This window comes from Antechinus flavipes, chromosome 3 (genome assembly GCF_016432865.1).
Source record: "Antechinus flavipes isolate AdamAnt ecotype Samford, QLD, Australia chromosome 3, AdamAnt_v2, whole genome shotgun sequence".
NCBI lineage: Eukaryota > Metazoa > Chordata > Mammalia > Dasyuromorphia > Dasyuridae > Antechinus > Antechinus flavipes.
The window spans coordinates 633,520,423-633,624,597 of record NC_067400.1 but is presented as its reverse complement, the minus strand read 5'-3'; the positions used below and the strand labels follow the sequence as shown (position 1 = coordinate 633,624,597).

At 38.7% G+C, this 104,175-nt stretch overlaps 3 protein-coding genes across 4 annotated transcripts; 1 reads left to right on the top strand and 2 right to left on the bottom strand.

Annotated features, from left to right (window-relative positions):
• Window positions 1-28,365: 28,365 nt before the first annotated feature.
• On the bottom strand, window positions 28,366-48,472 carry LOC127556875 (zinc finger protein OZF-like). Of its 2 annotated transcripts, XM_051990359.1 has the most exons (4): window positions 48,308-48,472; window positions 36,318-36,444; window positions 35,294-35,362; window positions 28,366-32,505 (listed from the first exon to the last, which is right to left on the bottom strand). In XM_051990359.1, exons 1-4 carry the CDS (start codon window positions 48,311-48,313, stop codon window positions 31,121-31,123), a joined length of 1,587 nt encoding a protein of 528 aa, XP_051846319.1. In that variant the 5' UTR covers window positions 48,314-48,472; the 3' UTR covers window positions 28,366-31,120. The 2 variants fall into 2 exon arrangements, with proteins under 2 accessions (XP_051846319.1, XP_051846320.1); XM_051990360.1 differs by lacking the exon at window positions 48,308-48,472 and having other exon boundaries at window positions 35,294-35,750; window positions 36,318-37,753.
• A 3,126-nt stretch (window positions 48,473-51,598) lies between these two features.
• Window positions 51,599-77,524, bottom strand: LOC127556874 (zinc finger protein 883-like). Its single transcript, XM_051990358.1, has 4 exons — window positions 77,432-77,524; window positions 65,928-66,051; window positions 63,102-63,197; window positions 51,599-54,063 (listed from the first exon to the last, which is right to left on the bottom strand). Exons 1-4 carry the CDS (start codon window positions 77,435-77,437, stop codon window positions 52,556-52,558), a joined length of 1,734 nt encoding a protein of 577 aa, XP_051846318.1. The 5' UTR covers window positions 77,438-77,524; the 3' UTR covers window positions 51,599-52,555.
• Window positions 77,323-93,461, top strand: LOC127556876 (zinc finger protein 420-like). The gene is made up of 3 exons (XM_051990361.1): window positions 77,323-77,505; window positions 80,603-80,729; window positions 86,860-93,461. Exons 2-3 carry the CDS (start codon window positions 80,624-80,626, stop codon window positions 88,632-88,634), a joined length of 1,881 nt encoding a protein of 626 aa, XP_051846321.1. The 5' UTR covers window positions 77,323-77,505; window positions 80,603-80,623; the 3' UTR covers window positions 88,635-93,461.
• The last annotated feature ends 10,714 nt before the right edge of the window (window positions 93,462-104,175 follow it).

Below are 104,175 nucleotides of genomic sequence, written 5' to 3'. Positions count from 1 at the left end.
ACAGCAAGCTTGATACATTATTAGGAGGATTGGATTGATTGATCCAGGTCCACAACCTGTTTGCAACATCATGAGGATCAATACCATCAATCTGAGAATCAGTGATTTTATGTTATATCTTAGACAATTGACTAATTTCCCACGTAATATTTTCAGAATGCCAAGCACTCTGTAACTTGTTCACTATTTGCTCAATAGTTCAATTGGTAGAGTTGGAATATACGTAAGGACTTACACAGATAAAACAATAACCATGTGCCCAAGTGAAGCGAGCTTTTAATTGTACATCCCTATCTATTGCTATTACTGAGCATTCCAAAACATCTTATTCTTGTTGCATCATAGCATCTATATCAATTTCATGTTGTAAGGCTGCACATACGGTCTAAACTAAATTGTTAGGAGGTGAGTTTGTGAGGCAACTGCAGATAGAAAAGGTGAGCCAATAATAGAAACTGCAGCTAAAATTCCTACATCTGGAACCAATAAACTTTTGCTTCTAGGTTTCCAAGATCTGTTTCCTGAGCTATTATGTCAAAAGTTTCTTCTCTAGTAGACTGATCTCATACTTTCATTGGAAACGAGGCATAACAAGGTTGCTCTACAATCCAAAGTATAGGTCTTAAAGTGGCATCTGAGTACTAGAATACAATTACTAGACATAGTAAAGACTTGTTTTATGAAACTGGATGGATAAATTTCCATGAAGAAACATTTCAGGGTGTATTCTGGGACCCAGTTCAGTGATGGCTCTCCAAAGATCTTCAGAGACCTTTCCTGATTCCATTATTATTGTGTCCTCTGTAAGGGATCTTATGAGTACTTGACTTTGAGTGAAAGACCACACAAACAAGCTGGGTCCCCCATCCCCTATAGTGTGAGTTATGTTTAGATGAGTGATTTATTTCCCTTGGCATTTTCCCCCAAACATCTAAGCAAAAAAAGAGAGATTCATCCCTGAATGTTCATAGCTTATCTTCATATCTGAATAGATGGCTTTATGTTCAACATTATACAAATAATTGTTTTAAGATACTTAATAAATAATAACTCAGACTTAAAGTTTAGAAATATAAGATCAGATTGTGTTCATGATTCAGATATAGTGGATGATAATATAAACAAATTAAGAGAAAAAGGGATAGTCTGCCTCTCAGATCTGTGGAAAAGAAGAACTAGAGAACATTATGGGGAAAAAATGGATAATTTTGATTACATTGAATTAAAAAGATTTTGCACACACTACACTAAGGCAGCCAAGATTAGCAGGAAGCTGGAGAAAAAATTTTACAGCAAGTATTTCTGATAAAAGTCTCATTTCTCAATTATATCAAAATTATCTCAAATTTATAAAAATACAAACCATTTGCCATTGGCCAAATAGTCAAAGGAGATGAACAATTTTTAGATGAAGTTAAAGCCATTTCTAGTCATATGAAAAACTGCTCTAAATCACTATTGATTAGAATGATGGAAATTAAGTCAATTTTGAGATACAACTTCACATATCTCATATTGGTAAAGATGACAGGGAAAGATAATAGCAAATCCTGAAGGGGAAATAGGAAAACTGGAACACTAATGCACTGTTGGTACAATTGTGAAATAATCCAACCATGATGGAGAGCAGTTTGGAACTATGCCCAAAGGTCTATAAAATTCTGTATACCCTTAGATCCAGCAGTGTCTCTACTGGGTTCTATAGTCCAAAGGTATCATTAAAGAAGGGAAAGAACCCATGTGAGTAAAAATGTTTGCAGGCCGGAACTGAAAACTGAGGGAATGCCCTGAATGGCTGAATAAATTATGTTATATGAATGTAATGGAATATTATTGTTCTATAAAAAATGATGAACAGACTGATTTCAGAAAAGCATGGAAAAACTTATATGAATTGATGCTAACTGAATGCATACAACCAAGAGAACAGTATATACAGTAACAACAAGATTATTTGATCAACTGTGATGAACTTAAATAATGAGGAGATTCGAGTAAATTCTAGACTTGTGATAGAAAGAGCCATCCACTCCCAGAAAGAGCTAATTATGAAATCTGAATGTGGATCAAAACATAGTATTTTCACCCCTTTTTAAATGTTTTTTTCTTTCATGTTTTTTTATTTGATTTTTTTTTTAATGCAGCATTACTATAGTATGGAAATATATTTAGAAGAATTGCTCATGTTTAATCTATATTCAATTGCTTCTTGTCTTGGGGTGAGGAGAGGAGAAGAAGAGGAAGAAAAATTTGGCACACAAAATTTTACAAAAGCGAATATTGAAAACTATCTTTTCATGAATTTAGAAAAATAAAAATACTAGATTGATTTTTTTGACCTAAAACTACCTAAAATAAGATACAAATTTAGAAGCAACAAAGGAAAGTCCTAGCTTCCCTTCATGAAACTCAAAGACTTTTTATAGGAAAACCAATGAGAGGAACTTTGAGGAGAAACCAAAACTTTAGCCTTTCAAATAGTTGATAAATTTTCATAATCTGCACAATAGATGGAGAATGAAGACATTCCTCTGATGACAGATTTAGAGTTACCATAGAAAATGATCTTTATACAGAAATAAAAACGCAGAGACCTCAACCTACAGAGGAAGGGAGAAAACGAAGGGGTAGGGGCACACACACACACACACACACACACACACACACACACACACACACCCCTTCTCTAAACCACACACTGACTAATCTAGAAAGAAGAGAAAGTTGGAAGTGTGGAAGGTTGTGGGAAGGAATAGAATGACCAGGAGAAGCCAGACACTGGGAGACACACAATCCTTTCTTGGATGCAACCTCCGCAGGGAAACTGAGGGCTCCAAAAGAAGAGGGGACAGGGAAGCAGGCTCTTTAGTAGAGGGGTTCAAGGTGGATCTTTGGGGCAGGAAGGCCCAACTCTGGGATGCTTTGAGGTTGTGTAAAAACTCTCATCTTGTTCTGCTCCCCTTGAGGACCTTTTCCTCTTCCACTTAGGAAATGTGAACAGGAAATTAGACTAAAGGCCAGACTGAAGATTTACTACAAACAAATCTTCCCAAAGACTAAAGAAGCAGGATCCACACATTGTTATCACAAAGTAACCGCTTGTTCACTCCCGGCAGCAGGTGGGGACTGGGCAGAAGTAATGGTGCCTCTGCAGCACCCGGAGTTCAGCCTGAGCTCAGCCAGCCCTGGCCAGCCTCAGTTGCTTGGAGACCATCTGGGTAAGTAAATGAGCTTGCCCCAAGATGGCACAGAGAGGGGGGCTGGTAGATCCCAAAAACCCTATTAAAATGAGACCCAAACCCCAGTCCAGGCTAACTGCTTCTAGCTGTAACCTGGCTGGTGGAGGGAGGGATGCTCTCTGCCCCTAACTCTCCTCCACTGGTCCCTCTCTCTGTGAGCCAGGACCTCTGCCTCAGTATCCCTCCCCATTTTTCAAGGCAGTCTTGGTGCCGCCTCAGCCAAGCATGGTTTTTCCCGGAAAGTACGCAAAGAACCAGGAGGGCTTACCCCATTCCTGCTTTTCATAAATTGTTTATCCATGTGATGCAATATGATTTTGTTGTCCCCTGATTTTCTTTTGGGGGGGGCAGCTTTTGTACTGTTGTATTTTTATTAACGTTTTTAAATTTTCAAAACATACATGAATAATTTTTCAACATTAATTCTTGCAAAACCTTGTGTTCCAATTATTCCTCCTTTTCTCCTCACTCCCTCCCCTAGATAGCAAGTAATCCAATATATGTTAAACATGGTAAAAATACATGCTAAGTGCACTACATGCATACATATTGATATAATTATCTTGCTGCACAAGAAAAATCAAATCAAAAACGGGAAAAAAAAGAGAAAAATAAAATTCAAGCAAACAACCACAAAAAGAATGAGAATACTATGTTGTGGTCCACACTCAGTTCCCACAGTCCTCTCTCTGGGTGTAAATGACTCTCTTCATTACAAAATCATTGGAATTAGTCTGAATTATTTCATTGTTGAAAAGAGACACTTCCATAGACTATCAGAATTGATGTTGTTGTTGTGTACAGTGACCTCTTGGTACTACTCATTTCACTCAGCATCAGTTTATGTATGTCTCTCAGGCCTCTCTGAAAATATCCTGATGTTCTTATAGAACAATAATATTCCATAATATTCATGGACCATAATTTATTCAGCCATTCTCCAACTGATGGGCATCCACTCAGTTTCGAATTTCTTGCCACTACAAATAGGGCTGCCACAAATATTGGGGTCCCTTTCCCTCTTTTAAGATCTCTTTGGGATATAAATCCAGTAGAGACACAGTTGGATCAAAGGGTAGGCACAGTTTCATAGGCCTTTAGGCATAGTTCCAAATTGTTCTCCAGAATGGTAGAATCACTTCCAACTCCAATGTTTTAGTGTCCCAGTTTTTCCACATCCCCTTCATCATTCATCATTGTCTTTTCCTGTCATCTCAGCCAATCTGAGAGGTGTGGAGTGGTACCTCAGAGTTGTCTTAATTTGCATTTCTCTGATCAATAGTGATTTAGAACACTGTTGGAATCCTTACAAAGTGTTGTCATTAGAGTTGATAGAGACAATAATTATCTAATTTAGCATGGTTCAGTATGATTGATCTGATCCTACGAGGAGATGTTATGGGCCAGAACTTGAAACAAGGTACTAAGTAGAACTGATAGAAACAATGGTTCATGTAATGGGCTGAGGCTTGAGTTGATGCACTGAGGTCCCAAGCACATGAGGCTAAATAGTAATTGGACCATACTCCATTAATATATAAGCTTGGAGAAAGAATGGCCCCCACCCACTCTTTGTGCAAGTTCTGATGTGTTGTATAGGAAATGACGATTTTGGTGGGTGGAGGCAGGGAAGTGGAAAAGGAAGGGGAAGGAGAGACTGCTTGCTTTTGCCATTGCGAAGACCTTTCAGCTCAGATCCCCCTCTGTTAGCTGGCTTCCTGTCACAGCTGCCCATATTGCTATCGCAATCTTTCTTGCCCATATTGCTATCGCGATCCTTATTTACCTCTTCACTTCAGTAAAGATTGAAGATTTTCCCCTTAACCTGAATTCCTGACTCCGGCTGATTTTAAATACGTGGTCATTACAATTCACACCTTTAGAGAGCTCATATAAGCAAGAAGCTCTTAGAACCAGAGAGCACTCTGGGAGGAAACCCATAATCCCACTCTCAGATCCCACAATCCCATTCTCAGAGAAGGAGCATAAATATAGCTTCAGTGAGCCAGTCAAGTCAGTTCAAGAGAAGCCCTCTCTCGAAGGTGCAACCTGATTCATTCATCCTACCGTGGTGGCTGCCTCCTGCACTTCCCCCACTGATCCCAAGGCTGGGCTGAAAGGCTTTCCAGAAAGCTGCCCAGCCCCAGGCAAGGAGACATGACTTTGAAGGAGCACTCTGGGAGATTGAGAGCTAGAAGCCCTCTCTCGGAGGCAAGAGAGATTCATTCCATTTTCTACCTTTGTGCTGGCTGGAGGCTGAAGGACAAACCTTTGGATTTGGAGACATTCGGAGGGAGCTCTTGGAACCAAGTGGAGAGATAGGCCTCTAAGAAAGCTATCCAGGCCCAAGTAAGGAAAAAACAAACATTTGTATTTTATCAGCTGGCTGCATCTGGAGTGATTATTACTTTTTACTGAAACTAAGGCTGCCTCCAAAAAACCTCCCCAAGAAACCTGCTCCCAGAGAGAACCATTATATTATTATAAAGAAGAGAACACCACATTTTGGCGCTCCACATTGGGGCCAGCTGGGGTTTCAATAAATTGTTCAGTGTGGATGGATAATATGACAAGGCAGTCAAAAAAATCTAATGCTATTTAGGTTAAATTAATAGAGGTTCGATGTCCAGACAAAAGGAGTTATGGTATCACCACTCTGCCCTTGTCAGACTACATCTGGAGTGTTGTGCTCAGTTGTAGGAAGGACACTGGCAAATTGGAGCATTTCCAGTTGGTGTGATGACTGGAAACTGTGCCATATTATGATAAGTTGAAGGGATGAGAATGTTCAGACTAGAGAAGAGAAGGTTTATGGGGCAACAGAGGCATATAACTGTCTGCCAATGTTTGAAGAGTTTTCATGTATAAAGATTAGATTTGTCCATGTGGCCCCAGAGAGAAGAACTAGAAATAACCAGTGGAAGTTGCTAAGTGGCAGGTTTTGACTCAAAGGAAAATTTCTTAACAATTGTTAAGAATTGTTAGCTATCCAGACATGGAATGTCCTATATTGTAAAATAATGCATTTTTCCATCCCTGGAGGATTATTAAAAAGAGCCTGAACAATCACTTATTGGATATGTTCTAGAGGGTATTTCTTTTCTGGTAAAGTTTGCACCAGATTATTATTATTATTATTAGAAATACCTCTGATTTTATTTATTTATTATTTTTAATAGTTTTTTATTTACAGGATATCCATGGGTAATTTTACAGCATTGACAATTGCCAAACCTTTTGTTCCAATTTTTCCCCTCCTTCCCCCCACCCCCTGCCCTAGATGGTAGGATGACCAGTAGATGTTAAATATATTAAAGTATAAATTAAATACAAAATAAATATACATGACCAAACCATTATTTTGCTGTACAAAAAGAATCGGACTCTGAAATATTGTATAATTAGCCTGTGTAGGAAATCCAAAATGCCATCAGGCAAAAATATAGGGATTGGGAATTTAATGTAATGGTTCTTAGTCATCTCCCAGAGTTCTTTCACTGGGTGTAGCTGGTAGCTGAATGAGCCACGTTCATCAGAATCAGTTCATTACTGCTCCATTGGAACTGATTTGGTTCATCTCATTACTGAGGATGGCCAGGTCCATCAGAATTGATCATCATATAGTATCGTTGTTGAAGTATATAATGATCTCCTGGCCCTGCTCGTTTCACTCAGCATCCATTCATGTAAGTCTCTCCAGGCCTTTCTGAAATCATCCTGTTGGTCATTTCTTTTCTTTTTTTTTTTTAAATTTTTATTTAATAATTACTTTATATTGACACTCGTTTCTGTTCCAATTTTTTTTCCCTCCCGCCCTCCACTCCCTCCCCTAGATGGCAAGCAGTCCTTTATATGTTGGATATGTTGCAGTATATCCTAGATACAATATATGTTTGCAGAACCGAACAGTTCTCTTGTTGCATAGGGAGAATTGGATTCAGAAGGTATAAATAACCTGGGAAGAAAAACAAAAATGCAGATAGTTCACATTCGTTTCCCAGTGTTCTTTCTTTGGGTGTAGCTGCTTTTGTCCGTCATTTATCAATTGAAACTCAGGTCTCTTTGTCAAAGAAATCCACTTCCATCAAAATATGTCCTCATATAATATCATTGTCGAAGTGTATAATGATCTCCTGGTTCTGCTCATTTCACTTAGCATCAGTTCATGTAAGTCTCTCCAAGCCTCTCTGTATTCATCCTGCTGGTCATTTCTTACAGAACAATAATATTCCATAACATTCATATACCACAATTTACCCAGCCATTCTCCAATTGATGGGCATCCATTCATTTTCCAGTTTCTAGCCACTACAAATAGGGCTGCTACAAACATTTTGGCACATACAGGTCCCTTTCCCTTCTTTAGTATTTCTTTGGGATATAAGCCCAATAGAAACACTGCTGGATCAAAGGGTATACACAATTTGATAATTTTTTGGGCATAATTCCAGATTGCTCTCCAGAATGGTTGGATTCGTTCACAACTCCACCAACAATGCATTAGTGTCCCAGTTTTCCCGCATCCCTTCCAACATTCATCATTATTTTTTCCTGTCATCTTAGCCAATCTGACAGGTGTGTAGTGGTATCTCAGAGTTGTCTTAATTTGCATTTCTCTGATCAATAATGATTTGGAACACTCTTTCATATGTGTGGTAATAGTTTCAATTTCATCCTCTGAAAATTGTCTGTTCATATCCTTTGACCATTTATCAATTGGAGAATGGCTTGATTTCTTATAAATTTGAGTCAGTTCTCTATATATTTTGGAAATGAGGCCTTTATCAGAACCTTTAACTGTGAAGATGTTTTCCCAGTTTGTTGCTTCCCTTCTAATCTTGTTTGCATTCGTTTTGTTTGTACAAAGCTTTTTAACTTGATGTAATCAAAATTTTCTATTTTGTGATCAGTAATGGTCATAAGTTCATCTTTGGTCACAAATTTCTTTCTCCTCCACAAGTCTGAGAGATAAACTATTCTATGTTCCTCTAATTTATTTATAATCTCGTTCTTTATGCCTAGGTCATGGACCCATTTTGATCTTATCTTGGTATATGGTGTTAGGTGTGGGTCCATGCCTAATTTCGAACAGGCACTTAATTAATGCTTATTGATTGATTGGCATTACTCAGGGCTGATCATATGGCCTAACCCCACCTCAGTGCTTGCATGCTGGTCCCTTTTAAGGGCCAAATCTATGTTTCTATTTCTGTCTCTTTCCTGCTCTCTCTCACCTATGAGTAAATCCCATAGTGAAAATAACAAGGGCCCAGGGCTCCTGGTTGTGTTATGGAATAACCAGGAGTCTTTCCCTCCCATATCCCTAACCTAAGGAAAACTGCCAATTATGTAAATTAGATCAATATCCTCCAAGAATGGGCCAAAGATTGGTCAACAGGAATCAGCAAAAGGCAGAAGCTGATGAATTAGGTCTGAATTCTTTTTGAGTAAGGCAGTGGTCTCCACTCCCATTCACAAATGATGAACAGAGACAGAGAAAACCACAAAGGCAGAGTCAGGTTCACTCTTCTCATTCTTTCCCTCTAAGAGAGGACAATGACATGAGGGATGTCATGCCATGACATGTGAGTGACTTGGATTTAAGTGACAGAGGGCTTCCCAAGGTCACCGGCCTCACTTTCTCCCACAGAGCCATCTGCATCCAGTGGCCAGTTATTGATCAGGATTACTGCCGATGGCTCTGGATGCAGGGGGAGACCTGGGCCTTCTTAAGGTAAGGTCTCCAACAGGTCTCCTGTGACTGAGGCTGCCCCCAAACAGTGATTAACACTGGGGAGCAATGGAGGCAAAGAACCTCCTCTCTCACCTAGGACAGAGTTGAATGCTGTGAAAATCTCAATAAATATAAAGGAATGAATGAAGTCTCTTGGAAGAACCTCAGGATTTCTGGCCAAAGCAGAAATGACTGTGATTTACACTCAGTCTAAGTCAATGAAAACAAAACAAAAATCAAATGGGGTTTAGCAAGGGACCTATGGGTGGTCAATGAGAATCAGACTGGTTTTGACTTAAGGTTTCTTCCTTAAGAAAGGAATTGGGGGGAGCAGTAATGAACTGAACCAGCTACACCCAGCGAAAGAACTCTGGGAGATGACTAAGAACCATTACATAAAATTCCCAAACCCTATATTTTTGTCCGCCTGCATTTTTGAGTTCCTTCACAGGCTAATTGTACAATATTTCAGAGTCCAATTCTTTTTGTCCAGGAAAATAACTGTTTGGTCATGTATACTTATATTGTATTTAATTTATACTCTAACATATTTAACATGTATTGGTCAATCTGCCATCTAGGGAAGGGGGAGGGTGGAAGTAGGGGAAAAATTGGAAGAAAAGGTTTGGCAATTATCAATACTGTAAAATTACCCATGCATATAACTTGTAAATACAAAGTTATAAAAAAATAATAATACTTAAAAAAAAAAAAAAGGAATTGGGGCAGCCAGATAGAGCATCAGCCATGAAATCAAAAGAATGTAAGTACAAATCTGACCTCAGATACTTAATAGTTCATAGCTGTGTGTCCCTGGGCAAGTCATTTAACTCCAAGGACCTCAGCAAAAAAAAAAAAATTTAAATTTAAAAAAAAAGAACTGAAAAGAAAGAGAGAAATCTATCCAGGCATCATTAATGCCTTCATCGATGATGAAGAAAGAAAGGGGGGTGGGGGTGTGAATGCTTTTAAGAGTATCTGTAGGTAAGGGTATAAGATATCCTAGATGAACAGAGGGAAGGAAGGAAGAAGAGGAAGGGAAGGGAGGAGGCAGGAAGGGAGTCTTCCAAGTGATGGATTCCAACTTGTGGCCAGCTTTCCTCAGAGGATGTTGCTTTTCCTATATATCTGTGCTTAACTGTAGCCTGGGGTGGGGAGGGGAGGGGGGAGAGTTGGCAGAGGATGAAAATGGAGAGCAGAGAAAGGGAAAATATGGGAAAGGTAAAAACCATGGAAGATTCTGAATAGAATATCCTTCAATTATGGTTTACTGAAATTTATTATTACATATTTTGAATCTTCCCTTATGTTCTGCTGAACATAAAACATTTAAATTCTTTTTTGTCTTTTTCCATTTTGTTTTTAGTTTTAAATATCAAAAAAATAAAAATAAATGTTTTTTTGGCTTAAGGAAGACCTAAAAAAAGTTCTATTAGTCTGAACCCTCTTTCTTTGGTTATAGATAGTTGGTCATCACAAAAAAGGGTTCTACTAGGATCACTGATTCTTCATTAAAAGGGAACTGAAAGGTCTAGTCCCCTCATTTTATAAATGAAGAGATTGAGGTTGAGAGGTTCACTGAGGTGCTCGGGATCTCCCTACCACAAGAGTCTGAACAGTGATTCCAAGTCACTTTTCCCACCCCCACACCCATCACATGAAGGAGCCTGTGGAATAGCAACCTGTATCCCAGGTTGCAACTCACTCACCAGGACAGGAGTTCCTCTGACCTCCTCTCTCCACATGGTTGATGAAATCTTCTCTGGGAACTGGAAGTCCTGGGGAGGGAGAAGAAAGTGGGTGTGAGTCTTGAAACTTGTCATTTATTCCTCATTGGAACCGGACAGGGGTGCAAGGCTCACTGGATGGTTCCAAGGACAACTCAAAGATGGTTTTTAGGGAACTTATTGCCAGGGGAAGAGGGCAGAGGGGAAAGGAGACCATGCAAGCAATCTGGAATCAGAATATCCTGATTTTGCTGCCTCCTTCTCAACAGGATGGCCACAGCCTCCATTTTCTGGACATTAGAGGAAACTGGTGGCACAGAGAAAGGAGCACCGGGCCTGCAGTCAGGAAGCTCCCAGTTCAAATTTGGATTTAGACACATCCTGGCTGTGCGACTCTGGGCAAGTAATGTCATCTATTTGCTTCAGCCTCCAGACCTATCTGTTTGCATATTCTCCCCTAAAGGCCCCTTTCCCCTCTCCCGTTCCTCCTACTGTATTGTCATTATGGGATTTTCCTTAATCTTTCTCCTTCTCCCTATGGTTTTTAAGGTTTTGGGAAACCCACATGCCCCAAAGACCATATGGACAATGACCTTTAGGAATCTTGAGGGGGGTCCCACTCTTTCTGCCACTTATTACTCAGGTTTAGAACCCTCTATGACAATAGATTCCTCCCTGGCTCCCTGTTTCTACTTTAGGGCCCTGATAGACCCTCCAGCCCGATTGTGCCCTAATGCTTGGTGGTGCTCCCTCCCTGACGATTCCTTTAGGCTGACTATCCAAACCTTTGATCAGCAGACCCAGACCTCACTGAATCCCCCCCGAATTATCCTAACGATCCAGGAACCGTCCCACCAGAAGTGGAAACAGTCCGAGTTTTCACCCTTTGGTCCCGGATAGGTAGCAGTCTTCGATTCAGCCACCACCTCATAGTTCAGTGTAAAGATCCACCCCCCTCCAAGCCTGTGGGACCTCTGACTGCTTTACTAGTCCCACCTAGACCACCAGTCCTGGCTGATCCTATCCCAACCCCATCATCCCTGGCACCACAGGACCTTGTCATGACCCAAAGTCCCCCTATTCTTCCTGACCCGTTAATCCCAATTGACAGCCCCTCTGAATCTTCTGCTTCTCCCTCCATGCTTGAACTGTTACCAGTAGTGCACTCTTATTTGAACTCCACAAACCCCCAGCTGGGCCGAGATTGCTGGCTCTGCTTTAACTCTGAACCCCCTTATTTTGTTGGGATTGCCCTGACAGACTCAGTTCCTGGAACCACTTCTCAGTCTACCTGTTCCTGGGAACAGCCTAAAATTACCCTTGGGCAGCTCCAAGGTCAAGGCACCTGCGTGGTGACTGCCTCCACGAATCCCTCTGACCCTCTCCTCCAGTTCTGTAACCCCAGTTCCTTAATTAACATCTCAGCTTCCTCATCAGACGTTGCAGTCTGGTATCAAGCCCCTGAAGGTTCATGGTCTGCCTGTAGAGATGGACTGACCAGGTGTGCCTACTCTAGTACCCTCCTCAGAAGGACAGATTCATTCTGTATCCTAATAGCAGTGTTTCCCAGCCTGTCTGTTCTTCCAGGAGAGGAGGGATGGGGCCTTTTCCAGTCCCATTTCTCTCCCTTGGAGATTACCAGACAGAAACGGGCTCTGCCGTTCCTTCCCCTCATAGTAGGGCTCGGGCTGGCAGGCACTACCGCCCTCAGCACTGCAGCCCTCCTGAAGGGCGATTCTGGGTATGCTGAGTTAAGTGCACAAATGACCACAGACCTGACTCAGATCGAGTCATCCATCTCAAAACTGGAAAGCCAGGTTGACTCCCTGGCTGAGATGGTACTCCAAAGCCGAAGGGGACTTGACCTGCTATTTCTGCAACAGGGAGGCCTGTGTGCTGCCCTGAAGGAGGAATGCTGTTGTTATGCTAATAACTCTGGGGTGATCAGTCAAGTCTGGCCCTGGTTCGTAAGAATCTTGAGTCCAGACGACTGGAGCAGGGGCAAGGAAGGAACTGGTATTAGTCACTGTTTAATTCTTCCCCGTGGCTGACAACCCTTGTTGCATCCCTCATGGGACCCTTGATTCTCCTTCTCCTGGCCCTTGCCATAGGTCCTTGCATCTTCTCTAATCTTGTCCGTCTTATCCGTTCCCAGGTGGAGTCTGTCAAAATTATGGTGCTAAGACCACCTGGGTATCAAGAGGAAGGTGCTTCAAAGATTTGAATATTTAGGAAAGAGAGTGTGGAATGTTATGCCACAGTTCTCTTTAACTGTCCTGACTCAGTTTCCTTATATAAGTTTCCCTTGTCTCAGTCTTCCTAATTACTCCCCTAAGCTGTAAATCTCCCTCTGGTCCATGAAGGCTGAGGACCAATTAGTCTAAGAATATAAATTGTTAGCCCAAGTAAGATAAACAAGAGAGTAGACTTCCTGATTATCTTCTGTCCTTGAGAAATTTACAACATCCCTTAAAATATTCCAAGATATTTCACTGACATCTTTATCTCTGGGTTCCTTTTTGATTCATAGCTTTTTCCAGCTGGGCTTTTCCCGCTCTTTTTTCCTCTTCTTTGTCTCTAAAAGGTATATAAAGGTTAGAGATTCCCCCAATCAGGGCTGGACAATTTGAGACGAGAGTCCTGTCCAGTCAATCTTACTCTCCCATTAATAAAATATTAAAAACTCTCTAATCTCTCTCCTGCCTCAGTTTCTCTGGCATTACACTCTACATTCTGGAGCACCACCTCAGCCAGGGAATCCAGTTTGAGATGGACAGTTAGATCTGTGGTCATTTGTGCACTTAACTCAGTCTCTGCTTACAGAGCAGCAAGGCCAAAGGCTCAAGCCCATTCACAGGGGCAGATCTCTCCAGGGAGAAGGGTGAGGCTGTAGTAGCTACACCAGTCCCTACCCTGAGAAACAGGCAGGGCTGCTACTAGAATACAGATTTCTGAGCAGATTATGCACAGTTAGACCATCAAGGCAGGCAAACTACTGTGTGGGTCAGAAACCATTAATAAAACAGCTGGATAGATCTCTAGAAGCAAAGCAAAGTTTATTTACATTCTCGAGAGAATCATGCGTCCCACCATCAAGCAGACAGTCGAAGGGAGGAAGCACCATAGGGGGTAGGGTCGGCGCTTTTATCCCTAACGCAAATTCCCCCTCCCACCACTGACCCTCATCCTTATTGGCTGAGTATCTTACATTCTAAACGAGGGAACTACCCAAGAAATTGAACTTGGCCAACAAGTACATAGTTGCCCATATTTGGCTGAAATAGGGAGGATAACAAGAAGGGGACTTAAGTATGCCCTTGACCTTAAAGTCCTTCAGGCCTACTCAAACTTTGAAATAGATGAAGCCTTACTCGATTTTCACAACTGTCTTGAAAGATCTCATTTTATCTCGTTCACCCCGAACTTTTTAGATGCCTGATATCAAACAAGGTCCTTTGAAATGCTGAGGTACTAATGAACTGGTGTTACAGGACTGGAAAAAACAGATCAGAGAGACTGTCAGTCTCAGGACAGGTGTCTGATTTCTAAAACTTTTCTAAAAAAAATAATCCCCAAAACTGAGTCTGCCAGGGCAATTTGAACAAAATAAGGGATTCTAAAAGTAAAGCATTCAAATTCAATCTGAACTAGTAAGATAGGGGGTGGGGCAGAAATGCCTAAAGCAAGTGAATAGGAGCTAAAGGTTCCCATTCTTTCTGGTATTTTGAAAAAAATAGACTAGTTTCCCCAATGTTCTATCTCTTCCTCCCCTTTTTTTTCCTCACAGAAAGGGAATTATCAAATGACCATTCCCCATATAAATCCCAAGGTGAATCAAAATCCCTACACTTAACAGACTAGTACAGTAGCATTTCCTAAAAATCCCTCAAACATAACAGCAATAATTACACAGTTTTAACAAATCCCATCCCAGTCTTAAACACACAGTAATAGATGATCCAGGCAAGGTTTAACAGTCAATCATCAACCATTCCCAAAGTCCCCCATATCAGTCCAAAGTACACTAGATGCAGGGTCCAGTCCATGGTCTCATGTACAAACTGCTGCTTCAGGCTGTGAAGTGATAGGAGGCTCTCATTCCTTGCAGAGTGGGTGTGTGCCGTGGTGACAATCAAAGCTGATCAAAGCTGATCCAGGTTCCAGAAGCAAGCCAATATCTGTAATTTGACCAAAATCTAGAACAAAAATAAAAACACAAATCTAACAAATAAAGATTAGATCAGTCTCAGATAGAAAGACTCAGTTCACCAGACTGCTGCAAAATATGAGGAGGCCAGAATAAATTCTTTCCTATGTGAAGAGATGAGTTTGCTTTACAAGCCAGGCAAATGACTGTAGTCCCAAGTTGTAACATCAGTGAGGTCTCACAGACCCCTGTTAATTGTACTCTTATCATGTAGAAACCTTAAAGAAACAAAACACAAATATCCAGTGACCAAGGGAAATACTCCGTTGCCCAAGCATTTAGGATACAATGATTACATATAACCAGACAGAAAATAGCAAAGCATAACATAATTGAATTGCATTAACAGTTTCTATTGACATTGCTCTGATCAGAGAGATCAGTTACAGAAGGAAAAATGCAAGAACATAACTATAACATAACATAAGCAGTTAAAACTCAACCTTCAGCACATACAGAATAAAATAGCTTTAACCCAATTTTATTCCAATCAATTGTCCCAGTAACTGTCAGAGGGTGGAGCTTTAAAACTCCCAAATAGCATTAACTAATTAACTATAAGCCCAAGAAATTTTACCCCAATAACAAATTCCAATAATCAAATTTCTGATAACTCTTAAACAAAGATTTACCATAACTTCATAGTAATAACAGAAAGAAAATTTTCTCAGTAAGTTCACAACTTAAAACAATTATCATATCTAGATAGATGTTACATAAGTGAACATTATACATACAAATCATTTTGCTTTTAAAATACCCAATACATAGAAAAATATCCCAAATTGCATATTGTCCATAACAGAAACATTTTCAAAAGGACAAAGAAAAAAACTATTATTTTCAGAGGCCCTTTAAATAACCTCAGGATGACCCAATACAATTTAAACTTATACGAAAGACCCACATAAAAGAATTCAAGAAGTTTTCAACATAGCAATTAAACTTTTAGAAATATTCCTACCAAAGTATGGTTCACATTTATGACCATATCTCTTAACCAAGAAAACATTTGTATCAAGAAACAAATATTCAATCAATTAACCTAAAAGTAAGCATGTCCTTAAAAAAAATCACAGTTTGCTGCACTGGCCGTAATCAGATAAGAAAAAAACAGCAGGAACATACTCAGCAGGGTGAGGGGAGGAGAGGATTCCACATAGCCATCCTTCCCCCACTCCTGCCCCCTAGGAAAAAAACTTCCCTCAGGTTCCCCACTCAATTTCCTACACGGGGATCCTTTTCAAGATTTAGCCTATCAGTTTCCCAAAGTCAGGTTTCTTCCCAAATCCATCCATTTCCAACTTTCTCTTTCTCCCTGGCTACATACTTGAACAATCTCCTTAAAGAACTTTCCTACCAGATGCTCCTTTGATAAAGTAGCAGAAGATAGTGGGGGTGGATGGCTCCCTCCCCCCTCTTCACCTACTCCTAAAAGTCTTTCTTTTACCTTCCTAAAACCATGCAAACCTCTAATTGCCCTCCAAATCAGTCCTTCCTAAATCACCAGTATTCCTCTTTCCTTTTCCCTTCAAAAACCTATAAGATTCACACTATAGTGAACCAAACCTCCACAAAACCCACACATGTCCAGCTGAGCTGGATGTAAAGTATAACTTATGTTAATAAATAACTCAATATATTTCAGAAGGTAACAAACTGAATTAAACTAAATACAGCTGTTTTTAAAAGTTTTTTTTTTTTCTTTTCCACCACATTTCTTCTAACAGCTATTAGCATCTTATCTCCAGAGCTTTTTATTGCCCAGGCCAGGCTAAGCTTGAATTTTATTGCTCTTTACTCTAGTCCAAACTTTCAAATCCCTTTCAATCTATTTTTTTATTTCTTACCTTCTCTCCCTTTTCTCCCTTCCCCCCCAAAAAACTGTTATAGTCAGCCAGAGATAGAAGGAGAGAGAAAGATTTTTCAAACTTCTTGATATTTTCGAAGCCTCAACAGAGGCTGAATTCTTATCTCTTACAAACTTGCTAATTTTTAATACAGACACACAGAGACACACATGGAGCTCCATTTTACTAAGCACAATTGCAACATTGTTCTTAAAAATTTTCAACCAACAAAAGACAGACAAATCACACAGAACATAGAACACACATCACACAGACTACACACTTCCAGCATTAAATAAACATATAACACATACCCAGAGGTTATTTTCCAGCGTCCCAGAAAATACCCATCTCAGAACTTTTAAACCCGTTGGTATTTATTCTGAGACCACAGATTGCTAGCAACAGACCAGACCAAAACCAGAATAACCAGAATCAGAACCAGATGGTACCTCAAAAGGTACCCAGACAGACTTACTCTCCCAATTGCCAAATCGATTTCGTTGTCCACTGTAGGCCAGACTGAGGCTGAAGAACTGCTTCCTTTTCCCCAGAGTCTGTGGAGGTAGCCAGAGTGCTGGTCTTTTCCCAAGGAACAGACCTAGGTTCTGAGCCTCCTCAGGCCTAGGTGGAAACAGAGAGGTCTCTAATCTCTAATCCAGTTCTCAGTTTCTATAATCTCTAGGGGACCTCCAAAATGTAATGCCGGAGAAACCGAGGCAGGAGAGATATTAGAGAGTTTTTAATATTTTATTAATGGGAGAGTAAAATTGACTGGACAGGACTCTCATCTCGAATTATCCAGTCAGACAGAGATAAAGATATACTGGGACCAAGGAATCCATGTTGGTCCCAGGGCTGGAGGAGACTATGATCCCAAAGAATTCAGTGTTCAGCATATAGCCACCAGCCACCAACATCCAGCCTTCACCAATGAATGGAGGAACCCCAACTTTTTAAATACCTTTTCTCTAAACAAAGAAAGGGGTAAGAAGCATGGGAAAACTTCTGTCAGGATGGGGGAGGCCATAAATCCTAAAAACCCAGAGACAGGATGTCTGAATACAAAGAAGTAAAGATATCAGTGAGGTATCTTGGAATATTTTAGAGTGATATTGTAAATTCTTGAGGACAGAAAATGGTCAGGAGGTCTACTCTCTTGTTTGTCTTGCTAATTTATAACCTTAGAGCAAATAGTCCTCAGTCCTAATGGGCCAGAGGGGGATTTACAGCTAAGGAGATTGAGACAGAACAGTTAAGGAAACTGAGACAAGGGAAACTCATACAGGGAAACTGAGTCAGCACAGTTAAAGAGAACTATGGCTTAACAATTCTACTCTGAATTCAGTAAATCTACAGAGTTAAATGATCAGAAATGATTTTTCTATGGAAGATAATCCAGAAATGTATTGCTGTTTCTTGGGCCATTTTTCTTCATGTTTTAAATTGAAAACCTTATTTATATCATTGTTAGGCTTCTAATTTTTCTTATATTGGATTTTGGGGAAACCATAGTATATAAAATGCTAATCTAACCATAGTATATAAAATGCTAATCTCAAAAATGATTCTGAGAATGTGATATGATTGCCTATTTAGAAAATTAACTAATATTTTGATCTGGTAGAGGGAAGACCTGAAATACAAAACAACAACAACAACAACCAAAAAAACCCTTTAGGAAGTTTTACATTAATAGAGTTCAAAACCAGGAAGAAGATAATAATAGCTTAGTGCTCAGCTTGAAGCAGTTTCCAAATACAGCACACAGGTTGCTGAAAAGTAGTGTGATGCAGGAGAAACTGAGGCAAGATAGAGGTTAGAGAGTTATAATCATTTAATTTATTGGAGAGTAAATCAATTGACTGGATCGGACTCTTGTCTCCAAGTATCCAGTATCGAATGTGGGGTATAGAGATTCTTTATAGGTGACAGAAACAATGACATAATGGGAAGCAGATAGGGATGACATAATGGGGGAGGATCTGGAGAGGGGATATGCTAATGGGGTAAAGTTTCTGATATTCTAATAGATTAGGATTGGGAGCAGCATCTGATATTCTAAAATATAAGATCTTTTATCCTTATCAATTATTCTGATGATCAAGAGGGAAATGTGGTAGGCTCTCCTGAGGTTTGGGGCAGAATAACTGAGGTAGGGCAATTCAAGGAGACTGTGGCCCTGTAATAGGTCTCAGAAAATTCCTTGCCCCACTGTCTGGATCACCCTCCCTGCCCCACAATGGGCTCTGGGATCAGTGTGACCAGCACATCCTGATTAAGCAACAAATCTGGTCTTAAAGCTTCAAACAAATCTAGTCTCTATGATACACAAGGCAAAGGTCAAACATGGCAATCTCATTTTCCCAAAGGTTCTAAATTTGTTTCAAGGAAAAAGTGTCCACAAGGGTAACAGGAAAACTGAAAGGTTCCTGTTGTAATGTCAGAGAAACTGAGCAAGACAGAGATTAGAAAACAACTTTATTAAATGGAGAGATTTTCTGGGACCAAAGGATCCATGTTTGGTCCCAGGGTTGAACGAGACTATAGAATCAAAGAATCTAGCCCTGAGTATCAGGACAGCAAGATTTTTTATAGGATAACAAGAACAATGACATAATGGGGGAGGTACCTGGATGGGGGGATAATCTAATAGGGGGAGGCACCTGGGATGACACAATGAAGAGAGATACGGGAGAGATTACTGATATTCTAATGATATCTAAAATGGATAGACATTGATCCTGTCAATCATTAAGAAGGAATGATTATAGCCTAAATATATAAAACCTTTATCTCATCAAACATTTAAGAGGGAATGAGTATAGCCTAAGGTTTTGGGGAAGAGCAACTGAGATAGACCTTTATCTCATCAAACATTAAGAGGGAAAGGCTATAGGACAATTGGGAAACTGGGTCAGGACATTAAAAGGGAACTGTGGCACAACATTCCACACTCTCTCTCTTGTAACTATTCAAATCTTTGAATTACCTTCCTCTAGAAGGTCTTAGCACCATAATTTTGAACAACCCTATGTGAAGAAAATAGACCAAATAAAAATCAAAATAAAGCTAGAACAATGCAAGAACTTATGGCAAAGTCAAGTCTCTTCCTGATAACCCCAGAGTTAATCAGCAATACACAAAGTTCCTTATTGCAATCATTTCAGGTCCTCTGCAGTTGGGGAGCATCACTACAAGTTAGGTCTGTCATTTGTGCATGACTCTGCCTCTGCTTACAGAGCAACAGGGCTCAAGATAGTTGTGCTGCCCATTCAGAGGGGCAACCCACTCCAGGGGAGAAGGGTGAAGCCTGGAGTAGTTCCACCTGTCCCTGCCCAGAGGAACAGACAGGGCTGCAGAAAGGATCATATTTCTGAGCAGATTATGCACAATTAGACCAAGACAGGCAAACCCCAAACTTTTAGATATCCAATATCAAACTACAAGGTCCTTTTAAGTATGCTGAAATACTAATTAAGGACCTTGGGTAACAGGAGTGGAGAAACAGATCAGAGAGACTGCCAGTCCCAAGACAGGTATCTGATTTCTGGTTGTTTCTAAAAAATTAATCCCCAAAACTGAGTCTGCCAGGGCAATTCCAACTGAATAAGGGATTTCAAAGTTAAAGCATAATCAGCAAATCATAGTCCAGTAAATTTAAGCAAAGAATAAAAAATGAAAAGGACTGTTTAAAGGACTTCCAATTAAATCTGAACTAGTAAGATAGGTGGGTAGGGCAGAAGTGACTAAGAAAATATACCAGTTTCCAAATTTCCTATTTCTTCCTCCCTTTTTTTTCTCCCAGAAAGGAATTATCAAATAACCATCCCACATATAAATCATATACATATGCATATACATAACAGACTAAAGGTCCCTCAAACATAACAGCAATAGTTAACACAAGTTTAACAATTTCCATCCCAAGTCTTAAACACACAGTAATACAGTTAAAATTCTAACAATTCAACCACTTCCCCACTCCTCCATATCATTCCAAATTACATCAGGAGAAGGGGCGATGGTTTTCTTAAAAGGTGCTTCATGCTGAAGATGGGCAGAGATGCTCAATCCAGGGAGGGGGATGGGTGTGGTGTGGCGTGTTGACAATCAAAGCTTGATCTAGGTCCCAGAAGCAAATTAATATATCTGTAATTTGACCAAATCTAGAAACAAAAATAAATCTAATAAAGGAAACTTAGAACAGTTTGAGATAGAAAGACTGGTCCACAAGGGCTGCTACAAGATGTGACCTCTCATTAGTTATGAACCTTAAAAAAAACTTGAATATCAGACACAATATCTAGTAATCAATAGATGACCAGACTAAATACTCATTTGCTCAAGTATTTAGAATATAATGATTACAGATAACCAGATTGGAAACAGCAAGATATGACATAATTGAATTGCATTAACGATTTCTTATTGATCATTGCTCTGATTATAGAAATCAGTTATAGGAGGAAAAAATGCAATGACATATTAACTATAAACCCAAGAAAATTTACCTCCAATAACAAATCCTCTCCCTCTGGCCCCATGTGGCCATTATTCCCAATGGACTTCTCCCAAGTTCTAGCTGGGCCAGAGTTGAAGCCTTCAGAAGTTAGATCTGTTTTGCTATAGATTTTTACCTAATTAGAGGCACATGACCCCTTTCAGGTAAGTTAACAGAACTTCTTTAACAAGCTATTGTTCTTTTTAAGTTCTCATACTTAAAGTTAGTTAAATCTAGCCTGCATAGGCAACAGTAAGATTATTTCTCACATTTTGATCATTGTTCTTAAACTTAACAGAGCTCCTAAATTAACAAAATGGACAAACAAATTACACAGAATATAGAACACACTTAGACTGTCCAGCAGTGAAAAAATCAGCTCCACACAGAACACAGAGCACTCTTAGACTGTCCAGCAATCAGAAAGCCAGCCCCAGTCTGCCTTCCCCTCCATAATCCAAACTGAGCCTGCCGTTTTTTTGTTTGTTTTTTTTTTTTTTGCCAAATGGTGTCTTAAAAAAAAAAAAAAACACCCAGATTTATACTCTGGAATGCCCAGAGTTATGCCAACTGGCGCACAGAACCAGATGTGTCTTAGGAGACACTCAGTGTCAACTACATCCAGTTCGACACTAATCAAAATCAAAGCCAAATGGTATCTTAAAAAGACACCCAGTAGTGCCAACTGCATCCAGTTTGACACTAATTAAAACCAACCAAAACACAGACAGACAGAAAGAAAGACAAACAGATCTAGGAGACACAAAACCAGAGGGTATTATCTAGTGTTCTAAATAATAACCTTCTCAGAATTCAATGCCCATCATTCTGTCAGCATTCTATTATTCTGAGAATCCAGCTGCTAAGAAATCACATTGGACTTACTCTCTGAATCAAAAAGTATCCACTGTCGGATGTGGCCCCAACTGGTGAACTGCTCTCTTCTTGGAACCTCTGGAGGAATCCAAAGGACTAACCTTTCCGAAGAAAAAGAAAACCCAGATCTCCAACTGTTTCCAGGCCCAATGTGGAGACTTGAAATGTCTCTAACCCATAGTCCCATTCTCAGTTATTGATATCTCACTGGGGAGCTCCAAAATGTAATGCTGGAGAAACAGAGCAAGACAGAGATTAAAGAACAATTTAATAGTTTATTAAATGAGAGATTTTCTGGGAGCAAAGGATCTATGTTTGGTCCCAGGGCTTAATGAGACTATCGTCTGAAAGAATCCAGCCCTGAGTATCAGGACAGCAAGATTTTTTTATAGGATAACAAGAACGATGACATAATGGGGGAGGTGCCAGGATGGGGATAACCTAATGGAGGAAGGCACCTCGGATGGCACAATGGAGGGAGGTACTGGAGAGTTTACTGATATTCTAATGATGTCTAAAATGAATAGAGCTTTATCCTGTCAAATATTAAGAAGGAATCATTATAGCCTAAATATATAAAACCTTTATCCCATCAAATAAGTAAGAGGGAATGATTATAGCCTGGGCTTTGGGGGAAGAGCAACTGAGGTAGACCTTTATCTCATCAAACATTAAGAGGGAAAGGCTATAGGACAATTGGGAAACTGGGACAGGACATTAAAAGGGAACTATGGCACAACACTGTTAGAGTCAGACTGGTCAGCATGCTCTCCCAAGATTCTGAGGTTGGGCTTTCTACCAACATCCCAGAAATGAGGCAGATCCAAAGTGGGGACTTTCCAAGTGTCAAAAGTTTCTCTCAAGGGGAGAAGAAGATGTTGAACCCTAGATTACGTATTAATCAAGGAATGCATTCAACACAAAAAGCAACTGATGCCATGAGCAGAGTGAGGTTCCAGCATTCAGCCTAGTTTAATGCCTGTGGCAGAAAACTAGAGGACTCTCCTGCAATAAATGTCACTGAAGTTCCCTCAGTCCAGAACAATGCAGTTTTCTAGCTGGATTAAAGAGACTGAATGCATCAATATTCTTCTGAAACTCCACATGGAGGAAATCCAAAAAAGTACAAACAAGTCACAATTTTCAGAACTAAAATCAGGGAGAGGAGAGGGAATGAGACCATCTACAGAGCACTGAAGGACTGAAGAACCGACCCTAGAAGGAGGTTTTTTGTTTTTTGTTTTTTTTTTTTGTTTTTTTATATCCTGGGAAATTTCAAAACTCATCATACCAAGAAAAAGCAATAAGAATATCCTGGACATTTCTTCCAGATATGGAAAGACCCAAGTTTTTGGTCAGAAAGGAGTCTGGAAGAATAAGTAGACAACAGGTAATAGCACCATAAACATTATGTTGGGGAAATGTTAAACTTGGAAGAAGAGATTAACTCCAAACACACTAAGTTTCTTATATATGGACATGCAGTCAGAATTCTACAAGCTATCATTATTACTGAGAAGTTTGAAAGAAAAGTGAGGGCTGAGTTGTGAAGCATGATGGAGTGCTTCTAAAAAAAACAAAACTGGCTAGAAAAGGGTAAAATGGAGCAATCACCTCATAAATTTCGGTATGAAAGAAGGAACTGACACAGAGCCCCCAGGTGGGATATGTTGGAACCTTGGTCTCCTCAGAGTTGAAGAGGAAACAGCCTCCAAATCTAAGTGTGTTCTGAAGTTCTAGAAAGGTGGAAAAGTGGGGAAAGGAAAGCAGCAGAACTTTTAGAAAGGGTGGGGGAGAAGATAAGGGAGGAACTCCTAGGGGAGGAATGGGGAGAGATAAGGTAACAGAAATAGGGTAAAAAAGAAAGGCAGAGGACAATGGTGAGTAACAATAAGATGGAGGGAACGTCACAAAGTATAATTGTAAAAAAATAATAATAAAATTGATAAATCACAGGTTAATTTGATTTAAATAATATAGAGAAAACCAAAGCACTATAATCAAAAATTTGATAGCATTGATCCTTACATAGCCTTGTATTTCAGATTTTCTCCCCCTTCCCTCAATTCCATCCCCTAGATGGTGAGCAATTCAATATAGGTTCATCATGTTAAAATACATGTTAAATATATACAGATTTAAGATTTTAAAAAGTAAATGAATAGGAAAACAAAATGCTATTGAACAACAAAAAGACTGAGAATGTTATGTTATGATCCACACTCAGTTCCCACAGTCCGCTCTCTGGGTGTAGATGGCTCTCTTCATCACAAGATCATTGGAATGGGCCTGAATCATCTCATTGTTAGAAAGACTCATTTCATCAGAATTGATCTTCATATAATATTAATGTTGCCATGTACAATGATCTCCTGGTTCTGTTCATTTCACTGACATTATTGCTAACATCAACTCATGTGAATCTCTCCAGGCTTTTATAAAATCATCCAGAATGGAGTCATTCTGATCCAATTACACTGAATGTTTATTCCTACAGCTCCTAATCATATCCCATTGTTGTGCCACAGTTCTTTTTAATGTCCTGACCCAGTTTCCTTAATTGTCCTATTCAGTTACTCTGCCTCAGGTTATAATCATTCCCTCTTAATGTTTGATGGGATAAAGATCTTTATCCATTTTTGATGTCATTAGAATATCAAGAGCCTCTCTAGTACCTCCCATTATGTCATCCTAGGTGCCTCCCCCCATTAGGTCATTGTTCTTGTGACCCTATAAAAGAATTTTGTATCTGACATTCAATGCTGGATTCGATAGTCTCATTCAACCCTGGGACCAAACTGTGGATCCATTTGGTCCCAGTAAATCTCTCCATTAAATAAATTATTAAATTGTTCTCTAATCTCTATCTTGCTCAGTTTCTCCAGCATTACACCATTAGAGTCAAATTTTATGTGATGAACTTGTAGAGGATCAAACATCCCTATCATTGGAATGAGAGAACAAATCTGACTTTAAGTGAGCCTTTGCTCCAATTTAGATTAGGAGAAAATCTAATCCAATATGATTTCACAGTTGAAAGTAAATAGAATCCCCATCTTCCCAAGGGCAATTTGATTATCAGCCACCTCAAGTATAACACTAACCTTCAGACCCACTACTTTCTGTTAGGCTGCTGCCCAGATTTTATGTAGGTAACCTTTCTATTCTTGAGTGGAAGGAGTGAGCCCTAGAACTATGAATGAGGTGGAGATGTGGAAGAGGTCTGGGGAGAGGGGGAGATCTCAGAGATGAAGAGCCTAGTGGATGGAGGGCTAGATTTGGGGAGGGGAGGGAGGCCAGGGTCTGAGATCCTAGTCCTGTGTGTAAGCAAAGGAGGCAGATCTTGGAGAACAAGGAGCCTTCACCCATTCCTGCCACACCTCTCCTTTGGTACCCATACCCTCATCATGCCCTCTTTCAGGGTCATCTTGTAGAGGCCATGAGGAAATACACTCATCTGGACTCCACTTCTCCAGAGGGGACCATTGTCCTTGGCATGCATTTTAACAGTCTTCCCCAGACATAAGACGGAAGCTACAGAAATTGGCTCTAGAGCCCCAGACTTCCAAGATTCAGTTATTGGAAGTCGCCTTTGAGGTATTCAATAATAGGGATTGAGAGGAGGATCGCAGGGCCAGAGCAAGGAACAAAGAGCAGGTCCAAATTTTGGCCAATGCTATTTCCAAAGACCACAAAGTTTCATGCTTTAAGTGCAAAAAGGTGCGGCCACTGAGCAAAAAGTTGCCCTCTGAAAAGTCAGCCTCCAGGTCCTTGCCCTAAATGCAAACAGGAAGGACACTGGAAGAAAAAACTGCCCAGAGAGGGGTAGAGTGGCCATCTCCGGCCTTGCCCTCCGGGCTTCTCAGGACCTGGACTGACAGGGCCAGGAGTTTGGCCAGGGCCCCCTTACTCCATCTCCACTACTGAACCCAGGGTCACTTTGGACATAGCAGGTAAGCCCATCTCCACTTGCTAGGAAAGTGAAGTATTTTAGGGAGCAAAAATATTTTCAGGACAGCAGTTGAGGAAGTCTACATGTGACTTAGGTGAGAATTGTTGCTGAGATTAAGCCCACAGAATTCAGAACATAACAGTAAGGAGGAGCAGAGGATTAAGGCAGCATTACCCAGAGCTCAGAAATCAAACCTGACTGTAATAATGATCATCATTATAAGCTGCTAAAAATAAAACAAAATCAAATCAAAATTCAGGATGAGTAAGGAAAGAAAAAAAAAAAAACTTCATAATAGCTACTTTGGTATAACAGAAGATCATGGTCAATATCCAGAAAATAGTGAGGTTGAAAAACAAGCCATTCCTATCCCAAAGGATAACTTCAAAGGTACACAACAAGCCCAAAAAGGAATTCAAAAATCAAATAAGAGATCAAGGAAATATTAGGGAGGATGGGGGGGGGGGGGAATGAAAGCAATATAAGGAATTATAAAAAGAAAGTTAATCAATTGGAAAAGGTAACAAAAAAAAGTCCTTAAAAAATAGAATGGAAAAAAAAAGAAATCAGTGACATTGTGAGACACTAAAAAAAAAAAAAAAAAATGAAACCAGAAAACATAAAAGAGAATCCAAAACATCTCATTAGAAAAAACTCGAGAACAAATAGAGGAGAGACAATATAACAATTGTTAGACTACCTTAAAATTATTATTTAAAAAAGATTCTGGATACAATTATTATAAGAAATTATGAAAGAAAATTGACTTGAAGTTCTAGAACAAGAGGATAAAAGTGGAAACAGAAAAAAATCTACTGTTTACCCAGCAGAGATCACAGAAGAAAGCCCTTCAAGAATATCCTAGCAAAATTTCAAAATTCCCAGGTTAAGGAGAAAATATTGCAATCCAACAAGGAAATAAGACAGACTTCAGTACTGCCGAAATAGTCAGGATTTCACAAAACCCAGCAGCTAACCAAGGTTTTGGTTACATTAAATTTCAAAGAACAATAGAATTGGACTTGCATCCTCAATAATTTACCCAAAAATATGGAATAGCATATAGAATGAGGGGGAAAATAGACATTTGACAAACTGAAAAACTTTCATGTATTTGTAACAAAGAGCAGGACTCAATGATAATTTTAATATAAAAGATGCAAAAAAATGGAAAACATTAAGCACTAATTCCAAGGCACTCATTAAGGCAAACTATTTAAAAATGAAAATATCAGTATAACTATAAGTAGTTTCAAAGGTTGGGGCTAATTGTGTAGAATGGGGTAGGAAAGGCTAAGAGGAAACAGTTATAAAAAATGTACAAGAGGAAGAACTAGAACTGAGAAGGGTGTGTGTGTGTGTGTGTGTGTGTGTGTGTGGCAAGCTGGTAACATTGTAACCTTCCTCTCTGAATTCATGAGGAAACAATGTATCCATCTGGGAGGATGTGAATATGTAATAAAAGTTGGGGTTGGAAGGATGACTCTGGATGCCTCCAGAAAGAAAGCAATGGAAGCCTGGGATCTGGCTCCCTTGGGAGTAAGGGGGAGAGTGAGAAGAGATTTGAGGGCTTTAAAAGAGCAGGCAGGGAAGCAGAAGGCCTGGGAAAGGAGAACTGGGAGAGATCTGGGTAAGATGTGGGAGAAAGAAATTCTGACACAGCTCAGGGTAAGGAGATCAGGGACAATGGAGGGGCAGAAGACTTGGGGGGGGGGGAAGGGAGGGCGCACACGGATCCTAGGAAAGCAGCTTGACTGTGTCCTGAGGAGTTGGGGTGGTTGCTTGGGATGCTGGTAGAATTTAGACTTTAGTGATTCTATTTATTCAGGGGTCCTCAAACTTTTTAAATAGGGGGCCAGTTCACTGTCCCCCAGATTGTTGGAGGGCTGACTATGTGGGCCTTTAAATAAAGAAACTTCATAGCCCTGGGTGAGGGGGATAATCATCCTCAGCTGCCACATCTGGCCCATGGGCTGTAGATTGAGGACCCTTGCCTGAGTCTAAAGGGAGCCAAGATAAAGGGAGCCAGGGCCTGGGGTCTGGTAGAGCATCAGCCCAAGAGCCTGGGGGATAGGGGAGAGAGGGGCAGAGCCAGGTAGGAATTTTTAGTGTCCAAGTCCAGAGTGGGTCCTCAGGGCAGGTAGAACTCTTGAATCTATGAGGGACTTAAGTCAGAAGGCAGAAGCACCACATTTGTAACCTGGATTCAGGAACAAGGTGGGATTCCTGGGTCCTTGTGGCCAAGATCTTGTTTGGGATGAAGACACCTACTCAAATTGATCACTCATAAAAAGCAGAATTTATTTATTAGAATCCCGAGCTGTGGATCCTACTCTGGTCTGTGAGCCAAAGCCCACAGCAGGAGAAAACCACTTTCTTGAAAATGCTCAGTTTTTATACATTTCAAACAAAGAACCCCCAAAATCCTACCCTCTATATGGTGTGATTGGTCACATAAATCTCTATTCCCCTATGTCGTCAGTGGAATGTACAATGGAATGTAGTCCAGGCCTTATCTAAAATCACTTGTTTCTGGAGAAGCCAAAAGTGAGGCCTTTAAGACTTCAATTAATTTATGTGCTTGATCTGTAAATTCTTCACCTTTTCTACACAGTCTGAAATTGGGAAAATGTGAATCAATGATAAATCTGGGGATGGTAACCTCTGCTGTTTGGGAAGCATTTAGGATGTGAAAAACAGTGATGGTGGGGAGGGGAGTGTAGATGAGGGGATTGAGGAAGGAAGGCTTGTGGCGCTGAAGGTCAGATGATCCCCCCCATTAGCAAAGACAAAGGCAACTAGCAAAAGCTCAGAGGTGGGGTGGGAAGTGGGAGGTAAATATGCTGGGAGGTGGTTAGACCTATTTTTGTAAGAAAACATACACTCCAACCCCACTCATTTCTTAGATGGGGAAACAGACTCAATGGTTCAGTGAATTGCCCAATTCCATTGCTAAAAAGTATCTGAAAATGAATCCTTCACCTCTGACCTGTGATAACAATGTTCCTGTACCTGCTCTCACCTCACTCACCTATCTAGGTGGTTTCCAATATAACACTGAATAATGGTAGTTATGTGGGCATCCTTATTTCACTTCTGATCTTACTGTAAAAGCTGCTAAGTCATCCCCGTGAAAATCCCTACTGATGGTTTTAGATAACTGCTTTTTAACAATTTGAGGAAAATCCATTTATACCTTCACATCCAAATATATGTAAATATAAAAGAATGCTGTATTTTATCAAAATAAATTTGCATCTATTAATAGAATGATGATGTAAAAGTTTTATTACTGATAGAATCAATTGTTAATAGTTTTGTCTTGATTTTTAAAGATTTGATAACATCTTCGTGTGATGCTTTTTTTCTTAAGTTTATTTATGCTGTGTTCAATTTCTTTTTTTTTTTCTGAAATAGGTTTGTCCAAATACATTATTTTCTCTTCTGCTATTTTAGGCAGTTTACATTTTTGGTGAATGTTGAAAAGAATAATTTCAATTAGTTGCTTTAATTTAATCTTCATTAGTGGTATATTCATCTTTCATATTTTTAATACTAGTGATTTGGTTTCCTTCTCTTATTAAATATGATTGATTTGTCTGTTTTATTGTATTTTTATAAAAACAATTTTACTAATGCATTTTTTATTCAATTTTGTTAATCTTATCTTTAATTTGTAGGAATTCCAATTCAATGTTTAATTAGAGTTTTTATTCATTCTTTTTTTCTACTCTTTTACATAACCAACTCATTGGTTTCCTTTTTCTCTATTCTGTTGATGTAAGCATTTAGAGATATAAAATATCTACTGACTATGGCTTTTAGTCTATTCCAAAAGTTTTTCTATGTTGTCACATTTTCATGATCTTATATTTATCTTTATTCTTTAACCCACTCACTAAAATTTGGTTGCTTAATCTCTGTTTTTGATCTGTTTACATGGTTCTTTATTAAAGAAAATTTTTATTGCATTTTGAACTGAAAAAGTATGTGCAGATGCAGAAACTCAGGCCGGAATAGGTTAAATGACTTGCCCAAAGTTACATAATAATTATCAGAGAACATTGGTTTTGCACTTTTAGAAAAAGCCCTCCTTCATCTGTTGTGTCCACCAGTATAAAAATGTCATTATAAAAATAAATATCCAACAGAATAAAAATATTTAGATTAGGACTTTTTATGCCACCTAATATCATGAAACAAAGTGAGTAGTAATCAAATGAAGAATGGCCGAAGTTATACCATAGGAATACCATGAAATATTATACAGGAGTAATAAGGAATCTTGGGATTTCAGAGACAAACTCAATCAATTTTCAGAACTTATACACAATATAAAATTGTAATGTCTAATGAGATCTGTGCTGTAGGACATTCCCTCATTCATTATATTTATAAGTTTTATCTGAAGCAAGATTTCTATACAAAGTATGAGATCCAGGTGAAAGCTTTTCTACAAATGTAGTTCTTATAATATTTCTTTCCAATGTGTATATGGTGATGTCTGGTGACCTTTAACTTCCAGGTAAATAGGTCTTCCTTCAGCACATTTATAAGTCTTCTCTCCACTCCATATCCTCGGATATAAACTCAGAGATGAACCTGAGCTAAAGACCTTCCCATGCCAAGTCTACAAAAGATTTATTCCCAAGCAGAAAATCCCTGCTGACTAACAAGCTCTGTCCTCCATCTATATGCCTTTATCCATGATTTCAATCTTCTAGAACTTTGCTGGAGGCAATTCAGGGATGAAGTGAGCCTGAATGTTTTTCCACATGGATTATATGAATGAGATTTTATATCTAGTATTGGCTCTCCCTTGTCTAGTCAGGAACTAATATGTTAAAAACTTCTCAATGATCCAGACACTCAAAGTTTTTCTCTAATATATACTGTCTGTTGTTAAGCAAGATTTGAGCTTTGCTTGAAGGTTTCTACATTCAATGTAGGTTTTCTCATGTTTATCAAGACTGTGGTGCTGGGTGAAAGCCTTTCCACAGTCACTACTGAATGTAGTAGAAGTCCTATGAATTAAGACTTCTCCCCAGTGTGGCTTTTATGATGGTTTTCAAGACTGTTTTTGTATTTGAAAGTCTTTCCACATTGCTTACATTCAAAAGCCTCCTCTGCAGTGTGGATTCTCTGATGGGAAGTAAGATGGCTGCGCTTTCTGAAAGCCTTTCCACATTTGGTACATTCATAAGGTTTCTCTCCAGTGTGGATTCTCTTATGTGCATCAAGATGGGAGCGCTTTGTGAAAGCCTTTCCACATTCATTACATTTGTAAGGTTTCTCTCCAGTGTGGATTCTCTGATGTTCATGAAGTCTGTAAATCCGTATGAAAGTCTTTCCACATTCATTACATTCATAAGGCTTCTCTCCAGTGTGGATTCTCCAATGGACAGTAAGACTGGAACGTTGTATGAAAGTCTTTCCACATTCATTACATTCATAAGGCTTCTCTCCAGTGTGGATTCTCTGATGTTTAGCAAGACTGGAGCGATTTGTGAAAGTCTTTCCACATTCGTTACATTCATAAGGTTTCTCTCCAGTGTGCATTCTCTGATGAACAGTAAGACTGGAGTGAGAAGAGAAAGTTTTTCCACATTTGTTACATTCATAAGGCTTTTCTCCAGTGTGGATTCTCTTATGTGCATCAAGACAGGAGCTCATTGTGAAAGCCTTTCCACATTGATTGCATTTATAAGGCTTCTCTCCAGTGTGGATTCTCTGATGTTCATGAAGTCTGTAACTCCGTATGAATGTCTTTCCACATTCATTACATTCATAAGGCTTCTCTCCAGTGTGGATTCTCTGATGCATAGAAAGACAGGAACGTTTTGTGAAAGTCTTTCCACATTGATTACATTTATAAGGCTTCTCTCCAGTGTGGATTCTCTGATGTTCATGAAGTCTGTAACTCCGTGTAAAAGACTTTCCACATTCAATACATTCATAAGATTTCTCTCCAGTGTGGATTCTCTGATGTTGAGCCAATTTGGAATAACACTGGAAATCCTTTCCACATTGATTACATTTGTAAGATTGGTTTTCTGTGTTAATTCTCTCTTGTTTAGCAGGAGTAGATGGCTCTCTTAAATGTTTCTTACATTCATAAGATTTCTCTCCAGCATGGATTCTCTGCTTGGCAAGGGAAGAGAGAGCAATAAAAGATTTATCACATTCAGGACACTCAGGTGTCCTCTCTTTAGGATGTATATTCTTATCTTTAGCAGCATTGGAACTCTTTCTTAAAGCTTTTTTGTGTATACTCCATTCACAGTGTTCCTCTCCAATGTGGTTTCTTTTGTGCTTACCAAGAACAGCCCTGTATTCGCTATTTTGAAAAAGGTCTTTCCATGAGATCATTTTCAGATTTGCACTCATCTCCTTTGTATCAAACCATGTCTCTGCATCTGAAAGAAACAAACACACATATGTATAAATATACCCTCTATTGCTGGCTGATAATAAAATCATTGACTTTTAATTTCTCCAGGCAAAACGTTTTCAAACTGAAATGGACAGATTCAATCATTTTTAAATGCTATTAGTTCACACCAATAAAGTGATTCAGTTAACACAGAGTTCCACACACAGTATAATGACATTGGAGCCCCCACAACAAAGCTGAGACAAAGGCAAATTTAAGGTTCTCATAATTTATAAACCAGGTTATGAGCTCTGAATGGCTGAGTAATCTGACCCAAATCCCTGCAGCAGAGATTACAATTTGAACCTGGAAACTGAGGCATCTCAATCCATTGCACTAGACAGATTTTACTTTCAATCCTTTCTTTCAAATACAATCTCGGGCACCACCTAGTTCTGCACCCCTGGGAATGTGCTTCTTTTTCTGAGTTTTACTTTAGAGTGAAGGTAATAATTGTAACCATTTCCTAGGGTGTTCGGAACATCAAATGAGATAAAACTCTTGGCACACAGTGGGCATCATATGCTTATTAACTACTATCATTGTCACTATGATTTTGATTCTCTCCACCTCAACTCTTCCTTCCTTCATAAACTTCCCTTCCCTTCTTTCTTTATATACATATGTCTATTGAACATGATGTAGTTCCATAAAAAACACTTTCCTTTGCCTGGATTAGCTAAGTATAAATTTCATAAACTTGCTTATTCTCAAACCATCTCCAAGTTTCTATGCTGGATTTAAAACTTCTTGATAGTTTCTCTTTGTACACCCAGGGCTCAATGCAATGAACTGAACAGGTGCTTAATCTATGTTTACTGATTGGTTGACATTACCCCGAGCTGATCACATGGCCTAACCCCACTTCAGTGTTTGCATGCTGATCCCTCTGAGAGGCCAAATGATGTTTCTATTTCTGTCTCTTTCCTGCTCCCTCTCACCTATGAACAAATCCCATAGTGAAAATAACAAGGGCTTCGGGCTTCTGATCCCGTTATGGAATAACCAGGAGTCTTTCCCTCCCATATCCCTAACCTAAGGGAAGCTGTCAGTTATGTAAATTAGACCAATGATCCTCCAAGAATGGGCCAAAGGTTGGCTAACAGGAACCAGGAAAAGGCAGAAAGTTGATGAATTAGGTCTGATTTCCTTCTGAATAAGGCGGTGGTCTCCACTCCCATTCACAAACTGATGAATGGAGATAGAGAAAATTAGGAAGGCAGAGTCAGGTCTGCTCTAGTCAGTCCTTTGTTCTAAGAGAGGGAGGTCATGCCAAGACATGTGAGTGACTTGGATTTAAGTGAGGGAGGGCTGCCCAAGGTCACAGGCCTCACTTTCCCCCACAGAGCCTTCTGTGTCCAGTGGTCACTTATAGATCAGGATTACTGGAGATGTCTCTGCGTGCAGGGGGAGACCTGGGCCTTCTTAAGGTAAGGTCTCCAATAGGTCTCCTGTGACTGAGGCTGCCCCCATCCAGTGATTAAGGCTAGGGAGCAATGGAGGCAAAGACTTCCTCTCTCACTGAATCCAAAAAAATCTCAATAAATAAAAAGGAATGAATGAGTGACTCTGGGAAGAACCTCAGGGTTTCTGCAAAAATGATTGCAATTTACATTCAGTCTGAGTCAATTAGGACTGAAACAAAGACCAAACTGGATTTAGCAAGGACCTATGGGTGGTCAATGAGAATCAGACTGATTTAAGGTTTGTTCCTTAAGAAAGGAACTAAGAAAGCAGCTGGTATCACAGTGGAAAGAGTACCAGCCCTGATATGAAGAGGATCAGGATTCACATCTGCCCTCAGACACTTAATACATCCTATTTCTGTGTCCCTGGCAAGTCACTTAACCCCAAGTGCCTCAGCAAAAAGAAAGAAAGAAAGAAATCTATCCAGGGATGATTCAGTGGTGAAGAGGGGGGAAAATGCTTTTAAGAGCATCTGTAAGTAAGATTATATGATATCTTAGGTGAACAGAGGGAAGGAAGGAAGGAAGAAAAGAAAGAAGTAAACAGGCAAGAAAGGAAGAAGAGAGAGAGGAGAGAGAGAGAGAGAGAGAGAGGGAGGAAGGGAGGGAAGGAGGCAGGAAGTAGGTCTTCCAACTGATCCATTCCAGCTTGTGGCCAGCTTTCCTCAGAGGTTGTTGCTTTTCCTACATATAGATCTGTGCTTAACTGTAGCCTGTGTGGGAGAGCTGGCAGAGGATGAAAGAATAAAGTAAAAAGTGAACAGCAGAGAACAAAAGAAAAACTACAGGAAAACAAAAGGTCATGGAAAGTTCTAAAATACAATATCTTTCATTTATGGTTTACAGAAATTTATTATTACAGATTTTGAGTCCTCTCTTATGTTCTGCTGAACATAAAACATTTTTAAAATTGTTGTTTTCTGTCTCTATTTTGTTTTTAGTTTTAAATAAATATCAAAAAAGTAAAAATAAATGCTTTTGGGCTTAAGAAAGGCCTAAGAAAAGTCATATTAGACAGCCTGAGTCCTCTTTCTTTGGTTGATAGTTAGATATCCCAAAATTTCTAACAAAGACTTCCACTAGGATTATTGATTCTTCATTAGAAGGGAACTGAAAGGCCATGGAGTCCACAGCCCTCATTTTACAGATGAAGAGACTGAGGTTCAGAGGTTCAGAGAGGTGCTCAGGATCTCACTACCACAAAAGTCTGAAAAGAGATTCCAAGCCAGTTTTCCTGCCCCCAGGCCCATCATATGAAGAAGCCTCTGGAAGAGCAGCCTGCACCCCAGCTTCCAACTCACTCACCAGGACAGGAGTTCCTCAGGCCTCTTCTCTCCACATGGAAGATGAAATTTTCTCTGGGAACTGGAACTCCTAGAGAGGGGGAAGATAGTGGGTGTGAGCCTGGACACTTGTTACTTATTCCTCATTGGAATGAGGAGGTTTGAGGCCCACTGGGTGGTTCCAAGGACAACTCAAAGATGGTTTTCAGGGTGCTTATTGCCAGGGGAAGAGGGCAGAGGGGAAAGGAGACCATGCAGGCAATCTGGAAGCAGAAGATCCCGCTTGTGCTGCCTCCTTCCCAGCAGGATGGCCACATCCCACAGCTTCCATTTTCTGGACATTAGAAGCAGCTGGAAGCACAGAGAAGGGGGCACCAGGCCTGCAGTCAGGAAGCCCAGAATTCAAATTGAGATTTAGATACGTCCTGGCTGTGTGACTCTGGGCAAGTAATTTCATCTTTTTGCTTCAGCGTCCAGACCTGTAAAATGGAGATGAAGATGGTGTCCAAAACAAAGGGTTTTGGTGGGGATGAACTGCAATAATGTGCATGAAGGAAGCTCTGACACAAGATCTGGATCCCAGGAAATGTATGGAAAGACCTCCTCCCTTCCCTTTCTCTCCCTGTATCTGTCCAGGCCTTTAGGGGATTTAGGAAGGAAGAACAAGGAAGAGTCCACTTGCTGTGCTGGGGATTTATGAGTTACAGAAAGGGCAGTGAGGAATTTTATTTATTTATATTTTTTACCAAAAGAACACTGCAAAGAAACAATGGTTCCCCTCAAGAAGAAGGGGGTTCCTTTCATTTTGCATGTTCAGTGAAAAGGGAAAGGATCACTTTTCAGAAGGTTTGCAGACACAACTGCAGGGTTCCCATCCTACATTGCAAAGACCATTCATAGAAGAACTAGGCAGCAGTTTGAGGACAAGAGGCAGCCCTTGCGCCTTTCTGAGAAATGGTAAAAGCCTGAAATTCTGCCCCCTAGGGAGGGGATGGTGACACTCCTGTTGTTGGCAGTTCCAGAGTTTCAAGGGAAGCGCTCCTTACCCAGGGAAAGCAAGTTCTCAGCATTCTCCAGCATGACCTCCTTGTGCAGCTCTTTCTGATCTGGATCCAACAGACCCCACTCCTCTGGGCTGAAGTCCACAGCCACATCCTTGAAGGTCACCAACTCCTAAAACACCAACACCCAAAGAACATAAGAGTTGAAGCACATTTCATAACTGACCTAATCCAATGCTCCTCAATTTATAGAAAGGACCTGAAGCATAGAGGAGGGATCTGCCCAAAGGTGACAGCCCTTACAGGATTCAGAGCCAGCACTGAAACCAAAGTCACCCAAAGACCAGTGGAATATAAAGAAACACATTTTAAATTTTCTGGTGGAATAAAATTGAGAAAGTCTTACTAGGAAATGGTACTGCCTGTGGAATCAGGAAAGTTATGGGTTCTATCAGAGAGAGATGAGGATTTTTCGAGGTGAAATCAGACAGTGCTATGTTAAGAAAATGGCATGAAGTGTTTGTGTGAAGGTAGTGAAATGGGCAAAGGACTGGCCCCCTTCTTTAGCAGTACTTCAAAGGCCTTAGGCTAGCAGAAGAATGTTTGCTCAGCTAGATTAGGGGACTTCTTTTGCACTTCAAAGTGCCAGATCAACAATGCTCCTAAGGGTATCTGTTCCTTGAGGGTGGTCTCAAAACCCTGATCCCTATCTATGTTAAAACATCTGGCCCGGTGGATTCTCGTTTCATCCAGTAAAATCCCCATTCTCTTGTAAAAATTGAGTCACTGTTTAATGTCAGAATGTAACAAGCCGAACAGAAATGCTTATAAGGCTGTCTCTAGTTCTATGAGACATGGAATTCGATCAGAACTCCGTCCCTAGCGCGGTACCAAATAAATTCTAAATTTTACTCATTGCGGCTGTCTAGACTTTTATTGCCTATGCTATTTCATTAGCAAGTATTATGTGCTGTAGAGCCAAAACATTTCCATAATCACAGAGAAGAAAAAAAGATCTTGTGAATTTTGCAAAAGCCAGAAAGTAAGTTTTATCCAGATGAAAACACTATCCTTCCCCCCAATAGTATTTTATTTTTCCAAATACAAGTATAGTTTTCAATATTCATTTTTGTAAGATGTAAGATTTCAAATTTCAGAATCACACACTTCTTAATGTATGATTCTAGATGGACCTAATTGCAGTTTTGGGGGCATAGAGGATCCTCGGGAGATAAAGAAAATAAAATGGAATAAAAGAAAACCCACAAGGAAGTAAAGAAATGCTGGACAGCTCCTGAACAACGTGTAGCATTTATTATGTAAGTTTGTTTTATATTAAATCTGATGTTGTATTCTGCTAGGTAACTGACATTTTTTCTTCTCTTATTTTGTATTTATGGTTTTATTATAATAGAGGCTACTAGATGAGCACTGGCCCTGAAGTCAGGAGAACCTGAGTTCAAATCTGCCCTCAGACACTTAATACTTCTTAGCTTTGTGACAATGGGCAAAGTCACTTCACTCCAAATGCCTGGGGTGGGGGGGAGGGGGAATTACAATAAAGGCAAAAATGGCAAAGAGAAGGGATTCAGAGAGATTTGGGAAGCTCTGTGAGGCCTGAGGCTGAGTAACAGCAGGAGGACCATTTCTGCTCTGCTATCAGCCGGGAATGGACGAGCTTCCAGGGTTCTGCTCCAGACAATACTCAGGGTCAAGGGTTTCCAGGAAAGTCAGTGGCTACAGGAGGGAGCTTGGCCACAGGATATAGGAAGAAGTGAGAAGGGAGGGGTGTGTGTGTGTGTGTGTGTGTGCATCAGTATGAGTAGAGTGGAAGATGGTGCTGGACTAAAGCAAAGACATGATACCCACAGGATAGATACTAATGAGTCAAGGGGTCACCCTTGTCAGTGACCTATATTGAGGGAAAATTTAAACAAACTTATTGGGGCAGCAACTGGGGGAAGGGGTTAATGCTCAAGATGCCAAAGGGACAGTGATCAGTCCAAAACATAGCAGAGAGGAAGGCAGTATTGTTATTACAGCATTCACTTTCCTGCCTCCTCCAGATCTGTGGAAATGGCCTCTTGGGCTGATGCTGCTACATCTGTGGGTAGAATACACTCACCTGGGGTGGGGATCTGTGGCTCTCAGGGGCCATTCCCTCTGGCTCCACCTTGGGCCAGACCTTGTCCTCTGCAGGCTATTGGGAGGGAAGGGTAAGGGGAGGGAGGGGAATGATAACTGAACAGATGTCTTTCCCTTCTTTTCCTGGACAGGGGACTAGCCTACAGGAAATCACAGAAAGTAAGGTTCCAGGGGAGTTACTAAGGCCCAAATCAACAGAAGGAGGGAAGCTAAAAAGAGGGGCAGGTTGAAAAATTAAAATGGTGGAGTCAAGAGGGGAAAAAAAGGCAGGATATTGCCTGATTTCTCTCTAGTTTCCTATGAAATAACTTTCAGTTAATAGTAGAGTGACAGAACCTACAAAAGAATGGAGAGAAACAATTTTCTAGCCTTAGATAATTTAGAAGGGCTACAAGAAAGATCTGTCTCACTTGGGTAAAAGGGGAACAGAGTCCCGGGACATATGAACAACAGGAGCCCATTGGCAGGTGAACAGCCAGTTTCAGAGGCTTTGGCACAAGTGGCAAGGAGCCAGTCCCTGAGTCTCTGTCTTTGATGCAGGGATCATTTTTTTTTTTGAAAATTTAATTTTATTTAATAATAACTTTGTATTGACAGAATCCATGCCAGGATAATTTTTACACAGCATTATCCCTTGCAATCACTTATGTTTCGTTTTTTCCCCTCCCTCCCCCCCCCCCCAAGATGGCAAGCAGTCCTATATATGTTAAATATGTTGCAGTATATCCTAGATACAATACATATTTGCAGAACCAAACAGTTCTCCTGTTGCACAGGGAGAATTGATTCAGAAGGTAAAAATAACTCAGGAAGAAAATCAAAAATCAAATAGTTCACATTCATTTCCCAGTGTTCCTTCTTTGGGTGTAGCTGTTTCTGTCCATCATTTATCCAATGAAACTCAGTTAAGTCTCTTTGTCAGAGAAATCCACTTCCATCAGAATACATCCTCATACAATATCGTTGTCGAAGTGTATAATGATCTCCTGGTTCTGCTCATCTCACTTAGCATCAGTCCATGTAAGTCTCTCCAAGCCTCTCTGTATTCATCCTGCTGGTCATTCCTTACAGAGCAATAATATTCCATAACATTCATATACCACAATTTACCCAGCCATTCTCCAATTGATGGGCATCCATTCATTTTCCAGTTTCTAGCCACTACAAACAGGGCTGCTACAAACATTTTGGCACATACAGGTCCCTTTCCCTTTTTTAGTATCTCTTTGGGGTATAGGCCCAATAGAGACACTGCTGGATCAAAGGGTATGCACAGTTTGATAACTTTTTGGGCATAATTCCAGATTGCTCTCCAGAATGGCTGGATTCGTTCACAACTCCACCAACAATGCATCAGTGTCCCCGTTTTCCCGTATCCCCTCCAACATTCATCATTATTTTTTCCTGTCATCTTAGCCAATCTGACAGGTGTGTAGTGATATCTCAGAGTTGTCTTAATTTGCATTTCTCTGATCAATAGTGATTTGGAACACTCTTTCATGTGAGTGGTAATAGTTTCAATTTCTTCATCTGAAAATTGTCTGTTCATATCCTTTGACCATTTATCAATTGGAGAATGGCTTGATTTTTTATAAATTTGAGTCAGTTCTCTATATATTTTGGAAATGAGGCCTTTATCAGAACCTTTAATTGTAAAGATGTTTTCCCAGTCTAATCTTCCCTTCTAATCTTCCCTTCTAATCTTGTTTGCATTCGTTCTGTTTGTACAAAGGCTTTTTAATTTGATATAATCAAAATTTTCTATTTTGTGATCGGTAATGGTCTCTAGTTCATCTTTGGTCACAAATTTCTTTCTCCTCCACAAGTCTGAGAGATAAACTATCCTATGTTCCTCTAATTTATTTATAATCTTGTTCTTTATGCCTAGGTCATGGACCCATTTTGATCTTATCTTGGTTGATGCAGGGATCATTAACCAAGCTTCTGACCCCAGAGCAAAATGCTTGGGACAGTGTCATCTGCTAAGGAGAAGAGCTCAACTTTAAAAGTCACAGTATAACCTGGGAAATGAAACACACACACACACACACACACACACACACACACACACACACACCCATACACACACCAAAATACAAAGCTCTGACCATAGAAAGTTATTGTGGTTGAAGGGAAAGTCAAAAGACAAACTCAGAAGAAGACAAGATCAAAATGCCTCCAATGTGAAGTCTCCAAAAGAAATGTGAATTGATCACAATTCCTGGTGGAGCTCCAAAAGGATTTGAAAAATCAAATAAGAAGTAGAATAAAAATTAGGAAAAGAAAAGTGAGTGGACCTAGAGAAACATTAAAAAAAAAAAGTCACCAGTTTGATTTAAGGAAAGCACAAAAATTCATTATAGAAAACTACTTCTTTAAAGGAATTTGTCAAATGAAAAAGTTACACTAAAGAAAATCATTTGTTAAAAATTTGGAAGCCAATGTAAATAAAATATACATGGAAAGAATCCACTGATCACCTCCTGAAAGATATCCCAAAATGAAAACTCTTAGTGAAGAGGGGAGCCCCAAAACTCTTTCTCTTTCTCTCTCTCTGATTTCTGGGTAAGCCATTGGGAAGCTCCTTGAAGGAAAGATTCTCCTTGAACCCTGCCTTTGTAAAGAACCCTGCCTGAGGGAAACAGGATAAACAGCTTCATTCTGTTATCCTAAGAGACTGGGTACCACTCCATTGATAACACTCACTACTGATTAAGCTTCCCATAGAATTAAAGATCAGTCGAGAGACACTCACTGAATTCTACAATTCTCTATTCTAATTCCAGCTCAAGCTGCACCAGCCCCCATCAAGAGCAAACCCCACCTTATAGCCAAGGCCTCAATTATAAAATTAACCAAGTTGAGGCTCAATTTTTGCAGAAGACCTAATATGCCATACCTGGTATAGCAGCAACTCTCTGCCCACTGAAATGAAATTGTCTTTCAGAGTTACCCTCCTTTCATCCCTCTCATCTATTTCCCTAACAAAATTTTATATATATATCTCGAGACTTCTCTGCTAGAAACCACTTCTCTGTCAGACATTGCCACCAAGGAATTCAGTCTTTCTATTCATGCATAGCAAAGGCTAATTTCCCAATGCCGATAATAAACTTTTTTTTTTTTACCAGTGTAGCTTTTTGGGTTCTTAAATTCCTTTACAAAAGACCTCTGCGCTGCAAGAAGGGGGTTCCCACAACTACCTAGGGGGATTTAGGGGTGGGTAACCTCATCATTTGGTTTCCTGACCGGGAACCCTAAAATCTATACCTTATCATTTGGATTCCTGACTGAGAATCCCAAAATCTAGACTTCATCACTAGGAACACTATAGCTAAATTGAAGAACTCTCAGGTCAAGAAAAAAATTTGGAAGCAGGCAGAACCAATTTAAATATTGTTCAGTAACAGTCAGGATTGCAATATGATATTCCAGAAGGTAAAGAAGAATGGATTACAGCCTAAAAATAAAAACTAACAGTCTTTCACAAAAGAAAACATTCAACAAAAAAGGGAATTTTCAAACATTCTTGATGGAAAGGCCTGAGCAGAACAGAGAATTCCAATTTTCAAATAAAAAGCTCAAGAGTAGCGTAAAAAAGTAAAGAGGAAAGAAAAAGAAATATCTAAGTTAACAAGACTAAACTGTTTATGTCCCTACATGAGATAATACTTCTAACTCTAGTTAAGAACTGAATTTCTACTGGCTTGTTGTATGGCCTTTGTCCTCTAAGAGGACCCAGACATTGGGAAGGGGAAGCTAAGACTGGGAAGTTAGTTAATTGAATTGGGACAGGGGAGGAGAGGCTGGTGAGGTGCAAAATCGCCAGCCTCACTTCCTCCTCCATAGCCACCTGGTTCCAGTGGTCAGATATAGATCAGGATGACTAGAGATGGCCCTGGAAGCAATGGAGCCCTTGACCTAAGCCCTCAGTCTGAAGGAGGGAACACATACAGCGGGATTAAGGGCTAGAAAAGAATGAAGCCAAGAATGACCTCTTTTATCCAGTCAAAACCAACAAGTCTGAGAGGGAAAAGTCCCCAAGGTTACTGGCCATAGGGACAGTCAGGAGTTTACATAGAAGGGACAGGGAATAAGATAACTGGGGAGGGATGGTATAAAATTGAAAATTGGCTCACCTTCTCTTACTCCTACTGTTCTGACTCCCTTCCTCTCCCCCATCTTCCTACAGACCCAAGGCAGGAGGGATTTAAGGCCCCAGATGGGATGAGAGTGTATAGAACCTCGATGTCCTCTGAGTCAGATATCTCCCTGCCAGTGACACTCGGTCCTCCCAGCATCCCTTCTCCCCAACAGACATATTGTCTAGAAAATAAACAGACTGAGGGGTCCAGTAGAGGTAAAAGCTCTGAGATGAAGCACCTATGGAAAGACCAAAGGAAACCTAAAGCTGGGAGACAATCTAGTCTGGGATTCAGCTCCCAGGACCTATGGTGAGGGAAGAGGCAGGGAGCTGGGAAGCCTTGGTAAAAAAGAATGAACTTAAGTGTCCAGAAGTGATTTAGGTAAGTAGTTAAATCAGGAAAAACAGGATGGCTGAGTCCTGAAATCTAAGTAGAAGATGAGGGAAGATTCCTATGACTCTTGGGTAGATTTTAGGCTTAGAGAATGTGGAAACAGTGAGCCACATGCCTGAGAAGCAGCCCAAGATGTGCAGGTTCAGAGAAGTTGGCCCAGGAAAGAGCTTTAGTTCTTGCAATCAAGGAAAGTTTCTGGGGGCAGAAAGTCAGAGCCTGTGGAACCTCATAAGAAATTATGTCTGAAGCCACACAATAAACAGGAGCTAGAAGCAGAGGTAAGACACCCGGGTCCAGAAGTGCAGGCTGAAAGTGGGATTCCTAGGTTACTATGGAGAAAGCCTGCCTTTGGGCAAATATAACCAAATGGTAAGCTTGAGGAAGAGGATCAGTGGCTATTTGTGAAGTGTTTGAAAAGGGGTCAAGAATTAATTAAATCGTCAGACCTGGCAGGAAATTGTTCTGATAGATGTGGAGGACATTGGCCATCACAGCTGATAGAAGTGTGAATGCTTATGCAAGGGCAGCCAGCAGAAGCCAGGACTTGTGAGGAGCCTGAGACCTACCCCAGTAGAGATAAATTCCACTAAGTAAAAAATGGCACATCCAAGAGAATACACAGAGATCTCAGTTCTAGGCCTTCCTGTTTCCCATTAATCTATTCCAGGAAAGTCCTCTGAGTCTGAAGAGCCCCAAGCAGCCTAGCCCTTGTTGGCTAAATGCAGGATGCATTGCAGCCAGATAGGCTGGAATCCGACCAATCTACAAGCAGGCTGCTGCAGTACTCCAAGGATGAGATGACAAGGATCTACAGGAAAAAGGTTGAAACATCAATGGAGAGAAGATGGAGATTTTGCAGGATTGATATGATGTAAATGGGGGTGAGAAACAGGATTCATGTAGGACATCTTGGTTGTGAGCCTGAGGGAATGAGAGTAGTGGGGGCACTAATAGAAAGAGGGAAAGAAAAATAATGCAATCTGACAGGGTAATCGTAAAATATCTCAAATAAGAGAACTTGTTCAATATGTCTAAAAGATTATTTGGAACAGAGGGGATTGAGATAAACTGACCTCATTTTTTAAATATTAAAAAATATTGTATTTCCCAATTATATGGAAAGACAATTTTTAACACTTAAAAATTGTTTTTCAGTTCCAAATTCAGGATGAGTAAGGAAAGGAAAGGGAAAAGAACCTAACAATAGCTACTTTGATATAAGAGCTCTGGGTTAATATTCAGAAGATAGTGAAGTTAAAAAAGAAGTCATTTCTGTCCCAAAGAGTAACAAAGGTATACAACAAGTCTAAAAGGAGTTACTGGAAGAACATAGAAAAGGAATTCAAAAATCAAATAAGAGATCAAGGAAATATTGCGGGGGAGGGGGAGGGGAGGAAGCAATCCAAGAAATTATGAAAAGAAAGTTAATCAATTTGAAAGGGGTAAAAACAAAAAAGTCCTTGAAATACAGAGTGGAACAAGAAGAATTGAGTGACCTTATGAGACACCAAAAAATAATTAAACTAGAAAAAATAGAAGAGAATCTGAAACATCTCAGTAGAAAAACTGGCGAAGAGAACAAGGGGAGACAATATAACAATTGTTAGACTACCTAAAAGTGATTATTTAAAAAATATTCTGGATACAATATTACAAGAAAATAGGAAAGAAAATTTCCCTGAAGTTCTAAAACAAGAGGATAGAAGTAGAAAGAGAAAAAATCTAATATTCAGGAACTGAAAGAGATCAAAGGAGAAAAACTTATAAGAATATCCTCGCAAAGTTTCAAAATTCCCAGCTTAAGGAGAAAATATTGCATTCCATCACTGCAATCCAGCAAGGTAACAAGACACACTTCAATACTGCAGAAATAGTCAGGATTTCACAAAATGCAACAGTTTCTACTCTAAAAGACATGGGTTTGGTTACATTAAATTCAAAGAACCAAAGACCTGGAGTTGCATCCTGAATAATTTACCCAGAAATCCGGAATAGAATATGGAATGAGGGGGGAAAATACACATTTGAGAAACTGAAAAGCTTGACCAGAATTCAATGGAAAATTAAACCTTAAAGACTAATTCCAAGGCACTCGTTAAGGCAAAATATTTACTCACAGAAATGACAATGTTATCGGTATAACTGTAGGTAGTTTCAAGGTTGGGACTGAATTGTGTAGGATGGGGTAGGAAAGGGTAAAAGGAAAAAATTTTTTTAATGGGCAGGAAGAACTAGAACTGAGAAGGGGGGGGGGGGGGATAATTTCTTTTTCATGTAGGACCACTCCTACTTAGCCAGAGGTGAAAAGGAGATTTCTATCCAACTTTTGAGTTGGAGATTAGTCCAGGGACACTCATTCAATTTCAAGATTCTCTATTCTGATTCCAGCTTAAACTGCCCCACCCCCACCAAGAGCTGCTCATACAACAAGCTTTTCTCCGCTCATTTCCTTGCAGAGGACCTAACATGCCATGCCAAGGAACCTCTCTCCTTGGTATAGCTGTGACTCCCTGGCTGCTGAAAAGACATTCTCTTTTCAGAGTTACTCCCTCATTATCTTTCTCACCTATTTCCCTAACAGGACCCTGTTCACTTTCTCTGCTAGATCTTTAATAATAAACTTCTTTTTTTCAGTTTAACTTTTTGGGGTTTGTAAATTCATTTACAAAGGACCTGTGCCAACCAGAAGGGGGTTTCCACAATTCCCTGCCCTCCATCAAACCTCATCAAGATGATTCCCCCATTAGCAAAGACAAAGGTAACTAGCAAAAGCTCAGCGACCGGCAGGGAGGTGTAGTAGTAGACATTCCGGGAGGTGGTTGATTTACCTGGGATTTGCCCCTATAAAGCTGGCTTGTAGGAGGCAGAGAGATCTCAGCTCCAAAAGTTCCAGTTTCCAGCCAGCTCTCTCTAGATGATTTCTCCTGGGCCCAAGAATTACCTCCTTAGCCAGTCTCTGAAACTTCCCCAAAAGAGCAGTCTCTATCACACCCAGGACCAGGATGTCAGAGCCAGAGCTGCTTCCTCCCCCAAACCCCGCCCTCCATCACGTGAAATGTCTTGACAACTAGAGGCCCAACTTCTGCCCTGGACTCCTCCCAGATTTCCAACTCCACCCCAAAGCCCCATTAGGGCTCACTCCTTCTGCTCTGCATCAGAAAGGTTGGCTAGATAAAATCTGGGCAGCAGCCAAACAGAAAATAGTGGGTCCTATACTTGAGGTGCTGACAGCAACTGGATCTTGGGAAAAAGAGAACTCTACTTAACTTTACCTGTTAATCCAGTTTGGATTGGATTTTCTCTAGTCTCAGTTAGAATGAGGGCTCACTTAAAGGCCCACTTGTTCTCCCATTATAACAATAGGGATGTTTGAGCCTCTACAGGGAGATCACTAAAAATCTGACATTGAGGTGATATGATTAGGAGCTGTAGGAATAAACATTCTGCATAATTGGATCAGAATGACTCCATTCTACTCTAAATGCAGTAAGTCCAGAGGGTCAAATGGTCAGAAGGATGAAGTGATTTTCCTATGCAAATACAACAAATGTAGCTAAGATCAGAAAAGAAGCAGAAAATTGGAGAGGAAATTTATGGACAGTAAGTTAGATAAAGCTCTGATCTCAAATACATAAAAAAAAAAATTGAAAAATCTGTGAGAGAAATTCCTTCTCCAATTGAGGAATGATCAAAGGAAATGCAAGACAATTGCCAATGAAGTCAGAAGAATTTATAATTAAATGAAAACAAATGCTGTAAATCATTTTTGATTGGAGCAATGCAAATTAAAACAACCTTGGGATGTCACTTGACATCTATCAATTGGCTCAAATAAAGAGAAAAGCAATAAATGTTGAAGGGAATGTGGAAAAAAGTGGGATATTACCTTTGTTGGAAGTGGGAACTGCTCCAACCACTTGGGGGAACAAAATGGAATTAGGCCCCAAAAGTTATTAAACTGTCTCTATTCTTTGATTCATAAAATATCAGTAGGTCTGTTTTCAAAGATGAAGAGGGAAAAAGGAAAAGAATCTGCATGCACTAAAATGTTTGTAACAGTTCTCTTTCTGAGGGCAAAGAACTGAAAATTGTAGGGACGTCCATCAACTGGGCACAATATGTGATTAGGTCGGAAGGCTTCTCCACTATTAGAAATGAAGAACTCAATGATCTTAGAGAAACATGGGAAGAACACAAAGCAAAATTACCCGACCCTGCTCCGTGGCTCCCAGAGGCCATTCCTGCTGGCTCCAGGTTCCCTTCTTGGGCCAGGCCTAGGTCTATCTGCCTACTGAGCTGGGGAGGATTCCAGTTGGGGAAGACTTCTTTCCCTTTTTTTCAGGGACAGGAAGCCGAGTACAAGGAATTACAATAGTGAGGCCCTACAAGAGTTATAATGATCATGACCCTATCCTAAGGGGAGAGACTTCAATCTTCAGAGGGAGGGAGAAAGCAGGGAGGGAGAAAGTAGGGAGGGACACACACAGTCTCTCTTTCTCTCTCTGTCTGTCTCTGTCTCTGTCTGTCTGTCTGTCTGTCTGTCTGTCTCTCTCTCTCTCTCTCTCTCATACACATAGTGGTCTAAAAGGGAGGGAAAGTTGGGGTGGGGAGGGCTCTGGATGGAGCCCTCCGGAATGACTAGGAGAAGCCAGACACTGGGGGGACACACAATCCTGTCTGGGATGAATCCTCCGCAAGGAAACTGAGGGGCCCGAAAGAAGAGGGGACAAGGAAGCAGGCGCTTCGGTGCCGGGGTCCAAGGCGGGTCCTGGGGCAGGGAGGCCGAACTCCGGGACTGGGAGGCCGAACTCCGGGGCTCTGAGGGGGTGTAAAAAGTCATCTTGTTCTGCGCCCCTTAGGACCCCGTCAATGCCAAGCGGCTGCCCCAGACAAATCTCCTCACAGACTAAAGGCTCAGGAGCCACACGCTGGATCACAAAGTAACCGCGCGCTGGGCGGAAGCCACGGCGCCGCTGCAGCGCCAGGAACTCAGCCCCGAGCTCGGCCAGCTCTGGCCAGCCCTGAGACCTCGGGACCCCGAGAGGGCTCGTCGTTTGGGGACCATCTGGGGAAGTAAATGAGCTCGCCCCAAGATGGCGGGGGGGGGGCGCTCCCAAAACCCTCTAAAAAGGAGACCCGACCCCAGCCGTGGCCAAGCGCCCAGCTCTAACTTGGCGGGGGCGGCAGGGATGCCCTAGGCCTCGGCCCTTCTGCGCTGGTCCCCCTTCGCGAGCCACGCCCTCTGCCTCAGTACCCCTCCCCACTTTCCCCTGCGGTCTGGCTGCCGCCCCATTTCCCCTCCGCCAAGCGGGGTCTTTCCCGGAAAGTACCCAAAGAACCAGGCGCGCCTACCCCCATTCCTTCCTTTCATAAACTGGTCATCCAGTCACTTGGCACAGGAAGCTCCGTGGGAGAAGGCGCGGCCGGTAAGGAGCCATGTAGTCTCCCTGAAAATGCAGGGAGAGATGTAGACGGCGCCATCACCTCCTGATTTCCTATGTCCCAGAAGTCTCTGGGCCGCAGTCTGGAGCTGGGGTGCTCCAGTCCTCCCTCCCCCTCCCCCCCAGCCTGTGCTCCGTGATAAAAGAAAAAAGGGCCAAGGGGACAGATTTATTTTGAGTTACAAGCTATTTATAGGCCGTAATACAATTTGAGAGAGTAAAAAAAAAAAACCTCCCCTGAAATCCTGTGGGAAAAGGAGCTGCTCGTGGCCAGATTTTTTTAGAGGCGAATCTGAAAAGCTAGGTCCCACCTCAGGTGTGCAGACTGGGTGGACTGTGGGTGCTAGGGAGGGATAAGTAAGAACCGCAGGAAGAAAACCCCAGCCAGTCCTGGATTTGGAGTGAGGGTCGTTTGCCCACTCCCTCCTGCTGCGGCGGGAGGTCTTTCCAGTGTCTGACCAAGTCCTTCCTACTGAAGGTCTCTAGCCCCGTCCTCCAGCTCAGGTGTCTCAAACCATGCTCCTCTTAGTAGGGGTCTCTAACCCGCCACTCAGGTAGGGGTTAAGTCTCTAGACTTACCTGAGATGGCATTGTAAATGAATTAGAAAATAGAAATGTCTTTCTTTCTTTTCCTCCGTCTCCAACCTCAGATTCGGACTTCATCAATTCTAAGGCATTCCACAAAGCAAACGATTTACTTATAGAAGTGAAAATGTTATCGGTGTAACTGTAAGTAGTTTGAAAGATTGGGGCTGAGTTATGCACGATGGGGTAGAAAGGTAAAAGGAAACAATTACAAAAATTGGTCAAGAGGAAGAACTGGGACTGAGAAAGCAGGTGAGGGAGGGTGGAGAGCTGGTAATATTGTAACCTTACTCTAGGAATTGAGAAGGAAACAATATATGCATCGGGAAGGATGTAGAAGCCTTCTGAATATATAGAGGTGAGGAAACTGGGGGTGAAGTGGGGGAAGGACTTTAAGGTGGATTAGTATTGGGATTGGGAGAGAAAGAAGATAGTTACAAGAATAGGGTAAAAAGGGGTTTGAGAAAGAAAATGGTGGGCAAAAACAAGATGAAAGGACATTCAGTTGTTTGGATGGGATGTTTAAAGTGGCTCTTTGTGATAGCAAAAAACTGGAAATTGCAGCAATCCTTATCAATCAAGAAGTGGCTGAACAAATTTGTGGTGTTTAGTTGTAATGGAATACTATTGTGCTATGAGAAATTAGTTCAGTGGTCTTAAAGACATGGAAAGACAAATAAAATAAAAGTTGAGATGAGCAGAATCAAGAAAACACTGTATGCAGTAATAGCAATATTGTTAAGAATAATTATAAATTTTATTTACAATTATAAATGTTTGCTGTCATATGCAACTATCTTTTTTTTTTCTTGTACTGTGTTGTGGAAATTCTTATTTTCTTCCTTGAGCTGAAAAGAATTAAAAAAAAAAATTGTTCACACTTCTGACCATGTCTGTTGCATATACAGTCTTGGTGGTAAGCAGACAGAGTGCCAGGCCTGAGATCCTTTCAAGTTCAAATCTGGCCTCAGACAAGTAGTAGTTGTGCAACTCTGGGCAAGTTATTTAAACTTGTTTCTCTCAGTTTTTTATTTGTAAAATGAACAAGGGAAGGAAATAGGAAACATTCTAGTACATTTGCCAAGAAAACCCCAAATGGGGTCACAAAGAATTGGACATGAATAAGCAAGCAAACTCTGGAAGTATTCTTTCTATGCCTTGTGTATGAGGCCTTCATGAGGGCACTCTGCTGTAAATGTCTTCCCCTTAAATTGGCCATTTTATTTACTATGAAGCTGTCCCACTTTGGGCCATTTTCTACTCTCCAGAACTGTATCTTCTAGTTTTCTTTCATTTACAAAGTGATGCTTAGTATCTATGCATGTATTCCAGGAGCTAATCTTTGTCTACAGTGTGAAATACTGGTCAGAATCTCTTTTCTGCAAGATTACTTTCCAGTGTTCCATAATTTGGTGGTGGTTTTTCCATTATTTCATTCATGTCTGACTCTCTATGACCCCATTTGAGGTTTTTGTTACAAAAATACTGGAGGGGCACTAGGTAGTACAGTGGAGAGAGCACCAGCCCTGAAGTCAGGAGGACCCGAGTTCAAATGTGACCTCAGACACTTAACACTTGCTAGCTGTGTGACCACGGGCAAGTCCTTAACCCCAATTGCCTCAGTAAAAAAACAAAAACAAAAAAATCCCCAAGATACTGGAGCAGTATGTCATTTTTTTTTCCTCCAGCTCATTTTACAAATGATCAAACTGAGACAAACTGGATGAAATGATTTGCCCCCATCACACAGCTGGGAAGTGCCTAAGGCCAGATTTGAAACAGGAAGATGAATCTTGACTCCAGGTCCAGGACTCTGTTGAACTACCTAGATGCTCCTTTTCTGTTTTCAAGGAGGACAAATTCATTTGAATGATTACCACTCTCTGACAGTTTTTAGATTTTTTCCTCCTCCCCAAATATTGAAAGAGTATATAGGGATGGGGTATGAATATACTTGGGATGAGAACATGGATGCAGAATCAGAAAGGACCATAAAAGTCACCAAGTCCCACCTCTTCATTTTAGAGATGAGTAAATCGAAGCACAGAAAGTACCTGATATCAGGATGTTTAGTCAAACCTTCTTGAGCCTAAACCCAGAGTTCTGTGCTTTACAAGTAATACCTTCATTTACACTGTTCTAGAGATCAATTTGAATGAAATGTGACTAAATGTTTAAACCCCATGACTTCAATGGACACTTATGACCTAAGGAATATTTTTTTTTTAAAGCATTTTCATAGTGACAATGCTCGCAAAGCACTTTGCAAATATTGTCTCATTTGATTCTTATATCAACCCTGTGAAATAGATGCTATTATTATATGGGGAAACTCAGCAGCTATAGGTTAAGTGATTTGTCCAGGATCATCATAGCCAGTATGTTTCAGAGATTAAATATGTGACTACAGACACAGTGCTTTCTCCAATGGGCTACCTAATTCCTTAAAGAAAACATTATAGAAATAGATTTCCAACAATTACAAAATAGTTATATAAGGACTTTTTGTCCCAGCAAACAATAGAAAACAAAGTGAATTCCTTCGATTGGAGAATGATTGAAGAAGTTAAACAATACAAATGGCATGGAATATTGAGGAGTAAAGACAAAATCAATATTTCAGAGAAAAAAAATGTTACATTTATTGAACTTTAGGCACAGGATGAAATTTGGGATATCTAATGAGTTCTATGATTAGGAGGTGTAATGAGTCTGTGTTGTAGCCAAGAGATACCCCTCCATCCCATCCCTTGCTAATGAGATCCTTAAGTATCATCTCTACCATGATTTCTCCAATGTACATTCAAGTATGAAGTCGAGAAGGAATAATTGCTTCTCTAAGCCTTCATTCCAATAGGTTGCCTTCTGATTCCCCTCTTCTCAAAAAAAGCACATCCCCTTAAGAACAACAGTCTTAGGCTTGGACACTATGAATCCTCTGATGTAAATAATTCCCACATGGATTACATTTTAATAAGCTCTCTTTCCAGTGTGACCTTGAGAAGTTAAACAAGACTGGAATTGCACTGGAAAAGTCTTTCCATATTGATTACATTTATAAGGTTTTTCTCCAATTGGATTCTATAATGTTTAGCATGATGGCCTGTCATTGAATCTATATGCAGCTTCTCCTCAGAATGATTTTTTACTGTGTTTGGTGCTCCATTTTAATGCCTTTCCTGCCTCATAACACTGATAAAATTTCTTATCTGGTGAGAAATAAAGAATGACTATTTGAAGAATTTATGACATCACTTATATTCCTAAATTTTCTCTCCAATGTGGAATGTCTCATGTTCAATAAACTTAGAGAACAATTTAAAAATCTGCTATATGCATGACATTCAGAAAGATTCAGATATTCACCAGTCATGGAGCTGGCTGAAAGACTTTCCACAGTGCATGCATTCAGGTTTCTCTCCAGTGTGAACGCTGTTGTTTTGCAAAATTGGAAATAAATCATAAACCTTTTTTATATTAATTATGTTTATAAGTTTTCTCTCCACTGTAGAGTCTCTAAGTGATGAACAGGAAGACTGAAGTTCTAAAGGAAAGGTTTTCCACATTGATTACTTTAATAAGCCTTTTCTCCTGCATGGATTCTCTGATGTACAGTAAGACTGGAACTCTGAGTGAAAGCCTTTCCACACTGATTACATTCATAAGGTTTTTCTCCAGTGTGAATTCTCTGATGTACAGCAAGACTGGAACTCTGAGTGAAAGCCTTTCCACACTGATTACATTCATAAGGTTTTTCTCCAGTGTGAATTCTCTGATGTTCAGCAAGACTGGAACTATGTCTGAAAGTCTTTCCACATTGATTACACTGATAAGGTGTTTCTCCTGTGTGGGTTCTCTTATGTGTAGCAAGAGTGGAGCTCTTTGTGAAAGCCTTTCCACATTGATTACATTCATAAGTTTTTTCTCCAGTGTGGATTCGATGATGGGCAGCAAGATGGGAGCAGGATCGGAAAGCCTTCCCACATTGATTACATTCATAAGGTTTCTCCCCAGTGTGAATTCTCTGATGTGTAGCAAGACTGAAGCAGCATCTGAAAGCCTTTCCACACTGATTACATTTATAAGGTTTCTCTCCAGTGTGGATTCTCTGATGTTTAGCAAGGCTGGAGCTCTGAGTGAAAGCCTTACCACACTGGTTGCATTTGTAAGGTTTTTCTCCAGTGTGAATTCTCTGATGTTTAGCAAGGCTGGACCTCTGTGTGAAACTCTTTCCACACTGATTACATTCATAAGGTTTCTCTCCAGTGTGGATTCTATGATGTTTAGCATAACTGGAGGGGCATCTGAAAGCTTTTTCACATTGGTTACATTTATAAGGTTTCTCCCCAGTGTGAATTCTCAGATGCACAGCAAGACTGGAATTACATTGGAAAGCCTTGCCACATTGATTACATTCATAAGGTTTCTCTCTAGTGTGACTATTCTTATGTCTAACATGATCTGAGTTCCAATGACGGAACTTCCCATACTGATTACATGCATTTGTTTTCATTCCAGCATGAAAGCTATGATGGTAAGGAAGAGTTGATGGATGGGTTAAGGTTGTTGCAGCTGATTGATATTCATGAGGTTTCTTTCCAGTGTGAATTTCCTGATGGCTAATGATCTTACTATTGTGGCTGAAGATCTTTCCTCCTCCGTTGCCAACATAAAGTTCTTTGCCAGTATAACTTCTCTGATGTTCTGTGAGGTTTGACCTCAAGCTGAAAAACATTTTCATCAGATTACCCTGATATTTTTGCATTTCAGGAGGTTTCCCATGAAACTGAATAAGCTCTACCTGTTCAGTAAAGCATTCTCTATATTTGCTGGACTGAAAACAGTCATTTAACATCATTTTGTCATGGAGATTTAGAACTAAATATTGTGTGAAATTCTTTCCAACTTTATCAAATTCATGAGGATTCTTTGGATTTTTATCTACCTTGCCATCAGAGTCACAGATTTCTCTCACAATGAAATCACAAGTACTATCATCCATGAATTTTAGCTGCTCAGATTCTTCCACAGAAATGCTCTGGTTTGCAGGCATCTCATCCATCTCAAATGTGGTCCCTGCTTCTAAAGAAACAAACAGATACACACAAAAACACATATAAATATAGGAAAAAGGAAACATTGTTCTATTTTCCCAGTCAAAAGAAGACTTTTCAAACTTAAATAGGCAGAAGCAATCACTTGAAAATGCCAATAACTCACATCTTGAGTATGATTTTAAGTTGCAAAAAGTTTCACATACAATAACATTGAATCTTCACAATAAAATTACAATGTAACCAGGGCAGGCTTCTCATTACACTTTACAGCTCAAATCTTGAGTTCAGAATGGTAAGTAATTAACCCAAATCTCTAAAATTCATACCCGCAGTATATTCCTTCCATAGAACAAGATGGCTTTTCTCCATGACACTTTCTTTAAAAAAAAAAATAGCTTTTTATTTTTTAAGAAAACACAAAGATTATTTTCAACATCCACCTTTGCAAAACCTAGCATTCTAAATTTTCTCCCTCTTTCCCCACCTTCCCCTCCTGAGACAGCAAGTAATCCAATATAAGTTAAATATGTCTCCATGTCACTTTCAATACTTTCTTGAAATGCTTTCTAGAAAATTTTCATTTTTTATTTAGTCAGTCTTGGGTAATCTTCTTGCTTTACCATACTGATTAGTTTTAATCTTTATAAAATTCACAAATAGATCAGAAATAGGTTTACTCTTTTTATCTATCAAGAATATTCAGTCTTATATTCAACTTTTAAGATGAACAGATTATTGTGCCTGCATTAAATCATTAATGTTCCTGGTAAATTCTTTTAATCATCCTTTTTTTTTTTAATTACCATGTTTCAGATCAAAGTATGATTGCCAACCATTTTCCCCACAATTCCCTAATTAAAGTTATAATAGATTCTGTTTTAGCTCATCACTTCTTTAACATAACCAACAACATCCATTTATTTTCCAAAGTTTATCTTCTTTAATTTCAAATTATCTTGATCTGGTATACAATGATTTTGTATTCATTTTATGATTACATCAACTCTGTCAACTTCTGACTAAGTGAAATAAATTATTTCCATTTCTCAACCTTAGATCAAATTGTTTCCAGCCTCCAGAAAAGTGCACTTCTTAGAAGTGCAAATCAATTCTCAGTGAGTAGTTGCAAGAATCCAAATACTTTCATTGCTTTCTGTACAGTGCACTAGAGTAGTTGCTTCATTTCAATGTTATCTTATTTCATCAGCACTATAATTACTACATCAAGGGAATTGAAACATTTTGCATTTTTATTCCCCAAATGATGGTTCTGCGATATGAATACTTCAGATGAAGAAATTAAGGTTATCTATAATCACATGAAATACTCTCAATCACTATAGATTAGAAATACACTAAACCACTGGGACACTGATTCATTGTTAGTGGAATTGGTAAATGACCTAATCATTCTGGAGAACAACTGGGAACTATGTCCAAAGGACTATACAATTGTACCTGCTTTTTGATCCAGTAGTGTTGATGCTGGTTCTGAATCTCAAAGAGATCATAAGAGGGAAAAGGACCCACGTATGCAAGGGTGTTTGTAGCAGCTCTTTTTTGTAATGGCAAGGAATCAGAAATTAGTGGACATCCATCAATTGGGGAATGGCTGAATAAATTATGGTATATGAATATAATAGAATAGTACTGTTCTATAAAAAATGATGAGCAACCTGATTTTAGAAATGTCTGGGGAGACTAAGATGAACTGATGATAACTGAAGTAAGAAGAACCAGGAGAACATTCACAGCGACAACATCATTATGTGATGATCAACTATGATAGCTTTAGCTCTTCTCTATAATCCAGTGATCCAAGACAATTCTTAAAGGGATGGAAAATGTCCTTTGTATCCAGAGAAAGAAATATGGAGACTGAATTTGGATCAAAGCATAGTATTTTAACTTTGGGTTTTTTTCCCCTTCTCATTGTTTTCCCCTTTTGTTTTGATTTTTCTTTCACAACATGACTAATGTGTAAATATGTTTAAAATGATTGTATTTTATCTACATTAGATTGCTCAGAAAGAGAAAAATTTGGAATTCACTATCTTACAAAAGCGAATGTTAAAAACTAGCTTTACGTGTAATTGAAAGAAAAAAATACTATTAAGCGAAACAAAATTTTTTGCAGTAGAGATGGTGGATTCTTTGCAACACATGATTACAAAATATGCACAACCATCTTGAAACCAACATGGACTATCACATCCAACAAAAACACACCTTATATTGCTTCTCATTGCAGTACGTGAACTCATCTTATATTTATTATTCTATCTAGTGAATTTTGGGGGTTTAAAATTTTTTTTATTTTTATTTAATTTTAACATCTTATTTTTACTTTATGGAATTAGCATTTCTGTAATAACAGTATAATAAAAAATTGCACATGAATCTGTTAACTTATGATGTGCACATCTTAAAAATATAATGAAATTATAATATAAATTTCTTTTTCTTTTTTTTCCTTCTCTCTCCCCAGAGATATATACCATTAGACACAAATATATATGTGTATGTGCATTTCTATGTAGATAGGAACACACACACACGCATATACACAAAGTATTATTTTCTCTAGATACAAATAGCATCTTTCTTTATAGGTCCTGTGTACTTAGTTTGGGTATTTATTGTAGTCAAAGTGACTTAATTGCTCAATATTGCTGCTATGTATATAGTGCTCTCTTGGTTCTACTCACTTTGCTCTTCATTACTTCATGCAAATTTTCCCATGTTTTTCTAAGATTGTTGACCTCATCATTTTTCATAGCATAGTAGTAATCCACCATAAACATATACCATAACTTTTTCAGCCATTCCCCATTTGATGAACATACCTGCAATTTCCAAGGTTTTTTCTTACCACAAAGAAAGCTGCTAACAACATTCTAAAACATATAGGCTCTTTTCCTTTTCCCCTAATCATCTAGTAGATGTATTGCTGAATCAAAGCATACAGACATTTTAATAACTCTTGGGGCATAATTCCAGATTGTGCTTCAAAATAGATCAGTCCACAATTCCACCAACAATGAATTAATGTACACATCCTTTCCATATCTCTTTCAACATTTGTTGCTCCCCGCTTCGATATTTTTATCCAATCTCACAAGTGTCAAATGTATCTAAGAAGGTACATCTAAGAAGGTTAATTTTTCATCTATCTAAGCAATAATGATGTAGATTGCTTTTTCATGCCAAAACCCATTTAGATTATTTCTCTTCTGATCACTTATCAATTGGGGAATGACCTAGGGGAATTGCAGAGGAACCAGACTGCAAGCCAGGCCAATCATTCCATAGTTTCTAAGAGAGTGTAACCAGTGTGCCAGTGAAAAACAAAGCAAGGTCAAAAAGTCTTTCCTTACGAAGGTTGTTTTATCCACTTAATACACTACTTTTCATTAGCCAAGAGATAAAGGTATCTTTCATACAATAACCAGCCGTTTATTTGTTGCCTGATTTTGGTTCTAAAAACAAAAAAATGAATTCTAATTTTCAACAAGAGATCTTATAAATTATCTTACCATTTTCTACCTTATTAATGTTTAAGAGAGCATTATCACTGTTATTCTAGTTATAAATCAAAATAAAACTGATGGGGCATTGATTGGACAGGTAGGTAGAATAGTGGACAAAGTGACAAGCCTGAAGTCAGGAACACTCATTTCCATGAGTTCAAATCTAACTTTAGATACATACAGCAAATCATTTAATCCTAATTTTCTCAGTTCCTAATTTTTGTGAGCTGCAGAAAGAATTGGCAAACCATTCTAGTATCTTTGCTAGGAAAATCGGATGGGGAAGAATTAGACATGACTGAAAGAACTGAACGAGAAAGAGCTTTGTATAGAGAACTGTATTCAATAATCAGGAAGACCTAAATTCCAGCCTGACCTTGAACACTGGCTTACACTGTGACCTTGAGCAAACCATAACCACTCCCTTCCTTTAAGCATTGCTGTGAAGCCACTGAGAGATGTTTACAAAGCACTTAGCCCAGTAACTGGCACAAAAGAGCCAGTATATAGAAATGCTAGTTACTATTTTGTTTTTCTTCTTATTATTACTACTAAATCAAGGATCAAGTTGGTCAGGTGGTAGACCAAATATGCCAAACTTTTGCTTGGAAAGAAAAGTTCAACTTCGAATTAATTTGAAATAATGCATTATGTTCAACATTTTCTAAGTTGTAACTTATTTGATTAAAGACTTTTTATTCAACAAGATCGGTAATTTCCATTGAAGTCTTACAGATAACAGTAAAAATTGGCTCTTATTGGATTTAAATTCTTCCAGAAAGTCCCATATTACATTTTTTATGATAATTTTTATGATAAATTTGAAGCAGAATAAAATTTTATGTTTCTAGTTATACAGTGGAATCAAATTATCAATTTGCAACTTTGAAAGGAAAATGTTTCGTTTGCCATTTTTGTAAATATTTAATACACGAATTTGAAAGAATATTATGAATAGAAAATTAAATGACTAGGGGGCTTCACAACACTAATTTTTTGGGCATGAAAGGAGTTCTAAGCACAGAACTCTGGAGAACTACTGCTTTAGAGTCACGGCTGTTTGTTGTACTGATCAGTGTTGCTACAGTATAAACTGTTGCCCTGATTCTGCTCACTTCTCTCTATATCGGTTCAGACAACTCTTGACACTGTGCCTTTTTTTATTACTCCATAATCTTCCATTATATTTTTAGATCATCTTTTGTTGACTTATTTACCAACATATGGGCACCATCTTTTATTTATACATCTTTACAATAACAAATATCCACTGTAATTTCATTTGTAAGATGATTTCAGAGGGGCCTGGAGAGACTGACATGGACTGATGCTAAGTGAAATAAGCAGGACCAGAAGATCCTTATACACAGTAATAAGACTATGCGATGATCAATTCTGATGGATGTAACTCTCTTCACCAATGAGATGATTCAAACCAGTTCCAATTGTTCTGTGATGAAGAGAGCCATATAAACTTAGAGAGAGGACTGTGGGAACTGAGTGTGGACCACAACATAGCATTTTCATTCTTTCTGTCGTTTGCTTGGATTTATGTTTTCCCTCTCAGGTTTTTTTTCTTTCTCTCTAAATCCGATTTTTCTTGTGCAGCAAGATAACTGTATAAATATGTATACATATATTGGATTTAACATATACTTTAACATATTTAACATATATGGGACTACCTGCCATCTAGGGGAGTAGGAAAAGTTGGAACAGAAGATTTTGCAAGGGTCAATGTTGAAAAATTTCCCATGCATATGTTTTATAAATAAAAAGCTATAATAATAATAATAATAAAAAGATCAGTGAACTATGATAGACAAAACAAAGTTTGGAATTGTATTTTTTCTATGTACAATAAAACTTCTAAAAATAAAAAAATAGATAAAAAAAGTAATTTCATGTTGTGTAAATGGATCATTTAACTTTTCAGTTTATAGGTTATCACAGGGTTAAAGGACAAACAGTGGAGTGACTTTAGGGGCCAAGGTAAAAAGCTATTATAGGAAGTCATCCTTTCATGTGAAGGCCATATGAATCTTGCAAGTGCCTTTCCCCTGCACAATGTTGGATTCTGCTTTCTAATGCATTCTGCTACCCTCCTCCATTTTAAAAGGTGAATCATTTCAAGTATATTTTATTATGAAAACTATTTTCTCAATGTTATGTTTTGATACCTATCCCTCCTTATTTTAGACAAAAACTAGGTGAGAAAAGAGATGTGGATCAACGTATAGTAATTGATCATTGGAATGGCCTGATCCCCACTCTTCAGGCCCACTTACTTGTGGTGTTCTTTTTCTTAATGGTTCTCTCTGGGAGCAGGTTTCTTGGGGAGGTTTTCTGGACACAGCCTTAGTTTCAGTTAAAAGTAATAATGACCTCAAAACATAGCCAGGTGATAAAAGTTCAGATCTTTTATTGCTTCCCCCAAAATAGCCCGGTTAGCTAGATAGGCCTATCTCTCCGCTTGGTTCCAAGAGCTCCCTCCGAATGTCTCCAAATCCAAAGGTTTGTCCTTCAGCCTCCAGCCAGCACCAAGGTGAAAGTTGGAATGAATCTGTCTTGCCTCCGAGAGAGGGCTTCTAGCTCTCCCAGAGTGCTCCATGTCTGTCCCAGAGTGCTCTCTGGCCCTAAGAGCTTCTTGCTTATATGAGCTCTCTAAAGGTGTGAACACAAGCATTGTTTCTATCAGTTCCATTTAGCACCTTGTTTCTTCTGGCCCATAACATCTCCTTGTAAGATCAGATCAATCATAGTGAACCATGCTAAATTAGGTAATTATTGTCTCCATCAATTCTAATAAGTTAAGACTTTGTAAGGATTCCAACACCTAGTCTTCCATTTATTCCACTTCCAGATGACTGGCTAGAACAGTACCTAAAATTATCCACTTGTCTCCCTTATTTGAAGCTTCCATTATAGTACAAAGTTACTTTCCCACCAATTAGAAGGCACAATGGGCAGAGAACGTTGCCTGGACTCAGGAAGATTTGAGTTGAAAATTTACTCAGACATTTTTCACCTGGGGGACACTGGGCAAGTCACAGTACCTCTGTTTGTTGTTACTTTCACATAAAGTTAGGATAATAATAGTACTTCCTACTTGTCATGGCTGTTCTGAAGATCAAATAAGATTTGTCCATTAATTGGAAAATAGATATTATATGAAGGTTAACTATTAATGCTGTGATATTGACAATTTCTCCCCTCTATTCTGCTTTCTAATGTACTCTCCTTTTTACACTGTTATTCTTTTCTCTCCTTATGTTCACTCCCACCTTAAACTAAATGTTTTTTCCATGCCAAAACAGTCTTTTTCCCTGGATCCGCTAAGAGTGAAGATCCTGATTTGTTGTTTGATCTCAAACCACCTCCATGTTTGTGGGCCAGATTGGGAGCACCTTGACAATAAGGACCGGCTTTTACCTTCCTTTGTATCTGTGGGACTTAGTACAGTACTTTATTAATATTTATTAACTTAGAGATTGGGGCTGGGTCTAACACCAGCCCCAGCTTCCACCTCAACCCCCTCCCTCCTCTTTCAAAAGCAGATTCTGATCCCAAGTCTTATCCCTTATCTCCTCTATTGAGTGACCCTTGATTCTAACCCCAATTTGCTCTGACAAGGCCAAATATTGGGGATCATAAAGACACCTAATCTCTCAGAAGGTCTGGTTTTGTGGAGCCTGGAGTTCTTTTTTTCCTCAACCTGAGGGAAAGCATCTGAGAATGGAGGCAAAGATTGGGTCATAGATATTAGGAAATAGGACTTTGGACTGAAGACTTCTAAAAGGCTCAGTCTTGGATTATTACTTCCAGGAAGGCAGTGGCCTCCATTCCTACCCACATGACACTGACAGAGAAGATCATGAAACCCAGATGTCTGGGGACATTAAAAATTTAGGTGATGTCACTTCAGATGGGCTCTCACTATGGCAAGGCAATGCTGACTCCCTATCCCTTTACAACAGCAGTTTTTATCCGTCTCTTCATTCCTTCAAATACCCTTAGTTGGTTTGCTTCCACTCTTTCACGCAGCTCAGCACTTGGCTTTATTTTCCTAAAAAAAATTTGGATCCTTCTAAGAGCTCTCTCATTTCCTCCTGATGTCACATCAATCAAATGCCTTCTTTTTCCTCCAGTGCTCTGGTCTTGCATGAAGAAGTGGCCCTTCTTGCATCTCGGGTATACCTCTTTACGTGCACAAATGATTCCTGTCTACCTCATCTCCCCCAGAAATATTCCCTCTTATAGCATCCCCACATTTTCTTCAATTTTCAATCTCTCCTTGTCTACTGGGTCCTTCTCTACTGTCAATTACCCTTTTTACTTGATACTTTCTTCTTTCTAGGTTCTGTGACATTTTCTCTTGGTTTTCCTTTTAAAATGGAGTCTAAACTCACTCTCTTCCCCATCAATCATCTCTTATTTTTACTTTTCTATTATAAGCCAGGACACCACCCTCCCAATTATCCAATCTCACAACATAAATACCAACTACTCTTCATTATCTTTCACATATTCAAACTCCACCCACCCCCCTTCAACCCTATGGAAATCCCATAGATTTTGCCTTTTATTATCTCTTACATCCACCCACTTGTCTCCCAATAGTGTCCCCAACCACCAGGTATACAGAAGAATTCTGGATTACTTTTCTATTTCAAGTCACTTCTCCATCTACTCTGTCCTTCACCAGCTGTCAAAAAGTGACTTCTCTCCCGGTCACTGACAATGCAATAAACTTTCTCTATCACCAGGATCAAACAGAATGCCCTAGTCTTTCATCATCTGTCCTCTCCCACCTTCTCAATCTTCTTTCACCTTACTTCCCCATCACTTGTGCAATAAGGACTGGGACAGGCCTCCCTCTGTTCTATGACCAGAACACTCCATCTCTCAACTCCATGGTTGTTCTGGCTGCCCCTTCTGCTCACTCTGGCTTCCCTGAAGTCTCACCTGAAAGTCCTCATTCTGCATTGTCTTCTCCAATCCTGCAAAGGATTGCTGCCTTTGTTCTCTTGATTAGTTCCAATTTATCCTGGATATGATAGATTTATTTTTATTTGCATATTGTCTTCCCCATTAGATACTGATGCCCTTAAGAACAGGGCTTGTCCCCTGCCTTTCTTTTTATCCTTTGTGCTCAGCATAACATCAAGAATGTGGTAGATGCTTAATAAATGCTTACTGACTTGAAAAAAATTCAGGAAAGTATTCATATTGGATACCCTCAGCCCTTTTACGATAATTTCAGAAGAGTTCTATGCCCCAAAGTTCCAAATAGTAACTTCATATGAAATCAGAGCTTTATTACTAGAAGAGAACTGAAAAGCCATGAAGTCCAATCATTTCCTTTTATAAATGAGGAAATTGAGACTCAAAGTTCAATGATTTGACAGGATCACTTTGCTAAAAAGGAATTGCAGGATAGCTCTTCCTGTCTCCAAGGCTAGCACTGCTTTCACTACAACAGGTAAATGCATCATGAAAACAGCCCTCACACATCCACTTTCTTCCCACTCACCTGGACAAAAGTTCCTTAGGCTTTCTCCCCTCAGAATCCATGGTGCTTCCCCTTTCTGAAAACAGCAGATCAGATCTTCTCTGGCAACTGGAAGCCCTAGGCATGGGGAATACAGAGATGATGAGGATGAAGGGAAATTGATAATTTGGTCCTCTTTAGGGAAAATGATAGGACCAAAGTCACAGAGATATTGTATGACTCAAATGAGAAAATATTTATATACATAGCACAGTATCTGACACACAATAAGTATATATCAATGATTGTACCTTTTCCTTCTTTTCCCTCTAACTGTATGGAAATTTGAGGAACAACGAAGGAAGTATAAGGATAAATTTCTTATACTAGGCAAAATTAGGAATAATAAGGAACAATTAGGAACAATCAACTTATCCTTGATAACAAGAAGACTTTTCTAAAGTCAAGACCTATCCCAAGGGGTTTGCCTTGGGTTGCTTTGACATCTAAAGGGTTCTCTTCACTGCACAACTTCAAGAAAAAGCTGCACGAGCAGTTTTCAGAGACTTTGTAGACAAATTCACATCTGGTTAGAAGGCAGATTCGATATGATGTCTAAGATCATCTCAAATTCTGAGATTCTTTAATGCTGTATCGCTTTTTGAGCATTGCAGAAACTAGGCATTGACCAACATCTAACACCCTATACCAAGATAAGGTCAGAATGAGTTCATGATTCAAATATAGTGGATAATACTATAAACAAATGAGGAGAACAAGGGGTAGTCTACCTCTCAGATCTGTGGAGAAGACAGACATTTATGGCCAAAGATGAAATAGAAAATATTATTAAATACAAAATGGCTAATTTTGATTACACTAAATTAAAAAGGTTTTGCACAAACAAAATTAATGTAGCCAAGATTAAAAGGGCAGCCAAAAGGTGGAGAAAAAAATTTATAGCAACTGTTTTTGATAAAAGCCTCATTTCTAAAACATATAGAAAATTGACTCTACTTTATAAGAATACAAGCCATTCCCCGAGTGATAAATGGTCAAAGGAGATGAACAATCAATTTTCAGATAAAGAAATTGAAGTCATTTCTAGTCATATGAAAAACTACTCTAAATCATTATTAATTAGAGAAGTGGAAATTAAGACAACTCTAAGGTCCAAATCACATTTCTCAGATTGCCTAAAATGATAGGAAAAGATAATAGGAAATGCTGAAGGGGAAGTGGGAAAACCAGGACCTTAATGTACTTTGGTGGAACAACTGTGAAATGATACAACCATGATAGAGAACAATTTGGGACCATGATCGAAGAACTTCAAAACTGTGTATACCCTTAAATCCATCAATGTCCTACTGGGTCTGTAGTCCAAAGATATCATAAAAGAGGAAAAAGGATCCATATGTGTAAAAATGTTTGCAGCTAGCAAAGTACTGGAAACTGAGGGGATGCCACTCAGGAGGGGAATGGCTGAATAAGTTATGGCATATGAATGTAATGAAATATTATTATCTATAAGAAATGATGAACAGATTGATTTCAGAAAAGCCTGGAAAGATACACATGAACTGACACTAAGTGAATGAGCAGAACCAAGAAAAAACAGTGTACACAGTAATGGCAACATTATGTGAGGATCAACTGTGATGAACTTGGCTCTTTTCAACAATGAGGTGATTCAAAGCAAATTTAATATACTTGGGATGGATCCAATATCCAGAAAGCTAATTATGAAGGCTGAATGTGCATCAAAGCATAGTATTTTATTTTTTCTTTTTAATTAAAGCTTTTTAATTTTCAAAATATATGCATGATTAATTTTTCAACATTGATCCTTGCAAAGTCTTGTGTTCCAAAATTTCCCCTCTTTCTCCCTACCCTGTCCCTTTGACGGCAGGTAATCCAATATATGTTAAACATTCTAAAATATGTTAAATCCAATATATGTATACATATTTATACCATAATCTTGCTGCACAGGAAAAATCAAGTCAAGAAGGGGAAAAAATGAGAAAGAAAACAAAATGCAAGCAAACCACAACAAAAAGAATGAGAATGTTATGCTGTGATCTACTTTCAGTTCCCTCTCTCTGGGTGTAGATAGCTCTCTTCATCACAAGATCATTGAAACTGGTATCAGTCATCTCATTGTTGGAAAGAGTCATGTCCATCAGAATTGCTGTTGCCATGTATAATGATCTCCTGGTTCAAAGAACATTATTTTCATCCTTTTTAAAATGTTTTTTTTCAAATCGGAACAGAAACGAGTGCAAGGGATAATGTTGTAAAAAAAAATTACCCTGGCATGGATTCTGTCAATAAAAGTAATTATTAAATAAAAATTAAAAAAATAAAAATAAAAATAAAATGTTTTTTTTCTTTTGATTTTATTTGTGTACATCATGAAAAAGAGTATGTAAATATATTTAGAAGAATGGCATATGTTTAATATACATTGGATTGCTTTCTGTCTTGGAGAGAGGAGAGGAAAGGAAGAGGGAGAAAAATCTGGAACACAAGGTTTTTGCAAAGGTGAATGTTGAATATTCTCTTTGCACATATTTAGAAAAATAGAAAAATGCTATTAGTAAAAAAAAAAAAAACTGGCTTGATTTTTGACCTAAAGCTCCCTAAAATAGGAGACATAATTAGAAGCAACAAAGAAAAGTCCCAGCTTCTCTTCCTAAAACTCAAAGACCTTTCATAGGAAAACCACTAAGAAAGACCTTGGAGAAAAACCCGCATTTTAGCCTTTCAAGTAGTTGATAAATTTTCATAATCTGCACAATACCCAGAGAAAGAAAACATTCTTCTGATGACAAATTCCAAGTTATCAGACAAAATGGTCCTTACCCAGGGATAGAAAGTTCCAAACATTCTCCAGCGTGACCTCCTTAAACAGCTCTTTCTGAGAATGGTCCAAGAGGCTCCACTCCTCTAGGGTGAAGTTCACAGCCACATCCTTGAATGTCATCATCTGCTAAATCATCAAAAGTCACAAGATTTAGAGCGGAAAGAGACTACAGAATTCATGTGACCCAACTCTCATCAGTTTCAAGGAGGTAACTGAAGCAGAGAGGGATCTGCCCAAACTCAGAAACTTTTAAGAGTATCAGAGGCCACATTTGAAACCATAGACATTAAGAGCCCAATGACATGTTGAGAAAAGCATTTTATATTTGAAGTGAGAATCACGTTGGAATAATAAAAAATTGGGAAAATATCTTATTATGACATGCTTCTTCCCATGAAATCAGGAAGAAGGTATGTGTTCTATCAATGAGATATGAGAATCTGTGAAGGAGAGAGAGGATAATGTGAAATTCTCCTCATCTATGTTACAAGTGATTTGTTAAGAAAATACCATGAAGGGGGCAGTGGATAGAGTACCAGCCCAGAAGTCAGCAAGACCCAAATTCAAATCTGCCCTCAGATACTTAACACTTCCTAGCTGTGTGACTGTGGGCAAGTCATTTAACCCAATTAATTGCTTCTACAAAACAAAACAAAACAAACAAACCAAAAAAGAAAATACTATGAAAAGTTTGTGAGAAGTTAGCAAATGTATTCTGGGATGGAGGAAATGGGCAGGATGTTATCTGTGATCACTGGAGAGCAAAGAACAGTACTTATCTAGCTAATTCCCCATGAAGTTGAAATAAAATCTTATCTAGATGAATAAAGAGGACTCTTAAGAGATAATATCACAATTTGGGTTGAATTGTTTCCAGTAAAGTGAAGAAGTTTTATTGAGGACTTGAAGTGACACTAGGTATGATGTGTCATAGCAAAATAGTTTTTGTCACTGCTTTATGATCTCTTTCCTTTGTTAATGACACTTATTCCTTAATCATTATTTTTATAGTTATATAGAAATGAGAAACTATGATGGGATGTTATTCTATTAGCTGGGGAAGGAAATTGAGCTAACTCATAAAAATGACATTAACAAAGTAAATAATTTAAATTGACTCCCTAGACACCCAGAATTTGGGGGACCAGGAGTCAAGAGAATGATTTAGTAACACACAAGAGTGGCCACATCTGCAATCCTTTGATACTCTGGAGGGATCATTTATCGTTCCAATCTGCTACATTTAGAATATGTTAGAAATGGAAGAACATTTCTAGCAGAATGATATGACTCACTTTTTCAGGTTTTATTATCTTAGAGTCCCTCAAACTTACTGTCATCCGTGGCTCTTCTATTTCACCCTCTCAATGCAGTTATTCTATTATTGGATTCTATTGTTATTCTCTTATCATGTAGATAAAATTCTCTTCACTTTTTCATCATTTTGATTTCTTTAAAACACTGTATTTATACTATTTATAATCCATATTTAGCCTTAACTTCCTTTGCTATTGAATTTTGGAACAAGTAAAGAATTTATTGGTTTTCCCCCATTTTTTGAGATTCTCTAGAATTTTAACCCTTTCCTTTTATTTAGAGTCTCAAGGGTCACCATTCTTCATTTTCACACTTATATTCATATTATAGTCTTCATCCTTCCTATTTTCTTTTTAGTACGGGCAGTCTCTGAAAGGCGGCAGTCCTTTTCTTGACTGATAACAAGTCTCCCCTCCTCTGGATGATTCCAATAACCTGCTTGGTGGGTCAGTCTGCTTCAAGATGTTTCCCAATCCAAATGCGCCCTTCATTTAACCAAGTATCGAGCCACCGATAAATTCCAGTGGCTCCCCATCACTTCCAGGGTCACACACAAAATCCTCCTACACTCAACACCATCAGGAGGCACTCATTGGCTGCTTGTTCAGTCTTCTTACACCGAACTTGCCGGCTCTGGATTTCTTTCACCCAGTGACACTGGCTGCCTGCAACAAGAAACATCCCCTCTCTGGGCTCCAGACATTTTCCCTAAATTCCCAACTGGCCTGGAATCCTCTGCTCTCATTTCTACCTCCTGGATGCTTTTAAGTCATGACTAAAATCCAGTCCTGACCAAGATTCTGACTCTGCCTTTCCCTGGTTCTGTCTCTCATTTCAGAATGTCCTTCCCCCTCACCTCCTGGCTTCCTCCCAATCTCAACTAAAGTATCACCTTCTGAAAACAAGTTTCCCTGGTCCCTGAAGTTGCTAAAGCCTTCCCTATGAAAGTGTCTCCTCTTTATATTGTACAGAGCTTGTTTGGACACCATTGATGAGATGTTTCCTCCAATCTGACTGTCAGCAACTTGAAAGCAACTTATTTTTTAAACCTTCCCTTGCATCCTGTAGGTGACACAATCAGAGGAGCCACTTTTTTTTTTTTTCTCCATAGCTTTTTATTTACAAGTTATATGCATGGGTAATTTTACAGCATCGACAATCGCCAAACCTTTTGTTCCAATTTTTCCCCTCCTTCCCCCAATCCGCTCCCCCCAATGGCAGGTTGACCAATACATGTTAAGTATGTTAAAGTATAAATTAGATACACAATAAGTATACATGATCAAACCGTTATTTTGCTGTACAAAAAGAATCGGCCTCTGAAATATTGTACAGTTAGCTTGTGAAGGAAATCCAAAATGCAGGCAGGCAAAAATATAGGGATTGGGAATTCAATGTAATGGTTCTTAGTCATCTCCCAGAGTTCTTTCACTGGGTGTAGCTGGTTCAGTTCATTACTGCTAGAGGAGCCACTTTCTAAGCCCTTATGACTTGACACTAAGATTTGGCCAAGAGGGAAAAATTCTGAGACCTGCGAGCAGCCATGTGTGGCCGAAGGGGCAGGAAATGGGAAGAACCAGGAAGATAATGTATCTGCCCAGCTAAGGACTCCCTTCCTCCACCAAGGTGGAACTTCTGGACTTCCCTGGGCCGATGCTGCTCAGCTCTGTGGAGGGACAGCACTTACCTGGGTTGATGGTCTCTGGCTGCCAGTGACCATCTCTCTGCTTCTGGGATTTCTCCTTGGAACAAGCTTTGGTCCTCTCCAGGCTGAGCTGGCAAGGGAGGGGGATCTCAGAGGAGACTTCCTGCTCAGGAGGCTGGCCTGTGGCGTTAATAGAGGAGGTGGTCCTATGGGAGTTACAATGATTCTGGCCCTGCCCTCAGGGCCGCAACCTGGTCGGGAAGTGAGGCAGCAGGGAGGGGCAGGCGTGGAGGTGAACAGGAACGTGACTCCCCTCTCTCATCCAGTAACAGAGACTCAGGAGGCAGAGAGGCCTTTGGGATCCCACTGGGATGAGACTTGTCAGAGCTCTGCCTCTCATTGATACTCTGCCATCCTGTCTTCCTGACTCACCACAGACTGACTGCTTGATCCAGGAGGAAGGGAGGCTAATTAACATTGGGGATGGGAGGATGGCTGTGGATGGAGCCACCAAGGAAGTTGGGAAGCCTGGGATCCAGCCCCCTGGCTGAAGGTGGGGGGAGATTGTGAGGTGTGTTTGATGGCTTTAAAAGAGGGAGCAGGAAAGCAGGAGGCCTGGGAAAGGGGAGCCCAGGTAAGGTCTGGGAGGAAGATATTCTGACATAATTTAGGGCAGGGAGATCAGGGGCACTGGGATGACAGAAGGCTTCAGGCGGATATGGATTCTGGGAAAGCAACATGACTGTGTCCTGAGGTCTACCTAGGAGCTGGGGAGGTTGCCTGGGACCCTAGGGTACAGCTTAGGCTTGGCAACTCTAAAGAGAGCCTGGGCACAGTGAGCCAGAGCCTGGGGAATGATAGGGCAGCAGCCCAAGAACTGGGGAAGGGGAAGGGCGATAGTGGGGAGAGAGGCAGAGCCATGTCCAGAGTTTTGGGGGCCCACGTCCAGAGTGGGTCCTCAGGACAGGCAGAACTCTTGATCTATCAGGGGCCTAAGTCGGAAGGCAGAAGCACCACGTTTCTAACCAGGATCCAGGAACAAGTTGAGACTCCTGCCTCCTTATGGGCAAGATCTGAAATTGGGAAAATGTGAATCGATGATAAATCGGGGATGGTAATGTCAGACGTTTGGGAAGTGTTTGGGGTGTGAAAAACAGAGATAGGAGGGCTTGTTCAATAGCTGAGTCTGGGAGAGCAGCATGTTCCTGGTGAAGCCAAAGGTCAGATGACAGCCCATTGGCAAAGACAAAGCAAGAAACAAAAGCTCGGAGGTGGGGACGGGCGTGTGTGAGGGTAGATATGCCAGGAGTTGGCGGGACCTGCACCTACAGAACTGGCTTGCAGAAAGCAGTGATCTTAGCTCCAAAAGTTCCAGTTTCCAGCCAGATCACTCTAGATTTCTCCTGATCCCAAGAGTTCCCACCTTACCCAGCCCCTGAGACTACTAAGAAGGGCTGTCTCCTTCAATCATTCACAGAACCAGGATCTCAAACCCTGGCCTGCCTCCCCTCTCCAAACCCAGACCTCCATCTTGTAGAATGTCTTGAGCCCTTGGAATGGCCTGACTTCTGCCCTAGACTCCTTCCAGATTTCCAACTCCACCCCAAAGGCTCATATTCCACCTGGATCACCACCCATCAGGCTGTTCATCTCTGAGATCTCCTCTCCCGAGCCTTCCACCGTTCCCCATCTCAGTCACAGCTCTGGAGCTCACTTCTGCTATGGAGTAGCAAGGGTGGCCAGATAAAACTTAGGCAACAGCCAAATAGAAAGAACTGGGTCCTATATTTGAGGTGTTGACTGCAACCTAACCTTGGGAAAATTGGGAATTCTATTTACCTTCAACTGTTAGTACAGATTGGATTGGATTTTCTCCTAATCTAAATTAGAATGAGGGCTCACTTAAAGAAAAACTTGTTGTCCCATTACAGTAATGGGGATGTTTGAGCCTCTTCAGGTAGGTCACTTAAAATTAGACATTAAGGTGATATGATTAGAAGCTCTAGGAATAAACATTCAGTATAATTGGATCAGAATGACTCCATTCTGCTCTGAAGGCAGTGAAATATCCAAAATATCACAAGATCAAGTGATTTTCCTATGGAAGATAATTCAGAATATTCAGTATTCACTAGCAATTTTCCTTCACCTTTTAAAATGAAATTTTATATTATTGTTATGCTTCCAATTTTTCTTATATTGGGATTTGGGGAAAACTGTAGTATAAAAATGCTCATTTGAAAAATAATTTTGAGTGTGATATGATGGCACCCTTACAAAATTATCTAGTATTTTGATCTGGTAGAGGCAAGAGCTGAACTGGGGAGCCCACTCCCAGAACCTTTTTAGGAAATTTTACATTAATAGAATTCAAAGCCAGGAACAAGATAACAACAGCTTAGTGCTCAGCTTGAAGCAGTTTCCAAATACAGCACACAGGTTGCTGGAAAGGTAGATCTCAGAAAATCCCTTGCCTCATTGTCTGGATCACCTCCCTGCCCCCCAAAGGGCTCTGGGATCAGTGTGATCAGCACATCCTGATTAAGCAACAAATCTGGTCTGAAAGCTTCAAACAAATCTAGTCTCTATGATCCACGAGGCAAAGTTCAAACATGGCAATCCCATTTTCCCAAATGCTCTAGACTTGTTTCAAGGAAAAAACGTCCCCAAGGGTATCAGGAATACTGAAAGGTTCCTGTTAAGGGTCAGACTGGCTCGGGGTGCTCTCCCAAGATTCTGAGGTTGGGCTTCCCATCAACATCCCAGAAATGAGGCAGGTCTAAAGTGGGGATTTTCTGGGGGTCAGAAGGGGCATCAGTTCTAAAAGCTACAGTGATGATTACTCTACAACGCTGTTCTCCACTAAGGTTTGTCTGAACATCAAGAACCAATGAAATATTAGTTAAATACTTTCCCACATCAATTTTATTTGTTGGGAATCCGAGCAGCTCTAAATTATCTGATGTAAAACAATATTTGTGCTCTGGATGAGCCCTTTCATCCCCCGCCCTTTTGAGGTTTTATTGCTGTTTTACCTTTATATCAAAAGGGAGACAAACCATCTCTCCCTTCAGATTGAATTCTATCTTGTGACAAAGTAATTGGACAAGGAATCTAGTCCTCTGAGCACTCTGGATGGTGGAGATAGCCTTCTAGCTGGAAAGAAGTCCTCTGGGACTCTCAGTGAAGCTGGTTTCTCTCATCTAACCTCAGAGATAGCCAATGTTCTGGACATTACTCAGAGGACTATTTGCTTTGATCTTTCCACTTTCCTGGTTACTGCCATTGGGTTTGTATAGTATACAATAGAGATAGTTCTTGGGGTTTTATTCATTTCTCTCTAGATCAGGGATGAAAGATCAAGGGGAATAAACTAGATAAGAAAAAACATAAGAATTGAATGCAGTAGCCCAGGATTTGATAAACTCAAGGACACAGATAGGTAAAGGAGGATTCCCTTTTTTTAAAAAACAAGCACTGCAGAGAAAACTGGAAAGCAGTTTGGTAGAAGTCAGGTGGAGACTCCCTGCCTCCACCTCCTACTAGGTTAAACTCAAAAGAGACGAGACATTCCGTTAGACTCATTAGTTCAAGGAAGATGGAGAAGGAAAAAGAATGAGGACAATGGACATAGAGTGTCTTGCTTATATATGAAAATGTGATCATAATTCTTCAAACTATCATCATTACTGAGAAGTTTGAAAGAAAAGTGAGAGCTGAGTTATAAATGATGGAGTGATTCTAAAAAACAAAACTGGCGAGAAAAGGTAAAATGGAGCAATCACCTCATAAACTTGGGTGTCGATGAAGGAACTGACACAGAGAGCCCAGATGGGATAAAGGATTGAAAAGTTGGAACCTTGCTCTCCTCAGAGTCGAAGAGGAAACAGTCTAGGAATGTAGAAGTGTGTCCTGAGGTTCTAGAGAGGTGGAGAACCAGGGAAAGTATACCAGCAGGACTTTTTGAAAGGGGGGTGGAGGAAAACATAAGGGAGAGGCTCCTAAAATGTAGGGGCAAGGGGGAGAGATAAGGTAACAGAGGTAGGGTAAAAAGAGAGGCTGAGGAGGACTATGGTAAGTAACAAGAAGATGGAGGGACCTTCACAAAGTGGAATTATAAAAAATCAACAAAACAGATGAATCATTGGTTAATTTGATTTAAAAAATATGGAGAAGAAAATCAAATCACTAGAACCAAAAATGGAAAGGGTACATATACCACCATGATGAAATCATAGCAATCATAAGTTATTTTGCCCAATTATATGCCAGTAAATTTAACAATTTAAGTGAAATGGAAGAATATCTATCCAATGAGAAGGTTCCAGTCTTTTGCTTTTAAAGGACCCTGGACAAGCCGGAAGCTGGCCAGGTTCAAGGGGCACGTGGTGGGGGTTGGGATGGCTCCCAGGTGTGTGTCTGGGCCTCTTCCTGCAGAGATTAAATAAATGTTTTCTCTTTGTACCTGATGATGTCTCTGATTAGTTAATTGGATTGGGAAGGGGGTCTTGCACCCGTCCTGTCCCACACACTAATACCTACACCTGGTGTAGGAAGAGTAAAAATAGAGAAAGAAAATTATAGGCAAATTTCATGAATACGTATGGATGTGTAACTCCTAAATGAAATAGTAGCTAAAAGATTATTAGATATTACAAAAATATACATTTTGACCAAGTGGGATTTATACTAGGAATACAGGGAAATTTTAACATAAGACAATCTATTAGTGTGATGGCTTATATCAATATTAAACATTTTAAAAATCATGATTGTAGCAAAGAATTGAGAAAAAAGGTTTTGATAAAAGTATCACACTGTTCTCTACTAAATCCAAACCAAACCAAAACAAAAACACTTGAAAGTAGTGGTCTAACTGATACATTGTTGGTGGAATTATGAATACATCCAGCCATTCTGGAGACCGATTGGGAACTATGCTCAAAAAGCTATCAAATTGTGCATACCCTTTGATCCAGCAGTGTTACTACTGGGCTTATATCCCAAAGAGATCTTAAGAAGGGAAAGGGAATGCACATGCATTCTGTATGTGCAAAAATGTTTGTGGCAGCCCTCTTTGTAGTGTCCAGAAACTGGAAACTGAGTGGATGCCCATCAATTGGAGAATGGCTGGGTAAATTGTGACTTATGAATGTTATGGAATATTATTGTTCCATAAGAAATGACCAGCAGGAGAATTTCAGAAAGGCCTGGAGAGACTTACATGAACTGATGCTGAGGGAAATGAGCAGGACCAGGACATCATTATATACTTCAACAACAATACTATCTGATGATCAATTCTGATGGACATGGCCATCTTCAGCAATGAGATGAACAAATCAGTTCCAATAGAGCAGTAATGAACTGAACCAGCTATACCCAGCAAAAGAACTCTGGGAGATGACTACGAACCACTACATAGAATTCCCAATCCCTCTATTTTTGTCTGCTTGCAGTTTTGATTTCCTTCACAGGCTAATTGTACGCTATTTCAAAGTCTGATCCTTTGTGTATAGCAAAATACCTGTATGGACATGTGTGTGTGTGTGTGTATATATATATATATATATATATATATATATATATATATATATATATATATATATAGTATTTAATTAATGCTTTAACATATTTAACATGTATTGGTCAACCTGCCATCTGGAGGAGGGAGTGGGGGGAAGGAGGGAAAAAATTTGGAACAAAAGGTTTTGCAATTTTCAATGCTGAAAAATTACCCATGCGTATAACTTGTAAATAAAAAGCTATAATAATAACAACAATAATAAAGAATTTAGTTGCTAAAAAAAAAGAAAGTAAGTATTGGTCTAAGTGGATTTTTACAAATTTTATTTTAAAAAAATTAACTAAAACTATTGGCAACCATTATTTGTAATTTGGATAAGCCAGTAAGATTAGGTGTGAAACAAGGATGCCCACTATCACCAATTTCAATACTGTACTGGAAATTATACCAATAACAATAAGAGAAAAGAAATAGAAGGAATCAAAATAGGGAAAGAGGTAATAAAACAATCTCTCTTTTCGACAACATGATGACATAGCTGGAAAATTACAAAGACTCAACTCAAAAGTTAATTGAAACAATTTATAATTTTAGTAAAATAACAGGATAGGAAGTAAATCAACATAAATCATCACCATTCCTATATATCACAAGCAAAACCCTGCAAGAAGAGATAGTAAAAGATGCCCCATTTAGAGTAATTGTAGGCAGTGTTAAGTATCTGGGAGTACACCTGTCAAAAGAATCCCAAGGAGTATATAAGTAAAATCATTAAAAAAACCTTTTTATACAAATAAAATTAGATTTAAATAACTCGAGAAATAGTCATTGTTCATGGGTGGCCCAGGCAAATATTTTTAAAATGACAATTTTACCAAAACTAATGTATATATTTAATGCTGGGGCAGCTAAGTGATGCAGTGGATAGAGCACCAGCCCTGAAGTCAGGAGGACCTGAGTTCAAATCTAGTCTCAGGCACTTACCACTTCTTAGCTGTGTGACCCTGGGTAAGTCACTTAATCCTAATTGCCTCAGCAAAAAAATAAAATTAAATTAAAAAAAAATTATATATTAATTGCCATGCCGATTAAATTGCCAATTTTTTTTTACTGAATTAGAAAAAAAATAACATTTATTTGGAAGAACAAAAAGTCAACAGTATCAGAACTAATTTTTTAAAATGTAAGAAGAGAGTTTTAGTAATACCAAATCTTGAGTAATATTAAAATGTTGTAATAATTAAAACTCTGGTAAACATCAATGAAACAGAATAGAAATGCAACTTAGAGCAGCAAATAAATAACAGTAATCTTGTATTACGAGAAAATGAGAAGAACATGGAATGTATTACTCATCAGACTTATGGATGTCATCAATTTATGAATAAGCAAGAGATAGAGAACAAAGCGATTTTCCGATGGATAATTTACATTACATTAAACTAAAAAGTTTTCTGCAAAAACAACAAATGTAGCTAAGATTAGAAGAAAAGCAGAACACTGGGGAGGAAATTTGTGGATAGTAAATCAGATAAAGGTTCACATCTCAGAAACATAAAAACTTTGTAAAATCTGGGAGAGAAAATCCTTTTCCAATTGATGAATGGTCACAGGATAGGCAAGGTTGTTTTCCAATGAGTGGTCAAAACAATTTAGAGTTACATGAAAACAAATGCTGTAAATCATTATCGACTAGAGAAATACAAATTAAAACCACTCTGGGATACAATTTGACACCTATCAGTCAGTTCAAATAAAGAAGAAAAAAAAAAAAACAAATGATGGAGGGAATATGGAAAAGTGGAAGACTGATTCACCTTTGGTGGAAGTGGGAACTGCTCCAACCACCTGAGAGAGCAAAATGGAATTAGGGCCAAAAAGTTATTAAACTGTCTCTATTCTTTGACCCACAAAATATCCTTCGAAAATATCTTGTTTTCAAAGATGAAGAGGGAAAAAGGAAAAGAATCTGTATGTACTAAAAAGCAGTTCGCTTTGTGGGGGCAAAGAACTGAAAATTGTAGGGATGTCCATGAACTAGGCAATGAACTAGGGGTGGTCACATGTGGGGAGTCCATGATTAAGACTGAATACTACTCCGCTCTAAGAAATGATGAGCTCAGTGATCTTAGAGAAACATGGGAAGAATGCAAAGCCAAATGAACCAGAACCAGAGAGACCAGAACCCTCTCTTTTTCACAGACACACACAGACACACTCACACTCTCTCTCTCTCTCACACACACACACACACACACACACACTCTCGAATATACACAGTGATCTAAAAGGAAGGGCAAGTTGGGAGTAGGGAGGGCTCTGGATAGAGCCCTCCAGAATGACCAGGAGAAGCCAGACACTGGGGGACACACAATCCTGTCTGCAATGCTTCCTCCGCAGGGAAACTGAGGGGCCCGAAAGAAGAGGGGGCAAGGGAGCAGGCGCTTCGGTGCCGGGGTCCAAGGCGGGTCCTGGGGCAGGGAGGCCGAACTCCGGGACTGGGAGGCCGAACTCCGGGACTCTGAGGGGGTGTAAAGTCATCTTGTTCTGCGCCCCTTAGCACCCCGTCAATGCCAAGCGGCTGCCTCAGACAAATCTCCCCACAGACTAAAGGCGCAGGAACCAAAAGTAACCGCGCGCTGGGCGGAAGCCACGGCTCCGTGCTCGGCCAGCCTTGGCCAGCCCCGAGACCTCGGGACCCCGAGAGGGCTCGTCGCTTGGGGACCATCTGGGGAAGTAAATGAGCTCGCCCCAAGATGGCGGGGGGGGCGCTCCCCAAAACCCTCTAAAAAGGAGACCCGACCCCAGCCTTGGCCAAGCGCCCAGCTCTAACCTGGCGGGGGCGGCAGGGATGCCCTCGGCCCCGGCCCTCCTCCGCTGATCCCCCTCCGCGAGCCACGCCCTCTGTCTCAGTACCCCTCCCCACTTTCCCCTGCGGTCTTGGTGCCGCCCCATTTCCCCTCCTCCAAGCGTGGTCTTTCCCGGAAAGTACCCAAAGAACCAGGCGCGCCTACCCCCATTCCTTCCTTTCATAAACTGGTCATCCAGTCACTTGGCACAGGAAGCTCCGTGGGAGAAGGCGCGGCCGGTAAGGAACCATGCGGGTCAAACCACTTGGAATGGCAAGGAGAGGTGTAGACGGCGCCATCGCCTTCTGACTTCCTATGTCCCAGAGGCCTCTGGGCCGCAGTGTCCCGGACTGGGGTGTTCCAGCACTTCCCCCCTCAGCCTGAACCCCACCCCCGCCCCCAATTTACCCCCCATCTTTGCCGTACCCCTCTCCCCCCGCAGCACCTCCCCTTCTCCTCTTCCCGGGGCCCCCGGAAGGAAATGTTGGTCTAAGGCGGGGGGGGGGGGGGGGGGGGGGGGGTAAGTGAACGTTTCTGCGTTGCTGACTTTGGAGGCGTTCCTGCCCCGGGATAAAGGGAAAAGGGGCCAAGGGGGTTGATTTGTTTTGGTTTACATACAGTGTGAGAGATTTAAAAACCCCCCGAAAATTGTGTGGAAAAAGGAGCTGGTCGTGGCCGGTTTTTTTTTTGGGGGGGGGGGGGGGGGGCGGGGGGGATCTCAAAAACTAGGTCCAAATGGCGACCTACCTCGGGTGTGCAGACTGGGTGGGCTGGGAAAGCTGGGGAGGGATAAGTGAGGAAAAGAATCTCGGGAAGAAAATCCCAGCCATGCCTGGATTTTGGCGGGGAGGGTCGCTTGCCTTCCCCTTCTGTTGAGGCCTGAGGTCTTTCCAATGTCTGGCCATGTCCTTCCTCCTGGGGCTCTCTAACCCCGGCCTCCAGCTCTCGTGTCTCCAGCCATGCACCTCTTAATGGGGGTCTCCCACCCCAGCGCTCAGGTTGGGGTTAAGTCTCCAGACTTACCTGAGATGGCATTGTAAATGAATTAGAAAATAGAAATGTCAGAAATTGAATGAGACCATATAAGCGCTTGAGAATCTCAAAGACAACCAGGGCCATATAGAGAAATGAATGAGATCATCTTCTGGAAAAATTCAGGAGACCGAAGAGGAGGGTTATAGATAGTCTGGGATATGAAAGAGAAGGAAGAGATCAGATTTTAAAAGAGAAGAAAAGTTCTGTTTTGAAGATATTTAGTCAGTCACTGGACAGATTTTTAGAAACAAAGAGGAAAATTGAACGAGTGAGGTTTGAAAATAAAAAGGGTTCAATGTTAGAAAAAGTACCCAGGCATATGCTTTGTAAACAAACAAACAAACAAAAAGAGAGAATAAAGAGACAGTAGAAAAGATACAACACACCTAAGATTCCAGCAAAACATTTCCCAGATTGTTTTTGCTCTCTAACTTGGAGCTCACTTTACTCTGGACTTCCTATATATACTTGTGTGAGATTTGTATCACTGAGATTGTTTAGGGGGGTGGGGACAGCAGAGGGAGTGTTTGTGTGGATTGTACTAGTTTATTAAATGCTATTTTCTGATTTAAAAAAAGGAAAGTAAAAGAGGTTTGAAATTTTGAACGAAAGATTTGAAGGAAGGTTTTGAACTGCCAAGATTAAGTATCTTAATTATATGCGCCTTGTAGTAATATATTTGCCACATGAAATTATTTAAAAGTAGAATACTAAAATTCTGCCCTGGAAAGGCCATTAAAGGAGTATATTTTAAAACAAAAAGAAGGTCCTGACCACAAGTAGCTGCCATGAGGACAAGGGAGCTCAAAACCCAAATACAGAGGAAAATGGCTAGACAATATCTATAAGGAAAAGCTCCAAGAAGTTCAAAGAAAAATACAAATAGAAATATGTCCATTAATAATTAGATAAATTGGTAAAATGAGCAAAGAAAATTTCAAAAATCAAAGGAGTAGATGAAAAAAGTAACTGAGCTATGAAAGAAAGTTGCATTATTTGTGAATAGACAATATTTCTGGAAAAAAAAAACCTTTCAAAAAATTGGACTAATGAAAGTTAATAATTATGTGAGATAATGAGTGATATTAAAGGAAATCAAAAAGCCAAAAAGAAAAAAAGTACAAAGGGTGCAATATCTCATGGGAAAGAACACAATTAGAAAAATAGATCAAGGACAGAGAATTTTAGAATCACTGGACTACCTGAACTCCATGAACAATTAAAAAAAAAAAAACTAGTTATCATATTTCAAGAAATTATAAAGGAAAACTGTCCCAATACTTTAGAGCAAGAAGATTGAGTAGAAATTGAAAGAATCCGTGGGTCACCACCTCACAATTTAAACTCACTAAAATATTGTAATCAAAATCCAGAACAGCCTGGATAAGGAAAAAATACTTCAAACAGCCAGGGAGAAATAATTCCGGTACCATGAAGCCTCCATCAGGCTCACCCCAGATTAGCTGTCACTACTCTAAAGGAATAGAGAGTCTGAAATATGATGTTCTAGAAGGCAAAGGATCTAGGATTACAACCAACTTGCAAAATTAAATATAATCCTATGCAGCGAAATATGAATAATGCTCAGTGAAATAGAGGATTTTAAGCTTTCCTAGTAAGAAAAAAAAAAAAAAAAAACAGAGCCAAACAAAATTTGACATTCAAACACAGAATTCTAGAAAAGACTAAAAAGAAAAACCTGATGGATAAAGCATATTATATGATCAGAGGATGGCAGTAGATCTGTGAGGCTCCATTCTATCCCCATTGGGATTTGTGGGCCCCAAAATGGCCAATTTGCAAGAAAAGTCATTGGGACAGAGCTCTGAGCCAATAACCATTTGTTGAAGGGACCTGACTCTCTTCAATGAATGGTATTAAAGATCTCTCTTCTGATCTGAGATGTTCCCTTTTTCCAAGGTCTTAGTTTAAAGTGCTTAATACCCAACCAATACAGGTGAAGCAAAATGAAAATATTATCTCATTGATGGGTAGACTTTGCCTTAATTCTCCAGGAGGGTCTACGCAAATACAAAATTCCATTAGTTAGCAAACAGTCTAATGAGCAGACCTTGACAGACTTTTCAAGATGTGCTACCAAAGTAATGAGCAGGCCCATAGGCTGGCCTGATGTTGACAAATGGTTTCAAGTGATGACTCTGAGACTCCTAAATGGTATGGCTGTGAGCAGATCCCTTCTCTGCACTTCAGGTTCCTTCTATCAATTGATTATATAATTGGACTAGATGAATTCTGGAAGTCTTTTTTCAGCTGTAAGTCCTATGACTTTTTATGATTTAGGAGTTGGTGACATTGAAGAATATGACTATGGATTTGACCCAGGAAGAGAGGCACCTCTTGGACCATTCTCAGAAAGAAGTCTGCAAGAATGTCATGGCAGAGGATTCCCAGAACCTGATCTCCCTAGGTAAGGAGCTCTTCTCCCTGTAACTGACTTGGCCATCAAAGTGATGTGGCTGATGTGGGCACCAAAAGTGGGCGTTCGGTCATGGGAAGAATTCACAATGGCCATTGTCTTTGGCAAAAGGCAGATTTATTTAGGGGTTATGCATGAAGACACCAGGAATATATAAAATAGAGTTGGAAGAGCAATACAAAGAGATTTTAATAATCAGTGACAGAAAGGGCAAGTTCCCTAGTGGAACTTGCTATTTACTTGGAGAAAAGAAACACCCCATAAGATTGGGACATGCCCTTAGTTGGCAGGCTAAATCCTGAAAGGGAACATCGCAAAAGAGTTTGCTATGGGAGGGGGGTGGGAGGAGGGGGTAACTAGGTGGCACAGTGGATAGAACAGCAGCCCTGAAGTCAGAAGGACCTGAGTTCAAATCTGGTCTCAGACACTTCCTAGCTGTGTGACCTTGGGCAAGTCACTTGACCCCAACTGCCTCAGCAAAAAAAAAAAGAATTTGCTATAAGAAGTGGGTTTGAGATGCATGGCAGAGTTAGGAGAGATATACATGGCATGGGAGTGGGTAAGGAGAAAGACATCCTTCTGTGGTGGACTGACCATAGGAGGGCAATGAATATGACATGGGTCATAAGTAGATTTTATAGGGAAAATAACCTCAGGGACATGCCTGGGATTTTTGAGTGGACATGGCAAGGTGAGGCTGCCTAAGGCCCTTACAGAGGGTGGGTTTCAGGGGTTACTATGACTTGGATTTCTGACTGGAGAACTTCCCCAGAGGGTGGGACCACAGGACTAAACTGATCTGTATCAGTGCCTTCTCCCTGCCTGTGTCAGGGATCATTTTTCTCAGTTCTTCATTCAAGATCTTATCAAAAGGAATATCTTAATTCCTTCCCTAATTGCAGGGTTTTGAGAATTTGTCAATTCTTGGAAGGCTGAAAGTCCTGGTCTTTAAGAGAGAAGATTCTCTTTCTGCTGCCTAGTTTTCCTATGGTTTTCTTCTGTTCCTCTGTTTTTCTTCATTTTCCCTCTTAACTAGATTTATATTTCAATTTTAAATTAAGTTTTATGTGTGATGAACTAAAAATATAATGAAGATGCTTTTTTAAAATAAGATTCTATTGAATATATAAAGTATCAAATAAGCATCATTATGTTTTTTAAAGTGTTACAGGAAGCTGCAAGTTTCCTTTGTTGCTCTTGAAGACATCTCTTACCAGTTCTAGGTCAAAGATCGAATCAGTATTGCTGAAACTCTTACTTGGAACTAGTTCCAGTTGTTATTTGTAGTCTAACCTCTACCTGGACCTGACTTTTGTCTGCCAAATCTCTGCCAACTGATCGTGCTGTTTTTCCACACTGAAGAACTCACCCACTTGACCCCCTCCCTTTCCCCCCCCAAAGCAACATCTTCCTCTTTGGGATGTAGCCATTCTTCAGTGTGTTCTTCTGAACAAGCATTAATTTGTAGCTTGTAGCTCTAAGTCCCGTCTATTATAGCAGTTTTGAAGGACAAAACAAAGAGTTCTTCCTTGCTACTTTCTCCAAATTCTGCCACAGTTTCCATGTGGAAAATAAATGGAATATAGCTTTTGGGAGACTTTTCAGTGAAATATGAGGCTAAGTTCTCCACTGAGAGGGTGAGTGGAGAGCAAACCATAAGGAAACTTTGGGAAGGAGTAAATAGACATGGAAAGGAATATGTGGGATAGGGAGACATTGAAGGATTGCCTTGACATGGTGAGGGCCCAGCTGAAATTTTGTAACCTAAATTTGTAATAGCCTCAGGCAACTGGGTTTATATGGGTCTCAGTGTCTCCATTTAGTATCCTATGAATAGGATTGAAGAGCACCACCTTACTTGGAAATAATTCAAGTTCCTTTCTTATCTCTCCAGCCCAGTCTTTGATTCCTGGGGAATCAATGTCCAGATTTGTGGAGGTGATTTTCACTTTAGAGAGATGGTAGATAGATAATTCTATTTGTAAGATGCTCCAGGAGCCTAGAAACCAATGTGATCTCCAGTTTGTGTTCTAGTAAAGTCCCATGAAGGTTAGAATCACATAAAGTCACTCATTGTAGGTGATGAGATTCAAGAAATAGAGAGAAACAGGGCTAAGGCCAGAATATACATTTGACAATTAGGAAAGAGACTAGAATGCAAGAATTGATGGAGAAGTTGGGCCCTGTCTTCAGTCCTGGATCCAGTCAGTTAATAAGCATTGATTAAAGGCCTATTGTGTTCTAGGCACTGGATTAAGCTCTGGGAGTACAAAGAGAGGCAAAAGACAATTTCTGTTGTCCAAAAATTCAAAATCCAGCATGTAAATATGGAAATGCTTTGAGAATAAGCAGAAGAATATGGAACTTAACTTTTAGCTGATCCAAACAAAGGAATATATTTTTGTATGAAAATACATTACCTTCAACAGGTACTTACATGGATACAAGGAGAGGAAAATGGCAGTTTATGAAGGAAAGAAGAGTTGAGGTGGAAAGAATCAAAATCATAATGACAATAATACTTAACAAGCACATGGTGCCCATTGTGTGTCAAGAGCTTTATCTGTATTGCCTCATTTGATCCTCACAACAATTTGGGAAGTAGATACTATTATCACTCACTCTACAGGAAAACTGAGGCAAAGAAGCATAATCCCGATGTCTCAGAGCCAGTCAGTGTCTGAGATTGAATCTGAACTCTAGTCAGCTTGACTTTTGGAACGTTGCTCTACTTAGTTTCCTTATGGGGGAGAGAAGTTATTACCTGAGAGGATGCTTCAGCTGGGAGAAACTAAAAAGAGAAGAGACTCCTGATAGTGATGTAATATGATTTTGTGGTTCCCCGATTTTAGGGGGGCTTCTGTTCTAACAATAAATCATTAAATCCTAAATCTTCTGGTTTTATAGTCTGCCTCAGGAAACTCCCACAGATCCAACTCCTGAGACAATAGTGAATAGACCACTCCTCAATTTACAAATGACTGATAATCGGGAGACTACTCCTCCTTCCTATCTATGAACCATGGGATTAGCATATCAATGACTGAAAGCTGGATAAGTGTGTAGCCTTGCTTCTCTTTCTCTACCAATTTCTTTTGGAAACTCCAGCCCACTTTGTAATGGGTACAATTATAATAAACTTTGCTCCTTGATTAGGAGATGAGTTCAAGACTTCAGATTCCTTTGAAACACTTCATGTCACCGATCTGGGACCCAAAACTTTTAAGGTCCCCTTTCCCAACCTCAACAATAGTGTTAGAGCCAAAGATTTGGGGAATCCAAATGAAATTAGGGTTTCTGGTGGTCAGGGAGTTAAATGAGGTCTAATGGCAGGTTCAGGATTCAGGGAGTCAAATGGAGCTCCCCTGCAGCCCTTTGGATTTGGCGCAAGGGTAGGGAGTTTTGGGGAACTCCCTTCTGGTGGCGTAGAGATTCTCTGTAAAGGAATTTACAGAGAATTTTCTTGTATTTTTGTATTTCTGAGAATACCTAAGTCATTCACAGTTGACCACTGTACAATTTTGTGGCTACTATGTACTTCTTTTAATCTGTGCAATTAATTTTTTTTGGTATATAATCATTAATTTTACTTAATTATATTATATCTGTTGGCATATAATTGAGCAAAATAACTCCCAATAACTGCTATGGTTTCCTTATTTGTGATGAATTCACTCTTTTCATTTTAAAAAAATTGAGTGGCATTTTGAGTTTTGAACGGTATTCTTCTCTCCCCTTCAACCTCAATAGAGAAGCCCACTATTTGACACAGATTTATAAATATATGTAAAACCAAACTATGTTTACTTCTGTTTATCAGTTCTTTCTTTTCAGATAGGTAGCATCTTCCTTCATAAGTCCTTTGTAATTGATTTGAGTATTTATAGTACTCAGGACAATTATTCTTTTAACAATATTGCTGTTAATGTATACAATGTTATTTTGGTTTTACTCATTTTGCTTTTCATTTATACATTCAGGTCTTTCTATATTTTTCTAATATTTATTTATCTAATATTTATTTATTATAGCAGAATTGTATTTAATTGCAATCATATACCACAAGTTTAGCCATTTTTCAACTGATGAGCATCCCTTCAATTTCTTATTCTTTGCTACCACAAAGAAAAAGTAACATTTTGAACATGTAGGTTTTTCTCTGATCACTTTGGGAAATAGACCTAATGGTTGTATTGCTGAATCAAAGATTATATAAAGTTTTATTATTCTTTAGACTAATTTCAGATTGCTCTCCAAAATGGTTGGATCAATTCAAAGTTCCACCAATAGTATATTACTATCCCAATATTTGTACATATTCTTCAACATTTCTTATTCTTCCCTTCTATCACTTTCATCAGTCTATTAGGTGTGAGATGTTATCTTATGGTTGTTTTAATGTTTTCTCCAATCAATAATGATTTAAAGTATTTTTATATGACTGGACTTATGGATTTGATACCTTTTTCAGTTTCAATACTGGTAATTTGTTTTTCTTATTTTTTTTCACCCAAATTATCCCATTGCCCAATAGTTTGTCTATTTTGTTGTGTGTGGGTTTTTTTTTTTTTAATAACCAAAGTCCTAGTTTATTTATTAGTTTGTTTTTCATTTCTATTAATATCTATTTTGTTATTCAGCATTTCCAATTTGATGTTTAACTTGGGATGACAACTTTTGTTCTTAATTTTTTAAATCACATGCCCAATTAATTGATCTTTCCCTTTTTACTTTAATTATTGAAGCATTTGGAGATTTAAAAAAAAAATTTTAAGGTCTGTTTTGACTGCATCCCATAAATTTTGGTACATTGTCTTATTGTCATTCTTTTTAGTGAAATTATTGTTTTTGTCATTTGTTCTTTTCCTCCTTCACTCTTTAAGATTAAATTATTTAGTTTCCAAATATTTATTCATCTGTGTTTCCATGGCCCTTTATTTTCCCATGTGCTAAAAAGGATGCATTTAATATTTCTGTTTTTCAGTGCTTGCTTCGGCAGCACATATACTAAAATATTTCTGTTTTTCAGCATTCAATTTGTGAGGTTTTTGTGTCATAAAATGGTTAGTTTTAAGGTGCCATTTATAGTCATAAAAAGTGTGCTGTTTCTATTCCCATTCAGTTATTTCCAGAAGTCTCTCCTCTTTAACATCTAAAAAAATTCTATTAATCTCCTTAACTCCTTGCTTGTTTATTTTATGATTAAATTAATACAGTTTGAAGAGGGGCAAGTTTGGTTCCCCCACTAGTCTGGCTTTACCATTTTCTCCCATCCCTTTTTTTCACTTTTTCTGTAATAATTTGGTTGCTATACCATTTGGTGTATGTGTACTTAGTATTGATATTACTTCATTGTATTGGGTAAGTAATAGCAAAATTTAGTTTTCCCTGTTTGTCTCTTTTAATTAGGTCTTCTATGCTTTAATTATGCCCACACTTCTTTTCCAGTGGAAAAATATAATGATAATGATATAATAAAAACACTTAGTATGTGTGCAATAAATGACATACAATTTGGAAATCTAAATAAATTTTAAGAAAATGTAATTATAACTGGAAATTATTACAAGACCCACTGAAAAGAGCAAATCTATTTTTTTCAGGATAGCATGAAATTTACAAAGAATGATCATGTAATAGAATATTAAAATTGCTTCTTATGGAAAAGCAGAAAGATTACCTGAATACAACAAAATAAAATTGTCATAAAAATGCATTTAAAGAAAGGATTGAAAATAAGATAAAGAACATCTGCCTAATTTAGTGAACTGAGTAGCCTTACTCACCAGATCGGAGTTCATATCGCTGCTAGAAGGATTTAGGTCAGGTCACTCAGCCATTTGGAGCTCAAGGTCTGGTTTGTAAAGTATAATGGGAACCCTCATCTTGCCTGTGTCTTGGGTTTGTTGTAAGGATCCAATGTGATTAGATTGTATGTGAACCTCTGTGTTAACTAGATTATTTTATTGGTATGAGCTAACAGCATTTAAAAATGATTGATTTTGTCCATTTCACTCTGAAGACTTCATTTTGACTGGGGAAATTGAAAGTCAATCATTTTATTTTTAGTCGACACAAGAGGATGTATTTATACAAGTGTGTATTTGTTTGTTTCCATCAGATGCAGAGACCATGTTTGATATGAAGGAGATGAGCGCAAATCTGAAAATGACCTCACAAAAAGACTATACTGAAGATGTGACTGATCTTGCTAACCACACTGGAGATAAAGGTTATGAATACGAGCTATATTCAGAGGATTTGGAAAAGAGCTCCAGTGTTGCCAAAGATAAGGATATATGTACTGAAGAAGAAAAACCACATGAGTGTCATGAATGTGGTAAAGCTTTTAGTGTATATTCTTCCCTTATCAAGCATCAGGCTGTCCATAGTGAAGAGAAATCTTATGAACGTAATGACTCTAGAAATACTTTTAGAGAGCGATCTACTTTTGGTAAACAACAGAGAATCTATACTGGAGAACAATCTTACATATGTAATCAATGTGGAAAGGATTTTCAATGTTACTCCAAATTTGCTGAACATCAGAGAATTCATACTGGAGAGAAACCTTATGAATGTAGTGAATGTGGAAAGGCTTTCACACAGTACTCCAATCTTGCTAAACATCAAAAAATCCATGCTGGAGAGAAACCTTATGAATGTAATGAATGTGGAAAAGCTTTCACACAGCACTCCAATCTTGCTAAACATCAGAGAATTCACACTGGAGAGAAACCTTATGAATGCAATGAATGTGGAAAGGCTTTTACACAGCACTCCAATCTTATTAAACATCAGAGAATCCATGCTGGAGAGAAACCTTATGAATGTGATGAATGTGGAAAGGCTTTTACACAGAGCTCAAATCTTGTTAAACACCAGAGAGTTCACAGTGGAGAGAAACTTTTTGAATGTAATAAAAATAGTGAGACTTTGAAAGAGAGTTCTGCTCCTACAAAACATCAGAGAATCCACACTGGAGAACAATCTTACATATGTGATCAATGTGGAAAGAATTTCCGATGTTACTCCAAATTTGCAGAACATCAGAGAATTCACACTGGAGAGAAACCTTATGAATGTGATGAATGTGGAAGGGCTTTCACACAGTATTCCAATCTTGTCAAACATCAGAAAATCCATGCCGGAGAGAAACCTTATGAATGTGATGAGTGTGGAAAAGCTTTCACACAGCACTCCAATCTTGCTAAACATCAGAGAATCCACACTGGAGAGAAACCTTATGAATGTAATCAATGTGGAAAGGCTTTTGCACAGAGCTCAAATCTTGCTAAGCACCAGAGAATCCATGATGGAGAGAAACCTTATGAGTGTCATGCATGTAATAAAGCTTTTCGTGCACACTCTTCCCTTATTAAACATGAGAGTATTCACACTAGAGAGAAACTTTATGAATGTAATAAACATACTCTTAGTAAACATCAGAGAATCCATACTGGAGAACAATCTTACATATGTAATCAGTGTGGAAAGAATGTTCGATGTTACTCCAAATTTGCTGAACATCAGAGAATCCACACTGGAGAGAAACCTTATGAATGTGATCAATGTGGAAGGGCTTTCACCCAGCATTCCAATCTTGCTAAACATCAGAGAATCCATGCTGGAGAGAAACCTTATGAATGTGATGAGTGTGGAAAGGCTTTCACACAACGCTCCAATCTTGCTAAACATCAAAGAATTCATACTGGAGAGAAACCTTTTGAATGCAATGAATGTGGAAAGGCTTTCACACAAAGCTCAAATCTTGCTAAACACCAGAGAATCCATGATGGAGAGAAACCTTATGCATGTGATGAGTGTGGAAAGGCTTTCACACAGAGCTCAAATCTTGCTAAACATCAGAGAGTCCACATTGGTGAGAAAGTTTGAGTTTAATATGGTTAAGGTTTTAATGCACATTCTTCTTTGATTAAATATTTGAGAATCCATTTTAAAGGAAAAAGCTTTTTAATATAATCAAATTGGAAAATCATTCAGGCTAAAGTCATCCTTTACTTCTTGTCAAGAAATTCATAGGAGATACAGATCACATCCCTGTAATGAATATGAAAGGCATACAAATGGAGTACAGACCTTTGTTTGACATCGGGAAATTCATCTTGGGAGCAGCTTTATGTGGACTCTATGTGGAAAAGTCTACAACCTGAGATCATCTCTTCTTTTACATCTGAGGGCTCATCGTGGAGAAAAGATTAATGAATGTGATTAATATGAACCTGTCTTTCCCTGGAAGTTGGAGGTCACTAATCATTGCAATATTCACAATAGAAAAAAGCCTTATAAAAGCAATAATTGTAAGAAAACTTTTACCCAGAGCTCATTTTTGTGTGTACACTGGAAAAATCTTGCTAGAGTTAAAACATATAGATCTCATTAATGAGAGACTGCTTCTTCCTGCACAGTAGATCTCATTGAACATTGCCAATTTTTTCCCTGTGCATAAAGCCCTGCAGATGGACTGACTTCTCTGAAATCCTAGAGTTCTTCATGAGTTTTCTCTAATATGCTATGCTATATTCCTGTTCCATAACTTCCTTTACCCTGCCCCATTTGATTGGTACTCCCTGTGTTTCATGATACTAGCTGGTACAAAAATGTCTAGTGTTGATATTCTGGAATCCATTGGATATTTATTTTTATAATGATTTTTTTAGACTGCTGGGTGGCACAATAGATAGAGGGCTTTCCCTGAATGCACAAGAAACAAGTTTAAATTTAGTCTCTGATACTCATTGGCTATGTGACCTTGGGCAAGACACTTAACTTATTTCTTTCTGAATTTTTCTATCTGCACAATGGGGATAGTAATAGTATCTACCAAATGACAACTAGAATAATTTCAAAAGAAGTCGACTCACATGAACTGATACAAAGTGAATTGAGCAGAACAAGAACATTGTACACAGTAACAATATTATACAATGAAAAACTGTGAATGACTTAGCTATTCTTAGCAATACAACGACCCAAGACAATCCCAAAGGATTTATGATGAAAACTGCCACCTATCTCCAAAGAAAGAACTGATATCTGAATACAAACTGAAACATACTATTTTTTACTTAGTTTCTCCCTCCCTTCTTCTTTCCCTCCCTGACTTCCCTCCTCGTTTCCTCCCTCCCTTCCTTCCCTTGTTCCTTCTTCCTTCCCTTCCTTCCCTCCCTGCTTCTCTCTTTCTTTCCTTCCTTCTTCCCTCCCCCCCTTCTTTCTTCCTTGCTTCCACCCTCCCTCCTTCCCTCCCTCCCCTCTTTCTTTCCTTCCTTTCTTCCTTTCGTCCGTCTTCTTGCACAAAACTACAATTTTGGAAATGTTTTACATGATTGTACATGTATAATCTACATCAAATTGCTACTATCTCAGGGAGGGCTGAGGGGAGGGAAAGAGGGACAGAACTCAAAACTTAAAAAAAATGTTAAAAATTGTTTTTACATGTAATTGAGGAGAAAAATATTTTTAAAAAAGAAAGGAAGTATAAGTCAGCCAGCAATTTTTAAATAAAGCATGTTGTAATGAGATTTTTTCCTAAGTGCATTGAGTTTGAAATATCATACTAAGTATACTTTATTAGCAATAAATAAAATTTCTGATTCAAAAGAAAAATAGCATCCACCTCCAAGGATTGATAAAATCAAATGAGACAATATTTGTCAGGTGATTTGCAAATATTAATTAGGTTAAAATAATTAAATTAGTAAAGGCAGTTATTATTTCCCCTTGGCTCATGTGTCTTAGCAAAGTCTATGGCCTAAAAGATGGTGGCCTAAAAGATGGTTTGATCACTTTTCTTTTTATTCAAATTGACATTCAGAGCATCATCCATGAAAGCAATTCTGCCACATATGCTTTCTAGCTGTGTAAGGCTAGCGAATAATGTCTCTCTGCCTCAGTTTACTTATCTCTAAAATGAGGAGCTTGGACTCAGTGTCTTCCATAGTCTCTATGGCTCTAAATCTGTGTTCTGATTAAAATTATGTCCATGTGCCTCTTTCCAGGATTCCAGGAAGGAGATCTAGTAGGACCAAGTCTGAGACCATAGCAGAAAGTGGTATCACTGAAATTCTTTTGTTCTACTTAAAAATAAAGACCTTGTGCACACGTGTGTCATATATTAAAGAAAATTAATATAGCAACCCTAGGTTTAACAAAATCAATGAAGTATGTCACCAAAGAAGGAATAGAGCCAGTCATACAAAATATCATATGAAGCAAAATGGATTTTTTTTCACATGAAGAAATGCGTCTATCTTAAATATAAAAATAAAACAATTTTTTTCTATTTTATTTTATTTTTTATTTTTAAAAATAACTTTTTATTGACAGTACATATGCATGGATAATTTTTTACAACATTATCCCTTGCACTCACTTCTGTTGCAACTTTTCCCTTCCCTCCCCTAGATGGCCGGCAGTCTTATACTTGTTAAATGTGTTATAGTATATCCTAGATACAATATATGTGTGCAGAACCGAACAGTTCTCTTGTTGCACAGGAAGAATTGGATTCAGAAGGTAAAAATTACCTGAGAAGAAAAACAAAAATGCAAACAATTCACACTCATTTCCCAGTGTTCCTTCTCTAGGTATAGTTGCTTCTGTCCATCATTAATTAATTGGAACTGAATTAGATCTTCTCTTTGTAGAAGATATCCACTTCCTTCAGAGTATATCCTCTTACAATATTTTTCTTGAAGTATATAATGATCTTCTGGTTCTGCTCGTTTCACTCAGCAACAGTTCATGTAAGTCTTTCCAAGCCTCTCTTATTCATCCTGCTGGTCATTTCTTACAGAACAATAATATTCCATAACATTTATATACCACAATTTACCCAGCCATTCTCCAATTGATGGGCATCCATTTATTTTCCAGTTTCTAGCCACTTCAAAAAGGGCTGCCACAAACATTTTGGCGCATACAGGTGCCTTTCCCTTCTTTAGTATCTCTTTGGGGTATAAGCCCAGTAGAAACACTGCTGGATCAAAGGGTATGCACATATTGATAACTTTTGGGACATATAAAGAAAACAATTAACTGGAGAAATGATTTGCAGCAAGTTTCTCAAAAAAAAAAAAAAAAAAAAGGTCTTCTTTCCAAGTACTTAAAAGAATGGCTACAGATATATAAAAATAAGTCATTCCCCAGGGGATAGATATGTTTCAAGAACCCTATGAAAAAAATGCTCACATCTATAATCACTAATCCAAATCACTAATAATTAGACTTTCCCATTAGTAAAGATGATGAGAAGGGCAGCTAGGTGAGGCAATGGATGGCATGCTGGGCCTGAAATCAGGAAAATCTGAGTTCAGATGTGGCTTCAGATCCTTCCAAGCTATGTGACCTGGGCGAGTCATTTCACCCTGTTTGCCTCAGAATCCTCATCTATAAAACAAGATGGGAAAGCTAATGAAAATAACTCTAGTATCTTTGCCAAGGAAATCCCATAGAATCATAAAGAGTAAAACATGAGTGAACATCAACAGTGATAAGAAAATGGTGATCATAAAGAGTAGAGAGAATTTTAAGCATGGATATTGAAAGACAGTGTTCATGCACTGTCCATGTTAAACAATTATTGTGCCTAATCCTGCCCTCTGAATCCTTCATCTCCAACAGGAGTTGGATAATATATTTTATTTTTGGTCCTCTGGAGACACAATTGGTCATTGCATTGATTGAGATTCTTAAGTTTTCCAGACTTATTTTTTATGACAATATTGCTTCTACTTGTAAAGTGTTCTGTGTCTGCCCATTATACTTCCATTCTTTTTCTACAACCTTTATTTCTTACATTATACAGCTTTACTTTCATGAAAATGACATATTTGGGGAATCTATTTTCCTTTACATATTAGTTTCAAGAATCTGGAAAAGATCTGATCAGCGGGGAGAAAATAAATATTTATTTAAAAATTAAAAACTAGCTGAGAATTCACTAATAATTAGTGCTCAAATTCACTAATAATTATAGGCACCTGAGTTAATTCACTGTTGGTCAAAGTGTGAAGCCTCAAAAGTGACTAATGCCTTTTGATTCCAGAGCATAAGTAGTGTGTGTTTGTGTGTGTTCCTTAAAGACAGGAAAAGGAAAAGGAAAAGAAAGTGTCTAATAACTCCTGTTAAGGGAAAGAACTGGAAAATGAGATGTGATGATCTTCTATAGGGTGACATATTGCCATATGAATTGAATACAGATATGCTGTGAAAGACAGGCCCCTTCATTGAAACCTCAGAAGAATCACCTGAACAGTAACAACACTTCTAAAGAACAAGAACTTTGGAAAATGTTACAATTCAGTTGATTGTAATCACCACCACCATTCCAGAGGACTTATAAAGAACTGTGCAATCTGATCACAAGATAATGGATTCAAGATGTTGAATAGAGTCCATTTGGGCATGTGGACAAGATAGCAATTTATTTAGCTTGATTTTGTGTCATTGCTTCAGATATTTGTGTGTGTGTGTGTGTGTGTGTGTGTGTGTGTTTGGGGGGAGGGGATTTGTCATTTTGAAACTAGGAATAGGATTACTCTTTCACCGTACCACAAAAAAGAAAAAAAAATGGTTGAATGTTTTAAAACTCACACAATAGAACAGGAGGAAGGCCAAAATGATTCAGGACAGATTTGAAACTGCCATATTAAATTTTTGAATATCTCAAAATGAAAATAATAAAAATTATTTCATGTGCAATTCTTTCCTGATTTATTATATATATGTGAACCTATATACATAATATATTTATTTTATTTCATGATTGTGGGTTTCAAAATTAAATATAGCTTAATTTTTGTCATTTTTGCTAATTTTGAAAGCATTCTCTCTTTTCCTTGGATATAATGATTCTTATTGTTTCTTTTTGATATGAACTTTGATATACTCTCCAGGCTATATTTTTTAGTTCTTTTTGAACTTTATTTTTTTTATTCCTCTCTTTATAATTATATGTAGTGAGAATTTTTACAAAAATACATCTTATATTAAGAATTATTCTAGCTATATTTGTTAAAGTTACCTAAAAGTGTTTTCTTATGTTTTTAAATCAGTTTCACTGAAGTCCTTCTTTGTTGTGCTGGGTCTAGATTAAATTCAGATTAGGTCTCAATCCCTTATTAGCTGTATATCTTTGGGCAAGTCATTTTAGCCTCTGTTTCTTTCATCTATAAAATGGAGGTGATACTGCCAAACAAACTCAGTAATTATGTGAACAGTTTTCACATAAATAATTGGAAAAATATTAATAGCTTATGAATAGGGTGAGCTAATATAATAAAAAGGATAATTTTATCTAAATTAACTTAGTGCCATTCCAAATTACCAAAAAAAAAAAAATTAGAGCTAAAAAAATTTTAACAAAATTTATCTGAAAGCATCAAATGTCAAGGCTATCAAAAGAATTAATGGGAAAAATGCAAAAGAAAGTGACCTAGCAGTACCAGAAGTAAAACTATATAATAAAGTAGGAATTATCAAAACATTTTGATGGTGACTAAGAAATAGAGCCGAGAACCAGAGGAACAGATTTGGTACACAATATACAGGAGTAAATGAGTATAGTGATCTACTGTTTGAGAAACCCAAAGCCTCCAGTTTTGGGGATAAGAACTCACTATTTGAAAAAAAAACTGTCAGGAAAACTGGAAGATTGCATGGCAGAAACTAGGCATTAACTAACATCTCACATAGTATACCAAGATAAGATCAAAATGTGTTCACCACAAGCAAATTGGAAGAGCAAATAAGAGTTTACTGTCAGATCTATGGGGAAGGGGAGAATTATGACCCAAGAAAGAGAGCATTATGAAATGCAAAATGGGCAATTTTGATTATAATAAATTCAAATGAGGGTAATTATAGTATCTGCCTACCATAGTAATTGTGAGGATGAAATGGGATGACCATTATAAAGTACTCAGTATAAGGATCTGACATGTAGTGGGTACTATGTAAATGTTAGCTTATTTTGTCTTCTCTGGAAGTCTTAATACTTTAGTGACAAAATATCTTGTCAGTCAATATGCATTTATTAAATACCTACTATGTGCAAGATCTTTTGTTAAGTCCGAACAACTTTTCTTACTTCCTCCTTTACTGCAGTTATTATATAATCAAAACTGTCCTCATAGTCTATTGATCTTCTTTATCAGTGTTTGGCTGAGTTTTTCTTTTTCTTTTTCTTTTTTAAAACATATTTAGACCTTTATTTTTCCTCAGTTCCATGTAAAAACAATTTTTAAACATTCATTTTTTTTTCTTTTTAAGTAGGCTTTCTTTTCTTTTTTTTAAATAACTTTTTTTATTGACAGAATCCATGCCAGGGTAATTTTTTACAGCATTATCCCTTGCACTTACTTCTGTTCCGATTTTTCCCCTCCCTCCCTCCATCCCATCCCTCAGATGGCAAGCAGTCCTTTACATGTTGAATTAAACATTCATTTTTAAAACTTGGAGTTTCAAATTCCCTCCTTTCTTCCTTCCTTGCTCCCCTTAGAGAGAGAGTAAGCAATTTGATATGGATGATACATGTGTAGTTATGCAAAACATTTCCATAATAGTCATGTTATAAAAGAAAATACCAACCAAAAAGAAAAAACTTCAAAAAAAATTTTTTTAAAGTATGCTTCAATCTGTATTCAGATACCATCATCTAGGGATGGATGATATTTTTCATTATAAGTCCTTCAGAGTTGTTTTTGATTATTGTATTGTTGAGAATAATTAAGTTGTTCACAGCTGATAATCTTACAATATTGCTATTACTTTGTACACAGTACATTTCACTTTGCATTAGCTCATGGAAGTCTTTCCAGGATTTTCTGAGAGCAATATTCTGTCACACTCACATACCATGTGTTCAGCCAATTCCACAATTGATGGGTAACCTCTAAATTTTCTATTCTTTGCCCCCAGAAAAGACTATTATAATTTTTTTTTACATATAGGTCCTTTTTCTTTTTGTTTTTCATCACTTTGGGGATACAGACCTAGTAGTAATATTTCTAGATCAAAGGGTATGACATAGTTTTGTAGTCCTCTGGGCATAGTTCCAAGTTGCTCTCCACTAACAATGCATTAATGACTCATTTCCCCTACATCTCCACCATTTGTTATTTTTCTTTTCTCTCTTATTAGCCAATCTAACAGGCATGAGGTAGTACCTTTGAATTGTTTTAATTTTCATTTTTCTAATTAATAGTGTTAGAACATTTTTTTAAAAAATAGAGCTATAGATAGTTTTGATTACCTCATCTAAAAACTGTTCATATCTTGATCATTTATCAACTGGGAAATGGTTCTTAATTTTATTAATCTGTTTCATTTCTCAATGTTTGAGTAATGAGGCTTTTATCCGAAAAACTTGCTTCAAATTTTTTCAATTTTTAAAAAATTGTATTTACTTCCATCCTATTTCCCCCCACCATTTATTTGACTTATTCTCTCTCTCCTTTCCCCCTACCCCTTTTCGAAAGTATTTTGTTTCTGACCACTACTTCCCCCATTCTGCTCAGCCTTCTATTCCCTTTCCTGCTTTTCTTATTCCCTTCTGTTCCTACTTTCTTGTAAGTTGAGATAGATGGCTATACCTAATTGAGTGTATGTACTATTCTCTATTTGAGTAAGTTCTGAGAGTAAAGTTCATTCACTCTTCCTTCGCTCCCTCTTCTTCCCCTCCATTGTAAAAGTTTTTTCTTACCTCTTTTATGTGAGATAATTTGCCCCATTCTGCTTCTTCCTTACCCTTTTTTCCATCACATTCCTCTCTCATCCCTTAATTTTATTTTTTAGATACTACCTCTTTCATGTTCAACTTATAGTTATGCCCTCTATCTTCACTGCTCTAATAACGAGAAAGTTCTTATGAGTCAGTTATAAGTATCATCTTCCCATGTAGGAATGTAAACATTTAACATTATTAAGCCCTTCTAATTCACCCTTCCTGATGATTCCCCTATGCTTCTCCTGAGACATGTATTTGAAGGTCTTGTTTTCTGTTTAGTTCTAGTCTTTTCATCAAGGCTTGAAAGTTCTTTATTTTTTGGCTGAGTTTTTTTTTTCCTCAAGACATATATGTGAGGGCCATCTCCTATTCTTGTATAATTTATCTAGTTATTTAAATAATTTATTATTTTACAATGTGACTCTTTGTTATGGTTGCTGATCTTTTTTGAGCTTTTCTTGGTCCATATGGTGTCAGACTCAGATAGAAACATCCCTTTGAGATGCACATTAACTTGGGGAGCCACGAATTATCTATACTGAATTATATTTTTGGCAAATATTTCCTTCAACATAATTACACCTCACCATCACAACCAAATGTCCTCCACTCCTTCCATTAGATGCCTGAAACCATTCAGTACTATCCTATCATGCCTCCTTCCCAGACTGAAAACAATTTCTTGAACTCTTCTATCAATTCCATTTTCTTGCCCAGGCAGTCTGTAGTACACTCCAATTGATAGTTTTTGGTCAGTCATTCAACACCCCTACTTGGTGTGCTTGTCTTGTACTAAGCCCCAGAACCATAGTTGCCAGTTCTTTCTTTACTAAGAGTAGCTTCTATATACCCAAAGATACATTTAGCATTTCCCTGTTAAGAGTGTGAGCTTTTCCATTTTACATGACCAAAATTATTCCAAAACCTATTAACCTCTATCCTTGTGTGATTGTTTCCAGAAAACCATAGATACAGTTTCCTGTCATCTGTTTCTTTCTTTTGTTCTTTTTAATTAAAGCTTTTTATTTTCAAAACATAAACATGGATAATTTTTCAACATTAACCCTTTCAAAATTTTGTGTTCCAATTCTCCCTTTCCCCACCACCCCCTCTCCAGATGGCAAGTAATCCAACATATGTTAAACATATGATAAAAATATATGTTAAATCCAATATATGCATATATATACAATTATCTTGCTGCACAAGAAAAATCAAATCAGACTGGAAAAAATGAGAAAGAAAATACAATGCAAGCAAACAACAAGAAAAAGAGCAAAAATGCAATGTTGTAATCCACACTCAGTTCCCACACTCTCTCTAGGTGTAGATGGCTCTCTTCATCACAATATCATTGGAACATACCTAAATCATCTCATTGTTGAAAAAAGCCACATCCATCAGAAGTGATCATCATATAATCTTGCTGTTGCTATGTACAGTGTTTTCCTGGTTCTACTCATTTCACTTAACATCAATTCATATAAGTCTCTCCAGGCCTCTCTGGAATCATCCTGTTGCTCGTTTCTTATAGAACAATAATATTCCATAACATTCATATACTATAATTTATTCAGCCATTCCCTAGCTGATGGACATCTACTCAGTTTCCCGTTTCTTACCACTACAAAAAGAGCTGCCACAAACATTTCTTTCACATGTGAGTCTCCTTCCCTCTTTTATTATCTCTTTGGGATATAGGCCCAGTAGAAACACTGCTGAATCAAAGGTTATGCACAATTTGATAACTTTTTGGCCATAATTCCAAATTGCTCTCCATAATGTTGGATCACTTCACAACTCCACCAATATTGCATTAGTGTCCAGTTTTCCCATATCTCCTCTAACATTTGTCATCTTTTCCTGTCATCTTAGCCAATCTGAGAGATATGTAATGGTACCTCAAAGTTGTCTTAATTTGCATTTTTCTGATCAATTGTGATTTAGAGCACCTTTTCATATGACTAGAAATGGTTTCAATTTATTCATCTGAAACTTGTCTTTTCATATCCTTTGATTATCAATGGTTCTTTAAAAAAGGCTCATTTCTAAAATATATTTTAAAATTGACTGAAATTTATAAGAAATCAAGCCATTCTCCAATTGATAATAGATAAATTTAAACAATATTATCATTTTTATTATATTAACTCAGGCTATTCACAAGCACTTCAGATATTTCCAACTGATTAGATCTGATTTTATTTGTGTGGAAAGTGTTTTGTGGTTGTGTTTATATAGTTCCTGACTTTGCCTTGGCAGATAGACTCCCAAATATTGTATATTATCAACAATTATTTTAAATGGAATTTCTTTTTGTATCTCTTGCTGCTGGACTTTGTTGCTAATATATAAAAATGCTGATAATTTATGTGTATTCATTTTGTATTCTTCAACTTTGCTAAAGTTGTAAAGTGTTTCTAGTATAGAAGCTAGCCTGAACGTTACAGGGTGTATTTGGTGAAGACTAGTAATTCTAGTGTGAAATCTGTCAAGCCCTTTTCAGGGCTGCTTTCCATCTTTAGTATCTATACAATCTACCTAACTTGCAGTTAGTTCACAACTCTTAGTTGCTTATGGCTCCAAGTAACTGTGGTGAGCACAATGGCCATATCCCAGTAAACCATTTTTAGCAGACATTCCAAAACAGATTGGGGGTAACCAAAAGGTGTCAAACCCATTGGTGAAGTGAGGGGTATCTATCCCAAGCATGTGAAGACTTTCCTTGGGGAATGGGAAAATGAGAAGAATTTGCTCCAATGGCCATGAAGGCAATTGAGGCAGGTACTGTGGAATGCTTAGAGGTTGCTTAGACATTGAAGACACCAAGATCACCAATGGCATCCCAAGCTATTACTAATTTTCTTGACTTTATTCTGCTACTGGACTGTGATGAATTTAAAAGGGAAAATGAGACCAAAGATTCCATGCAGTTCTGTCTGAAATTTATGCCCAAATCAAAACACAATACCATACCATTTTATAATTTTTATCTTTCTCAGAATCTTGTGGTGCTAGGCAAATGATGAAGCAGCAGAGGAAGATACCCTGGGAATTGGAGTCACAACTCTGCCCACAGGCAGCCAAGGATATTTGATTGTCTTCTCACTGGAAGAAGTCAAAACACACAAAAAAGTACAAAAATTTATGCAAAAACTATTCAATTCACCATATGTACAGCAACTTTGTGGATGTACTCTTGTAGCAAAAATTGATATTTAATAGACTATGTGATTGTAAGGAGAAGGGACAGACAGAATGTGAGAATGAGGAAGGTGATGTGTGGTGCAGAGTGCTGGACTGAGCATAGACTTATCCTCTCTAAGCTGATTATTCTCATTCAACAAAAGCCCCAAGGCAAAATGACCATCAGAAGAATTAAGGTCAACAGATTAGAGTGCTTTTATGAGAGGGAACAGTTGCTAATGTGTTAGGAGAGATAATTGAGCCAACACACTGGTGCTAACAATTGAGCAGAAATGAGATGACAAGTTTCAGAGATTTGGTATACACCAATGCATTTGTTCATCAGAGTCAAAACACTCACCAACATTGACTGGTTTGATAAAAATGATGAGGAAATTCAGAAGTTTCTAAATGAAAAACAAAAACTTCATAGGATTTGTCAGCAAGATAATTCATCCATCTCTAAAGGCAGTATTTAATTCAATCAAAAGTAAAGTACAAGTAAAGCTTAGAGAGATGTAGGATTGTTGGGTCAGTATGAAGGTAAATGACCTCCAGTATTATGGTGATAGTAACAATCCAAAGCACTTTGGAGCAAAGGCACTGAAGGCTATTTATGGACCAAAGACCTATGGTGCATCTCAATTACTCAGTGCTGATGGAGTCAAATTGATTAGTGGTACGAACATGATACCAGAGATAGACTGTACACTTCTATAGTATTCTCAAGAGATTATCATGAATCAGTACTGAAGCCATTGACTATTTATCTCAGTTTAAATTCAATCCATTCCTAGCTGAAGTCCCAACTGAAGAAGTTTTGAATACCATTAGACTCCTATTGTGTGGCAAAGAATGTGAAATACCTTCTGGGGAAGACAACAGACCTGGAAAACAGATCCAGGAGAGACAATCTGAGAATCATTGGACTCCCAGAAAAGCATGATGAAAAAAAGAGCCTGGACACTATTTCCCAGGAAATAATCAAAGAGAACTGCCCAGAAGTCATAGGAACAGAGGATTAAATAGACATTGAAAGAATCCATCGATCACCCACTGAAAGGGATCCTAAAATCAAAACACCAAGGAATATAGTGGCCAAATGCCAGAACCCTCAGACGAAGGAAAAAATATTGCAAGCAGCTAGAAAAACCCAATTCAAGTATCGAGGAGCCACAATAAGGATCACCCAGGATCTGGCAGCATCCACATTAAAGGATCGAAGGGCCTGGAATATGATATTCCAAAAGGCTAAAGAACTTGGTATGCAACCAAAAATAACTTACTCAGCTAGAATGAGCATCTTTTTCCAGGGAAGAAGATGGACATTCAACAAAGTAAGCAAATTTCACCTATTTTTGATGAAAAAGCCAGAACTTAACAAAAAGTTTGATCTACAAATATAGAACTCAAGAGAAATCTAAAAAGGTAAAGATTAATCTTGGGAACTATATTTCGGCTATAAAGATGTATAAAGAATACATGTATACCTTGTTCTAGAAACTAGATGTGGAAAGGACATTGTACCAGAAAAAGGGTAAAGTGGGGGTACTACATCTCATGAAGAGGCAAAGGAAACCTATTATATCCAAGAGAAAGAATGGAGGGGGATGAATATATGGGTATCTTACTGCCTTCAGAATTGGCTTTAAGAGAAAAATTTTAGACATATTCAATTTATGGTGAAACTTCTCCCACCTCATTGAAAAGTGAGAAGGGAAAAGTGAAAAGGGAAGGAATAAGCTAAGCGGAAGGGAATATGGAAATGGGGAGGGAAAGGGGTAAGATAAGGGGAGAAAATCTAAGGCGGGGGTGGGGAGAGATACTAAAAAGGGAGGGGTGTGAGAAGCAAGTGGTGCTCACAAGCTTAATACTGGGAAGGGGGGTAAGGGGGAAAGAAGGGAGAAAAGCATAAACAGGGGTTAACAAGATGGCAAATAATACAGAATTGGTCATTTTAACCATAAATGTGAACGGGGTAAACTCCCCCATAAAGAGGAAGTAGTTAGCAGAATGGATTAAAAGCCAGAATCCTACAATATGTTGTTTACAGGAAACACACCTGAAGCGGGGAGATACATGCAGGTTAAAGGTAAAAGGTTGAAGCAAAATCTACTATGCTTCAGGTGAAGTCAAAAAAGCAGGGGTAGCCATCCTGATCTCAGATCAAGCTAAAGCAAAAATTAAATTAAAATTAATTAATTAATTAACTAATTAAAAGAGATAAGGAAGGGCACTATATCTTGCTAAAGGGTAGCATGGATAATGAAGCAATATCACTATTAAAAATATGTGCACCAAGTGGTGTAGCATCTAAATTCTTAAAAGAGAAATTAAGAGAGCTGCAAGAAGAAATGACAGCAAAACTATAATAGTGGGAGATCTCAACCTTGTACTCTCAGAATTAGATAAATCAAACCACAAAATAAATAAGAAAGAAGTCAAAGAGGTAAATAGAATACTAGAAAAGTTAGATATGATAGATCTCTGGAGAAAATGTAATGGAGACAGAAAGGAGTACACTTTCTTTTCAGCAGTTCATGGAACCTATACAAAAATTGACCATATATTAGGACATAAAAACCTCAAATTCAAATGCAGTAAGGCAGAAATAGTAAATGCATCCTTTTCAGACCACGATGCAATGAAAATTACATTCAACAAAAAGCCAGGGGAAAGTAGACCAAAAAATAATTGGAAACTAAATAATCTTATACTAAAGAATGATTGGGTAAAACAGCATATCATAGACATAATTAATAATTTCACCAAAGAAAATGATAATAATGAGACATCATACCAAAATGTATGGGATGCATCCAAAGCGGTAATAAGGGGAAATTTCATATCTCTAGAGGCCTATTTGCACAAAATAGAGAAAAAGAAGCTCAATGAATTGGGCTTGCAACTAAAAATGCTAGAAAAGGAACAAATTAAAAACCCCCAGTCAAATACTAAACTTGAAATCCTAAAAATAAAAGGAGAGATTAATAAAATTGAAAGTAAAAAAACTATTGAACTAATTAATAAAACTAAGAGTTGGTTCTATGAAAAGACCAATAAAATAGACAAACCTTAGTAAATCTGATTTAAAAAAGGAAAGAGGAAAATCAAATTGTTAGTCTTAAAAATGAAAAGGGAGAACTCACCACTAACAAAGAAGAAATTAGAGCAATAATTAGGAGTTACTTTGTCCAACTTTATGCCAATAAATTCGACAACTTAAATGAAATAGAAGAATACCTCCAAAAATATAGCTTACCCAAACTAACAGAGGAAGAAGTAAATATCCTAAACAGTCCCTATCAACCAACTCCCTAAGAAAAAATCCCCAGGACCAGATGGATTTACAAGTGAATTCTACCAAACATTTAAAGAACAATTAACTCTAATGCTAAATAAACTATTTGAAAAAATAGTGATTGAAGGAGTCCTATCAAACTCCTTTTATGACACAGACATGGTACTGATACCTAAACCAGGTAGGTTGAAAACAGAGAAAAAAAAACCATAGACCAATCTCCCTAATGAATATTGATGCTAAAATCTTAAATAAAATATTAGCAAAAAGATTACAGAAAATCATCCCCAGGATAATACACTATGACCAAGTAGGATTTATACCAGGAATGCAGGGCTGGTTCAATATTAGGAAAACTATTAGCATAATTGACTATATCAATAACCAACCAAACAAAAACCATATGATCATCTCAATAGATGCAGAAAAAGCATTTGATAAAATTCAACATCCATTCCTAATAAAAACACTTGAGAGCATAGGAATAAATGGACTTTTCCTTAAAATAGTCAGGAGCATATATTTAAAACCATCAGTAAACATCATATGCAATGGGGAAAAACTGGAATCTTTCCCAGTAAGATCTGGAGTGAAGCAAGGTTGCCCACTATCACCATTATTATTCAATATCGTATTAGAAACACTAGCCTCTGCAATAAGAGTTGAGAAAGATATTAAAGGAATTAGAGTAGGCAATGAGGAAACCAAACTATCACTCTTTGCAGATGATCTGATGATATACCTAGAGAACCCAAGAGATTCTACTAAAAAGCTATTAGAAATAATTCACAATTTTAGCAAAGTAGCTGGATACAAAATAAATCCCCATAAATCCTCAGCATTTTTATACATCACCAACAAAATCCAACAGCAAGAGATACAAAGAGAAATTCCATTCAGAATAACTGTTGATAGCATAAAATATTTGGGAATCTATCTACCAAAGGAAAGTCAGGAATTATATGAACAAAATTACAAAAAAGTTTCCACACAAATAAAGTCAGACTTAAATAATTGGAAAAATATTAAGTGCTCTTGGATAGGCCGAGCGAATATAATAAAGATGACAATGCTCCCTAAACTAATCTATTTATTTAGTGCTATACCAGTCAGACTTCTAAGAAAATATTTTAATGATCTAGAAAAAATAACAACAAAATTCATATGGAACAATAAAAAGTCGAGAATCTCAAGGGAATTAA

Excerpts from the sequence above, each read along its gene's own strand:
- LOC127556875 (XM_051990359.1), bottom strand. Across the intron at positions 35,363-36,317 it reads TGAGAACTTGCTTTCCCTGG|GAGTTCCAGTTCCCAGAGAA; the intron begins GTAAGGAGCGCT and ends CCCCCTCTCTAG. Across the intron at positions 32,506-35,293 it reads CCTGAGGAACTCCTGTCCTG|ATGCAGAGACATGGTTTGAT; the intron begins GTGAGTGAGTTG and ends TGTTTCTTTCAG.
- LOC127556874 (XM_051990358.1), bottom strand. Across the intron at positions 63,198-65,927 it reads TTGGAACTTTCTATCCCTGG|GGCTTCCAGTTGCCAGAGAA; the intron begins GTAAGGACCATT and ends CCCCATGCCTAG. Across the intron at positions 54,064-63,101 it reads CCTAAGGAACTTTTGTCCAG|AAGCAGGGACCACATTTGAG; the intron begins GTGAGTGGGAAG and ends TTGTTTCTTTAG.
- LOC127556876 (XM_051990361.1), top strand. The coding sequence starts at position 80,624 with ATGACTATGGATTTGACCCAGGAAGAGAGGCACCTCTTGGACCATTCT. Across the intron at positions 80,730-86,859 it reads CCAGAACCTGATCTCCCTAG|ATGCAGAGACCATGTTTGAT; the intron begins GTAAGGAGCTCT and ends TGTTTCCATCAG.